Source organism: Amia ocellicauda, chromosome 7, assembly GCF_036373705.1.
Source record: "Amia ocellicauda isolate fAmiCal2 chromosome 7, fAmiCal2.hap1, whole genome shotgun sequence".
In the NCBI taxonomy this organism is placed as follows: domain Eukaryota; kingdom Metazoa; phylum Chordata; class Actinopteri; order Amiiformes; family Amiidae; genus Amia; species Amia ocellicauda.
This window is the reverse complement of record NC_089856.1, coordinates 178,736-282,500: the sequence shown is the minus strand read 5'-3', so window position 1 is coordinate 282,500 and position 103,765 is coordinate 178,736. Positions and strand designations below refer to the sequence as shown.

At 50.4% G+C, this 103,765-nt stretch overlaps 4 protein-coding genes and 1 pseudogene across 8 annotated transcripts in view; 1 reads left to right on the top strand and 4 right to left on the bottom strand.

Moving 5' to 3' along the window:
- The window catches only part of LOC136752408 (voltage-dependent P/Q-type calcium channel subunit alpha-1A-like), a 53,073-nt gene extending 16,388 nt beyond the window's left edge, over positions 1–36,685 (bottom strand). For 2 of the 3 annotated variants that reach the window (XM_066707714.1, XM_066707713.1), the window contains exons 1-28: positions 36,575–36,685; positions 35,969–36,108; positions 21,052–21,143; positions 20,575–20,727; positions 19,782–19,969; positions 18,414–18,517; positions 18,033–18,148; positions 17,877–17,930; positions 17,573–17,665; positions 17,272–17,478; positions 16,270–16,382; positions 16,036–16,148; positions 12,313–12,444; positions 11,985–12,057; positions 11,635–11,752; positions 11,223–11,290; positions 11,000–11,106; positions 9,527–9,577; positions 8,737–8,869; positions 7,846–8,543; positions 7,220–7,680; positions 6,863–7,007; positions 6,050–6,179; positions 5,861–5,920; positions 5,300–5,406; positions 1,082–1,181; positions 548–708; positions 64–204 (exon numbers count right to left, since the gene is read on the bottom strand). In XM_066707714.1, the coding sequence (XP_066563811.1) occupies positions 64–204; positions 548–708; positions 1,082–1,181; positions 5,300–5,406; positions 5,861–5,920; positions 6,050–6,179; positions 6,863–7,007; positions 7,220–7,680; positions 7,846–8,543; positions 8,737–8,869; positions 9,527–9,577; positions 11,000–11,106; positions 11,223–11,290; positions 11,635–11,752; positions 11,985–12,057; positions 12,313–12,444; positions 16,036–16,148; positions 16,270–16,382; positions 17,272–17,478; positions 17,573–17,665; positions 17,877–17,930; positions 18,033–18,148; positions 18,414–18,517; positions 19,782–19,969; positions 20,575–20,727; positions 21,052–21,143; positions 35,969–36,108; positions 36,575–36,667 (4,151 nt within the window). In that variant the 5' untranslated portion in view covers positions 36,668–36,685. The remainder of the gene's footprint in view (positions 1–63; positions 205–547; positions 709–1,081; positions 1,182–5,299; positions 5,407–5,860; positions 5,921–6,049; positions 6,180–6,862; positions 7,008–7,219; positions 7,681–7,845; positions 8,544–8,736; positions 8,870–9,526; positions 9,578–10,999; positions 11,107–11,222; positions 11,291–11,634; positions 11,753–11,984; positions 12,058–12,312; positions 12,445–16,035; positions 16,149–16,269; positions 16,383–17,271; positions 17,479–17,572; positions 17,666–17,876; positions 17,931–18,032; positions 18,149–18,413; positions 18,518–19,781; positions 19,970–20,574; positions 20,728–21,051; positions 21,144–35,968; positions 36,109–36,574) is intronic. The other variant, XM_066707715.1, reaches the window with a different exon arrangement.
- A 10,172-nt stretch (positions 36,686–46,857) lies between these two features.
- On the bottom strand, positions 46,858–48,527 carry LOC136753277 (voltage-dependent P/Q-type calcium channel subunit alpha-1A pseudogene; annotated as a pseudogene).
- Positions 48,528–62,597: 14,070 nt separating this feature from the next.
- On the bottom strand, positions 62,598–81,671 carry khsrp (KH-type splicing regulatory protein). Of its 2 annotated transcripts, none has more exons than XM_066707716.1 (19): positions 81,449–81,671; positions 80,125–80,230; positions 79,879–79,938; positions 79,549–79,585; positions 79,353–79,408; positions 79,195–79,266; positions 79,022–79,079; positions 78,756–78,924; positions 78,433–78,531; positions 78,208–78,324; positions 78,002–78,104; positions 77,493–77,593; positions 77,238–77,370; positions 76,987–77,147; positions 76,760–76,869; positions 72,406–72,494; positions 71,471–71,677; positions 63,047–63,201; positions 62,598–62,933 (listed from the first exon to the last, which is right to left on the bottom strand). In XM_066707716.1, exons 1-19 carry the CDS (start codon positions 81,572–81,574, stop codon positions 62,925–62,927), a joined length of 1,968 nt encoding a protein of 655 aa, XP_066563813.1. In that variant the 5' UTR covers positions 81,575–81,671; the 3' UTR covers positions 62,598–62,924. The 2 variants fall into 2 exon arrangements, with proteins under 2 accessions (XP_066563813.1, XP_066563814.1); XM_066707717.1 differs by having other exon boundaries at positions 63,047–63,224; positions 71,473–71,677; positions 81,449–81,670.
- Positions 81,672–82,548: 877 nt separating this feature from the next.
- slc25a23b (solute carrier family 25 member 23b) lies at positions 82,549–93,462 on the bottom strand. Of its 2 annotated transcripts, none has more exons than XM_066707710.1 (10): positions 92,368–93,462; positions 90,404–90,527; positions 90,223–90,310; positions 89,807–89,918; positions 86,892–87,050; positions 86,648–86,797; positions 86,169–86,276; positions 85,876–86,043; positions 85,480–85,630; positions 82,549–85,389 (listed from the first exon to the last, which is right to left on the bottom strand). In XM_066707710.1, exons 1-10 carry the CDS (start codon positions 92,605–92,607, stop codon positions 85,208–85,210), a joined length of 1,482 nt encoding a protein of 493 aa, XP_066563807.1. In that variant the 5' UTR covers positions 92,608–93,462; the 3' UTR covers positions 82,549–85,207. The 2 variants fall into 2 exon arrangements, with proteins under 2 accessions (XP_066563807.1, XP_066563808.1); XM_066707711.1 differs by lacking the exon at positions 92,368–93,462 and adding an exon at positions 91,130–91,428 and having other exon boundaries at positions 90,404–90,530.
- A 3,622-nt stretch (positions 93,463–97,084) lies between these two features.
- nanos3 (nanos homolog 3) lies at positions 97,085–99,180 on the top strand. The gene has a single exon (XM_066707709.1). It carries the CDS (start codon positions 97,229–97,231, stop codon positions 97,778–97,780), a length of 552 nt encoding a protein of 183 aa, XP_066563806.1. The 5' UTR covers positions 97,085–97,228; the 3' UTR covers positions 97,781–99,180.
- The last annotated feature ends 4,585 nt before the right edge of the window (positions 99,181–103,765 follow it).

The following is a 103,765-nucleotide window of genomic DNA, read 5'->3' as shown; positions in this document are numbered from 1 at the left end:
TGTGTGGGTGTGTGAGGGTGTCAGAGTGAGGGTGTGAGGGTGTCAGAGTGAGGGTGTACTTACTGGGGCCAGCCCTCTCCAGTGGACACAGTGAACAGGGTGAGCAGCGCCCACAGCACATTGTCGTAGTGGAACTCGTACTTCTGCCACACTCGCTTCTGCGCCTTCACCTCGTTCTCCCGCTCGTACACCAGGTACTCGCCCCTGCACAGGGTTACACCAAACACACAGCACAGGGTTACAATACATACACAACACAGGGTTACACCACACACAGCACAGACACTATCAAATTATTATTATTATTACTCAATTTCTTAGCAGACACCCTTATCCAGGGTGACTTACAAGTGTTACAAGATATCACATTATGTGATACATAAATAACACAGAACGGCACTGCATAGAGGAAGGGAGGGAAGAATAGAGGTATAGATGGAAATAAGGAAGTAGGGAGGGAGGCATGAATAGAAGGAGGTAGGGAGGGAGGGATGGCAGGATAGTTAGAGAGGGATGGAGGGAAGAACAGAGGGAGGGGTCTGTGTACCTGCAGTCACGCTCAAACTCCTTGGACTCGTCGGTGCAGTAGAAGAAGCGTCCCTTGAACAGCTGCACAGCCACGACCGCGAAGATGAACATGAAGAGCATGTAGACAATCAGGATGTTCAGCACGTTCTTCAGGGAGTTCACCACACAGTCAAACACCGCCTGCACAGGGACAGAGACACAATCAACACCGCCTGCACGGGACAGTCTAACAACGCCTGCATGGGGACAGGGACAGTCAGTCAAACACCACCTGCACAGGGATGTAGACAGAGACACAGTCAACACCGCCTGCACAGGGACAGGGATAGTCAAACACCCGCTGCACGGGGACAGGGACAGTCAAACACCGCCTGCATGGGGACAGGGACAGTCAAACACCGCCTGCATGGGGACAGGGACAGTCAAACACCGCCTGCACAGGGACGTAGACAGAGACACAGTCAACGCCGCCTGCACAGGGACACAGTCATGCACACACACAGGGACAGAGAGACAGAGACGGAGACAGGCAAACAGACACAGACTGATCCACCTTTAGCTTGGGCAGGCGCTTGATGGTTTTCAGCGGCCTCAGGACCCTCAGCACTCTCAGGGACTTGATGGTGTTGATGTCCTTCCCCTTACTGCTCCCCCTGCAGGCCAGCGAGGAACAGAACAGCTAGTCAAATCGGCACGTGGACGGGCAGACCAGCGCCCCCCACGCGGGCAGGGGCCCCGACCAGCCCTGGCCTGGCCGTGCCTACGGCCGTTCTGACACACAGAGCCGCACACACACTGCTCCGATGACACACACACAGCTCAGCTCACTGGCACATACAGATCTGTGTATGACCTGACCCTGACAGGAACTGTACAGGTACTCTGTGTTCCTCCAGTGGCTCTGTGTGCAGCGATAGGAGCAGTGCTGGTACCTCACCAGCATGGACCTGTGTGTGTGTGTGTGTGTGCATGTGTGCGTGCGTGTGCGCGTGTCTGCGTGTGTGTATGTGCGTGTGTGTGTGCATGCATGTGGATGTGCATGAGAGAGAGGGAGAGTGTGAGTTGTGTACATCTCTCCCTGCTGTACTGGAGCATGACCCGGCAACACACTCAGGTCACCCCATTGTTGTTGTCACTCCTGCTGCCTGGCTGCCATTTGCAAACATGTGATTTGACATGTGACACCCAATACACATGGGTTCTTAAAATGATAATAACAGAGTAGTAACAGAGGTGTGTGATGGGGGTGATGGGTGGGACAGTGGGACACTTCTAGGGTTCAGATCTATGACTGTCCTGTGTTCACACAGAGCTGTTCATTCTCTAATGTCCGCAGGCTTCAGCAGCTTCTTCTCCTCCTCTTCCTGTTCTTCTTACTCATCCTCCTTCCAAGTCCAGCTCTCCTTCCTTTATTCCTCCTTGTTCTTCTTCTTGTGTGTGTGTGTGTGTGTTGGGGTGGTGATGGAGGTGATGGGGTGAGGGGAAGAGCAATGCTACATTAATTAATTATAAATTATGACTTATTAATTAATTAATTCTCAGAAGCACAGTGCAGTGGTGAGAGCTCTGTGCTTGATCAACCACTTCTGCTGAGAGGAGCAGCGCTGATCTACTGATGGATTAGGACAGGGATCCCAACCCTGGCCCTGGGGGACCCCCTGCCCTGCTGGTTTCTGTTACAATTGAGTTCTCAATTACTTAATTGAACCTTAGTTGAAGTAACAATCTGCTTAGAATTTACTTTTTAAATTGTGTAATAAAAGAGGTGGTTAATTAATACGTTCTTAATACAATTCTATACTTAAAACCCCTACTGTTTAAAATAATTAAAAGGCTCTGATTTAGGAAATTATTAATTAAATTAAGGGTTCAATTAAGCAATTGAGAGCTGGGTTAGAACAAAAACCAGCAGAGTAGGGGGTCCCCAGGACCAGGGTTGAGAACCACTGGATTAGGAGACTCAGAGAGAGAGAGAGAGAGAGAGAGAGAGAGAGAGAGGGGCGGGCGGGGGAGACAGAGAGACTGAGAGACAGAGAGACAGCACAACGGCAGAATTAAACAGGAGAAACGACAACAAACCATCATTTGTGACACAGTGTTGAGAGACAAGTGAGTGAGTGTGTGAGTGAGAGAGAGAGAGAGAGAGAGAGAGAAAGAGATAGAGAACGGATAATTTACCGCGCGCTGCTCCTGTGTGTCGCGGCCGTAGTTGAGAGACGAGAGAGGGTCAAGGACAGCGACAGAGAGAAGAGAGAGAGAGAGGAGAGAGAGAGGGAGGGGAGGAAACACACCCATATGAAAGAGACAGCGAAACAAGAAAAATCAACAGCACAGAGAAAAAAGACAAAGAGCGAGAGCGAGAGCGAGAGACAGGCCTGCTGCTTTTGTCTCACAGTGTGTTCTCAGTCTAGACTCACTGTCCAGACCGACTCACAGCCTGCTGGATGTGCTGCCTGCGGCTCAGAGCACGGTAACACACGCATGCATCATTGCAGTGGAAGGACAGCCACACACAATCATACATACATCAATACAATCATACACAGTGCAAAAGATCCGACTCCCTGGCAGTCCTGTCTTCTGTTTAACAGGCTGCCTCCCCCTCTCCCTCCTCCTCTCCTCCTCTCTCCAGCTCAGCTGAGATTGCAGTGCACAGACTGGAATCATCCCTGTCTGTCCTGCTCCGGTTCCCTGACCAGATTAGCTTTCCTGCCCACTCCCTGCCAGTTCCCCCAGTCTCTTTTAGTGGAGTCGAGTTCCGTCAGTGTGTGTGTGTGTGTGTGTGTGTGTGTGTCAGTCAGTGTGCATGTGTGTGTGTGTGTGTGTCTGTCAGTCAGTGTGTGTGTGTTTGTCGTATATTGCACTTATATTAGCATATATAGCATATAATATAGCATATAATATAGTATAGAGTGCATTATAACGGACAGCACTACTCTATAAAGTCACTACTCAATCTGCAGTGCGATTACTACACAAGTAGCGAGGCGGCTGTTTCATTACAGTGACATGGTTTGGACAGCACTGCGTGTGAGGCACAATTACAATGAGATGAACCCGTCTGGCACAAACTCTGTGTGAGGAGATAGTGATTATATTATTATTATTACTGTTATCCATTGTTTTTGTCTGTCACACCAGAATAATGCATTACTCTAAACTACATCTTTCACAGCTTTATTATTGTTGTTATCATTATTATCGCACACGCACATTATTATTATTATTATTATTATTATTATTTGAGACACACACACACTCAAACTGTTACTATTATCTATGGGGAGAGGACAGTCCTGAGAGACAGTGAGGAGATGCAGCGCAGACTCCGGCCACAGTGTGTGTGTGTGTGTGTGTGTGTGTGTGTGTGTTGTGGGGGGGAGGGCGGAGGTGTTGTAAGAAGCTGTCTGATAGAGTAAAAAAACAAACATGCACCAACCGTGACCACACACACCCCTGGTCTGATCCTGTGTCTCTGCTCTCTAGGGCCTAAAATAACCCGTCCCGTCCCCAGCCTCCCTACACTGCCCCCCCCACTCCTCCACTCCTGCCCCCCCGACTCCCACCAACGGAGGGAGAGAGTGAGGGATGGACAGACCAAGGGAGGGAGGGAGGGTGTTCCCTGGGGTGCACATGCCAGGCTCAGTACACAGTGGAGAGGGGCCATTGTCCCCAACACATCCCACACGCACACCACACTGATATCCATATACAGGCATATAATATAGACATGTATATTCATATATATAAATATATATGTGCACTGGTATACTCTACAGTCACAGGTGCATTCCCCAGTATACTGCAGTAATGCACTGTATACCACAGTATATGTATACATGCGCCGGTGTACCGCACCCTCCCCAGTATAATGCAGTAATGCACATACTCACATGTATACAAAGCGGATCGGCTGCTGTCACACTTTAATACGACAACAGGAGAGCAGCACCAGTCCGCTTCACTGCTCTGTGTTGTTGCAAACTCCCCCACCCCTTCTGACACACGCACACACACACGCTGTCCTCCACCTGCCCCTCCCCTCCTCTTCCTAATCCTCCTCCTCCTCCCTCCTCCCCCTCTCTCCGCGTGCAGAGTAAAAGGACAGTGAAATACCTCGGGCCCCGGGTTCGAGGGCCTGTGGCTGCTGCTCCAGCGCGGCGGGGAGTACAGAGCCACAACAGAACAGCCCTGGGCACTAAAGGGTTACAGGTGCCTGGGGTCATCACCCACACGGAAGGGCAGCCAATCGTGGGGCTTGGAGGGGCATGGGGGGTGGGGCAAGGGGGCGGAGCCGGTGAGAGGAGGGGGAGGGCGAGTGAGTGAGTGAGTGAGGGAGCGAGCGAGCGAGCGAGAGGGCAGTCTCTGTTAGTACACCTGGACTCTGAGAGATGACACATGAGAGAGAGAGAGAGAGAGAGAGAGAGAGAGAGAGAGAGGTACCGAGAGCGATGGAGAGAGCGTAGGACAGAGAGAGAGAGAGACGATGACGGAGAGTGGAAATGTGGAGCGAGAGAGCAAGGAGAGCGAGGGAGTGAGTGAGACAAAGAGCAAGGGATGGATGACAGAGAGAAATACTGAGAATGAGTGTGGGGGGGAGCAGGGTGGAGGGGGCTGGCTCCAGCAGAGAGAGGGGGAGGGGGAGGGCCACGCAGGGTGCACTGCGGACCCCCCGACCAGCAGGGGGAGACAGTGACGGGGGCGGCGAGCAGGGTGAGAGAGGGAGGAGGAGGAGGGAGGGGAGAGGCACGGGGGTCTGGGGGAGACTTACGTGAAGGCGAAGGCCACCAGGGCACCACTAACCACTATAAAGTCCAGGATGTTCCACAGGTCACGAAAATACGCACCCTGGTGCAGCACCAAGCCCAGGTCAACCATCTGCAGCACAGAGAGAGAGGGAGAAGGGGGAGGGAGAGAGAGAGATGGGGGGGAGAGGGGGAGGAGGGAGAGAGGGAGAGAGATGGGGAGGGGGAGAGAGAGAGGGAAGTTGTGAACTGGACCAGAACGTGGGCGCTCTGTGCGCTGCTCAGAATCCGAGACACGGAGAGGGAGAGGGGAGAGACATACTGAGAGAAGAGGATGATGGGAGAGAGGGATAGAAAGATAGGAAGGGAGAGGGAAGGAAAGAGAGGTGCATAGAGGGAGAGGAAGAGAGATATGCAGGGAGAGGGAGGGAAAGAGAGAGATGCAGAGAGGGAAATAGTGAGAGTGAGAGAAAATGCAGAGAGGGAAAAAGGGAGAGGGAGAGAGATATGCAGGGAGAGGGAGGGAGGAGAGAGATGCAGAGAGGGAAAGAGAGAGGGAGAGGGAGAGGGAGGAAGCAGTTCCTCACCTTGATGACCATTTCAAAAGTGAAGACTCCTGTGAAAACGTAGTCAAAGTACCGCAAGACCTGCAACCCAGAGACACACCAGTTAACACAAGAGAGTAACGCACACACACACAGAGCAGTCACACAGACAGTGAGTGTGTCAGTGTGTGTGAGTGTCAGTGCATCAGTGTGCGTCAGTGGGAGGCTCACATTGTTGCGGGGCGAGTCCGGCTGCACGGGGTCCTCAGCGGCGAGGGCGATGCTGCTCATGGCGATCACAATCAGGATGGTCATCTCGAAGTAGCGCAGCGTCACAATGTAGTGGCAAACACGTCGGAATCTGCAGGGCACCACACAGGCACAGCACCGTCACACACAGCGCACAACACACAACACACCGCACAGAGCACAGGCACAGCACCGTCACACACAGCACACAACACACAACACACCGCACAAAGTACAGGCACAACACCGTCACACACAGCGCACAACACACAACACACCGCACAGAGCACAGGCACAGCACCATAACACACTTCACAGAGCACACAACATACAGCACAGTGCACACAACACGCTGCACCCTCACACACAACATAGAGTACACAACACACTGCACAGAGCACAGGCACAGCACCATCACACACAGTGCACAACACACCGCACAGAGCACAGGCACAGCACCATAACACACTTCACAGAGCACACAACACGCTGCACCCTCACACACAACACAGAGTACACAACACACAGCTCAATAGCACACAACACACTGCACAGACACACAGCACAGAACACACAACACAGCATAGAGCACACAACATACAGCACAGAGCACAGTACAGCACACAGCTAAGAGCACACAGCATAGAACACATGGCAAACACTATCACACATCACACACAGCACAGTTTAGAACAGCACAGTGACACAGGGACACAGGAACACAAAGACACCGTCACAGAGTCACACAGTCACACAGCACAGCACGACACAGTGACGCAGTGAGAAATCGCTCACGGGTTGGTGGTGGAGAGGATGAACATTGAGCTGTAAGGTGGCATGGGCTTGGGACCGTCCTCATTGGCCTTCTCCTCCTCTTCCTCCTGCTCCTTCTTCTCCTCCTCCTTCTTTGGCAGTGGGTCCGTGTTGGCATTCTTGTTCACTGCAGAGAGGGAGAGGGGGAGGGGGAGGGGGAGGGGGGGAGAGGGGAAGAGAGAGGGAAAGAAAGAGGGAGGGGGAGGGAGAGGGAGGGATGTTTAGAAGGTGAGTCTCCAGTCATTGATCTATCTCTCCCTTCCCCTTTCTACTGCTCCCCCTCCCTGCCCTCTTCCTCCTCTCCCTCTCCTCCTCCTCCCCCTCTCCCTGCCTCAGTACCCTGCAGTGTGGCGTTTTCGCTGGGGAACACAGGTGGCATGTCCACAGCCGTGTGCTCTGGCTTCTTGGCATTGGCCCTGGGGGGTCCAGGGGGTCCAGGCGGGCCAGGGGGGGCGGAGTCAGGGTTGGTGAGGATCAGGCTGTTTTCGGGGGTCTTGCCCGGGTTCCCGCCCCCGGGGGCAGGCTGGTAGGGGGGTGGGGTGCTGTTGGGCACCTTGCGGGTGAGCGCGTTGGGGTGGGGAGGGGGGTTGCCGCTCTTGGCCGGGCTGCCGGGGGCACTGTGATTGGCGTGGGGGCGGGTCATGGGGGGCGGCTGAGTGGCCAGCTTGCTGTTGTTGCGCAGGTTGTCCATGTCCTCGCTCTGCTGGCTCTGCTGGCTGTCCTGCCTGGGGACACACTGCTGGATGGGACGCGTGGTGGACAGACTGGGGCCGGAGGACGGGCCGTTACTCTGACCCTCTCTGACAGGAGTAAGAGGAGAGAGAGAGAGAGGGAGAGAGGGAGGAAGACAGGGAGTTATCAAATGTTCCAGTGAAACAGGATGCCTCTCTCACACACACACACACACACACGCACACACACACACACTTACGCACACACTCACGCGCACACACACACACACTCACTTCCTGCGCCGGTGCCGGCGCTCCCTCTCTCCGTCCCTCTTGCCATCGCTGTCGTAGGTGGACTGGGCTCCATGGCGATGGCGCCTCCGTCTCTCCGCTGCCTCCTCCTCGCCGCCCCCCATTCCGTCAGGCCCCCCCCGACTGCCCCTGTGTCGGCCTCTCCCGCCTCCTCCTCCTCCTCCTCCTCCTCCCTCCTCATCATCGGGGGGCCGTCGGTGTTGCCGGGGGCGGCGGTGCTCCGGCGGAACACCCCCCTCCCCCCCGCGGGGCGACACGCTCCGGCCCTCCTTGGCACGGCCCGGCGGGGGGCGGTGCTGATGCCGGCGGTGGGGGTCCCGGTTCCTCTCAGCAGGGGGGGGCTCGGCGCAGTCGGGGTGGGGGTGGTGGTTCTGGTTGTGTCCAGGATAGTGCTCCTTACTGCCCCCGCCCCCCCCACCCCTCCTGCCCTCCATGGAGTCCGCCCGCTCATAGGGCCGCCCTGGGCCCCCGCCGCCACCGCCGCCGCCCCCCCGCTCATGGAAGCGCGCCTGTTTGCGCAGGAAGTCGTCGGCACGCTGTTGGCTCAGTCGCTGCTCTGCCCCGCCCTCGCATGCCCGGCTCTTGTTGGTGTTGTTGTTGCGGTTCTCCTGCGGGTCGACCACCAGGGGGCGGTCCAGATGCGTCTTCATGTCGGGGCGGATTTGTCGAGAGTACGACACCTGAGCAAGAGAAGAACAGTGGGAGAGGGGGATAAAAAATACAGAGAGGGAGGGAATAGAGGGTTGACATGAAAATTAAACAGGTGATTCGAAACTGAGAACAAGACAAACACAAAAATACACACACACTGTCTCACACAAACTCTCTCTCTCTCTCTCTCTCTCTCTCTCTCTCTCTCTCTCAGGGCGGTACCTTCCAGCGGTCCTCGGGTTCCAGCTCGTTGTACAGCGCCTCCCTGCTGGCCATCAGGTTCTGGCGCCTGATCTCACTGGTGCGCTGCTCCCACACAGACTTCACCCCCTTCATGTTCCTCTGCTGCTCTTTACTGAGGGAGAGAGAGAGAGAGAGAGAGAGAGACAAAGAGAGACAGACAAAGAGAGGGAGTCAGGCAAAAGAGACAGAAACAGAGAGACAGACAGAGAAAGCAAGGGAGTTAGGAGAGACAGAGAGAGACAGAGAGACAGACAGGCTGTGGGGGGCAGAGCAGTGACTGAGGGGAGCGTGTGTGGGGGGGAGCTGCAGAGATGGACCTGCAGAGCCGATGGGATGGACGCGCACCCGTTTCTCACAGTCCCCCCCCGGGCTTGAGAAACATCGTAGAAACAAATCAACAAACAGGAAATCAAAACTCAAACAGAAAAGTAACTGAGAGGGATGCAGAGAGAGAAACACACGGAGAAAACACAGAACTGAAGGATTTGAAACTGACAGTGGAAATGGTTTTAACCCCCCCATTCAAAAAAATGAAAAGTAGAAATCCTCCCCCCACCCCAGCACAGCCCCGCACAGCGAGCACGAAGGCAGCGCTGTCCGCCCCAGCCACACAACCAGCGAAAAGCCAAACCAAACACAGGAGGAGAAGGAAGAAAGAAAACGGTCAAGAAATCAGCAAGAAATAAGAACATGAATCAATAAATCAAGACGAATAATGAATTAATGAACACAAACGAATGAATGAGGATCAGAAAGTGAATATAAGTACCAGTGGAGAAAGTGCTCAGTCGTGCTGAGACGCCCAGTGTTTACTGTGACTCTGAGGAGGAAACAGGCGGTGAGAGACGCGACACAGAGACAGGCTGTTCATACACACACCCTGCCCCCCGAGCGACACACTGCACTGCACTGCAGTATACTACAGCACACCACACTGCACTACACCACCCTGCGCCCCCCGCCTCGACACACTGCACTGCACTGCAGGATACTACAGCACACCACACTACACGACACCACCCTGCCCCAGCCGCCTCGAGACACTGCACTGCACTGCAGTATACTACAGCACACCACACTACACTACAACACTCTGCCCCCCCCTCCTCGACACACTGCACTGCACTGCAGGATACTACAGCACACCACCCTACCCCCCTGCCCCGACACACTGCAATATACTACAGCACACTACACCACCCTGCCCCCCCGAGCAACACACTGCACTGACGTATACTACAACCCGCTGCCTGACACACTGCACTGCAGTACACTACAGCACACTACACCACACTGCCCCCCTGCCCCAACACACTGCACTGCAGTATACTACATTACACTACACCCCCCTGCCCGACACACTGCTCTGCAGTACACTACAGCACATTACACCACCCTGCCCCCCGCCCTGACACACTGCACTGCAGTATACTACAGCACACTACACTACACTATACTGCACTACACTACACTGCACTGACACAACACTACACCACACCACATTACACTACATTACACTACACTGCACTGTACTAACCTGCACTACACTGAAGGGATATCTGTGACTGCACATTGCACACTGACATAATGTAAACTTCCACACTACATACACTACACACCGAACACACTGCATACTGCATTCAGAACACACTGCACACTCTGAACGCACTGCACACACTGCAACTACACACTATACACACAACACCCTGCACATTGCCACTGCACAGTTTACAATCCACACACTGCACTGCCACTACACACACTGCAGTTTACAATACACACACTGCACACCATACACACACTACACTGCCACTACACACTGCACAGTTTACAATCCACACACTGCACTGCCACTACACACACTGCACACTGCAGTTTACAATACACACACTGCACACCATACACACACTACACTGCCACTACACGCTGCACAGTTTACAATACACACACTTCACACACTACACTGCCACTACACACTGCACACACTACACACATTTCACACACTGCACACACTACACACATTTCACACACTGCACACACTGCAACTGTACACTACACACTAAATACACTTCAGGGGACTGACTGGAGGACACTGGACAGAGTTCAGAGTTCAGTGAACGTCAGAAAAAGGGATTGGGGGAGGGGGTATGGAATTAACTAGGAGAGACCAGAAACAGTTCAGGATTAAGAATTCAGAGGTCAGGGGTCAGAGATCAGGGGTCAGGGTGGGGGCTGGACTCACGCTGCGATGGAGAGGTTGGCTGCGGACAGGGGGCTGACCTCGGCCACCTCCTTCGCCTTCTGCAGAGCAAGCTTCTGATTCGTCGCCTGCTCTTCCTCCTGCTCGTCCTGAGAGAGTGAGAGAAAAAGAGAGAAAGAGACAGAGAGAGGGAGAGAGTGGGAGTGGGGGTGTGTGTGTGGGGTGGAGTGGGTGTGTGGGGGAGTGGGAGTGAGAGCTGCAGTACCTTGGTGAGCTCCTGGGCGTTGGCCAGGTTGTCCACAGCGATGGCCAAGAACACATTGAGCAGAGTGTCTGAGGAGTGAGGTAAGGACACAACATACAGCAACACAACACTGCACTGCACTGCACACACACACACACACACACACACAACAATAACCCCCGCCCAGTATGAGTGAGACCCCCTCCCGAATGTGTGTGTGTGTGTGTATCAGTGTGAGTGTGTCAGTGTGTGTTTGTTTGTGTCAGTGTGAGTGTGTCAGTATGTGTGTATGTGTGTGTCAGTGTGAGTGTGAATGTAACTGTGTGTGTGTGTGTCAGTGTGTGTGTGTCAGTGTGTGTGTGTCAGTGTGTGTGTGTATCAGTGTGAGTGTATGTGTATGTGTGTGTTAGTGGGTATCAGGGGGTCAGGATACAGTTGCCAAACAGTGTGAGCACGATGAAGTAGATGGAGAAGACCATGCCCGTGTTCACACCCCCCTGAGACTTGATCCCATCGTACATCACCGCGTTCCAGTCCTCTCCTGTCAGGATCTGCACAACAACACATGTGTTACACTAGGGACACAGAGTCTGATACACGGAGGAACTACATCTTATACACATGCGTCTGAGCTGACAGGGAAGAGGAGCATCACCACTGTCACTGTCACACTGTCCTCTCCTCTCGCTCCTCCCCTCTCCTCTCCTCTCCTCCCCCTCCTCTCCCTATTCTCCTCTCTCTCCTCTCCTCTCCTCTCTCCCTCCTCTTCCTCCCCCCCTGTACCTGGAACACAGTCATTATAGCTGCAGGAAATGTATCGAAGTTGGTGGGTGGGGTGCCTTCGTCAAAGTTGAACCTGTTACACAGAAAAGGAGAGAAAGAGAGAGAGAGAGAGACAGAGAGAAACTATTAAAATATTTACTTTTATATATTGATTTATTATCAGTTTCTGTATTTATTTTCAAATGTACAGCAGAGTGCCATGGGGCGAGGGGGTGAGGGGGCAAAAGGGCAAGAGGGCACGGGGGTGACAGGGAAAGAGGGCGAGAGGGAAAGAGGGCGAGGGGGCGAGAGGGACAGAGGACACAGGGGTGAGGGGCGAGACACTCACTGCCCCCCGAAGAGCTGCATGCCCAGCAAGGCGAACACCACGATGAACAGAAACAACAGGAACAGCAGACTGATGATGGACTTCATAGAGTTGAGTAGAGACACCACCAGGTTCCGCAGAGATGCCCAGTACCTGCACAGACAGAGAGAGAGAGAGATAGAGAGAGAGAGAGGGAGTTCTCAATACAGTAGTTTTGGAGCAGTGTGGTGCAGTCCAGTATAATACCATAAGAACATAAGACAGTGTCCAGTCGAGAGGAGCCCATTCGCCCCATCGTGCTCGTCCGGTGTCCATTAATAACTAAGTGATCAAGGATCCTATCCAGTCAGTTTTTGAATGTTCCCAAATTGTCTCTTCAGCCACATTGCTGGGGAGTTTATTCCAGATTGTGACGCCTCTCTGTGTGAAGAAGTGTCTCCTGTTTTCTGTCTTGAATGCCTTGAAGCCCAATTTCCATTTGTGTCCCTGGGTGCGTGTGTCCCTGCTGATCTGGAAAAGCTCCTTTGGTTTGATGTGGTCGATGCCTTTCATGATTTTGAAGACTTGGATCAAGTCCCCACGTAGTCTCCTCTGTTCCAGGGTGAAAAGGTTCAGGTCCTCAGTCTCTCAGTAGGACATTCACTTCAGACCTGGAATAAGTCTGGTTGCTCTCCTCTGAACTGCCTCTAGAGCAGCGATATCTTTCTTGAAGTGTGGAGCCCAGAACTGTCCACAGTATCCAGATGAGCTCTAACTAGTGCATTGTACAGTCTGAACATCACTGTCCTTGTTCTCAATTCTACACTTTTGACAATATACCCTAACATTGTGTTTGCCTTTCTAATTGCTTCCCCACATTGTGTGGATGGAGAAAGTGAGGAGTCCACGTAGACTCCTAGGTCTTTCTCATGCGTTACTTCATCTAGTTCTATTCCTCCCATAGTGTAATTATAGTGGACATTTTTGTTACCTGCATGTAATACCTTGCACTTGTCCACATTGAATTTCATCTGCCAGGTGTCGGCCCACAACTTAATATTATCTAAGTCCCTTTGAATAGCCTGTGCTGCCAAGATTGTATCTGCTGAGCCACCTATCTTAGTATCATTTGCAAATTTAAACTATCCCAGAGTCCAGATCATTAATATAGATTAGAAAAAGCACAGGCCCTAGTACTGATCCCTGTGGAACTCCACTAACAACCTCACTCCAGTTAGAAGCGACTCCTCTAATCGACACCCTCTGTTTCCTATACATCAACCAGTTCATAATCCATCTACTTACATTACTCTGAATGCCTACAGCTTCCAATTAGAGGATCAGTCTTTGGTGTGGAACCTTATCAAAAGCGTTCTGAAAATCTAAGTATATCATCATATGCTAATCTAAGTATATCAACATTTTCCACATATTGTTCGTTTTCCAAGATACTTCAATTTTTGCCCTTTATCTGTTTCACTTCCTCCCTTATTGTCCTCTTGCTGTTGTAATATTGAAAAAAAGCTCTTTGCATTAGTTTTAGCTCCAAGAGCTATGTTTCTTTCTATTTCCCTCTTTGCTTTCCTGATTTCTTAAGATCTCTTTGCAGCTCAATATATTCTATGTATTTTCTTTCATCTCCGTCCCTTTTGGATGCGCTATACAACATTTTCTTCCTCTTGATATTTTTTTGCATACCTCTATTAAACCATTTTGGCCAGTGTTTGTTGGTCCTCAATTTGCTAAGTTTAGGTACAAATTGCTCCTGAGCCTCAAGTAGTATATTCTTAAAAATACCCATCCATTTTCAACAGACTCTGTATCCAGTGTGCTCCAGTCTACCTCTTCTAAGTGACGCCTCGTACCTTCAAGGTTTGCTTTTCTAAAATTTTGGACCATTGTTTTAGACTTGGTCCTTGTTTTTTGGAAGAATGCCTCAAAGCTAACCATGTTGTGATCACAATTTGCCATTGGTTCTCTAACTACTGTCCCCCTGACTCTATCTTGGTCATTTGAAAAGATCAAGTCAATACATGCTCTCCCTGGTTGGTTCCCTGACAAATTGAGTTAGAAAGCAGTCATTTACCATCTCAACCATTTCTATTTCTGCCTCTGTAGTACCAACTGGGCTTTCCCAGTCTATGTTTGGGAAATTGAAATCCCCCATTATAACAGCCACATCCTTGCTACATGCAGTCCTGTACAATGCAACATCTTGCTGAATATCTGAGTTTGGTGGCCTGTAACACACTTCTACCACTAATCCTTCAGATCTTTTATTCAAAAGTTTCACCCACAAAGATTCTGTTTCATTACTGGGATCTAATTTGATTTATTCTGCCTCAATGTCATTTCTGACATATAATGCTACCCCACCCCTCCTCGATTTTGCCTGTCTCTCCTAAACTGTGTGTATCCTTTCAACTTGTATTCATCCCCATCATTTTCTGTAAGACGTGATTCTGTCACACCTACAACATCATAGTCACACGCCAGCACTGTGGCTTCCAGGTCTAACATCTTGTTCCTTATACTGCTGGCATTGAGGTAAAAACATTTCAGGGCTTTCCTACGAGCAGTTTCCCTTGGTTTTCTTTCCTTAGTGGAACATCTCCCATTGTCAGAGCTCGTTGCCCCCCTGGTCCCTAGTTTAAAAGATTCTCAATTACTCTGCACATACGCTCTCCCAATGCATTAGCCCCCCTTCTGTTTAGATGTAGACCGTCCGGTTTCTACAGGTCCCATCTATCCCAGAAGAAAGACCAATGCTCCATAAACCTAAACCCCTCTTTCCTACACCAGGATTTCAACCACGTGTTAAACTTTCTAATCTCTGCCCGTCTCCCTGGCCTGGCACGTGGTACCGGAAGTATTTCAGAGAAAACTACGGTGGAGGTTCTGCTCTTTAGTTTTGTTCCTAACTCTTTCAATTTGTCTTGCAGAACCTCTGTCCTACCTTTTCCTATGTCATTGGTTCCAATGTGGACCATGACCAGTGGATTCCACCCGGCTTTGGCCAGTAGCCCGTCTACTAGTTTAGGGAGATCTGCAACCTGAGCACCAGGCAGGCAAGATACCATGCGGGTCTCCTTATCACTAGAGCACACTGTGTGATCTACACCTCTAAAAATTGAGTCTCCTACTATAACTACCTCCCTCTTCTGGGGGGAGTGGGCACCATGGTGCTCTGGTGCTCAACTGCCCCCCATCACCCTCTGAGCTGTCACTGTCCAACTCGGTGTCCAGCAGTTGGAACCTGTTGGGCAGTTCTAGCTCTTGGGGTGTCTCTAGGGGTTGTGCACGCCCTGTTCTGCGGTTACGACCTACTGTAACCCAGCAGTTCTCCACGCTGTCCTGCTCTAAGGTCTCAACTCTCCTAGGTTTTGGCTGCACACCATCTCTCTCATGGGCTGATTGACGAATTATTCTATATCCCTAATACAGCGCAGATCAACAAGCTGAGCCTCAAGATCACAGACTTTGATCTCTAGGACTTCAACATGCTGACAACGTTCACAGGTGAAATCTTCTTGGATGAGTTAATCCAGGAAGGCACTCTTTCTGCAAACTGTCCATGCAGTCCAGTATAGTCTAGTATACTACAGTCCATGCAGTCCAGTGCTGTGTTACAGAAGTGTAGTGTGTAACACACAGTGCGGTACAGTCCAGTGATGCAGCAGTGTAATCCAGTATAGTACGGTTCAGTCCAGTCCAGTTTAGGCCAGTCTGGTCCAGTCTGGTCCAGTGCTCAGCTGTGTCACTCACTTGGTGACCTTGAAGATGCGGAGCAGCCGGAGAGCGCGGAGGACACTGATCCCGAACGACGTGCCCGGCTTTATCACCGCCCAGATCACCTCAAAGATACTGCCCACAATCACCTGCACACACAGAAACACACACCATCACTAATACAATGAACATGAGTGTCAGTTGGCATTTGTGTAAGTTTGCATGTGTGAGTGTGGTGTGGGTGTGTGCGTGTGCGTGTTAGATACTCACAGCACAGTCGAAGCAGTTGAAAGAGGAGTGGAAGTATGGTCGTGTGCCCAACCCGTACATCTTGATGAACATCTCAGACATGAACAGTCCCAGGAAGATAAACTCTGCAAAGTCTGAAACACACACAAACACACGCACACACACACACACAGAGGGGAGTGTTATAATTCTCATCATTATCAATATCATTATTTATTTTCCAGTAGTATTTATGTATGTATGTATGTATGTATGTATGTATTTATTAGCAGAAGCCCCACGCTCAGCTGTCGCACAGTTGCCTCCCCAAAGCTTTACATCAGACAGCAAAACACAATCAGTGCAAAATGAAACACACTGCACTGCACTACACAATTAGCAGGACTGTATTGAAGCCATATGAACTTCTATTTTACAGTATTAGAAAGTAATACTGTCTACATACATACCATTGAACAGACACTAGTACCACTACTACATAGCTATACACTGGAGTATCACTGCTTCTGACAAACATACACTTATACTCACTAGACACTGACTACTCCTGACCTCAGCACTACTGATAATCAGACTAACCTGCTGATACTAACCTGCCGGCTATGATGAAAATCATACCTATTCAATATTGTAAACAAAATACAGGGCTGTCCCGAAGGGTCCATTTATACCTCCGAAGGTGCGGAACACGTTACTGACCGAAGGTTCAAAGCTCATCACCCAGTGCAGCACACAGGTCTCAGGGTCTGATCTCACTCACACCGCCTCGTCCTGTTACCCCTCTCCCTGCACCTTCACCCCATTAACCCTTCATTGGGTGTGGTGGCGCTGCACTATTCAAACACTGTCAGTTTCTGTCAACTAGAGAACCAAATCGATGTGACTGTCACATGACGAGCCTCCTAAGGTCTGGAGAGCGAACGAACCTCCTAATGTTCGAACCTTCTGAGACAGCCCTACAAAATACCGTCACATGCACATCCTGAGACACTGAATTGTAGTTATTATAAAGCAGAGCCGCACAGAGGAAGTCGGACAGCAGCTCCGGCTGGTCGTAGTGCACGATGGCCACACACAGCGTGTTGAGGGCCACCAGGCTGAGCACGGTCCAGTAGAAGGCCTGGGTCTTCACGATGTGCCGGATGAAGAAGCGCAGCCGGCGCTCCCTCTTGTGGAAGGAGGAGCCCTCCAGCTTTGCGCTCTTTATGCTGGCCCTGGAGAATGGAGAGCCTGAGAGGGGAGGGAGAGGAGCGTCAGTGTCAGGACGCCTGTGTCTCCCGTGTCTCGTGTCTATCCCAGCTGTCCCTCTGCCTCCCCCTCTCACCCACGGAGGCGATGTCTCCCAGCTGCTCATCTCCCTCCTCGGGGTTCAGCAGGTCAGTCTTGCTCTTCTTAATGGTGGGTCTCCTCCGCGAGCCTGAGACACACACACACACACAGTAACACACAGTTACACACACACACACACACACACACACACAGCAACACAGACACACACACAGTAACACCCACACAAACACACACACACAGAGACACACTGACACACACACACAGTAACACTCACACTGATACAGACACACACTTAAAAAACAGAGAGAGAGGGAGAGAGAAAGAGAGGAACAACTTACCGTCGAAGGGCATCCTATCGTCTGTGTCATTCTCGTCCTCTGCCAGGATCACTTCTTCTAAACAGAATGGGACGAGTTACACCAGAAACAAGGCCTGTCTGTGCTGTGTTGTGTTGTGTTGTGTTGTGCTGTGCTGTGCTGTGCTGTGCTGTGTACCTGCTTTACAGATCCACTCCAGGTATCCGTTCAGCTCTCTCTCGATCTGCTGTTGCCTCCTCAGCTTCAGGAACTCACTGCGGTTTTCCACTCGCTCCCTCTCTTTGGCAAACTCCCTGTGACACACACACACACACATACACAAATGTGCGCACACACAAACACACCAGATATTGTCAGTATTGTATATTATCACAGGCTACAGCACAATGCTATATTACAGAGACACAGAGATACACTGGGACAGACACGGACAGACAGACACACAGAAAGACGGACAGATGGACAGACACACAGACAGACAGACACACGGAAAGATGGACAGACACAGACACACGGAAAGATGGACAGATGGACAGACAGGCGGACGGACAGACCTACCCGGACAGCACACCCAGCACGAGGTTCAGCATGAAGAAGGAGCCGATAATGATGAGGGGGATGAAGTACAGCCAGTTCCACGCGCTCCCTGAGGCATCATTGCTCTGGACACGCACACAGGTGTACACACACACGCACATTCGGACAGAGAGACAATGAGACAGAGTCACTCTATGTCGACTGTAACAACATGCAGGTGACCCTCGCTGTGCTGGTGTAACTGGGATTGTTAGACTGGGACACATAGTCCCCGTCAGGGCTGGGCTCATCAATCAGAGCCCAGCACAGTCAGGCAGAGAGAGACAGGGAGGGAGGGAGAGTGAAGGGCAGAGAGAAAGAGAGGAACAAGGGATCATCTGATCACAGCATCTCTTTTTCTCCTGGCACACTACACCCTCCCTCCATCTGTCAGTCTCTCCCTCTCTCTCTCCCTTCAGTTTTGCATCATCTCTCCAATTTTCTCCTCCACCCTCCTGCCTCACCCCCTCCCTCTGCCTCGCTCTGACCCACTCCCACTCTCTCGTTCCCAGCCCCCCATCTCTCTCCCCCTCAGTCAGTTCGTCTCTCTCTCCCTCTCTCATGTTTAGTATGTCTGCTCTGTGCTGCAGCTCCTGCTTTGTATTAAAGTTTCATCAGTTTTTCTTACAGAAGCACCAGTGAGAGTAACTCCAACAGACAGGCCGTGTTAAATATAGAGCCTCACCAACTGGGACAGAGCGAGAGAGAGAGAGAGGGAGAGGGAGGGAGGGAGGGAAGAGAGGGGGGGTGGAGCAGGAGAGCCAAGGTAGGGATGACAAGAGTGAGAGAAAGAAGGGAGGGGGAATAAAGAAAGAGAAAGAGTGGCTGAGGGTGAGAGAGGATGTGTTCCACTTCCATTCTAAATTTTTGAAAGTGGTGAGAGATAGGGAGGGAGGGAGGGAGAAAAAGAGGGATGGGGAGAGGATGAGTGTGTCTCTGGTTATCTGTATGTCAGTGGTTCTCAACCCTGGTCCTGGGGACCCCCTGCCTTGCTGGTTTTTGTTACAACTGAGCTCTCAATTGAACCCTTAATTAAGAAACAATCTGCTTAGATTTAAACTGTAATAAAATAGTTGGTTCTTTAATAAGTTATTTATACAATTCTATACTTAACTTAAAACCCCTGCAGTTTAAAATAATGGAAAGGCTCTGATTTTGGAAAGTATTAGTTCAATTAAGGTTCAATTAAGTCATTGAGAGCTCAGTTGGAACACAAACCAGAAGGGCAGGGGCTCCCCAGGACCAGGGTTGGGAACCCCTGCTGTATATGTATCTGTCTCTCTCTGTCTGACAAGTCCAGTCCAGCCCAGTCCAGTCCAGTCCAGCCCAGTCCAGCCTAGTTGTTCTCACATAGTACAGCAGGTCAGTCCAGCCCTCCATGGTGATGCACTGGAAGACGGTGAGCACTGCGAACAGGATGTTGTCAAACTGTGTGATGCCATAGTTCGGACCAATCCAGTACTCCCGGCACTCCGTCCCATTCGGACAGAGACGGGCTGGCAGGTCTATCCCACATGGGAACTCCTCTCGAATCTCTCCTGAGAGGGAGAGAGACAGAGACAGAGAATAAGAGAGAAACAGAGAGACACAGAGACAGAGACAGAGAATAAGAGTCAGAGAGAAACTGAGACAGAATAAGAGAGAGACAGACAGACACAGAGAGAGAGACACGGACAGAGACAGAGGGAGAGCAGAACTCGGTGAGCAGAGCCACACAATGTGGGTCAGGCGCCAGCAGAACCCCTGCCTGCAGAGGTCTATAAGAGCATCCTGTACTGTAGCAGGGCTGAACTGGGCCGCTACGCGCTGCTTAAACCCATCCACAAGAGGGCACTACAGTCCTGGAAGCACAAGAGCTCAGCCCAGAGACGAGCCCCCTCCATCAGCCGGCCTGCAGCTCACAGCACTGACCTGCTTCAGAGCAGCGCTGCTCGCCGGCCACAAATCAAAGCTGACCAAATTATAAACTAAACCACAGTCTCGCCTCTGGACCAGCGGGACAGCGAAACTAAATCCCAAAGTGACCTGGGTCGCTCTCGGCCCCTAAACAGAGTCCGCCCTGGCAGGGCCTCTCCGGGCCGCTGTGGGCCTGCTGCTCGCGTGGCGCAGCGCTGGCGTGTTGTGCGGCGCGGCGCTCGCTCACGGGTGACGATGTCGAAGCAGGTGGTGTGGAATTTGCCCATGTAGAACTCCAGCCCGATGATGGCGAACATGAGGATGGCGAAGAAGAGCAGCAGGCCGATCTGCAGCAGTGGGATCATGGCCTTCATAATGGACTTCAGCACCACCTGCAGGCCTGGGCAGAGAGTGGGGGAGGGAAGGAAGAGAGAGGGAGAATGAGAGGATCCTTCACCTGTCCTCATCTCTCCTTCTGCCTCCACCGCTTTCTCTTTATTAGCACGACAGACAAACGTGAGTTCAAATGCTTTATATAATATATTACAGAACAGAACAATGAAAAGTGCGATATCAGTTATAATGTAAACATATGCAATCTTAATAAACATAAACACACATTGACTTTTTTAATCAAACACAGAAATAACTCTCTCCCCATGTATTACTCCTCCCTCTCTCCCCTCTCCCTCTCTCCCGCACTCTCCCCGTCTCTGTGTCTTACTGGGGATTCCTGACACCAGTTTCAGGGGCCGCAGCACCCTCACAGCTCGCAGCGTCCGCAGGTCGAAATCCGTGCCCACCGTCGCCAGGATCCTGCAGAGAGAGGGAGGGACAGGGTTAATGCAAGAGTCCGTACAAAAGAGCACAAAGTACTAGCACTCCCACTAAACTGGGCATTGATATTTTAATCAGAGTAGGACTAACAAGACTTACTAACAGTCAGTCAGTCAGTGTGTCAGTCAGTGTGTCAGTGTGTCAGTCAGTCAGTCAGTGTATGGTGGGGGGCAGTTTCACTTGACTTGGCAGTCTGGGTTGTATGTACACACTCTGCACTGTAGATATATACACACACACAGTATACGCGTATGGAGGGTAGCCAGGCAGTGTGGGGGCTTAAAGGTAGCTGGCACAGACAGGCAGTTCTGAGGACGGCACACAGGGCAGGATCACCTCTCTCAAAGAGACCCACTCACACACTCACTGAGACGCACACTGACCCACTCACACACTCACTGACACACTCACACACTGACCCACTCACACACTCACTGACACACTCACTGAGACACACACTGACCCACTCACACACTCACTGAGACACACACTGACACACTCACACACTCACTGACCCACTCACACACTCACTGAGATGGACTGACCTAGTCACACACTCACTGACACACTCACACACTCACTGAGACACACACTCACTGACACACTCACTGAGACGCACACTGACTCACTCACACACTCACTGAGATGCACTGACCTAGTCACACACTCACTGACACACTCACTGAGACACACACTCACTGACACACTCACTGAGACGCACACTGACTCACTCACACACTCACTGACACACTCACACAGACACACACTCACTGAGATGCACTGACCTAGTCACACACTCACTGAGACACACACTCACTGAGACACACACTGACTCACTCACACACTCACTGACACACACACACACACACTGACCCACTCACACACTCACTGAGACACACACTGCACCCCCCTGCTCAGAAACACTATCCCCACTAGAGGGGGCACTGCTCTGGCCTAAATACATCCCTGACAGAGAGGGGCAGGGAGAGTAATAGAGAGGGTATGGAAAACACAGAGAGAGAGGAGCTGAAGAACAGACAGAGAGAGAGAACAGCTGAGAGAGCGAGACGGAGAGAGAGGAGCAGGTGTGAGTGCAGGTGTGGCCCCAGGGAGGCAGGTGATATGTAGGGGTAAATGTTGGGGTTCCATAGAGAGAGAGCAGTGAGAGGAGAGGGAGAGAGAGCTGCTGACAACACAGGGACTCAGTGCTAAACACAGCCTAACAGCCAGCCCAGCACACAGCGCACAGCACTACAGCACAGAACAGAACACACAGCACAGAACACACAGCACAGCACAGAACACACAGCACAGAACACACAGAACACTACAGCACAGAACACACAGCACAGAGCACACAGAACACTACAGCACAGAACACACAGCACAGAGCACACAGCACACTACAGCACAGAACACACAGCACAGAACACACAGAACACTACAGCACAGAACACACAGCACAGAACAGAACACACAGAACACTACAGCACAGAACACACAGAACACTACAGCACAGAACACATAGAACACACAGCACAGTACACACAGCACAAAACACACAGCACAGAACACACAGCACAGAACACATAGAACACACAGCACAGTACACACAGCACAAAACACACAGCACAGAACACACAGAACAGAACACATAGAACACACAGCACAGTACACACGGCACAAAACACACAGCACAGAACAGAAAACACAGAACACTACAGCACAGAACACACAGCACAGAGCACACAGCACAGAGCACACAGCACAGAACAGAACACAGAATACTACAGCACAGAACACACAGAACACTACAGCACAGAACACACAGAACACTACAGCACAGAACACACAGAACACTACAGCACAGAACACACAGCACACAACAGCACAGAACACATAGAACACACAGCACAGTACACACAGCACAAAACACACAGAACAGAACACATAGAACACACAGCACAGTACACACAGCACAAAACACACAGCACAGTACACACAGCACAGAACACACAGCACAGAACAGAACACACAGAACACACAGAACACTACAGCACAGAACACACAGCACAGAACACACAGAACACTACAGCACAGAAAACACAGAACACTACAGCACAGAACACACAGCACAGAACACACAGAACACTACAGCACAGAACACACAGCACAGAACACACAGAACACTACAGCACAGAACACACAGCACACTACAGCACAGAACACATAGAACACACAGCACAGTACACACAGCACAAAACACACAGAACAGAACACATAGAACACACAGCACAGTACACACAGCACAAAACACACAGCACAGTACACACAGCACAGAACACACAGCACAGAACAGAACACACAGAACACACAGAACACTACAGCACAGAACACACAGCACAGAACACACAGAACACTACAGCACAGAAAACACAGAACACTACAGCACAGAACACACAGCACAGAACACACAGAACACTACAGCACAGAACACACAGCACAGAACACACAGAACACTACAGCACAGAACACACAGCACACTACAGCACAGAACACATAGAACACACAGCACAGTACACAGCACAAAACACACAGCACAGAACACACAGAACAGAACACACAGCACAGAACAGAACACACAGAACACACAGCACAGTACACACAGCACAGAACACACAGCACAGAACACACAGAACACACAGCACAGAACAGAACACACAGAACACACAGCACAGTACACACAGCACAGAACACACAGCACAGAACACACAGAACACACAGCACAGTACACACAGCACAGTACACACAGCACAGAACACACAGAACATTACAGCACAGAACACACAGAACAGAACACACAGCACAGCACAGAACACAACCCGGACCAGCCCAGCCCAGTATCGTACAGTACAGTACTGTACTCTGCATCTCAATGTCTTCCTCAGTTTGAAATGGGAGAGAGAGAGCTACAGACAGAGAGAGAATGGGAGAGAGGGGAGAGGGTGCTGTGCCATGCTGACAGTCTCAGGTCCTCTGGGCAGCCTGCGTGTGAATGTGCGTGAGTGTGACTGTGTGTCTGTGTATGTGTGTGTTTGAGACTGTGTGTCTGTGTGTGTGACTGTGTGTGTGTGTGAGTGTGTGTGTGAGACTGTGTGTATGTGTGTGTGTGAGTGTGAGTGTGTGTATGAGTGTGAGTGTGTTATTATGAGTAATATTGTTGTTATTATGTTGAATATTCTTGTTAATAGTGTTATTGTTAATGATAATAATATGATTATTACTGAAGTCACTGTGACTGCATCACACCCCAGGTCTCTTCCCATTCAGCGCATCTCCATAGCAACCGGCCATTTCTCATTCACACAGTTTCCACGGTTACTGGCCTCTTCTCATTCATAACTGTTTCCACGGCAACAGGGTCCTCTCTCATTGATAGAATCTTGGGGAGGCATCAGCATTCCAAACCCGTTCAGTATTGCCATGGCAACTGGGCAAAGGGGAGGGGCTGCTCTATTGATTTCTTTTTTTTTTTTTCCATAAGGTTTGGAATCTCTGAAAACACACACACACACACAGTCTCACACACACATACACACAGACACACACACACACACTGTCACACTCTCACACACACATACATACACACAATCACTCACACACACACACACGCATACAGAGACGCACACAGACGTACACACTCAATCACAGCTCCTCTCACCCTGTGTAACACTGAATTGTAGAGTGAGTGTGTCTGGCACAGTGTGTGTGTGTGTGTGTGTGTGTGTATGGTTGGCACAATGTGACAGTGCCATGTGCTATCTCAGTGTGTCCCCTCTCTGCCTGCCGTGCTGCAGCCCTGGCACTGCTCTCACCACTGACTCACTGCCTCTCACTCACTCACACATATACACACTCATACAAACTCACACTCTCACACAAATACACACACACATTCACTCTCTCTCCCTCTGTCACACTCACACTCACACAGTCCCCCCAGCGCTCCCAAGCACACTGAACCTGTCTCTCCTCTGCTCCAGTCAGCAGCACGGGCAGTGTGTCACGGGTCCGCTGACTGGTGCTGTGTCTGTCTGCATGTGTGTGTCTGAGGTTGTGTGTCTGTATCTATTTCTGTGTGTTTGTAAACATGTGTGTGTGTGTTTGTGCATCTGCAAATGGATTCCAACAACCCTGGCCCCTGTCCCCTTTCCCCTGCTGCAGAGTTGGTATGACCCGTGGCAGCACGCATGGCTCCGCTGCCCTCACTGGGAGAGACCACTTCGGTACAGAGGGGAGCCTCAATGAAGGGACTCAATGACAGATAAAGCAGACTGCCTCCATTCTCCTGTGACCTCACACCATCCCCCCCTCTGTCTCTCTCTCTCTGTCCCTCTCTTCTCATCTCTCTCTTCCTCGCTCCCCCTCTCTATCCCTCCACTCCCTCTGCCTTTCCTTTACTCTCCCCCTCCTCCCTCTTCCCTCCTCCCCCCCTTTCTCTCTCTCTCCCTCTCTGTCAGTGCTGATCTCAGCAGTACTCTCAGCTGATGCCCCACTAGCCAGCTACTTACAAACAGCTCGACTCTCTCTCTGCCTCCCCCTTCCACCCCTCTCTCTCTCTCTCTCTCTCTCTCCATCATGTTCAAATGCCTGCTCTCCTCACACTCTGCCTTCCTCTCCACTCTACGCTCCTCCCTCCCTCCTTCTCCTCTTCATCTTTCTCTCTTACTTGCTCAGTCCATTTATTTTCCTTCTTTCATCTCTCCTGCTGCTTTTCAGCATTCCTCTGTCCATCCCTGCTCTTCCCTTTCTCTCTCTCTCTCTCGCTCCGTCTCTCTCTCCTGTACAGAAGCAGTAGTAATAGTAGTAGATGTAGTAACAATTGTAATGGGGGGGAAATACAGGTGCCACTCTCTCTCTCTCCCTTTCTCTCTCTATCTTCCACCATAATCCCCCTCTCGACATCTTTCTCCATTAGCTCTCCTTCCCTCCATTATCAGTGCAAATTCAGCGGGTACAGCCCCACACTGTGGTGTCACTCTCTTGCTACTCTCAGCACCCAGGACACACCTGTCACTCTGTGTGCGTGTGAGTGTGTGTGCGTGTGTGTGCGCGTGAGTGTGTGCGTGCGTGTGTGTCAGCCTGTTAACAGCAATCAAAGGGTCCAAGGGGCAGAGGAAGGGAAGGTGGGGGGGGGCATTATTTCATCTTCAAAGAGTGGAAATGACAGCAATGACTTCCTGAGAGAGAGAACGAGAGAGACTGCGGGAGAGGAAAGAGGGAAAGAGAAAGGAGGGAGAACGAGAGAAAAAAGGAGAGAGAGAGAGATGGCTCCATTCTGTGCTATATATTCTATGTGTGTATAGTGTGTAGTGTGTACTGTACAGCAGTGTGTGTAGTGTACAGCAGTATGTAGTGTACAGTCGTGTGTACAGCACTGTGTAGTGTACAGCAGTGTGTTTATAGTGTGTTTACAGTGTGTCGTGTACAGCAGTGTGTGTAGTGTGTATAGTGTAGAGCAGTGTGTGTAGTATGTGTAGTGTAGAGCAGTGTGTAGTGTTTGTAGTGTGTATAGTGTAGAGCAGTGTGTAGTGTGTGTAGTGTAGAGCAGTGTGTAGTGTTTGTAGTGTGTGTAGTGTAGAGTAGTGTGTGTAGTGTGTGTAATGTAGAGCAGTGTGTGTAGTGTGTGTAATGTAGAGCAGTGTGTGTAGTGTAGAGCAGTGTGTAGTGTGTAGTGTCGAGCAGTGTGTAGTGTACTGTAGAGCAGTGTGTAGTGTTTGTAGTGTGTGTACTGTAGAGCAGTGTGTAGTGTGTAGTGTCGAGCAGTGTGTAGTGTACTGTAGAGCAGTGTGTAGTGTTTGTAGTGTGTGTACTGTAGAGCAGTGTGTAGTGTGTAGTGTCGAGCAGTGTGTAGTGTAGTGTAGAGCAGTGTGTAGTGTGTGTAGTGTAGAACAGTGTGTAGTGTTTGTAGTGTAGAGCAGAGTGTAGTGTGTGTAGTGTATTGCAGTGTGTAGTGTTTGTAGTGTGTGTAGTGTAGAGCAGTGTGTAGTGTGTGTAGTGTAGAGCAGTGTGTAGTGTGTGTAGTGTATAGCAGTGTGTAGTGTTTGTAGTGTGTGTAGTGTAGAGCAGTGTGTAGTGTTTGTAGTGTAGAGCAGTGTGTAGTGTATTGCAGTGTGTAGTGTAGAGCAGCATGCAGTGTTTGTAGTGTGTGTAGTGTAGAGCAGTGTGCATTGTGTGTAGTGTAGAGCAGTGTGTAGTGTGTGTAGAGTAGAGCAGTGTGTGTAGTATATAGCAGTGTGTAGTGTGTGTAGTGTAGAGCAGTGTGTAGTGTTTGTAGTGTGTGTAGTGTAGAGCAGTGTGTAGTGTTTGTAGTGTGTGCAGTGTATTGCAGTGTAGAGTAGTGTGCATTGTGTGTAGTGTAGAGCAGTGTGTAGTGTGTAGAGTAGAGCAGTGTAGTGTAGAGCAGTGTGCACTGTGTGTAGTGTAGAGCAGTGTAGTGTGTGTAGTGTAGAGCAGTGTGTAGTGTGTGCAGTGTAGAGCAGTGTGCATTGTGTGTAGAGTAGAGCAGTGTGTAGTGTGTGTAGTGTAGAGCAGTGTGTAGTGTGTGTAGTATATAGCAGTGTGTAGTGTTTGTAGTGTGTATAGTGTATAGCAGTGTGTAGTGTGTGTAGTGTATAGCAGTGTGTAGTGTATAGCAGTGTGTAGTGTAGAGCAGTGTGTAGTGTGTGTAGTGTAGAGCACTGTGCATTGTGTGTAGTGTAGAGCAGTGTGTAGTGTGTGTAGAGTAGAGCAGTGTGTGTAGTATATAGCAGTTTGTAGTGTGTGTAGTGTAGAGCAGTGTGTAGTGTGTGTAGTGTAGAGCAGTGTGTAGTGTTTGTAGTGTGTGTAGTGTAGAGCAGTGTGTAGTGTGTGTAGTGTATAGCAGTGTGTAGTGTTTGTAGTGTGTGTAGTGTAGAACAGTGTGTAGTGTTTGTAGTGTAGAGCAGTGTGTAGTGTATTGCAGTGTGTAGTGTATTGCAGTGTGTAGTGTGTGTAGTGTAGAGCAGTATGCAGTGTTTGTAGTGTGTGTAGTGTAGAGCAGTGTGTAGTGTAGAGCAGTGTGTAGTGTGTGTAGTGTAGAGCAGTGTGCATTGTGTGTAGTGTAGAGCAGTGTGTAGTGTGTGTAGTGTAGAGCAGTGTGCATTGTGTGTAGTGTAGAGCAGTGTGTAGTGTGTGTAGTGTACAGCAGTGTGTAGTGTTTGTAGTGTGTGTAGTGTAGAGCAGTGTGTAGTGTTTGTAGTGTGTGTAGTGTAGAGCAGTGTGCATTGTGTGTAGTGTAGAGCAGTGTGTAGTGTGTAGAGTAGAGCAGTGTAGTGTAGAGCAGTGTGCACTGTGTGTAGTGTAGAGCAGTGTAGTGTGTGTAGTGTAGAGCAGTGTGTAGTGTGTGTAGTGTAGAGCAGTGTGTATTGTGTGTAGAGTAGAGCAGTGTGTAGTGTGTGTAGTGTAGAGCAGTGTGTGTAGTATATAGCAGTGTGTAGTGTTTGTAGTGTGTATAGTGTAGAGCAGTGTGTAGTGTTTGTAGTGTGTATAGTGTAGAGCAGTGTGTAGTGTGTGTAGTGTATAGCAGTGTGTAGTGTTTGTAGTGTGTGTAGTGTAGAGCAGTGTGTAGTGTTTGTAGTGTAGAGCAGTGTGTAGTGTGTGTAGTGTATTGCAGTGTGTAGTGTAGAGCAGTATGCAGTGTTTGTAGTGTGTGTAGTGTATAGCAGTGTGTAGTGTAGAGCAGTGTGTAGTGTGTCGTGTATAGCAGTGTGTAGTGTTTGTAGTGTGTGTAGTGTACAACAGTGTGTAGTGTGTGTAGTGTAAAGCAGTATGTAGTGTAAAGCAGTGTGCATTGTGTGTAGTGTAGAGCAGTGTGTAGTGTGTGTAGTGTAGAGCAGTGTGCACTGTGTGTAGTGTAGAGCAGTGTAGTGTAGAGCAGTGTGCACTGTGTGTAGTGTAGAGCAGTGTGTAGTGTGTGTAGTGTAGAGCAGTGTACATTGTGTGTAGTGTAGAGCAGTGTGTAGTGTGTAGAGTAGAGCAGTGTGTAGTGTGTGTAGTGTAGAGCAGTGTGTAGTGTTTGCAGTGTGTGTAGTATATAGCAGTGTGTAGTGTAGAGCAGTGTAGTGTTTGTAGTGTAGAGCAGTGTGTAGTGTGTGTAGTGTAGAGCAGTGTGTAGTGTGTGTAGTGTATAGCAGTGTGTAGTGTTTGTAGTGTGTGTAGTGTAGAGCAGTGTGTGTAGTGTAGAGCAGTGTGTAGTGTGTGTAGTGTATAGCAGTGTGTAGTGTTTGTAGTGTGTGTAGTGTAGGACAGTGTGTAGTGTTAGTAGTGTAGAGCAGTGTGTAGTGTGTGTAGTGTATTGCAGTGTGTAGTGTGTAGTGTAGAGCAGTATGCAGTGTTTGTAGTGTGTGTAGTGTAGAGCAGTGTGTAGTGTATAGCAGTGTGTAGTGTAGAGCAGTGTGTAGTGTGTGTAGTGTAGAGCAGTGTGTAGTGTGTCGTGTATAGCAGTGTGTAGTGTTTGTAGTGTGTGTAGTGTAGAACAGTGTGTAGTGTGTGTAGTGTAAAGCAGTGTGCATTGTGTGTAGTGTAGAGCAGTATGTAGTGTGTGTAGAGTAGAGCAGTGTGTGTAGTATATAGCAGTGTGTAGTGTGTGTAGTGTACAGCAGTGTGTAGTGTTTGTAGTGTGTGTAGTGTAGAGCAGTGTGTAGTGTTTGTAGTGTGTGTAGTGTATTGCAGTGTGTGTAGTGAAGAGTAGTGTGCATTGTGTGTAGTGTAGAGCAGTGTGTAGTGTGTAGAGTAGAGCAGTGTAGTGTAGAGCAGTGTGCACTGTGTGTAGTGTAGAGCAGTGTAGTGTGTGTAGTGTAGAGCAGTGTGTAGTGTGTGCAGTGTAGAGCAGTGTGCATTGTGTGTAGAGTAGAGCAGTGTGTAGTGTGTGTAGTGTAGAGCAGTGTGTAGTGTGTGTAGTATATAGCAGTGTGTAGTGTTTGTAGTGTGTATAGTGTATAGCAGTGTGTAGTGTGTGTAGTGTATAGCAGTGTGTAGTGTGTGTAGTGTATAGCAGTGTGTAGTGTAGAGCAGTGTGTAGTGTGTGTAGAGTAGAGCAGTGTGTGTAGTATATAGCAGTTTGTAGTGTGTGTAGTGTAGAGCAGTGTGTAGTGTGTGTAGTGTAGAGCAGTGTGTAGTGTTTGTAGTGTGTGTAGTGTAGAGCAGTGTGTAGTGTGTGTAGTGTATAGCAGTGTGTAGTGTTTGTAGTGTGTGTAGTGTAGAACAGTGTGTAGTGTTTGTAGTGTAGAGCAGTGTGTAGTGTATTGCAGTGTGTAGTGTATTGCAGTGTGTAGTGTAGAGCAGTATGCAGTGTTTGTAGTGTGTGTAGTGTATAGCAGTGTGTAGTGTAGAGCAGTGTGTAGTGTGTGTAGTGTAGAGCAGTGTGCATTGTGTGTAGTGTAGAGCAGTGTGTAGTGTGTGTAGAGTAGAGCAGTGTGTGTAGTATATAGCAGTGTGTAGTGTTTGTAGTGTGTGTAGTGTAGAGCAGTGTGTAGTGTTTGTAGTGTGTGTAGTGTAGAGCAGTGTGCATTGTGTGTAGTGTAGAGCAGTGTGTAGTGTGTAGAGTAGAGCAGTGTGCACTGTGTGTAGTGTAGAGCAGTGTAGTGTAGAGCAGTGTGTAGTGTGTGTAGTGTAGAGCAGTGTGCATTGTGTGCAGAGTAGAGCAGTGTGTAGTGTGTGTAGTGTAGAGCAGTGTGTGTAGTATATAGCAGTGTGTAGTGTTTGTAGTGTGTATAGTGTAGAGCAGTGTGTAGTGTTTGTAGTGTGTATAGTGTAGAGCAGTGTGTAGTGTGTGTAGTGTATAGCAGTGTGTAGTGTTTGTAGTGTGTGTAGTGTAGAGCAGTGTGTAGTGTTTGTAGTGTAGAGCAGTGTGTAGTGTGTGTAGTGTATTGCAGTGTGTGTAGTGTAGAGCAGTATGCAGTGTTTGTAGTGTGTGTAGTGTATCGCAGTGTGTAGTGTAGAGCAGTGTGTAGTGTGTCGTGTATAGCAGTGTGTAGTGTTTGTAGTGTGTGTAGTGTACAACAGTGTGTAGTGTGTGTAGTGTAAAGCAGTGTGTAGTGTAGAGCAGTGTGCATTGTGTGTAGTGTAGAGCAGTGTGTAGTGTGTGTAGTGTAGAGCAGTGTGCACTGTGTGTAGTGTAGAGCAGTGTAGTGTAGAGCAGTGTGCACTGTGTGTAGTGTAGAGCAGTGTGTAGTGTGTGTAGTGTAGAGCAGTGTACATTGTGTGTAGTGTAGAGCAGTGTGTAGTGTGTAGAGTAGAGCAGTGTGTAGTGTAGAGCAGTGTGTAGTGTTTGCAGTGTGTGTAGTATATAGCAGTGTGTAGTGTAGAGCAGTGTAGTGTTTGAAGTGTAGAGCAGTGTGTAGTGTGTGTAGTGTAGAGCAGTGTGTAGTGTGTGTAGTGTATAGCAGTGTGTAGTGTTTGTAGTGTGTGTAGTGTAGAGCAGTGTGTAGTGTGTGTAGTGTATAGCAGTGTGTAGTGTTTGTAGTGTGTGTAGTGTAGAGCAGTGTGTAGTGTATAGCAGTGTGTAGTGTGTGTAGTGTAGAGCAGTGTGTAGTGTGTCGTGTATAGCAGTGTGTAGTGTTTGTAGTGTGTGTAGTGTAGAAGTGTGTAGTGTAAAGCAGTGTGTAGTGTGTGTAGAGTAGAACAGTGTGTAGTGTTTGTAGTGTGTGTAGTGTATTGCAGTGTGTGTAGTGTAGAGCAGTGTGCATTGTGTGTAGTGTAGAGCAGTGTGTAGTGTGTAGAGTAGAGCAGTGTAGTGTAGAGCAGTGTGCACTGTGTGTAGTGTAGAGCAGTGTAGTGTGTGTAGTGTAGAGCAGTGTGTAGTGTGTGCAGTGTAGAGCAGTGTGCATTGTGTGTAGAGTAGAGCAGTGTGTAGTGTGTGTAGTGTAGAGCAGTGTGTAGTGTTTGTAGTGTGTGTAGTATATAGCAGTGTGTAGTGTTTGTAGTGTGTGTAGTGTAGAGCAGTGTGTAGTGTGTGTAGTGTATAGCAGTGTGTAGTGTGTGTAGTGTATAGCAGTGTGTAGTGTTTGTAGTGTGTGTAGTGTAGAGCAGTGTGTAGTGTGTGTAGTGTGTGTAGTGTATAGCAGTGTGTAGTGTGTGTAGTGTATAGCAGTGTGTAGTGTGTGTAGTGTGTGTAGTGTATAGCAGTGTGTAGTGTGTGTAGTGTATAGCAGTGTGTAGTGTTTGTAGTGTGTGTAGTGTAGAGCAGTGTGTAGTGTTTGTAGTGTAGAGCAGTGTGTAGTGTGTGTAGTGTATTGCAGTGTGTAGTGTGTGTAGTGTAGAGCAGTATGCAGTGTTTGTAGTGTGTGTAGTGCAGAGCAGTGTGTAGTGTATAGCAGTGTGTAGTGTAGAGCAGTGTGTAGTGTATAGCAGTGTGTAGTGTGTGTAGTGTATTGCAGTGTGTAGTGTGTGTAGTGTAGAGCAGTATGCAGTGTTTGTAGTGTGTGTAGTGTATAGCAGTGTGTAGTGTAGAGCAGTGTGTAGTGTATAGCAGTGTGTAGTGCTTGTAGTGTAGAACAGTGTGTAGTGTGTGTAGTGTAAAGCAGTGTGTAGTGTGTGTAGTGTAGAGCAGTGTGCATTGTGTGTAGTGTAAAGCAGTGTGTAGTGTGTGTAGTGTAGAGCAGTGTGCATTGTGTGTAGTGTAGAACAGTGTGTAGTGTGTGTAGTGTAGAGCAGTGTATAGTGTTTGTAGTGTGTGTAGTGTATTGCAGTGTGTAGTGTGTGTAGTGTAGAGCAGTATGTAGTGTTTGTAGTGTGTGTAGTGTATAGCAGTGTGTAGTGTGTGTAGTGTATAGCAGTGTGTAGTGTGTGTAGTGTAGAGCAGTGCGTAGTGTTTGTAGTGTTTGTAGTGTAGAGCAGTGTGTAGTGTGTGTAGTGTAGAGCAGTGTGTAGTGTATAGCAGTGTGTAGTGTTTGTAGTGTATAGCAGTGTGTAGTGTGTGTAGTGTAGAACAGTGTGTAGTGTTTGTAGTGTTTGTAGTGTATAGCAGTGTGTAGTGTGTGTAGTGTAGAGCAGTGTGTAGTGTTTGTAGTGTAGAGCAGTGTGCATTGTGTGTAGTGTAGAGCAGTGTAGTGTTTGTAGTGTGTGTAGTGTGTAGCAGTGTGTAGTGTGTGTAGTGTAGAGCAGTGTGTAGTGTAGAGCAGTGTAGTGTTTGTAGTGTGTGTAGTGTATAGCAGTGTGTAGTGTGTGTAGTGTAGAGCAGTGTGTAGTGTTTGTAGTGTTTGTAGTGTAGAGCAGTGTGTAGTGTGTGTAGTGTAGAGCAGAGTGTCTCGAAGCTCTGGTGTCTCCGGCTGCAATGGATGATTGATCATCTGCAGCACTGAAAAACAGGTTACTGCAGCAGTGCCGCGCTCTCCTCCCTCTCCTCTCCTCTCCCTCTCCCTCACTCTGTCGCTGTCTCTCTCTCTCTCTCACGCTTTCTCCCTTTATATCCCAGATCTCTCCCTCCCTCCCTCCCTGCCTGCCTCATTCCATCCATCCATCCCTCTCTCTCCAGTCCCTTCTGTTCCCAACCTCTCCTCTCCTTACCCTTCCCCTGTCTCTCTGTCACATTCCTCCATCTCTCCATTTTTTTCAACCTCTCGCTCTCTCTCTCTCTCTCTCTCGCTCTCATTCCACCAGTCTCCCTCCCTCCCCCTTCTCTGCTATGCAATGCCCCAGAGAGATTAAGAAACTGCACAGAAAATCACGTGTGCTTCTCAGGCACCGAGCCACTGCAACACTACACTAACCAGCGCTCTCTCCATCTCTCTCTCTCCCTCCCTCCATCTCTCTCTCTCTCCTGCTCTAGCTGGACCCTGTACTGGATTTCTTCTCTGCTGTCCAAGGAGACTCGGGACTCAGGCGGATTCTCGGCTCCAAATATCTGATCCCCTGCTGGCCAGAAAGCCAGCGCTGCTTGAGGAGCGACAGAGCCACTGTCAGTGACATGTAGATGTGTCGTGTTCATGGCGTGTTGATCGGGAGGCACACGTGACGGGGGAAGCGGGGCGTGTCTGATTGATCACAGTCGATCCTCTGATACTGACAGATGGGAGACAGAGAGGGAGCTGGGGACAGGACTGACTCGCTGGACCATCGTCTGAGGCACACTGTCCTGTCCCAGCAGGATGTCCCCTACGCTCTCGGTGTCTGTCTTTATCTGTGCAGCAAGAGCTACCTCCATCTGCCTTCCAGCAGGGGCCACACCCGGCTGCTGTGTGTAACACAGCCTCCCCTCCGTCTCCAGGAAAGATCACTGTCCCTCCTCGACCAACTGAATTGATAGATCTACTTGTTGTCTACTTATCTACCAGTCTCTTTCCGTCTTTCTGCACGTGTGTGTGTGTGTGTGTGTGTATGTGTGTGTGTTGTATTTCTTGTTCTCTCTCTCAGTCTCCCTATCTCTATTAAATAAATATATATTTCAGTAATTATTAATGTAATCCAACAAAACAATTTAATCACAATCCTCATCCAAGCGTTAGGAACAGAGGTGCTGAGAGACGCTGGATGACATCCTGTCAGACAGGAAGACAGGGAGTCTTTATTCAGAGCGACTAACACAGAGGCCAGTGAGAGAGAGAGTGGACAACTCCTTCCTGCCTCTCCACGCAAGAGATCCAACACATGCGCACACACACACACACACACACACACACACACACACACACACGCACTCACACGCACTCACACGCACTCACACGCACTCACACGCACTCACACAGATTTGAGTCTGTAGTTACTGTGTTTCTGTATTTGTGTGTAGTTCTCCCACCCTGCCCACCCCAGGGCCGTGGGGGGGTGTGGCCTTGAACCCACACCCTCCGTCACACACTTACAAACCCCCTGAGACAGACAGACATGCACAACACAACACAACACATAGAGGTCTGTATTGTAGTGCAGTGTAATGTGGCATAGCATAGCGTTGTGTGTAGTACAGTGTGAGTGCAGTGTAGTAGTGTATCAACAGCTTCTCTCTCTCTCTCTCTCTCTCTCTCTCTCTGCTTCACTTGCTCTCGCGCTGTGGTGACATTTCCTGGCAGTGTTGCTCCGTGTGCTGTCCTGCTGTGTCTGTGATCAGCCACCCCCCCCCCACTGGCCTCATTAAGGCCGGAGATCTGCCCCAGTAATCAGACACAGGGCCCCCCATGGCCCTTCCTGCCCCCCCGTCACCCCTACCCCACCTGCACAGTCTGAATCTGTGTAGCTCCCAGTGCCGCTCCCTCTACCTCTCCCTCTCCCTCTTCCTCTCTCTCTCTCCCTCTCCCTCCCTCTCTCAATCCCTCTCCCTCTCCCTCTCCCCCTGTCTGTGTCTGGCGTGTGTCTGTCTATATCCCTCTCTGAGTCTCTCTCTTTCTCTGTGTCTTGCCTGTCTCTCTCTACTTCTTCCTTTACCTCCTTCATTTTCCCTCTCTCTTTCCTTCCCTCCCTCCCTCCTCCTCCCTCCCTCTGTCTGTGTTCAGGTTCATCAATGATTCAGGGGCCCTGCGCTCACGTGACACAGCTGAGTCTCTACTCCTGCAGCGCCCCACATCTTATATAAGAGAGAGAGAGAGAGAGAGGGAGGGAGAGAGAGAGAGAGAGGGAAAGGGAGGGGAGGGGGAGTGGAAATATAGCCAAATACTCTTCACACTGCCCCCCCACTCACCTGTAATACTGCATATACTGCACAAAGCCTGAGTGCCCCCCCAGTCAGCACTGCCCCAGGCCCTGTCCCGCTCCCATAGCCCCAGCCCCCCAGCCCCCGGCCCCCGGCCCCTCACCCCGTCATCACCACAACGAAGTCCATGACATTCCAGCCGTTGCGCAGGTACGAGCCCTTGTGGAAGGCAAAGCCCAGCGCCAGGATCTTGATGCACGCCTCGAAGCAGAAGATCGCAATGAAGTAGGGCTCTGTGTCGTCCTGCAGGACACACACACACGCACACACGTCAGGACATTACAGCACAACTCAATTACAGCTCATTATCATTACAGTACAGTGCAAAGCATAAGTGTAGTGTAGTATACTGTAGTGTAGTGTAGTGCAGTACAGTGTAATGTAGCATAGTGCAGTGTAGTGTAGTGCAGTGTAGTGCAGTGTAGTGCAGTGTACCTTAGTATACTGTAGTGTAGTGCAGTACAGTGTAGTGTAGCATAATGCAGTGTCGTGTAGTGCAGTGCAGTGCAGTGCAGTTTAGTGTAGTGTTGTGTCGTGTAGTGTAGTGCAGTGCACCTTAGTGTATTGTTATGTAGTGCAGTGCATTGCAGTGTAGTGCAGTTAGTGTAGTGTCAGAGCAGTGTAGTGTATTCAATTTGTGCAGATTGTGAGAGAGAGAGGGGAGAGTGCATTGCTGGCGGTGAGGGGTCAGAGGTCAGAGGTCACTCACCAGGCGCTCAGACATGGGCGTCTTGTCATCATCGGGCAGGTGCTGCTCGAGTGCCAGGACGATGCAGTTGGCGATGATAGTGGCGAGAATCATGTACTCAAATGGAGTGAGGTCAGAGGTCAAGGAAATTACACACATACAATACAACAGCACAGACACTGTAAAACAACACACACAGTGTACAACAACACACTGCAAATCAACACACACTGTACAACATCACACACTCTCCAGTAGAGTATATTACAGTACAGTGTGTAAGTGTCTGTGTACCGGCTGTTGACACTTGTTAGACCCAGTCTGCAGGTTCACCCCACGGTGCAACAGAGAGACACCGGCGATTAGCTCATTAAAGACAGAGAGAGGAGAGAGGAGAGAGAGGAGAGAGAGAGCTGGAGGGCTCACGAGTATTGAAATTCTGAAACAGTAATTCTACACATGAGTAACCAAGCCAGTTGCTACAGAGACAAACAGTGAAATAGATACAAGAGTATCAGTATACTGACAGCACAGCACAGTGAGGCGAGTACAACACAGCACAGTCAAGGTGAGTACAGTACAGTACAGCACAGTGAGGTGAGTACAGTACAGTACAGCGGAGGTGAGTACAGCACAGTAAGGTGAGTACAGTACAGCACAATAAGGTGAGTATAGTACAGTACAGTCGAGGTGAGTACAGTACAGCACAGTGAGGTGAGTACAGTTCAGTAAAATACAGTGAGGTGAGTACAGCAGTGAGGTGAGTACAGTACAGTGAGGTGAGCACGGTACAGCACAGTGAGGTGACTACAGTACAGTACAGTGAGGTGAGTACAGTACAGTAGAGGTGAGCACGGTACAGCACAGTGAGGTGACTACAGTACAGTACAGTGAGGTGAGTACAGTACAGCACAGTGAAAGTGACTACAGTATAGTCAAGGTGAGTACAGAACATGCACAGTGAGGTGAGTACAGTACAGTACATCACAGTGCGGTGAGTACAGTACAGTCGATGTGAGTACAGTACAGCACAATGAGGTGACTACAGTACAGTCAAGGAGAGTACAGTACAGTACAGCACAGTGAGGTGACTACAGTACAGCACAGTGCGGTGGGTACAGTACAGCACAGTCGAGGTGAGCACGGTACAGCAGTCAAGGTGAGTACAGTACAGTACAGCACAGTGCGGTGAGTACAGTACAGTACAGTCGAGGTGAGTACAGTACAGCACAGTCGAGGTGACTACAGTACAGTCAAGGTGAGTACAGTACAGCACAGTGAGGTGAGTACAGCACAGTACAGCATAGTGGAGGTGAGTACAGTACAGCACAGTCGAGGTGAGTACAGCACAGTACAGTGGAGGTGAGTACAATACAGCACAGTGAGGTGAGTACAGTACAGCACAGAGAGGTGAGTACAATACAGTACAGCACAGTGAGGTGAGTACAGTACAGCACAGTGTGGTGAGTACAATACAGTACAGACAGCACAGTGAGGTGAGTATAGTAGTGTGGTGAGTACAGTACAGTACAGCACAGTGAGGTGAGTACAGTACAGTACAGCACAGTGAGGAAGTACAGCACAGTGAGGTGACTACAGTACAGTACAGTCGAGGTGAGTACAGTACAGCACAGTGCGGTGAGTACAGTACAGTGAGGTGACTACAGTACAGTCGAGGTGAGTACAGTACAGCACAGTGAGGTGAGTACAGTACAGCACAGTGAGGTGAGTACAGTACAGTACAGTCAAGGTGAGTACAGTACAGCACAGCACAGTGAGGTGACTACAGCACAGTGAGGTGAGTACAGCACAGTACAGCATAGTGGAGGTGAGTACAGTACAGTGAGGTGAGTACAATACAGTAAAGCACAGTGAGGTGAGTACAGTACAGCACAGTGTGGTGAGTACAATACAGTACAGCACAGTGAGGTGAGTACAGTACAGTACAGTGAGGTGAGTACAGTACAGCACAGTGAGGTGACTACAGTACAGTACAGCGAGGTGACTACAGTACAGTACAGCACAGTGAGGTGAGTACAGTACAGCACAGTGTGGTGACTACAGTACAGCACAGCGAGGTGACTACAGTACAGTACAGCACAGTGAGGTGAGTACAGTACAGTACAGTCAAGGTGAGTACAGTACAGCACAGTCGAGGTGACTACAGTACAGTCAAGGTGAGTACAGTACAGCACAGTGAGGTGAGTACAGTACAGTACAGTCAAGGTGAGTACAGCACAGTACAGCATAGTGGAGGTGAGTACAGTACAGTGAGGTGAGTACAATACAGTAAAGCACAGTGCGGTGAGTACAGTACAGTACAGCACAGTGAGGTGAGTACAGTACAGTGCGGTGAGTACAGTACAGTACAGCACAGTGAGGTGAGTACAGTACAGCACAGTGCGGTGAGTACAGTACAGTACAGTACAGTTCGGTGAGTGCAGTACAGTACAGCACAGTGAGGTGAGTACAGTACAGTGAGGTGAGTACAATACAGTAAAGCACAGTGAGGTGAGTACAGTACAGCACAGTGTGGTGAGTACAATACAGTACAGACAGCACAGTGAGGTCAGTACAGTACAGTACAGCACAGTGAGGTGAGTACAGTACAGTGAGGTGAGTACAATACAGTACAGACAGCACAGTGAGGTGAGTACAGTACAGCACAGTGTGGTGAGTACAGTACAGCACAGTGAGGTGAGTACAGTACAGTACAGCACAGTGCGGTCAGTACAGTACAGTACAGCACAGTGAGGTGAGTACAGTACAGTACAGTGCGGTGAGTACAGTACAGTACAGCACAGTGAGGTGAGTACAATACAGTACAGTACAGCACAGTGCGGTCAGTACAGTACAGTACAGCACAGTGAGGTGAGTACAGTACAGTACAGACAGCACAGTGAGGTGAGTACAGTACAGCACAGTGAGGTGAGTACAGTACAGTACAGTGCGGTGAGTACAGTACAGTACAGCACAGTGAGGTGAGTACAATACAGTACAGTACAGCACAGTGAGGTGAGTACAGTACAGCACAGAGAGGTAAGTACAGTACAGCACAGTGTGGTGAGTACAATACAGTACAGTACAGCACAGTGAGGTGACTACATTACAGTACAGCACAGTGAGGTGAGTACAATACAGTACAGACAGCACAGTGAGGTGAGTACAGTACAGCACAGTGTGGTGAGTACAGTACAGCACAGTGAGGTGAGTACAATACAGTACAGACAGCACAGTGAGGTGATTACAGTACAGCACAGAGAGGTAAGTACAGTACAGTACAGTGCGGTGAGTACAATACAGTACAGCACAGTGAGGTGAGTACAATACAGTACAGACAGCACAGTGAGGTGAGTACAGTACAGTACAGCACAGTGCGGTGAGTACAGTACAGTACAGCACAGTGAGGTGAGTACAATACAGTACAGACAGCACAGTGAGGTGATTACAGTACAGCACAGAGAGGTAAGTACAGTACAGTACAGTGCGGTGAGTACAGTACAGCACAGTGCGGTGAGTACAGTACAGTACAGTCGAGGTGAGTACAGCACAGCACAGTGAGGTGAGTACAGCACAGCACAGCACAGTGAGGTGAGTACAGTACAGCACAGCACAGTGAGGTGAGTACAGCACAGCACAGTGAGGTGAGTACAGCACAGCACAGCACAGTGAGGTGAGTACAGCACAGCACAGCACAGTGAGGTGAGTACAGCACAGTCAAGGTGAGTACAGTACAGTGGAGGTGAGTGCAGTACAGAACAGTCAAGTTGAGTACAGTACAGTAGTCGAGGTTAGTAGTACAGCACAGTGAGGTGACTACAGTACAGTACAGCACAGTCGAGGTGACTACAGTACAGTCAGGTGAGTACTGTACAGCACAGTCGAGGTGACTACAGTACAGCACAGTCAAGGTGAGTATAGTACAGCACAGTGAGGTGAGTACAAAACAGTACAGCACAGTCGAGGTGACTACAGTACAGTACAGTCGAGGTGAGTACAGTACAGCACAGTCAAGGTGAGTACAGTACAGTCGAGGCGAGAACAGTAAAGTAACAAATAAAATTACTATCAACACACTTAGCATGAATAATTACATCCCCCCCACTGCTCTGTGCTTAATTAAAGTGCTCCTCTGGCTGCCATGTGATGCGTCACTCTGCTGACACAGCTTAGCGTCACCACGTCGCACAGCGTCACCACGTCACACAGAACAGTGTCACTGCGTCACACAGCACAGCGTCACCACGGGGGGAGGAAGTCTGTTCTTAGAGCTGCACTCAGCTGACTAAGCACAACTCCCAGACTGAGAGGACAGGGAGAGGGCAAGAGGGAAAGAGGGAGAGAAAAAAAGAGACGGAGAGGGGGGCGTACGTAGGAGAGAGAGAGAGGGAGGCATGTGGCCACAGCAGACACACACTGGCACTGTGGAGTCCTGACACAGGTCACCCTGGAAACAGGCGCAACAGACGCCCCCCCGCCTCGAGTCCGGATTATTCCATATCAGCCACCCCCCCCACTCACACTGCCCCGAGCACAGAGCAGAGGGATGGAGGGAAGGGGGAGGGGAGGAGGCAGTTGCTGAGTGGAAATTATGTGATTATTAACTGTGCATGAGGAAGACACGGCCCTGACAGACCAGTCAACACTATAGCATGAATTCACCAGACCAGCACTGTGACACACACACACACTCACATACACACACACTCACTCACACACACACACACACACACACACAGACACTCACTCACATACACACACACACTCATACACACACACACACACACACATACACACACCCATACACACACACTCCCTCACACACACACACACACACTCACACACACTCACACACACACACTCACTCACATACACACACACTCATACACACACAAACACTCACACAGACAACACACACACACACACACACACAGACACTCACTCGCACACACTCACACACACACTCACTCAAACACTCTATTACACTGCACTGTATCTGTTCTGTACAGTAGACACTTGTGTGCATCTTGTGTGTGTTGTGCTGTGTGTTTCATTCTTGTATGTGAGCTGTGTGTGTCGTGTGTGCATGTTGCTTGTGCGCGCTGTGTCAGTGTGTTGTGTAGTGTGGCTGTGGCGTGACAGTGTATTGTGTGTGTGTTGTGTGTTGTGTGGTACAGCTCTGTGTCAGATCTGTGCCGCTAAAACCTTCACTTATGAATTTCTCCTTCGCTCCTCAGCTCTATGGCTCTATAAATAGCAACCAGCCAGCAACTAGGACACTCTCTCCCTCTCTCCCTCTCTCTCTCTCTCTATCTCTCCCTCTCCCTGTGTGGACCGTAGTATAGTATAGGGCCCAGACTTGAGCCAGGCCTGTGTGAACTGTTTAAGGACCCTGTACTTTAGTCCTCTTTATTTCTCCCCATCCCTTTCCTTCAACCTTTCTCATTCTCTCTCTCTCTGTTCATCAGTCATTCATTTCCGGATGGTACATTCCCAGTGTAGCCGGGAGAAGCGTGCAGAGAGAGAGAGAGAGAGAGGGAGAGAGAGATGAGGAGGAGAAAGGTGAGTGAGGAAGGGAGAGAGAGGGAGAAGAGTCCTCTGTATATTTCACTGTGACTCTACTCAGGAAAAGTAGGTTACGATCCTGAGACTCAGATACACACTATACTGCAGCATACTGTACTGCACTCTACTGCAGTATACTGTACTGTACTCCTTTAGTGGAATGTACTGTATTGTATAGAATACTACACAGCACACACCAACACACCAAATCACGCACCAACAGGCCAAGACACAGCGCAACATGCCAGCACACGGACGCTTGGCGTGAAGACACTGTGTGCATGGGACCCAGAATTCAACTGGCTGGGTTGTGGGGTGGGACCTGCAGGTTGGGAAAGAGGGAGGAGACAGAGATGCTTTAAAAAGCTCTCTCTCCCTCTCCCTCTCTCTCTGCTAAGCACACTGTCTTGCTGGCTGGCCAGTGCACTCTGTCTCTCCGTCTCTCCCCCAGGCGCGCCTTGTTCTCAATGAACGGCTGTTCTCTTTCAGACTCTCCCCTGAGCTGTGAAGAAGTTGCTCTCTCTGTGCAGAGAGATGACATCACTGATGCCATAAGATGCCATGAGACTGACTGAGACTGACACACTGACTGACTGACACACTGACTGATTGACACACTGACTGACTGACTGACACATTAACTGACAAACTGATAAACTGACTGATACACCAATACGTTCACGCTCATATGCACACTTTTACTCATATACTTACATTCTATGTATTTTTGTAGATACTGAGATACCGACTAGCTGTATTATTACAGTGGTAGCGAACACGTGTGTTGAAACTACACACTTATTTCTACACACATTGTCAGTGATGCAGCCTTCTCCTCCCCTGAGACTGCAGAGTCCTCCTGGACATCTGAACACACCTAAAAACATCTGAACACACCCAAGCACATCTGAATGCCCCTGAACACACATGAATATCCCAAAACACACCTGAATACCGCTGAACAGACCTTAGAATACCTGAACACATCTCAATACCGCTGAACAGACCTGAGCACACGTGTACACAGCTGAGCATACCTGAATACACCTGAATACACCTGATAACACCTGAATACACCTGAATACCGCTGAACAGACCTGAGCACACGTGTACACAGCTGAGCATACCTGAATACACCTGAATACACCTGATAACACCTGAATACACCTGAATACACCTGAGCACACCTGAGCACACGTGTACACAGCTGAGCATACCTGAATACACCTGAATACACCTGATAACACCTGAATACACCTGAATACCCCTGGAAACACCTGAATACACCTGGAAACACCTGAATATACCTGAGCACACCTGAAGACACATGAAGACACCTTAACACACCTGAATATCCCTGAAGACACCTGAGCACGCCTGAACACACCTGTGTAACACTGCGCTTCTGACTGCCTGCCCAGATCACCGGCAGAAAAATAAGCAGTACCATCCAAAACAACTTTAAAGTGATACACACATCTGTGCATCTGTGATTGTGCAGCTCTGTGTATCAGTGTGTGTGTATCGATCTGTATCATTGTGTGTATATCAGTGACTGTGTATCTCTGTGTGTATAAGTGTGTGTGTCTGTGTGTGTGCAGCTCTGTGTATCAGTGTGACAGTCAGTCAGTCTGTGTGTCAGTCAGTCAGTGTGTCAGTCAGTCAGTCAGTGTGTCAGATTCACATGACTCCATAACAGCAGCCTGAAAATCAATCCATCGCAGCTGCCTCCACTCAGTCCAAAAATAGCACTGCCCCCCACCCCCCTGCCACACAGACGCAGCAGCCACGCAGGCCGAACGCTGCCACTGCACACCTGTCAAGCCCCGCCTTATCTCCTCTTTGGAAGAATCCTGAAGTCTGAGTTTAATCCCCCCCGCCTCCTCCCAGCTTCCCCCCCACACTGAGACACAGCCTCAACACTCCCCTCTTTATAGCCAATACAGACGGATCTTTCTATCTGACCTGCTAAAGAAACAGGTCTTGTGTTGCACACGGGAATGATGCCTCATAAAACCCAAGACAGCAAGTAACGCCCCCTCTCCTACCCCCACCCCCACCCACTCGAGCATGGGTGTGTGTGCCCTTGTAACTGTGTCAGTGTGAGTGTGTCAGTGTCAGTATGTCATTGTGAGTGTGTCAGTGTAACTGTGTCAGTGTGATTGTGTGAGTGTGTCAGTGTGTAGTGAGAGCTCGTGGGGCTGTGGGCTGGCTTGAGCACAGAGCTGTCCAGTACACAACACCATGAGTGAACACGCACTCAGAGCATCTGTGTGTCTCACAGTGACTCACTGTGGCAGCAGGGCCGGCTGGCTCACCAGCACCAATCTGACTAAACCAAATGGTGCACGGATTCTATAGGGACTGAAAACGCGACTTGGGCCGGATGCATAAACAGAGACTACATCCTTGTATGATATAAGCCATACCAACAATAAACACTCAGTTAAAACAGTTGCATAAAACAGTCTTTCCTGAGACTGGTCTTACAGTTAATCATGCAATGCATTCTGGGAATTTTAAGACCCTTGAAGAAAAAACTAAACATGGCAGACACTTCTCTAAAACAGCAACGATCCCAGTTAACTGAAAATCTGTGCTAGTGATTGAAATATAATGCAGAAATATAATGCGCAACATTTCCTGAAAGTTTTTTTTCTTGGCAGATGACAAAAGTGCTAAATACAGTGTAAAATGACATTGTGTGTCACACATTCATTATTATGTATTTCTTAGCAGAAATTGCAGGTAAAATATACAGTTGGTTATTGAAATCTTTGGGGAGGGGTTTTGATGTTTTGGGAATTGCCGGTGGGAGGGACAACGGGGTGTGAGTGAGCCAATAGGAGGCATCATAGACTTCAATTCAAAGTTAGCCTGAGGGTGAGGAGACTAACCTTTCAGCTAAGTCTTAGTCAGCCTTAATTTTTATACAACTGACTAACTTGCTTTAGACTAATCTAACTTTCAAAATAAGACTAGTCTAAGTCTAATGGTTTAGACTAGTTTATAATAATATTATGCAACAGGCCCCTGGAGTGAGGGATTCACTTTGTTTTCATTTTTGTGATGGGCAGAATGGACATAAATATTTTATTACAGTATTACTGTGTTTTATTTACATCATGTTTAGTCTGACAATAGTAAGCAGTGATCAGAGAGTGAAAGTACTGAGATGGTGAGTAGAGAGGGACAGTAGATGTACTCAGTGTGTTTTGATTGTAATATATCTATTTAGTTTACTTTAATTTAAAATAAACTTTCCTTTCTCTGTATTTCGGTTGTGACTGTTGTTTCTCTGGAATGCAGTGTGCGTTTGTGTCCATGAATGTGCTTGTGTATCATCATTGTGCCGCGCTCTGACAGCTTCCCCTCCAGGCAACAGGCCTGCTCTGCCTTCACTTTATTACCCTGCTGAGATCGTGTGCCTGGATTAGCCGGGACTCTGACTGCGTTTCTCAGCAGCAGGGGAGACTGAGCAGCACACCCTGATGATTCACACCTGGACCGCACACCCTGAAATCATGCAACTGTACAAACACCCTAAGGATACACACCTGTACAAGATACCTGTACAGCTCACCCTGAGAGTATACAACTATACAACATCTAAAAAATACAAGCTGACAAAACAAGGGTACAACACCCCCTAAGATTACACTACTGGGCAACAACTGGGCAGACCTGCTCCCATCATTTGAGCACTGCTTCAGATACTGTCCACACCTCCAGGCAGCATTAGTGTACAGTTTGTTATTTTTATTAGTGTACATATTATTATTATTAACAACTACACTACACACTGCACTATTCTGCACTATAGTGCACTGAACTATAGAAAATGCATGGTATGGTACACACACACACTGTACTACACTGTACTGTACTGAACTGTGATGCACATTGTAGTGTATTGAACTGTACTGAACTGGACTGTGTCTCTCGGGACCAGGGCTGAGACCCTGCTGGACTGGACTGTGTCTCTCAGGACTGGACTGTGTCTCTCAAGACCAGGGCTGAGACCCTGCTGGACTGGAATGAACACCTATACTGACATGCACATCTCACTACACACACACACACTCACTCTCCCTCCCCCCACACACTCAGTCCTGGTGTAGTGCAGGCTCTCTCTCTCCTGTGCAGACGCTGTGACGCTCAGAGCTCACGAAAATAGATGATGCTTTTCTTTCCTTTCCCCCCCCTCCCTCTCTCGCTCTGTCTCACTCAGGATCTGAAGCTCTTTCTACATGCTGACATCAGCAGACAGTGGAGTTGACACACTGCTTCCTCTGCCTCACTATTGGCTCACTACAAGACAGCACAGCACAACAGCAGAGCACTACAGCTCAGCATATCACAACTCTACAGAACTACAGCACCGGACAGCACCGGTCGGCACCAGACGACACAGTTCAGCACAGTTCAGCACTGCACATTACAGTGGTGGTCTGTCAGACGTGCACACTACACTGTATAACGGTTGTGCCACAGAGCACGCCCCCTTCCCCCCTGAACGTCCAACCTGCTCCCACCCTCCCAGGTATTACAGGACCACCCTGACAAACATGTATGATACATGCGCAAATGTGTTTTCTGGCGTTCTTCATGCTGACCCCTTTCGTTTCACAGGCGTGGAGAAACACCCCGATACAATAGGTTTTAAAAATTATACACACACACACAATGCAATTACATATACAAACAGATCAATAATAATAATAATGCATTTCTTCAGGTTATGGTTGCTGATATCCCTGCAGAACACGATATTAAAATTAAGTTAAATAACACATTGACATTCCCACAGATTTCTCATACACCTCCCCGACATCACCCCCTCCACCCGCCCACCGGAGAGACGGAGCCCGGCCAGCTCGTCTCCCACCGCATTCGCACACCAGCAGCAGCAGCCTTACCAACAATAACAGCAGCAGCTTTAACAGGATTAATAATGTTATTAATGATAATAACCCCGGGCTGTCCACACAGCAGGGCGCTATATTGTCCTGCTGCAGCTGCGAGGCGCTGGGTAGCCACACTCAGCGCCAGTGAATTCATTAATAACAGACTAATAATAGCATTAATAGCCCACAATCACACACACACACACACAGCTGCATTAACCCAGACCACAAGCACACGTCCAACATGTAGGGAATTACAGTAGAAGTTCATGCAGTTGTAAATACCTGCAGTCGGGGGGTGGTGGACAGGGAGGGGTGCAGGTTTGAGAAAGGATATGGCCACTCTGTGATCTTTTTGGCGTATTTCCTCACGATGTTGTCCTCGCTGAAGATGAAGAGAGAGCGGTTGACGGTGAGGCAGTTCTGGCGCACCGGGATGGGGTTGTACAGGGCCATCGTCCGCGCTCGCTGGGCCATAGACTGCTTGTACATCCGCTGCGCCCCGGGCGGGCCGCCCTGCCTGCTGCCCCCGCGCCCGGGGCCCCCCTGGCCGGGTCCGCCGCCGTAGCGGGACGGCACCTCGTCTCCGAACCGAGCCATTCTGTAGACACCAAACGCCAGTCGTTACGAAGCACAATATACGACAAGGAGCAGGTCCACATTACAACCCATGGGCTGCGCTAAACACACACAAAATGTTCTTTCCCTCGATTATTCAAAAATAAATACTAATAAATCTTGTATGTCTTCCTGCCGTGTGTTTGTTTCTGTCTGTTTCAGTCAGTCATTGTGAAGGGGCGGCTGGCAGCAAGGCATTGACGGGGGATATTTCACGGATTAGCAGTGAATTTCGCTGGGGTGTCGAGCTGGTCGGGCAGCGCTACAGGAGCCGTGCGCTCGCTCCGTCTGCGGGCTTTGGCTACGAACAGAAACGATTCGTCCTCCCAGGCAAAAAGGAAAATCTCCAAAACAATCTCCTTTCTGTATTTCTATATATCTGAGTGTGTATTTTTGATTTTACTGTATCTCCCTCGATGGCTCCATCCTCCCCCTGTGCCTGCCTGCTGTGCCACACGGCGGTGCTCCTCCACACACGACGCGACTCGGGCTCTGGGAGCAGCGCCGGCAGCCGCGCTCATCCCCGGGGCCCCTGCGGTTCGGGCGAGCAGCACCGGAGCAGCCGGGAAAGGACCACAAAAAGACCGAAAAACACGCCACGAGTGGCCACGCTACCCGTCCTGCCTTCAGCTGGCCATCTTCGAAGGATCTGAGAGTTATCCGGTGTATTTGAAAAGAAAGAAATAAAGAAATTTCCTGCTGTTTTATTATTTATTTCTCGCAATATCCGCAATGTTTTAATACAGGAGCAGCTCCGCCGCGTGCGAGCCGAGCCCGGGGGGGTCACGGCATTTATTAACACCCCCAACACAGCACCTGTCTGCCTGCAAATACATACATATACATACATGCACAGAACACAACCGCATGTGTGTATACATATATATATATATATATAATTTTAATTTTCCTTTTGTTATTTATTTATATTATTACTACTACTAGTATTGTTATTTTAAAAAATAAGGCAACATCCCTGTTGTCATTAATATCATCTGCCCCCCAAAGAGAGTAAAAATATCCAGCGGCGACAAACTCCAATCAGGGACACGCCGGCGCAGTGGAGCATCCTTAGCGCCGTCCGCCGGGCGGCTCTTCACCGGGACTGATCACGGGCGGCCATGCCGCTCGCTGGGTGCCGATCCGGGCGCAGAAGAGCCGGAGATGGGACCCCAAGGTCCTCGACTCGCATCGTCCCTGCGCTCCCCGCCCCTGCTGTGTGCGGCAGGCGGTCCAGCTAAAGCGCGGTGTGCGACCCTGAGGGGCTGGGGGGCGCGGTGGGAGGTCGCTGAGAGAGAGACGCACAGACGGACAGACCCGGCGCTCCTGCGGCTCCTCGCTGCTGCTGCTGTGTCCCCGTCGAGCTACAGCGCGTATCTGAGGAGCGCAGCGCCGCCGGATCTCCGTCCTCGCCTCCCCGTCCCGGCAGCTCGGCACATGACAAGCGCTACACCCCCTGATTCGCTCACCCCCCCCTCTCTCTCTCCCTCTCTCTCTCTCTCTTCCCAGCTGCCTCCCGCCCTCTCTCTCTCTCTACACGGATCCTTTGCCCAATCTGCAAAAAACACGACCCCGACGAACCGGATCCAAGCCAGCGTTAATTCGAATATCTATCTGTATATCTATCCATCGAAGCATCTATCTACCTAGTATGTGTTCGAACTGGTTTAATTGTGTGTGTGTGTTGACAATAGAGAATAACCCGTGAATGCACTACTGGGCCACAGCGGCAGTACCGAGTCCGTGTGAGGCGGGCTCTACGGGCCGTGTGAACGTGTGACTGAGTCACCGCGGCTCTCACCTCGATTGACTCGATCCCACGAGAGTTCTTGTGCTTACACCTGCATTTTGTGTGATTTGGGGGGGGCTGTTTGCGTGTTTGTTTTCGAATATTAACAATGTTCACGTCCCTTATGATGATGATGGTGATGAAGGCTCTCTGCGCTCACCGGAGTTTATCCACCTGGCCATTCGTTACTGACACTCAGACACACTCACTCTCTCTCACACACAGACACGCACACACCTGCAGAGGCTGTGCTGCTGGGCGTGTGGGCAGGGCTGGAGATCTTGCAATGCTTCCCTTTAAAAACACTACAATAATTAATGCTGCATATTCCTACATATAGGCCTCGCTGTAATTATACCACTAAGAAGGGAAATAAACTAATTGGAAAGGAGCTAATTAAATTAAAAAGAAAAAAATCAGACTGACACACACAACACACACACAGATACTGTATTTTTTGTGTCTGTGTGGGAGTCTCTCTCTCTCTCTCTCTCTCTCTCTCTCTCTCTCTCTCTGGGAGCTGTCCAGGGTGCTGGAACTCCCTGGCTCCCTGCTCCCATGGCTCAAACACACTGACCACACTACACATACACACTGACAACAGTGCACACACAGTGACCTATAAAATGTACTGGACTGTGTCTCTCAGGACCAGGGCTGAGACCCTGCTGGACTGGACTGTGTCTCTATACAGCACAATAACCTTTGACCTCGTGACCTGGATGTGATAGGACCACTCCACCCCCCCATTGGATCAATGGAGCCACTTTCCTTTTGAAATACAGCCCCCCCCCGCTTCCCTGCCTCTCTCGTTACAACATCTCACCACAATCACACTGAGCGAGACACTGCCAGCCACTGAGAGACTACAGAGAGAGAGAGAGGAAGGAGGGAGGGGGGAGCGGAGGTATAGAGACAGAGTGAGGAGGGGAGGGATAGAGAGAGGGAGAGGGAGAGGGAGAAGGAGACGGGGGAGGGGAAAGGAGAGCAGATAGGGGAGGAAAGAGCGAGATACAAAGAAGGGATAGATGAAGAAAGAGAGGAAGAGGGAGGGAGATGCAAGGAGAGAAAGACAGCGAGAGGGAGGGAGGGAGAGCGAGAGATTAATCAGAGGCAATCCAGTGAATCAGCAGGGGTAAGCCCCAACATCACTTCTGATCTGCAGAGAGGAGGGAGAAGCAGGAGGAGGAGGAGGAGAGGGAGAGGAGAATGTGGAAACAGGAGGAGGAAGAAGGAGAAGGTGGGGGGTTAGGATTGAATACTTTTAGCTCAATGTCATAGCGTAACTTGTTTTTTTTTGTGGAATTACGCAAAATATGCTATTCGGTTATAAATACAGTGAACTGTGTGAGTGTGTGTGTGAGTGATCTGTGTGTGTCTCAGTGTGTCAGTGTGTGTGTGAAAGAGAGTGAGTGTGTGTGTGTGTCAGTGTTTGTGTGAGAGAGTGTGTGTGTGTCAGTGTGTGTGAGAGAGTGAGTGTGTGTGTGTCAGTGTGTGTGAGAGAGTGAGTGTGTGTGTGTCAGTGTGTGTGTGAGAGAGAGTGAGTGAGTGTGTGTGTGTCGGTGTGTGTCAGTGTGTGAGAGTGAGTGTGTGTGTGTCAGTGTGTGTGAGAGAGTGAGTGTGTGTGTGTCAGTGTGTGTGTGAGAGAGAGTGAGTGTGTGTCAGTGTGTGTGTGTGAGAGAGTGAGTGTGTGTGTGTGTGTGTGTGTGTGAGAGAGTGAGTGTGTGTGTGTGTGTGTGTGTGTGTGTGTGTGATAGAGAGTGAGTGTGTGTGTGATAGTGAGTGTGTGTGTGTGTCAGTGTGTGTGTGAGAGAGTGAGTGTGTGTGTGTCGGTGTGTGTCAGTGTGTGTGAGAGAGAGTGAGTGTGTGTGTGATCGTGAGTGTGTGTGTGTCAGTGTGAGAGAGAGTGAGTGTGTGTGTGTGTGAGAGAGAGTGAGTGTGTGTCAGTGTTTGTGAGAGAGAGTGTGTGTGTGTCAGTGTGAGAGAGAGTGAGTGTGTGTGTGTGTGAGAGAGAGTGAGTGTGTGTCAGTGTTTGTGAGAGAGAGTGAGTGTGTCAGTGTGTGTGAGAGAGAGTGAGTGTGTGTGTGTCAGTGTGTGAGAGAGTGAGTGTGTGTCAGTGTGTGAGAGAGAGAGTGAGTGTGTGTGTCAGTGTGTGTGTGTGAGAGAGTGAGTGTGTGTCAGTGTGTGTGAGAGAGTGTGTGTGTGTCAGTGTGTGTGAGAGAGAGTGTGTGTGTGTGTGTCAGTGTGTGTGATAGAGAGTGTGTGTGTGAGAGAGTGAGTGAGACAGGACAGTGCAGTGTAGTATGGGGTGTGACATAAGGGACAGGGGCGTGACATGGGAGGCAGGGGTGTGGTATAGGCGATAAGGGACATACGGTGCATTGGCGTGATATATGGGACATGGGCGTGACATATGGGGGTATGGGGCGTGACATATGGGATATAGGCGTGACATATGGGATAGGGGCGTGATATAGGGGACAAACTGTGTGAGGAGATAGTGATTATATTATTATTATTATTATTAATATGATTATGATATGTATATGTACGTGTTATATTCCACATATGCGTGCACGTGGCTTAGCATCGCAATGTGAAAGCACTGCTGCACAGGAAACGAGAGGAGACGCGTTTCTGACAGGACGCACAGAGAAGCTGCACAGGGTGACTGTTATGTGATTATATTTAAAAATACAGGCGTCCGAACAGATCCTCAATGCTGATTGGCTATTGACCCTGAGACAATTCCCTCTGCAAGGAGGGGGTTTCTGAAAGATCCACCATTGTTTTAAAAACAAAGACCTGCAGACTAATAAAGTCCGGTCCATTCCAGCCCAGTCCAGCCAAGTCCAATCCAGCCCAGTCCAGTCCATTACACAGCCCCTCTGCACAATACAGCCTACTCTTGTGATCCTGAACTCTGTCCTTCTGTCCCCATCTCTCCTTATCTGTCTCTCTCTCTGTCCCTCTGTCTCCCTGTCCCTCTCCCTCTCTCTCTGTCTCTCACTTTCTCTCTATCCCTCTTTCTCACTCTCCTTCCCTCTGTGATCTTGCAGGCTTAGGTTGAGAGAACATGAAATTGTCCCCCCAATAATGAATGACTGGCTCCATAGGTGTAGGGGATGCATCCCCCCAATAATGACAGCGTCCCCCAGATCGACAACAATATTGACGTGTCAACTCGGCTCCTCCCCTCTCCAGAACTTCACAAACTCCCCTCCCCCCGATCTGATTTGGACCGGCAGTGCGTCCCCCCAGTTCTGAACTGAGCCCCCGCCCTGCGAGGCAGCAGGGCTCGCTGTGCTGCTCTGCATTTGCTGTGGGATGAGATGAGAGCGGAGAAGGGAGGGAGCGAGGGAGGGAGGGTGGTGGTGGGGGGGCAGGTTGTAAATTAATTGCATCATGAACTCGTTAATCCAGCGTTTTTAGTGCCGGCATGGGCCGGGGGGGTGGGGTGGAGAAGTGCTGACGGACGGATCGGAGCGCCTGAGTGCTGACCCCAGCCCAGCGGCCATTAGCCTAATCAATCACACGGTCAGCTCTGCTCACTCACACCGCCCTGTCACTCTGCCGCTCTCAGCGCTAACCAGCACAGCATTACACAGCAGCACTGACCAGCACAGCAGTCCAGTCCAGTCGGTGACTCTGCACCAGTCCAGTTCAGTCCAGTCAGTGACTCTACAGTCCAGTCCAGTCAAATCTAGTCCAGTCCAGTAAGTGACTCTACAGTCCAGTCCAGTCCAGTCCAGTTAGTGACTCACTCAGGCACTCAAAGCACTGGATTGCAAGTCTGTGATCCAGAGAAAGGAGGAGGAATAAAGTACAGAAATAATTAAATGAATGAGGATCTGAGAGTCAGACGCCCCCCCTCCCCGTCTGCCAGCTCGCCCCCCCGGGTTCTGCTGAGCGCGGGGTTTTACACTAATGGCAAACAGCGCATCTCATCCACCCCCCACTGCGGACTGAGCGGCACTCGGTTAGAGGCAGCAGGCCTGGCTTTCTGTCTGGGGGGAAGAGGATAATAGTGAGCGAGTAACTATAGGGGCCACATTGAGTAGGGCCACACTGCTGTGCAACTGTAGTATACAGTACAGTACAGTAAATTGTAGTATAGTACAGTACAGTATAGTACAGTGTAGTATACAGTACAGTGTAGTATAGTACAGTACAGTATAGTACAGTGCAGTATAAGGCCCACATTGGAGCCAATGCTGTGTGTACTATAGTGTAGTATAGTATAGTGTAGTACAGGACCCTGACTGGAGCCAGTATAGTACACTCACCTAAAGGATTATTAGGAACACCTGTTCAATTTCTCATTAATGCAATTATCTAACCAACCAATCACATGGCAGTTGCTTCAATGCATTTAGGGGTGTGGTCCTGGTCAAGACAATCTCCTGAACTCCAAACTGAATGTCTGAATGGGAAAGAAAGGTGATTTAAGCAATTTTGAGCGTGGCATGGTTGTTGGTGCCAGACAGGTATTTCACAATCTGCTCAGTTACTGGGATTTTCACGCACAACCATTTCTAGGGTTTACAAAGAATGGTGTGAAAAGGGAAAAACATCCAGTATGCGGCAGTCCTGTGGGCGAAAATGCCTTGTTGATGCTAGAGGTCAGAGGAGAATGGGCCGACTGATTCAAGCTGATAGAAGAGCACCTTTGACTGAAATAACCACTCGTTACAACCGAGGTATGCAGCAAAGCTTTTGTGAAGCCACAACACGTACAACCTTGAGGCGGATGGGCTACAACAGCAGAAGACCCCACCGGGTACCACTCCTCTCCACTACAAATAGGAAAAAGAGGCTACAATTTGCACAAGCTCACCAAAATTGGACAGTTGAAGACTGGAAAAATGTTGCCTGGTCTGATGAGTCTCGATTTCTGTTGAGACATTCAGATGGTAGAGTCAGAATTTGGCGTAAACAGAATGAGAACATGGATCCATCATGCCTTGTTACCACTGTGCAGGCTGGTGGTGGTGGTGTAATGGTGTGGGGGATGTTTTCTTGGCACACTTTAGGCCCCTTAGTGCCAATTGGGCATCGTTTAAATGCCACGGCCTACCTGAGCATTGTTTCTGACCATGTCCATCCCTTTATGACCACCATGTACCCATCCTCTGATGGCTACTTCCAGCAGGATAATGCACCATGTCACAAAGGTCGAATCATTTCAAATTGGTTTCTTGAACATGACAATGAGTTCACTGTACTAAACTGGCCCCCACAGTCACCAGATCTCAACCCAATAGAGCATCTTTGGGATGTGGTGGAACGGGAGCTTCGTGCCCTGGATGTGCATCCCACAAATCTCCATCAACTGCAAGATGCTATCCTATCAATATGGGCCAACATTTGTAAAGAATGCTTTCAGCACCTTGTTGAATCAATGCCACGTAGAATTAAGGTGAAAGGGGGTCAAACACAGTATTAGTATGGTGTTCCTAATAATCCTTTAGGTGAGTGTATAGTATATTATAGTATAATATAGTATAGTTTAGAGATTTATTTTCTCCTATAACAATCTTCCATCCTTAGGAGTTTTTGTTTCTCTCCTCAGTGTAGTATAGTGTAGTGTAGTGTAGTGTAGTGCCCAGACTGCAGTATTGTACTGTAATACTCCACTGTACTGTTATGCTGTGCTAAACACCCCAGGAGGGCCCAGGCCGTGTGGCAGTGCAGGGGGGTGGAGATGATGGTATTTGTCTGGCTGCCGCTGGGTGCGCAGTGCTGGTGTTGAATTCACCATTCACCAGCGGCCCCTCCATCTGGCCCCTGCGGCCCCTGTGACTGGGGTTACTAGAGTGAATCACTAGAGGAGATCTCAGCGACGCGCCCTGCCTCGCCTGCAGCCCTAACGCACAGCCGCACACACTGACACCCTGGGAGGGGGGGAGGGAGAGTGAGAAGACATGAAAAGGGAAGAAAATAGCACAGTAAGAGTGAGACAGAGAGAGGGAGAGAGGAGGAGTGAGAGAGTGAGAGCCAGAGAGTCAGGGAGAGAGAGGCAGAAAACCTTGCCTAACCACATTCTGTAATGTTGCCCTGCAGCCCCCTCATGTGGTGATGAGTGGTACTGCAGGGACTCTCTCTCTCTCTCTCTCTCTCTCTCTCTCTCTCTCTCTCTCTCTCTCTCTCTCTCTCACTCCCTCCCAGGGGGGCCCCTCTTGCCCAGATCTGTCACACGGCTCCCAGTAACAAGCCACTAACGAGTCGAGCTGCAGCCCCCTATCCAGGGCAGCACTAAGAATAGCCCCTTGTCCCCATTACCCCCCACACACACCCTGGCACATCCGCTCACTCTGCACCACACTGCACACATCCCTCTCCTCCTCTCGCTCTCTCTGCTCATTGTTTCAGTCCCTGCCTTCTGCCCCTTTCTCTCTCTCCCTCCTTCTCTCTATTCGCTAACCCTCTCCCCCTCCGTCCATCCCTTCTCGCTCTTTCTCGTCCTCTCTCTTGTTCTCAGTCCAGTCCGTTTCCCAGTCGCTGCTGAGACACTGGGGAGTCCTGAGGTCTCACTGGGTGCCTCAGCGCAGTGTGTCCCACCCAGGGCACCATACATTGGGCATGAACCACTGCGCCATGGAAATCTGTAAAAAGTCACTCCTGTGATTGATTGACTGATTGATTAAATCATTAAATCTCATTCATTTAGGATAAACAAATTCCTGGAAGAAATAACAGGAACGGAGGCGAGGCTTATTGTTTCCCATCAGCAGTCTCTTCACTGAACACCCCAGCATTACCTGAACCCCCACGGCCCCCACAATCTGCCCGAATCTGCCCCCCCCCACCTTAATGAGAGCCTGCGCTCCTGTCCGCTGCTCGTGTTTGAGGGGCTGAAGGGTCCAGGAATGAAAGATCAGTCTGTGATTCCCCAGTTACTCACGGTGGTCAACCCGCCCCCACACCCGCCTTTCTCTCCCCCCGGCATCACTCAATTCAAATTCAATTCCATTCTCGCTCCCCCCCTCGTCCCGAGGCGCCGGTGAATCCGCTGTGCGTCAGTGTGAGTCAGCCTGGAGCAGCATGGCCTGCACCCCCCCCGCTCTGTCCCTGGACTCTAATTCATTACACTGACCCCCCTGCTCTGCCCCGGGACTCTAATTCATTACTGGATTTCATTTATTTACTTCATCGCTCACCCGGACACCTATTTATAGAGCCATTCTGTTCGTCCTGTAATTCCAAAAGTTGTCCACACGGGGGAGCCAGAGCCCCACAGAGAAGTGCCCAGATTGTGTGTGTGTGTGTGTATGTGTGTGTGTGTGTGTGTGTGTGTGTTAAAGCGAGAGTGTATCTGTGTGTGTGTCCGTGTGAGTGTCTGTGTGTGTGAATGTGTGTGTGTGTGTCTGTGTGTGTGTGTGTGTGTGTGTGTGTGTGTGTGTGTGAAAGCGAGTGTGTCTGTGTGTGTGTCTGTGTGAGTGTCTGTGTGTGTGAATGTGTGTGTGTGTGTCTGTGTGTGTGTGTGAAAGAGAGTGTGTGTGTGTGTGTGTGTGTGTGTGTGTGAAAGCGAGAGTGTGTCTGTGTGTGTGAATGTGTGTGTGTGTATGTGAAAGAGAGTGTGTGTGTGAAAGAGTGCGTGTGTGTGTGTGTGAAAGAGTGTGTGTGTGTGTGTGTGAAAGAGTGTGTGTGTGTGTGTGTGTGTGTGTGTGTGAAAGCGAGTGTCTGTGTGTGTGTATGTGTGTGTGAATGTGTGTGTGTCTGTGTGTGTGTGTGTGAAAGAGAGTGAGTGTGTGTGTGTGTGTGTGTGAAAGCGAGAGTGTGTCTGTGTGTTTGTGTCTGTGTGTGTGAATGTGTGTCTGTCTGTCTGAATGTGTGTCTGTGTCTGTCTGTCTGTCTGTCTGTCTGTCTCTGTGTGTGTGTGTGTGTCTGTCTGTCTGTCTGTCTGTCTGTCTGTCTGTGTGTGTGAATGTGTCTGTGTGTGTGTGTGTGTGTGTGTGTGTGTGTGTGTGTGAAAGAGAGTGTGTGTGTGTGTAAGCGAGAGTGTGTCTGTGTGTGTGAATGTGTGTCTGTGTGTGTGTGAGTGTCTGTGAATGTGTGTCTGTGTGTGTGAGTGTATTTTGCACTGATTGTATTACCTGTTTTCTGTGGTTCTTTGGGAAATGTTTCTTGTGAAAACCAAGTGGCACAGCGTGAAATCAATAAATAATCACCATAATCATAATAATATTCATAACAATTATTATAATCCCTGACCGATCTGTACTGGAACGCTTTTTTGGTGACGTTTCCTAATAATATATTGAATTCATTAATTATTTCTATTAGATATGCATCTCTATACAACACACATTTCACAAATGATCTGACTGTTGAATAACCTGCTATAGATGCCAGTTCTCTCCGCCTTCAACACAAGGGATTCTGGGACAGCAGCACTGAACTCTGGCGGAACTGTGCTGTTGTGTAACGGGGGCGTTGGAGGGCGCACAGCCTCTCTCTCATTCCCTGAGCAACTGCGACAGCCCTGGGACGCAGCCTGGGGGAACCCTGACGCCCTGTGTTGCGCCAAAACAAGTCCCCGTGTCACTTCCGGTCATGTGTAGCTTTTAGAAACCTACAACCAAAATAAGCACTACACCATTTATAATAATACTCGTGTGGCGCAATATTGTATCTCACAGTGTATATGATAGTCACACCTGTCCCCCCAACCCCCTGCACTGAGCCCTGGGTCTCCTGGCGGACTCCGGGCCCTGAGAAGGAGGGAGAGAGACTGGCCTGGGGGAGAGAGACAGATGGCGAGGGATAGAGAGCGAGAGAGAGGGAGGGAGGGAGGGAGAGACTGAATGCAAGTGTGAGAGAAAGAGAGGGAGAGAGAGTGATGAACAGAGATTCTGTGAGTGCAAATAATTTTGTTGGTGTGTGTGAGAGACACTGGTCTGTGTGAGAGGGAGAGAGAGGGGGAAGGAGAAGGGAAGGTGGGCGGGTACTAAGGCAATGTTTTTGAAATTGCAAACAGGAGAGAACAGAGAACACACACTGATACACACAAACACAGACACACACACAGACACTCACAGATTGAACAGGAAAGAACAGAGAACACACACTGATGCACACAAACACACACACACACACAGACAGACACACAGACACACACAGACAAACTCTCTCTCTTTCACACACACACACACACTCAATCAATCACACTCAAACACTCACACGAGACTACTGAGCTCTTTTACCAGCACTGCTGCACTCCTATAACAATCAGAGCATTTGTGTTGATTTCAGCAGCACCAGCAGCTGCTAATGTCCTAATTAGTGAACCAGTCAATTAACACATCCATTACAATGAAGAGGGCGGGGGGGTGACTTACTCCCACTGCTTGCGCTGGGCCCGGGGGGTGCTGTGCAGCTTGTGTGACTGGTGGGCTCTCACCACGTCCCGGTGGTCCACCTGCCCCCCCCGCCGCCGGAACGCGGGGGCTGCCAGAGAGCCGTCTCCCTGCAGGGCCCCCCCCATGACCCCCGCGACCCCTGACCCCGCACCGGGGTCGCACAGGGGGCCGGGGCGGGGCAGCGAGCTGGCGGGAGGACGGCATGGCGGACGGCTGCTCGGCCACAGGGGCGGCGCTCTCCTCAATATCACAGAGCCATCCGCACACAGGGGAGACAGCATATAGCTGAGGGAGAGAGGGAGAGTGAGGGAGGAGAGGGAGAGGGGCAGGGATTGAATGTTAAAATGTAACTTAATCAACATGGAGAGACACACCCTCATATACTCTTACTCACTCACTCACTCATTCTCTCATCCTTCCCCCCATTCTCTCTCAGACTGCAGGCTCTGTCAGGTCCTCTCAGTCAGAGAGAGAGAGAGTCTGCCCTCTGCCACGGCTCTCTTCCCTCTCAAATTCAGATTCAAATTCAGATGAGCTTCACTGGCAGAGCGCAGTGCTCTGATACTATACAAATAACAATCATAATAAATACATCGGCATGTAAAACAACAGAAACGTTGCATTCAGCAGTAGAACATGAACTCCTCTCTCCGTTCACAATTTCAACATTCCCCACCTTTGTCAATTAATTTAAACAACAACAGAAAAGTTCAAAGTCAAGAATCCCCCCGGCTGGATTACAGCTCTCCTGAACACAAGCCCAACAGACACCCTCTCCCACTCTGTCATCTCCTCACTCTCTCGCTCCATCTCTATCTCTCTCTCTGTCTTCCAGGCACAACAGAAGAGTCTCCCATCTGGGTGCCCACGGCCACACTGCACAGCCCAAGACAGAGTGAAAGGGATGGACAGGGAGAAAGAGAGACTAGGGGAGAGAAAGGGAGAGGGGGATGAAGAGAGGGATACAGGGGAAGAGGCAGAAGGAGAGAGAAAGAGGGACTCTGTGGACTATAGTATAGTATAATATAGGGCCCACACTGAAGCCAGCACTGTGTGGACTACAGTGTAGTAGAGTCTTGGGGGACCTCTGAGCTGTCAGTGACTTAGTTGAACCCTTAATTGAAATAATACTTTCCTAAATCAGAGCCATTTAATTCTTTTTAACAGTAGGGGGTTGTAAGTTAAATATAGAATTGTATAAATAACTTATTCAAGAACCAACTATTTTATTAGACAATAAAAAAGTCAAATCTAAGCAGATTGTTACTTCAATTAAGGTTCAATTAAGTAATGGAGAGCTGGGTTGGAACACAAACCAGCAGAGTAGGGGCTCCTCCAGGGCCAGGGCTGGGAGCCACCGGTATAGTAAAGTATAGTATAGTCTAGTATAGTACAGTATAGTATAGGGCCCAAACTGGAGCTGGCGCTGTGCAGACTACAGTATAGTATAGTAGACTATAGCATAGTGTAGTATAGGGCCCAGAGTGATTAATAAGATTGTCATAGTGTGCTGTACTATGCTGTTATACCGTGTTATGCTGACTGTACTGTAAAACTACACACACCGACACAGAAACACACACATATAGGACAGCAGCACAAGCAAAGCAACCCGAGGAAACGTACCTGGCTGTCGGGGTCAGAGCTGCGGGCTCCCACGGGGTAGCGCGGGGGTGGGGGGGCTCCGGCCCGGCTCAGGGGGCGTCCGGGTGAGCGGCCGGCCGGCCGGGGGGGGCTGCAGTCTCGTCCTCCCTGTGGTTGTGGACTGAGCCGGAGTGAGGTCCATCGCTGTCTAATGACGGCGCATCGCTCACACGTCCTCCGCCAGCCGGCACGATTTCAAGAATAATATGAATAATCTGTATCACACAGACAGAGCCGCTTATTGGACACGGGCTTGTGTCTCAACGCTGTCTGTTCTGTTTTTGTCTTCTGTCTTTAATTGTAATCCTTCTCTCTCTGTGCGTCTCTGGTGTTGTGACTCTCCAGTGCGCGTCGAGTGTCGAATGCGAGGAACAGAGAGAGAGAGAGAGAGAGAGGGAGGGAGAGACAGGGAGAGAGAGAGAGGGAGGGACAGGGAGAGGAAAGCGCGCCGTACAGCTGAGTCAATGAACAGATTTGTATGTGCGCCTGATTTCCACAGAGACCGAGAGAGAGAGGAGGATGAGCTGACGCCGGACCCGTCTACAGGCTGCTGCTGCACGGAGCGGGGGACGGGGCTGGCACTGGGGCTGCAGCTCTGAAGTTTGCAGACAGACAGACACTGAACACACAGGCGGAATACCAAGACCCGACGCGTGTCTACGGGCAGAGCAGCGTGAGACAGCCTGCCAGGACTCGCACACTGTGCTGGTCGGAGTTCACTTGCGGTAGGACAGCTGCTGTGGACTGTACTGCAGTATATTATGGTTAGATGACGCTTCTGTGCTGTAAAGAGCATCTGTTAATAAAGCAACACAACACACACAGTGCTGCCCTCAATGCGCGTCCATTAGAGCCCAGTCAGCACCAGCTGCCCGACCCACTGGACCATACAGATCCGAGGAGCGACCAGGGGGAGGCAGTGAGAGGGGTACTTGTGACTGACACGCTGCCTGATACCCTCAGTGAGTCGAAGACTGTGCATGTTCTGCACTGATGAATGCAGTGTGTAATGAAGCATGGGGATTTCATTGCAGCTACAGGCGGAGCCCGGGCCCTTAGCCCCTCAAGCCCAGGGCCACCACATCCTGGGACAGCGGAGTGGAGCGGGACTTAACACCCTGGGGGTGCCACCCCCCCTCCCCCAACTCTGAAGGACTGAACTAATCCCATAACGAACGAGCCTGGCTGCTGCAGGGGTTCGATCCTAAGACAGCGATCAGCTCTCCAGTCTCTGTGAAGGAAAGTAGGAGGAAAAGAAGGACAGCAGAGAGAGGAGAGCAGGAGTCTGATATCATGTTTTATTGTGAAGTTATTTAAAAACGAGCAGTAGAAATATAAAGCAGGCGTTCAGCACACTCCCCCCCCCCCCAGCGCCAGGAAGGACCCCCGCCCCCCCAGCTGTCAGAGAGGGGCTACAGTCAGGGGCATACTGACACACACACATACTGACACACAACCACCCACGCTGACAGTAACAGACATACACGTACACAGTAACACACAGACGCTAAGTAACAAACCCACAACCTGCACTCACTGATGCACCCCCACAGCACCCCCCTCCGCCAGCCGCACACATAGATTAAACCAAATCAAATGAGATTAAATTCGATCCAGAGACTCAAAATTGACGAATGAAAAAATAAATCCAGGGAAAAATAAATTCTGAGGAAAACCCTAACCCCCTTCTCTGGGAATGTTCCGACTGAACGCCGGCGACACGACGCACTTAAATTAAAAAACTGAAAATACAATTAAAAAATGTAGTCTGAAAATCAAAAACAAAACTACTCTCTCTCTCAGGGCAAAAGTAAACCAGGAACAAATGTCGATGTTAGACTACTCTGTCCTGGGGATTGACTCCCCTCCCTCCATCTCCCTTCCCTCCATCCCTCTCTCTCGAAAGCAGAGACGTCAGTCTGTCCACACGCCTGTCCCTCAGTCAGCCAGTGTGTCCAGAGCGGTCCATACACTTCCCCGATGTCTCTCTAGACTCAGAGTTTCTTCCAGAGAAGAGACGGGGAAAGAAAAAGTAGGGAGGTCCTATCCTCCATCCCCCTTTCACCCCAGGGGAGGAAGAATATACATTTTATATATATAGACAGACTGATTATATATATATAAAATACACTCACATATTTACACACCGTTTGTCTTACTTTTTCATTTTTTTTAAACTTGTTTATTTTTTCTTAAAAAGAAGAACGGAGAGGGAAGGACCGGGGGGGGGGGCCATGGAGGGGCCGTGGCTGTAAATAAACCTCCCCCCCACCCACACACCGCCCACAGCCCCCCCACCCCTTCACACCAAACAGAACTCATAAACGAAAACAGCAGTTAAAAAAAATTAACAAAAACAAAACAAAAATTAAAAAGTCCAGACAGCTGGCTGGATGTGGCCGAATGGTGCTGATCTGTCTCTCTCTCAGTCCGTCCATGTCGCTCTCTCTCTCTCTGTCCGAGGTCGCTGGCCCGCCCAGGTCCTCTCACTGCGCCTGCAACAGAGACACAGAAACGGCCGTCAGGGACACAGACTGGGGACAGGAGCGCCGGGACGTCCAGAGGCACTCATGTCTGTGCAGCATCTCGGTCCGACGCTGTGCTGTACCTGCTGTCCCTGCCCTGGGGGGGGGGCCGTCTGTGAGGCCGGCTGTCCCCCTGTCTGTCCATAGTAGGCCGCCTGCTGTCTGTAGTACTCGGCCCAGGCCGCGCTGTAGTCAGTCTGGGCCCCAGAAGCAGGGGCTCCCGTGCCGGCTGCCTGGGCTGGAGCATATGGGGTCACATCCGGAGAGAAAGAGAGAGGGAGAGAACAGTCAGTGACAGACAGACGGACACACAGTCACTGAGAGAGAGAGAGAGAGAGACACACACACACACACACTCGCAAAATTACCAACAGGACAGGAATTAAAAGAGAAACTCCAGGCCCTCAAACCCAGGAAAGCCTGGGGCCCAGACAGCATCCATACTGAGATGCTGAAACACAGCAGCCCTCAGCTGCAGGAGGCGCTGCTCAAACTCTTCAGTGTAGGACTGAAAGCTGGGTGTTTTCCTGAGATCTGGAATCAAGGACTAATTACCCCCATCTTTAAGAGTGGAGACAAATTTGACCCCAATAATTACAGAGCCATCTGTGTGAGCAGTAATCTGGGGAAGGTGTTCATCAACGCCCGAATACTAGCCTTCTTTACCGAACACAGTGCCCTGAGAAAGAGCCAGATTGGATTTCTCCCAAACCACTGCACTTCTGACCATATTTACACCCTACACACACCAATTGACAAACACGTCCACCAAAAAAATAAAGGAAAAATATTTGCTTGTTTTATTGATTTGTATTGACTCAATTTTGGCATGAAGGACTTTTCCTTAAACTTCTGGAAAGTGGTGTAGGAGGTAAAGTCTTAGATGTAATTAAATCAATGTACACACAGAACAAGCGCGCTGTTAAAATTGGTAACAAAAGAACAGAGTTCTTCACTCAGGGGCGTGGGGTGCGGCAGGGCTGCAACATCTACATTAACGAGTTGGCCACAGTGTTGGAGCAGTCTGACGCCCCCGGCCTCGCTCTCCACGACACAGAAATTAAATTCCTGCTCTATGCAGATGACCTGGTGCTGCTGTCGCCCACTGAACACGGGCTTCAGCAGAGCCTGGCTCTGTTGGAGCAGCACTGTCAGACCTGGGCCCTGGCAATCAATCTGGACAAAACCAGAGTCATGACCTTCCAAAAGAAACCCAGATCTCAGGCAAACAGGTACCACTTCAGTGTAGGAAACACCCCCCTAGAGCACAGCACTACATACAAAAGCACTGAAAGCACTGAAGGAAAAAGCACGAAGGGCATTCTGTGCTATCAAGAGAAGATTCTATGACATAAATCCCACAATTAAAATCTGGCTAAAAATATTCGAAAGCATAATCCAACCAATTGCCCTCTATGGTAGCGAAATCTGGGGTCCGCTCACAGACCAGGAGAACAAAAAATGGGACAATCACCCAGCAGAAGTCCTGCATGCAGAATTCTGTAAATCAGTACTCCACGTGCACAGAAACACCCCAGACAATGCATGCAGGGTGGAATTAGGCCGTTACCCACTGCAGATCTAAATTTAAAAAAGATCACTAAAATACTGGGTTCACTTAAAACAGTATAGCGTCATGATGGGTTATTTTGATAAGAGCATTTTAGCTGAAGCACTGATCCAAAGAAGACCTCTCCTCCCAAAGTTATCAGATTTCCTTAAAGCGTGGGACTGGTTGACATCAAAGTGACAGTCTGGGTGGATGGCACCGAGAATAGGCCAAATAGTTTGGAATTCTGCTATGAGATGTCTGGAGAAAGGGGCCTGTAGGTGATAAAAACTCTTTGAAGTGGACGAGAGCCGAAATCCCGACATAGAGCTACGAACCCGGGCCAACCGGCATTTCCAAAAGATGGCATGGATTGACATCAGTCATAAATCAAGCCCCCCTCCAATAGGACACTGGGGGCTGAAACCGAAATCCAATCTCAAGAACTCAGGAACCAATCACCTATTGATCTGACAGACTATAAGGAACAGCGGACAGTCAGGCTCTCTCTCTCTCTCACCTGAACCAGTAACTCGCTGCCACAGCTCAACCTGTAGCTCTGTTGCCAGAACCGGAACCAGAAACCAACCAAGTCTTTGCCGGCAACAGAAGAGTTAAACTGGGAGAAGGAGATTGAGCCGTACGAAGAATTCTTTTAAAGGACTTTATTAAATAAAGAACTTTACAGACTGCGCTGCCCGCCTGTGCCCACCTGATCAGTGGAGTTTTACAGCTGGACAATTGACTAAGTCGACTGAATACGAAAGTGTCAGTCATTTAAATAGCTATTGAGTCTTAAGAAACTTGACCCTTGGAACAAACAGGGCCCTGCTTTCCTCAAAGACTTTGTCTTCAAATAAGTACGGTGGAACCCCTGCTTACAAAGAAGATTTTGTGCACAACCTTGGAGCCTTCAAACCAGTGGAAAATCTGTTTGGAAAAGACTCTACATTCGCGAAACCCCAACTTCCAGGTGCATCGACTGAGTGGAAGTTCTTGGACAAAGCCGAACCGGACTGCCTTTGTTCCAAACCACACGGACCTCGTGCCGTGTGCTGTTATCTGAGCCCGAAGCCAGAGAGGCCTCTCTGTGACGAAGTTCAGTTAAGTTTAACAGTTTGGAGTTTGTGATTCATGACATTTGAGAAATCAATTAGAAATGTTAATCTGTGATTCATAACTCTAGAATGTGTAATATCATTTAGTTTTCTTAAATATAAATGTGTGTTGCATTAAACTGTTTTGTTGATAATTTTAGAAATAAAATCTGTCAACACCAAGAAATATCTTCTCATTCCTGTTTAACTGTTTAGTCTGAAATTGACACAAGTTAATAGACATTAGATTATTGGTGGCCCTGCCTATCCTTAATCATTGAATGATAATCAGGGAAATTGTGGTAACAAGTAATGATAGGATCTTTCTCGGCACCTAAACGTTAATGAGACTGAGATAGATATATATATATATAGATATAACGAGAAGTTACCTGACATAAAGACTAACCTGCGTAGTTATTTAATGTCTGACTAACAATACTAACGAGAGACTCACCTTCGTCTTACTAACCGGTATTGTAGTCAATGTGTTTATAACCTTTTTTGTTTAACGATTTGTGTGATATCATATGCGATCCCATGGTCTTTGATTTGGTCACGAAAGTGATTTGTCTTTGATTTGTTGATCTAGAGTTTAATTTTATTTAGTTTTTCTCTTTTGTATAATTAGTGTAGTGCTACATTTAGTCTTTGTTTTTGAATAAATGTGACCATTTATATCTTTGGAATTGATGTCTGCGTCCAATTATTACAGAAATTGAGTTCTACAAGATTCCAGGATTCGTGATAAGGCGATACTATAAATTCACTTCTTTAATTGAAATTTATAACCCAGATTCATACCACTACAAGGCCCTTCAAAGCCAAGAGCCCAGCTCACTAAAGAGTCCCCTCAGCCAACTAGTCCTGAAGCTCACCGCACTGAGCCACACGGACATCAGTCAGCTTCAGGACAGCTCTGCACGAACGCGACCGATCAGAGCCAAGCACATCACAGAGCACATGACAAACTCCTGTGTGGAACATTGGAATGATGAAACCAAAACACAAAACAAGATGGAGCGCTATCGGGCCTAAACAGAAAATACATCCCGGCACAATACCTAACCGAGGTCAAAGATTTAAGACAAAGGCGAATCCTGACCAAGTACAGGCTCAGTGACCACAGCCTGGCCATAGAGATGGGCCGACACAGGCAGAGCTGGCTGGCCAGGGAGAACAGGATCTGTGGTCAGTGTGAGACAAGAGAGGTCGAGACAGAGATGCACTTTCTCCTGACCTGTGAAAATACTCCCAAACACAGGACAATTTTATTAATAAAATCACTGTCTCCATCCCTCAAGTCCCCAAAATGACTAACACAGAAAAACTGTCGGTCGTGCTGGGAGAGGGACACACAGCCCCACTGGCTGCCTAATATGTGTCCACCTGTCACTGCCTGAGGGACAGCATGTGACACCAGCCTGAGGGACAGTGTCCAGTGTATAGACACCATGCCTGCTTGAGGGAGGGGGGGGAGAACCTGTTCTGTTTGCATTGGTGTTGTATGAGGGTGGAGAGTGATATACAGTGAGGGGAAAAAAGTATTTTATCCCCTGCTGATTTTGTACATTTGCCCACTGACAAAGAAATGATCAGTCTATAATTTTAATGGTAGGTGTATTTTAACAGTTAGAGACAGAATAACAACAAAAAAAATCCAGAAAAAAACGCATTTCAAAAAAGTTATACATTGATTTGCATGTTAATGAGGGAAATAAGTATTTGACCCCTTCGACTTAGTACTTGGTGGCAAAACCCTTGTTGGCAATCACAGAGGTCAGACGTTTCTTGTAGTTGGCCACCAGGTTTGCACACATCTCAGGAGGGATTTTGTCCCACTCCTCTTTGCAGATCCTCTCCAAGTCATTAAGGTTTCGAGGCTGACGTTTGGCAACTCGAACCTTCAGCTCCCTCCACAGATTTTCTATGGGATTAAGGTCTGGAGACTGGCTAGGCCAATGTGCTTCTTCTTGAGCCACTCCTTTGTTGCCTTGGCTGTGTGTTGTGGGTCATTGTCATGCTGGAATACCCATCCACGACCCATTTTCAATGCCCTGGCTGAGGGAAGGAGGTTCTCACCCAAGATTTGACGGTACATGGCCCCGTCCATCGTCCCTTTGATGCGGTGCAGTTGTCCTGTCCCCTTAGCAGAAAAACACCCCCAAAGCATAATGTTTCCACCTCCATGTTTGACGGTGGGGATGGTGTTCTTGGGGTCATTCCTCCTCCTCCAAACACGGCGAGTTGAGTTGATGCCAAAGAGCTCGATTTTGGTCTCATCTGACCACAACACTTTCACCCCGTTCTCCTCTGAATCATTCAGATGTACAGGCCTATCTGAAGTTTGCCAATGAACATGTGCTTTCTTGAGCAGGAGGGACCTTGCGGGCGCTGCAGGATTTCAGTCCTTCACGGCATAGTGTGTTACCAATTGTTTTCTTGGTGACTATGGTCCCAGCTGCCTTGAGATCATTAACAAGATCCTCCCGTGTAGTTCTGGCCCGATTCCTCACCGTTCTCATGATCATTGAAACTCCACGAGGTGAGATCTTGCATGGAGCCCCAGACCGAGGGAGACTGACAGTTATTTTGTGTTTCTTCCATTTGCGAATAATTGCACCAACTGTTGTCACCTTCTCACCAAGCTGCTTGGCGATGGTCTTGTAGCCCATTCCAGCCTTGTGTAGGTCTACAATCTTGTCCCTGACATCCTTGGACAGCTCTTTGGTCTTGGCCATGGTGGAGAGTTTGGAATCTGATTGATTGATTGCTTCTGTGGACAGGTGTCTTTTATACAGGTAACGAGCTGAGATTAGGAGCACTCCCTTTAAGAGCTCAGCTCGTTACCTGTATAAAAGACACCTGGGAGCCAGAAATCTTGCTGATTGATAGGGGATCAAATACTTATTTTCCTCATTAACATGCAAATCAATTTATAACTTTTTTGAAATGTTGAAATTTTGTTGTTGTTATTCTGTCTCTCACTGTTAAAATGCACGTACCATTAAAATTATAGACTGATCATTTCTTTGTCAGTGGGCAAACGTACAAAATCAGCAGGGGATCAAATACTTTTTTCCCCTCACTGTACAAACATATGTATTTCCTGTATTGTTTCAATATTGTTACATTGTTGGTTACATATATATCTTTTGTTTTAATTATTTATTTTCTTCTTTTCTGATAATGCTTTGGCAATACTAATGTATAACCGTCATGCCAATAAAGCAATTTGAAAGACACTCACTCGCTCAGAGACACACACTCGCTCGCTCAGAGAGAGAGACACACTCGCTCGCTCAGAGAGACACACTCGCTCGCTCGCTCAGAGACACACTCGCTCGCTCAGAGACACACTCGCTCGCTCAGAGACACACTCGCTCGCTCGCTCAGAGAGAGAGACACGCACTCGCTCGCTCGCTCAGAGAGACGCACTCGCTCGCTCGCTCAGAGAGACGCACTCGCTCGCTCGCTCAGAGAGACGCACTCGCTCGCTCGCTCAGAGAGACGCACTCGCTCGCTCGCTCAGAGAGACACACTCGCTCGCTCAGAGAGAGACACACTCGCTCGCTCAGAGAGAGACACACTCGCTCGCTCAGAGAGAGACACACACTCGCTCGCTCAGAGAGAGAGACACACACTCGCTCGCTCAGAGAGAGAGACACACTCGCTCGCTCAGAGAGAGAGACACACACTCGCTCGCTCAGAGAGAGACACACTCGCTCGCTCAGAGAGACGCGCTCGCTCGCTCAGAGACGCACTCGCTCGCTCGCTCAGAGAGAGACACACACTCGCTCGCTCAGAGAGAGAGACACACACTCGCTCAGAGAGACGCGCTCGCTCGCTCAGAGAGACGCGCTCGCTCGCTCAGAGACGCACTCGCTCGCTCGCTCAGAGAGAGAGAGACGCACTCGCTCGCTCGCTCAGAGAGAGACGCACTCGCTCGCTCGCTCAGAGAGAGAGACACGCACTCGCTCGCTCGCTCAGAGAGAGACGCACTCGCTCGCTCGCTCAGAGAGACACACTCGCTCGCTCGCTCAGACACACTCGCTCGCTCAGAGAGACACACTCGCTCGCTCGCTCAGAGAGACACACTCGCTCGCTCAGAGAGAGACACTCGCTCGCTCAGAGAGAGACACTCACTCGCTCGCTCAGACACTCGCTCGCTCAGAGACACAGACTCGCTCGCTCACTTGCTCGCTCAGAGACACACTCGCTCGCTCGCTCACTCAGAGAGACACACTCGCTCGCTCGCTCACTCAGAGACACACTCGCTCACTCAGAGACACACTCGCTCGCTCGCTCACTCAGAGACACACTCGCTCGCTCACTCAGAGACACACTCGCTCGCTCGCTCACTCAGAGACACACTCGCTCGCTCACTCAGAGACACACTCGCTCGCTCGCTCACTCAGAGACACACTCGCTCGCTCGCTCACTCAGAGACACACTCGCTCGCTCACTCAGAGACACACTCGCTCGCTCGCTCACTCACTCAGAGACACACTCGCTCGCTCGCTCACTCACTCAGAGACACACTCGCTCGCTCGCTCGCTCACTCAGAGAGACACACTCACTCGCTCACTCAGAGAGACACACTCGCTCGCTCAGAGAGACACACACACTCACTCGCTCAGAGAGAGAGACACACTCACTCGCTCAGAGAGAGAGACACACTCGCTCGCTCAGAGACACACTCGCTCGCTCGCTCAGAGAGACACACTCGCTCGCTCAGAGAGACTCGCTCGCTCGCTCGCTCAGAGAGACACACTCGCTCGCTCGCTCGCTCAGAGAGACACACTCGCTCGCTCGCTCAGAGAGACACACTCGCTCGCTCGCTCAGAGAGACACACTCGCTCGCTCGCTCAGAGAGACACACTCGCTCGCTCGCTCGCTCAGAGAGACACACTCGCTCGCTCGCTCGCTCAGAGAGACACTCGCTCGCTCAGAGACACACTCGCTCGCTCGCTCAGAGAGACACACTCGCTCGCTCGCTCGCTCAGAGAGACACACTCGCTCGCTCGCTCGCTCAGAGAGACACACTCGCTCGCTCGCTCAGAGAGACACACTCGCTCGCTCGCTCGCTCAGAGAGACACACTCGCTCGCTCGCTCAGAGAGACACACTCGCTCGCTCGCTCAGAGAGACACACTCGCTCGCTCGCTCAGAGAGACACACTCGCTCGCTCGCTCGCTCAGAGAGACACACTCGCTCGCTCGCTCGCTCAGAGAGACACACTCGCTCGCTCGCTCAGAGAGACACACTCGCTCGCTCGCTCAGAGAGACACACTCGCTCGCTCGCTCAGAGAGACACACTCGCTCGCTCGCTCGCTCAGAGAGACACACTCGCTCGCTCGCTCGCTCAGAGAGACACACTCGCTCGCTCGCTCGCTCAGAGAGACACACTCGCTCGCTCAGAGAGACACACTCGCTCGCTCGCTCGCTCAGAGAGACACACTCGCTCGCTCGCTCGCTCAGAGAGACACACTCGCTCGCTCGCTCGCTCAGAGAGACACACTCGCTCGCTCGCTCGCTCAGAGAGACACACTCGCTCGCTCGCTCGCTCAGAGAGACACACTCGCTCGCTCGCTCGCTCAGAGAGACACACTCGCTCGCTCGCTCGCTCAGAGAGACACACTCGCTCGCTCGCTCGCTCAGAGAGACACACTCGCTCGCTCGCTCGCTCGCTCAGAGAGACACACTCGCTCGCTCGCTCAGAGAGACACACTCGCTCGCTCGCTCGCTCGCTCAGAGAGACACACTCGCTCGCTCGCTCGCTCGCTCAGAGAGACACACTCGCTCTGAGCGACAGGCAGAGAGAGACACTCTGCCGGTCTTCCTGCCAGTGGCATCTCTTACCCAGTTTCTTGTAGTACTCCTCCCAGGCCTTGGTGTAGTCTGGCTGGCCTCCAGGGGCTTGACCGGCCTGGGGCTGGTCTGTGGGCAAAGGGGCTCCCGAGGGGGCGGCGGGGGGCTGGCCTGGTACTGTGGCCCCAGGCTGCTGGTAGTACTGGGCGTAGTAGGCCGCCCAGGCTGCACTGGGGTCTGCTGCAGCTGCTGCCTTGCCTGGGACACCAAGACAGGGGGAGAGAGCTCAGGAGAGGCCCAGGACTTAGAGGCCTAGCTGTGAGAGATGTGTTGCCATTGAACACTGAAGGGTAACAAGCTCCAGCATCACAACAGCATGTCATCGCAACCTGCGAGAGAAGCACTTTTCACACCATCCGATCCGGGCTGGGGACTCAGCCCTGCTCTACAACACACGGGCTGCGATTCGCCCTGAACAGCGCGGGTCGACCAAGCACATCTCATCGGGCTCTCGATGAAACGGACATGGTTTTCCGCTCACCACTCAACTGATAACGATTGTGAGCTTTCACTTGTTCTTCTCGCGGTGCCGAGACCCACCAGACCCACGCTGTGCATGGCAGGCAACAGCTGAGAGACACTTAAATGGCGCTTCGTTCCTTCCGTCACTGGGCGTGAGCGGCTCCGCACTGTGCTCTCGCACCCCAGTGCTGGATTCAGACGCACGCCAACTCCCGGCCCTCGACCCCAGCGTCCGTTTCCGTCTGTCACCCCGAGGCCAGCGTTACCCTGTTACAGCACACGACCGTGTTTCACCCTGAAGCGCGTCCCGGGCTGTACGGCGCACCCCTGGCCTCTGAGGGCGAGTCCCCCCGGCGTCAGTCTCGTCTTGGGGTCAACAGGACTGTGAAAGCGCTGGATCTTGGACTTGGGTTTGACGGTGGAGTGAGAGAGCAGCTCGAGACAGACGAGAGCAACAGACTTACTGGGGTCATGGGGTCCCGGAGGCTGCCACTGCTGGTAGGTGTTGCCCCAGCCCTGGGGGGGGTATTGGTGGGGGGGTGGGGGGCCACCGCTGGGGGGGAGAGAGAGGAGAGAGCAGTCAATCAGTCACTGTAGGTCTCCAGAACGCCGATCACATTGATTTTCTCTGCTTACCAGAGAACGCCCGTGTCTGAACACACTGACCTATAGAGAGGAGTCTTACTGTAGGCAAGCCAGATGTCAAGCGGTCTTTATTATTTACTACTTTCAGTATAGTTGTGTCTTTTTTAATGTTACTGAACACCTCATTCGCTGTTTTGGACACTTTCTGTATTAACACGTGCACGTCACTGCGCAGTTTATCATGAGTGAAGGCGGCTTCACGCTGCACGACTTTCACAGCCGCTGCACCGCTCACATCATGCGACACTCTCACGATGTAGCAGTGCGCACACTGCACGACCGAGCACAGATGAGCTGCACACGACGGGGTCTCTGACCTGGAGGCAGGGCGGCGCCACGGGGGGAAATGCCAGTCCAGTTCGATTAGTCTTTGTTCTGCTAAACAATTAATATGATAAATAATGTGTCGAATTAATGTCAGGTTTTTCTTTTTTTATAAAATTCTGGATTCAGAATACATCTATAAATAAGATCCTCAGTACTACACCTGAATCATTTCCCTGCTTGTATTGTGGTTAGTTATAGACATGATGCTTTTAGATCGCTAGGACACATCAAATGTAGGCTAATAATAATTAATGCCCAAACAAGCACATTCCAAATAAAACGGGCCCAAAACACGCAGCCTGTGACTCAAGAAATTATAGCAACTGGAAAAAAAGCCTGGCAAGTTCATTTTTAAAGCATTCTGCTATGAATAATAGACATGCTACGATAGTATTTTATTAAAATGTTACTTTGCTCATTCATAATTGCATTGAAAAACAATGTAGCTGAGCTGCAGTGTCACTCTTAGTAGAGGAAATAGGTACCAATAACAGCCTTAACCTTTGCGTTTAGTATAATCTGACCCAGTAAATGAGTCCAAGGGAATCTGTGTGTTTATACGAGTACGGTTCTTATGTTCAGTTTTGAATATTCAGTTGAAGTAATGTACATATAGTGCTTACTTTCGTGTACGTGAAACTGTGTATTCACTTTGTAGAGGCTGCTCGCTAGACAGTAATTAACTTGGCTAAGATGACAGTTTTGGTTATTCCGTAATAATTTTAAAAAATCAAAAAGCTGTAGTAATGCATGCTGTGGCAGTTTATAATATTATAATCATATGATTGATTTATTGCCATTGTTTAATGTCATTATAGGGAAGTAAAACGGTAAAGAATATACATTTTTGAGAGGGTGACGCCAGACGCCGACGGCCAGAAGAGCGGGTGACACTTTCGCTCAAACAACTCATTATTTTTGTCAAGATTATCGCGCCGTTCATTACCTCTGCAACAAGGAAAACAACTTGCATTAATCATTCATGACACACAGTACAGAAAGTGTTTAACCCTTTGTGGTCCTATGTCAGACTGGATCACGTCAGTCCGACATTTCTTTAAATGCGTCTTTTGCATTCATTAAGCTGATTCTCTTCCGGAAATTCCTGAGCACAGGCTTCAGTAGCCTTCGAAACATCGCGATTAGTTGAAAAACACTCGAAACGTACGTGCTAAGCTCCCCCTGCGAGAGTCTGGAGTCAGGAAGTGATAGAGAGAGAGGTCCCCGCATCAGCATCATGCAGTCAGAAAACAGCACGCACATCTGCACAGCTGTTACAGATGTTAGAATAAGCAGTGAAGTAAATAGTTATTTAGATGGAGGCAGAAATGAGACTATATACTTATGTAAAACCTGCAGCAGAAAGCCTCTTACACCCAGATGAACGCTTCAAGAAGCATCACACATGGCAAAACACGGAGACCATCGGGCATTGCCACACAATTGCACATTATATATCGCTTTCAGGTGAGCGATTGTGCATTTGTGCATTTTACATATTTCTCTTGTTTTCAAACCTCGCCACATGTAAATAGTTGTAAACACTGATGTAAAACTTTTTTTTTTTTGCTGGTTACCTTTGTTAGAGGTATGTGAAGTGCTGTAAAAAGTTTTGTAGCTAAAGTTAATTTATTGCCAGAAAACTACTTTTACCATTTTGCATTTTTTTTTTTTTTTTACTCATTTGTGCCAGGAATAATAACTAATAACTAATGACTAATAACATGCTTTTTTTTTCAAAATGTTTGCACTATTTTAAATGTGAGGGTGTCCTTTCAAATAATACTGCTTTGTGCATTGTTTATTGCAAAAAAAAAAAAAAAATGAAGTTATTTCAACTTGGTCTGAAATGTTATTTTCTTCACACAATTAAATTGGACCTGAGCAGCCTGACAGCTGCAAAATAACTGCACTGCAAAGCTAAATCCTACAGCAGGTGGAGAGCTGCCCCATCCCTTTACTCTTCTCTTCAACTCGCCAGCTGATAACGACTGATAAGAATAAAGCGTCACAAATCACTCTTGTTGGTCCGTAGCAGCAGCTCACGCTCTACCTAGTAGGAGAGCGGGACGACTTCCCTACTCACGCACAATGTTAACACCATAGCAGCGTTGTGCAGTGCTCACAACCCTGCCGACGCACCTCGGACCCGGGCTGCATAGCGACCCCACGTCTGTGAAGGAAACGCGGACGATAACCGAGTTACTGAGCAGCGGTGCAGGAAACACTGGAACCGGGCATATAACAATTCCACACACAGATATAAAAATGTGCCTGTTCTTTACATTAGATAGTGTGAAGTGCTGGCCTGGCTTACATTAGTACTTTACACAGGGGAGTAGAGGTGGGCGATCTGACGATTTTATATCGTGATCGATCATGAAGACGTCCACGATCTACTTTTCAAGCGAATCATAGAGATTGCGATCTTTTTTGTCCTCATAATAATGTTAAAACTACAACACCGACTGCCTACTAGATGGCTGTGCTGATTGGCAAAATTATACCACGTGTCTCTATCATGCGTCTTTCATGCGTGGTGACAAATTAGAAAAAAAATACAACATGAACTAGCAGTAAGGCGGATGAGGAGCTGGTGGCGAAAAGACTCAACATCAGTTTTGTGGCAATGGTTTGGCTATGCACAGTCAGACATTTCTCAGAGAAAAGTTATCTGTAAACTTTGTCGGGTAACGGTCAGCTCTTCCAGAGGCAATACGACAAATCTTTTCAACCTGAAAAGGAAGCATCTGAAGGAGCATGCCGAGAGTGTTTCCCTCAGGTCGGTACAACCCCACTCGTGTATATTACGAGGTCCCGAAACAAAGTTATCACTGACCGACACCTTAGAGTAGTCGAAAATACGACAAAAATCAGCAAACGATGGAAAGAGGCGACGCAGGCGGTCACATTCTACTTAGCTAATGGTGCCATTCAAATCTGTGGAAAACATGGGATTTAAAAGACTGATCCACACTTCAGACGCACGGTATGATTTGCCAAGTCGCAAATATTTTTCTAATACCGCCATTCCTCATATGTATAGTGAATGCTGACAGAGGATCGCTGCAGAAATAAAGCATGTAGAATGTTTTGCAATTTATTTTATATATTATCTATTGGCTGCTCCCACTTGAAGTTGAAACAATGTTTATTTTTCAGAATTTGAAAAGTGAACAACTTTGAGTTGTTTATATTTTATTACTGCAATTTCTAAGTAATTTAAGATCTTGTGTTATTTCATGTTTATCTATTGACTGCTGATTACAACTTTAATATTTAAAATAAAGTTAAACTCAGGCCATTTAATGACCATTTAGACAAATGATTCTTTAATTCAATGTTGTGTTTTAAATAGATAAATCCATAGGCTTGTTCCATTCTGGATATTCTCTATAGTACACCTCAAAATTGGGAAGATCGTGATTCAGATCGTAATTATGTGTTGTAAGATCGTGATATGATTTTTTGGGAAGATCGCCCACCCCTACAGGGGAGTTCTCTCAGGTCCACAAGTCCTGCTCTGTGCTCAATGAAAAAAGCGATGTAATGGACTTTTCAGTAAAGATGCGCCTCTATGCAACAGTATACGGTAATCTTCAGCCATGAGAATAAACACTAACCAAAACCACGGACACTCAACTGCAGCGCTCAACACTTTCTATTGGCTGTGAAGGTTTTAGTGACACTTGTTGGTATCGGTTTATGAGCCCCGTCTCTCAGCAGGGGGGGGGGTGCTTCACACGGCGCTCACTATGGAGTCGGACTGTCATTCAAATCTCTTCACTAATGTGACGTCATCTGTAAATTTTGCTAAATAATTTAACACGAGCTGAGGGTACTCACTGTGGGGGGGCTCCGGGGGGTCCCTGGTTGTAGGGTCCGGGGTTGTAGGGACCCATTGGACCCGAGGGACCCGGACCGCCTGGACCTGGCCCAACCGGACACAGCGGAGCCTGAAACAGCCAGAACAACCCAGTCAGAACCACAGCTCGTGTCCCGTTAGTGCGTGCGTCGGGCCCGGCATGTGCGCGTGTCCATCAGTGCGTCCGGCCGGCCAGGAGCATGCATACCTCTATCTTGTCCTCGATGAGCTGCTTGGCGTGGTCAATCTGCTGCGGGGAGCCGCGGATGGTGAACAGCTTGAAGTTGGGGTCTCCGTTGGGGGGGGGCTGGCGCGAGATCTCCACGAAGGCCCCTGTCTGCTGGTTAATAGCCTTCACATTCTCCCCCCCTAGACGGACAGAGACACAGGGCCTGCGATCAGTAACAGATCCCAGCAGCACACAGGGACGGTCAGAGACCCGAATGGACAGACACTGACCTCTGCCGATGACCAGCCCACACTTGTGGCTGGGGATGGAGAAGGTGACCTCCCCCCCTGGGGGGCCCCAGTTGCCCTGACCGCGACCCCGTCCACGAGCCCCGGGGGGCATGCCAGGGCCTGGGGGGCCTGACTGAGAGAGAGAGAGAGAGAGAGAGAGCGCGGAAGAGATTAAATACAGCTCACAGAAAGGCTGGCTTCGGTGTTTTACCTCCCCACTCCCCAACTGCCTCCCATGCTCCCCCTTCCCCGTACCCGGATGCTCTGCAGGAGGTCGGTGATGATGCGGGCGGCGTGCTCACAGCGCTCGGGGGGGCCCATGATGTGCGCCACTTTGTCGGGACCGGTGCCATCATCTACACAATACAACACAACAGCAGCTCAATACCGAGGAGGGGCAAGTTTACTCGAGACAGACGGGACGCTGCGTTGCACACACAGCCGGGTGTGGCCCCGGCTGACAGGCAGGGCAGGGCCCAGGTCTGCATAACGGCTGCGGCAGGGAGCAGCTCTTCTTTTGCACTCCACATTGCGTTTACATATTGGACGTGCTCACACGATTCTGCCAGTCAGATCTGTGCAAAGTGATGCCATGAACACACCATATATGGTTTGGTTGTATCAGATGACAGTCAAATGTGTTTGGACGACTGTATGTAGTGACTTTATTGCCGTCTTATAGATGTGTTATTGTACGTGCCATGCGGCCATTTCTCATTTGCACTAATCATATACAATGTAAATACCCTGTGTTTTATTAATACCTGGTTTGAACTGTATTCTGACTCCAGCGTCGTTCTGGATCTTTTTGATCATCTCTCCACTGCGTCCGATCACCACACCCACCGAGTGACGCGGCACAGGCACCTACATGGCAACACCAGCGATCACACACACCTCAAAACACCAGCACCACGCCCCCGAGTGACGGGGCATGGCGACCTACACACACACACAGACACACACTCACGTCGATGCCGCTGCCCCCCCCTCCACCGCCGCCCATGCGGGAGCCGTACTCGTTCCTCTCGGTGAAACCGGGGTGATCCCTCTCGCGCAGGATCTCCTGCACCAGCTCCCGCGCTTGCTGTGGAGAGAGGAGGGTGACAGTCGGTTCTGCTGCTTTATAGACCAGAGACAGACAGATAGACAGATAGACAGACAGACATACATACACACACACACAAAGGTGTACCTGCACTTTGTAGGGCTCTCCGATGATGCGCAGGGGCTTGTCCATATTGGCCGACTGAGAGCCGTCCTGGATCAGGATCATCTTCACCCCCGCACGCTCCTACACAACACCGCACAGCGTGTACAATAACATACAGCGCGTCGTGTACCACGTCAGTGTTGTTCAGCGTGTCGTGTACTACGTCATAGTGTTGTTCAGCGCGTCGTGTACTATGTCAGTGTGGTACAGCACGTCATGTACTATGTCAGTGTTATTAAGTGTGTAGCGGTGCAGTGTGTAGCTGTACGCAGGGCCAAGCAGGGCTGTGCAGTGCAGTTGTGTACCTGCAGCTGTTTGATGGTCTCACCGCCCTTGCCGATGATGAGCCCCGCTTTGCCGGCCGGAATCATGATCTCCTGCACGGAGCCGCTCTGCCCGTTGGTCGACTCGTGAAACGAGGGGGGGGCGCCCCTCCCCCGGGAGACAATCTCATCCAGGAGCATCTTCGCCTTCCTGGGGGGGGGGGGGATGACAGGGGGTTATTAAGCACTGAACAGCACAGAGAGAGAGAGACCCGTCACCCTGTGTAAAACAGCCCCTCGGTACTCACTGTATGGAGTCAGGAGAGCCGGTCAGAGAGACACTCCGGTCCGGCAGCCCTCCGCTGTCTGAGACACAAACACAGCGCCGGGCCGAGTGAGCAGCGCGGACAGAGTAAGCACACACACAGACACACGCACTCACTGAGCACGCTTACACGAGCACAATCATGCTTGCACTCACCTGGCGCGATCTGCACTTTACACCCGGAGTCCTGCTGGATCTTGTTGATCTGCTCTCCTCCTCGACCAATTACTGCAAGAGAGAGAAAGAGGGGGAAAGTTGAGATGGGCAGTACGGGACAGCATCAGTGCCGACACGGACAAAGCAGCTGTACTCACTGAGTCCCACCATGCCATCAGGAACACTGTACTCCTCTGTGGTGCTGGACGGCCTGCTGTGGACAAAGGGCCAAAGACAGGACAATGAAGCCACAATGTTCAGGTTTATGTCTTTCAACCCCCCCCGCACACGTGCACCCACACACACACACACACAACCTTCCTCCCTCCCCCTCCCCCTCCAGCGTGCATTTACCTCTGCTGTGAAATGGCTGCCAGTTGAGCTCCGATCGCTACGAGAGAAACCAGAAAAACATGAGTGAACTGAGAGGGCAGAGGGGCAGCAGGACAGGCGAGAGGGGGCAGATGGGGGCCGCAGGACAGGCGGGAGGGGGCAGACGGGGTGCCGCAGGACAGGCGGGAGGGGGCAGACGGGGGGCCGCAGGACAGGCGAGAGGGGGCAGACGGGGGGCCGCAGGACAGGTGGGAGGGGGCAGACGGGAAGAGGGTAGCACTGGGGGCAGGACGATAACACACAAGTAATACAATAAGAACAGTAACACTAAGAATAGCAATAGTCTCTTACACAGGGCGGTGGGCTGGTCCCGGTCCGTCTGAGAAGCCATCTTCTTACTGTCTGGCTGTTCTGCAGAACCAAGAAGAACAGAACTGACACTCTGGGCCGGATCAGCACGAGCAGACAGGCAGCACCATTAGTGTGTGTACAGGCCAGACGCAGTGTGAATGAGGGCGTGCGTCTGCAGGGCTCTGTGCTGTGTCTGTGCATGCATGTGCAGTTCATGTGCGCAGTACATCTTCGCCGTGTGCATACCTGCATCCTCCAGCTGCCGTTTCTGCGCAGTGAAGGGGAAACTGTCCGCAGAGCTGCTGTTGTTCAAGGGGGCCGCGCCAGCATCACCACCGATCTTTGCTGCGATCTGAGAATGATAGCAACAACACCATCAGCACCAACAACTTCAACAACAGGAAGTGTAGACTACTGACAACACACGCCTGTAGGAGTTACAGTAGGGGTTGTAGTAACAGTGTAGTAGAATAGTGCTGGGACAGTAGGGGCTGTAGTAACAGTGCAGTAAAGCAGTGCTGGGACAGTAGGGGCTGTAGTAACAGTGTAGTAGAATAGTGCTGGGACAGTAAGGGCTGTAGTAACAGTGCAGTAGAATAATGCAGTTAAAATTAGGAGAAATACTGCAATCCCCCTAATACTGTACAAGTTATATCGTATGTAGTTTTGAACTTACACACTATAACAAATGTCTGCAACAGGTCGCACTTCAAGGTAAATTATTTAAAAAACGTAAATGTTTAGAGATAATAAACATCGAGGGGGGGCAAGATTAGTTGGTTCCACGTGTGACGTATACGATAACACAACCACGTGACGCCGAGGCGCTCCACAGCACAGCTCCAAGACGCGCGCTTCCTGATTCCAAACCACAGCAATGACCCCCACAGCGCCGCCCGTGTCGGGGGGCGTCCGACAGTCACTGGCCCCGAGTGCAGTGGGACACGGGGGGCTGACGGAGCTCGCTGCACCGCACTGTGCATCTTAAAAGTACGGGGATTTGAACAGAACTGGCGGGGCATGCGCAGCCGGGCCGAGGAGCAGGGACACTTTGACCCTCCTGCAGAACAGCTTGCCCCGGCTCCGGCAGACTGCGGACCCCCCCGGCCCGGCCCGGCCCGGGTCCCTCACACTGACAGCAATAACAGCCCCCCCGGGTCGTGCGGGCGCGCGTGCTGGGGCTGTTGCTGTGGCTCGCGCCGCGCACGGGACCCGGGCCTGCCTGCCTCTCCCTCTCCCTCTCCGCCTCTGCCTCTCTCTCTCACTCTCTCCCGCTCTCTCCGGCAGCTTTCACTGGGTTGAGCGACAGGACGTGTGAAGCGCGGAGAGCACCGCCGCGCCTCCTCCCTCTCCCTCTCCCTCTCGGCAGCGCAGGCCGCACAGTAGCCTCGCCGCGGGGTGACCGTGATCCCGCATGCAGGGACACGTGTGTCCGCACAGGCGCTTCAGTGCTGCCAGACTCGCTCGGTCTCTCTCTCCAACTCTTGCCCGGAGAGAAAGAGAGCAGCCACGCCGGCTTCATTGATTCTCCTCCCGGAACCCCGCTCCCTCCCCCCGCAACGCCGCTCACCTGTCGGGCCCTCTGCACCGCATCCGCGAAGGCGTCCTTCTTGATCCCGCCGCCGGCCGAGAGAGCCGGCTGCCCGCCGAGAGGGGCCGGAGCACCGGGCGGCGGCACCGCGCTGTATTCCGACATGCTTGTCCGTGTGGAGCAGGAAGGCGAGCGAGCCGAGGCAGTAGTCTGGGCCGGGTCGAGCTGCGCAGGAGCGGGAACCCAGTTAGGAAGCGGCGGGGGAGGAGCGGGGAAGCGGCGGCGTCGTGCGGGGTCCGCCTCTCGCCTCACTTTCTAGCCAATCGTAGACCGAGGATGGGGGAAAGACACAGCCTTCCAACCGCCGTCGCAAAATGATTGATGGGTAGGGTAGCCTACCAGAGCGCGTATCCGAGCTGATTGACAGGGTAACCTGAGAACGGGGGGCGATGGAGGGGAAGCGTTGGTACCACGAAGGGGCGGAGCCAGTGAGAGAAGTCAGATGGACAGCCAATGAACACCCAGGAAGAGCCTTTGTCACTTGGATGGACGTGCCAGCTGAGCAATGAGGGGGCGTGTGTCGTTGGGGGGGCGGGCTCCCGGTGAACAATGGAGACGGCCGTGCGCCGCCTGAACCCACTACCGCATGAGTCACGTGTAGCATGTGGACATTTAACATGCTAAACACACACTGGACCGCACGCACATAAACACTGCGACTCGCAGCGACACCAGGTCGGTCTTTCGACATGGTGTCAGTATGAATAATGCTATGGTATGCAGCGTCCATGCAGTTAAATCCTTCAGTGGAGAACGAATAGAGCTATAACTCATATACAGATTCAGTAAATTATTTTGGTGTGGAATTATATACACCAAAACGGTTAAAGTGTGTGCGTGAGAAATTATGTTCTTCGGCGCCATCTTGGCTCTGCCGAGGCTGATTCACATCCACTGACCAAGGAGCCAACATGGCGTCTCCCTCCAGTGGCAGGCGGCTGTAACTGCAACTATAAAGGTATACAAGTTCACTGGAAGTCCCTGAAAAGACATGCACGCATGGCCATAACGGGCCCCCCAACTATAACAAACAGTCACTCAGCAGAGTTAAATGCATTAAAAAAGCTAGAACTAATGAATGCATTATAAATATATTTTTATTCATTATTTTATAGCAATCTCAAAATTAAAGGACATTCTAAGATAAATAAAAACAAGATATATACAGTATACTATTAGTAATAATAATATTGTATATATACACTGACACTGTACAGATATATGGATAAAATTCTTTATATTCCAGAACCCAAACAAAAATAAATCAACCAGTCATCCTTACAGTACTGTAATCAGAGCCAAAATACATATGAAAGTAGCAATAATAAAATAATACAAATCCAATGACAGCAGCACAGCCTCATTATATTTAGGGCAGTGCTTCACAGCCTAATTAACTCAAATTGGTTAATTGGACCTTGTATTTCATTATTGCCAGCTGTGACAGTGCAGGCAGGTCAGGGGTTAATGAGGCGAATGAGAGACTATACAAGACAGGGCCCAGGAGAGGGGCAGGACTGAGGGTCACTCAGCTGGAGCTCCATTCCCTTCTTCTGGACACTGCCCTGTCCACTCACTGTCCAGTCATTCAGTGCATCAGTCAGTCAGCCAGTGTGTCAGTCAGGGAGTGTATCATTCAGTCACTGTGTCAGTCAGTCAGTCAGTCAATCAGTCAGTCGTTCAGTCAGTGTGTCAGTCAGGGAGTGTATCATTCAGTCAGTGTGTCAGTCAGTCAGTCAGGGAGTGTATCATTCAGTAAGTCATTCAGTCAGTGTGTCAGTCAGTCAGTCAGTCAGTCAGGGAGTGTATCATTCAGTCAGTCAGTCAGTCAGTCAGGGAGTGTATCATTCAGTCAGTGTCAGTCAGTCAGTCAGTCAGGGAGTGTATCATTCAGTCAGTCATTCAGTCAGTGTGTCAGTCAGTCAGTGTGTCAGTCAGTCAGTGAGTTATCCTTCAGTCACTGTGTCAGTCAGTCAGTCAGTGAATCAATGTTATCAGTATTGTATGCTTATGGCATTTTCTACTGATTTCCTGCACTTCCTGTAATGTTTTCAGAATGTTTATTTTGCAACTGTAAGTCACCCTGCCAAACTGTGTCTGCGAATAAATAATAACAATAATAATCAATCAGTTACTCATTGTATAGTTAGACAGTGTATCGGTGTATCAGCTAGTAAGTTACAGCTTGGTGGCTGGGGGAGGGGGCAGTTAGCTCCAGACTCCTGCCTCTCTCCTGTTTTCCTGCCCCAGCCAGACGTCTCATCCTTTCTTCTCCTGTGACATCATCACCCCAGAGAGCCAGACGTCTTTCTGCCAAGGCTCCCACTCTGGGCGCTGGTTGGGCCCTGGAGAGGGATTGGGGCCCCAGCGTGTGACAGGGCTCACTCTCACTCTGTTCAGAGCGACTCATGAGCCTGCTTCCCTGACCTCTGACCTCCACACTCCCTTTGCCCACTGCCTGGCACCAATAGGGAGGTTGTGGCACCGTCTTCTAGACTCAGGAAGGCAGGACTGGCAGACCTCTTGGTTAGGATCAGTACTGCCCAAATACAGACAGATCGACAGACAGATAGACAATTTTATCTGTCTGTCTGTCTGTCTGTCTCTGTATAGTAAGCATGCATTTTACAAGCAAGCATTAAGCAATATATATTAGAAATAAAACAAGGCACCACAGCCTAACAATTCTGAATTGTACATTCCTGTGTAAAAACAAGCATTCACAATCACAACAACGATAACAAGGGGCAGCTCACACTCTGCCTATGCGTGCTGTATTTATGGCTGTATATACAGTATATATATGCTGTACAAATGCACATATAGACACACATACATGCCACACACACGCACACACTGGTTGTAAAGCCCTGCACTGCTGCAGGAGCGCCAGTGTAGACTCTGCAGTGAAGTTGGGCAGTGATTCTCTCACCCTTTTTCAATGTCCCTTCCAATGTGCTGACCAGTCCTGCACATATGCACCAGTGTACTGACCAGTCCTTTATAATTACAGCACTGGATCTCAACCCCATCCTGGGGAGCCCCTACCCTGGTGGTTCTCATTCCAACCAAGCTCTCAGTTTCATGTTCTATCTGAGCTCTCAATTACTGAATTACTAGCAGGGTACTTAATTGAACTAATTTGCTTCATTTGACTTTTTAAGTTCCAAGTTTAATCATAAGTATTAAAAAATTGAATTGTTTTTATGTCAATGTAAAATACTACACCCAATAAAATAGTATTTTTAAGTTCCATCTACAGTTTCATAATTAAATGATTTTAAACCATTGTAGAGTTCATGTTAAGATCTCCGATTAGGCAAATGATTAGTTAAATTATGGTTCAATTAAGTACCCTGCTAGTAATTCAGTAATAGAGAGCTCAGATAGAACACGAAACAGCAGTCCGGGATTGAGATCCACTGACTTACAGTGTTTCAGAGAATCTACAAATACCCCAATACTGCCCATATAGAGCATCATGGATCTGCTTCCTGATCTCAGGACTGTTGCATGCTGGGAGCTGTAGTTTATAGCTGCCACTATATATGCACTACAAAAAAGTACCTTAGTTTTGATGTGTGTGCGTGAGATAGTGTATATTTTTGCGGTTATTTGAGTTTTGGGTTTTATTCTCCCTTTCTCCCTTCTTCCTTCTCTCCCTCAGTCTTTCCACATCCTCTCCATCTCTGCCACCCCATATCCCAGTCTCCTCCTCTCCCTTTTGCCTGCCCCTGTCTACCCCGCCCCCCCCAGCACCCTCTTGGTGTTCTCGTACACCACGTAACTGATGCTGACCGCAGGGATGACCTTCAGGAAGTTGGGGGCCAGGCCGCGGTACAGGCCAGGCAGCCCCTCCCTCGACACGATGTGCCGGAACTGACCCACCATGGACAGCTGCGGTGCCCCCTCCACCGAGGCTGGGAGAGAGAGAGGGAGAGAGAGAGGAGTTCATACAACACACACACACACAAACACACACACACACACACACAGAGAGCCAGACTCACCCTGGGCCTGCATGCGTGTGCGGATCAGTGCCAGGGGGTAGCTGGCCAGCTGACCACAGGTACTGGACACAGTGCCACAGCCGAGCAGCACCAGAACTCCCGGGTCAGGGCTGCCCGCACTGTAGCGCTGCAGCCAGGAAGTCTTCAGAGTCTGAGAGAGAAAGAGAGGACGGGAGGGGCAGGAGAGGGGAGAGACTTTATGAGTCGTAGAGTCTAAACTTCCTGTCTGTGTTGTTCCCATCGCCCTGTCACTGCTCAGCAACACTGAGGTCACACAAGCAGGACGATAAAGCTTTTTAACACGGAACCGAGAGACAGAGAGAGGGAGAGAGACGAAGAGGGAGAGGCACAGAGAGACGGGAAGATGGAGAGGGGGAGACACAGAGAGAGACTAACCTCGTACACGGCCAGGTCGATGCCAGCATAGGGGATGATTCCCAGCATATTGGGCAGGTAGCCCTTGTAGAAGGCCCGCAGACCCTCCCTGCGCAGGATCTGCCCCGCGCAATCCATCATGCCCGAGTACTGCCCCGTGCGCCGCAGGGTGAGGCGCGTCTTCAGCACCTGGGGCGAGAGGGGGGCAGAGTGAGGCACGCACAGATCACACCCCCCTGCCGTGGCCTTTCCTGCACCACTTCTATGGTATCCCCGGTACCCCACTGGGGGTTACTGTCCCGTTTCTGACCCACCTCCATGGGGTAGATGACAGTCTGGGCCGTGGCTCCAGCAAGCGACCCGGCGATGAAGCGCTCGTGAACTCTGAGCGACCCCTCCTTGCCCCGGATCACCCGCTTAATCTGAGAGAGAGAGAGAAACAGATAGAGAAAAGGATAGAGGCAGAGACAGAAAGAACCCCCAGCCTTAACTTTGTGAGTGTGTGTGTGTGAGTGCATGGGTGGGGATAGTGGTAGTCTCACATCCATGCCCCACACATAATTTCACACACACCTCACCACACTCACACTCACTCACACACACCAGCAGTGGCCAATGTATGTTTGTCTCTCTCTCTCTCTCTCTCTCTCCCGGACATCAATTTATTTTAGTTGTGTTCTTTTGAGTTCAGTAACCAGAGAGGGGGACACAGTGAGACGCACAATGAGTCAGAGAGACACACACAGTGAGACAGACAGAGAGGGACACAGAGAGACACACATACAGGACTGACCTGCTCGTAGGCCATGAACTTGATGGCCGTCTCGGGGGCGATCTTCAGTACGTTGATGCCGTTTCCCCTCCAGAGTGACCGCACGCCCCCCTCCTGCACCATCCCCCGCAGCCCCCCGAGCACCCTCCAGCCCAGGGTCCCGCCCTGCACCTGCACCCCCACAACACACAACACCATCAGTGCAACTCTGCTCACAACACTCTCCCTCCCTCCCTCTCTCCTCTCTCTCCTATCCCTCCCTCACCTGCAGGAACACTTTCAGGCGGTCGAGGGGGGCCGTGCCTGTGCGAGACACCGCCCCCGCTATCGCACCCGCGATCAGCTGCTTCCACCACCCCCCCGAGCGCCGCTCCCGCTCCGAGAACTCGTCCGGCACCGTCAGGCTCTCCCCAATGTCCAGCACCTGCGGGGTCAGAGGTCAGGGGTCAGGCATTTTGACCGTGTCTGTAACTGCATCTGTGTGCCTCTCTCTGAGACCATCCGTCTGTCTCTGCCTCCTCTTCTCAATTCTAGACTCGAATATGTACGTCCGCCCCCCTCAGAGAGAGAGAGAGAGAGCGAGCACTCTGTCTGTCTCTCAGCCAGTTCAGTTCCAAGGCAGCCTAATGGCCTGACACACACAGCTGCCCTGTCAGAGAGGGAGGGAGAAGGAATGGGTGAGAGGGGGGGAGGAGGAGAGAGACAGACCAGCATGGTTAGAGGAATGTGTCTGTACTCGGTCGGCCACCCCCAGCCCTCACAGCCAGGAATCTGACATGGAAACATGAGGCAGCGAGGCTGCAGGAATGTGTCTGTGGTCAGTGTAGCGAGCCACCACTTTGGCCAGACAGGTCAGTCTGCCATGGCCGGCGTGTGAGCGGTGTTCTGGCTGGGATGTGAGCGGTGTACTGGTCAGCTCAGCGTGTGAGCGGTGTTCTGGCCAGCGTGTGAGCGGTGTTCTGGCCAGCGTGTGAGCAGTGTACTGGTCAGCTCAGCGTGCGAGCGGTGTACTGGTCGGCGTGTGAGCGGTGTACTGGCCAGCGTGTGAGCAGTGTACTGGTCAGCTCAGCGTGCGAGCGGTGTACTGGTCGGCGTGTGAGCGGTGTACTGGTCAGCTCAGCGTGTGAGCGGTGTTCTGGCCGGCGTGTGAGCGGTGTACTGGTCAGCTCAGCGTGTGAGCGGTATTCTGGCCGGCGTGTGAGCGGTGTTCTGGCCGGCGTGTGAGCGGTGTACTGGCCGGCGTGTGAGCGGTGTACTGGCCGGCGTGTGAGCGGTGTACTGGCCGGCGTGTGAGCGGTGTACTCATCAGCTCAGCGTGTGAGCAGTGTTCTGGCCGGCGTGTGAGCGGTGTACTGGCCGGCGTGTGAGCGGTGTACTGGCCGGCGTGTGAGCGGTGTTCTGGCCAGCGTGTGAGCAGTGTACTGGTCAGCTCAGCGTGTGAGCGGTATTCTGGCCGGCGTGTGAGCGGTTTTCTGGCCGGCGTGTGAGCGGTGTTCTGGCCGGCGTGTGAGCGGTGTACTGGTCAGCTCAGCGTGTGAGCGGTGTACTGGTCAGCTCAGCGTGTGAGCGGTATTCTGGCCGGCGTGTGAGTGGTTTTCTGGCCGGCGTGTGAGCGGTGTTCTGGCCGGCGTGTGAGCGGTGTACTGGTCAGCTCAGCGTGCGAGCGGTGTTCTGGCCGGCGTGTGAGCGGTGTACTGGCCAGCGTGTGAGCAGTGTACTGGTCAGCTCAGCGTGCGAGCGGTGTACTGGTCGGCGTGTGAGCGGTGTACTGGTCAGCTCAGCGTGTGAGCGGTGTTCTGGCCGGCGTGTGAGCGGTGTACTGGTCAGCTCAGCGTGTGAGCGGTATTCTGGCCGGCGTGTGAGCGGTGTTCTGGCCGGCGTGTGAGCGGTGTACTGGCCGGCGTGTGAGCGGTGTACTGGCCGGCGTGTGAGCGGTGTACTGGCCGGCGTGTGAGCGGTGTACTCATCAGCTCAGCGTGTGAGCAGTGTTCTGGCCGGCGTGTGAGCGGTGTACTGGCCGGCGTGTGAGCGGTGTACTGGCCGGCGTGTGAGCGGTGTACTGGCCGGCGTGTGAGCGGTGTACTGGTCAGCTCAGCGTGCGAGCGGTGTACTGGTCAGCTCAGCGTGTGAGCGGTGTTCTGGCCGGCGTGTGAGCGGTGTACTGGTCAGCTCAGCGTGTGAGCGGTATTCTGGCCGGCGTGTGAGCGGTTTTCTGGCCGGCGTGTGAGCGGTGTTCTGGCCGGCGTGTGAGCGGTGTACTGGTCAGCTCAGTGTGTGAGCGGTGTACTGGTCAGCTCAGCGTGTGAGCGGTATTCTGGCCGGCGTGTGAGCGGTGTTCTGGCCGGCGTGTGAGCGGTGTACTGGTCAGCTCAGCGTGCGAGCGGTGTTCTGGCCGGCGTGTGAGCGGTGTACTGGTCAGCTCAGCGTGTGAGCGGTATTCTGGCCGGCGTGTGAGCGGTGTTCTGGCCGGCGTGTGAGCGGTGTACTGGTCAGCTCAGCGTGTGAGCGGTGTTCTGGCCGGCGTGTGAGCGGTGTACTGGTCAGCTCAGCGTGTGAGCGGTATTCTGGCCGGCGTGTGAGCGGTGTTCTGGCCGGCGTGTGAGCGGTGTACTGGCCGGCGTGTGAGCGGTGTTCTGGCCGGCGTGTGAGCGGTGTACTGGTCAGCTCAGCATGCGAGCGGTGTACTGGTCAGCTCAGCGTGTGAGCGGTGTACTGGTCAGCTCAGCGTGTGAGCGGTGTTCTGGCCGGCGTGTGAGCGGTGTACTGGTCAGCTCAGCGTGTGAGCGGTGTACTGGTCAGCTCAGCGTGTGAGCGGTATTCTGGCCGGCGTGTGAGCGGTGTACTGGCCGGCGTGTGAGCGGTGTACTGGCCGGCGTGTGAGCGGTGTACTGGCCGGCGTGTGAGCGGTGTTCTGGCCGGCGTGCGAGCGGTGTTCTGGCCGGCGTGCGAGCGGTGTACTGGTCGGCATGTGAGCGGTGTACTGACTGGCGTGCGAGCGGTGTACTGGTTGGCGTGTGAGCGGTGTACTGGTCAGCTCAGCGTGTGAGCGGTGTTCTGGCCGGCGTGTGAGCGGTGTACTGGTCGGCGTGTGAGCGGTGTACTGGTCAGCTCGGCGTGTGAGCGGTGTACTGGCCGGCGTGTGAGCAGTGTTCTGGCCGGCGTGTGACTGCGCAGACGGACCACTGAGTGTTTCCAGTAGTGCGCAATGTCCTCCATGTTGGTCAGGGGGTTGAGCAGGAAGTGATCTCGCCACTCGTTCCAGTCAATCGTCATGGTGCCGTCCCTGTCAATCCTGGGAAGGAGGGGATATCATCTTCATCATCTTCATCTTCAACTTCATCATCTCCACCACCAACCATAATAATAATAATAATAATAATAATAATAATAATAATAATAATAATGTGTGAGACTCGGGGGTCAGTGTGTCGGGTCAAGGGGTGGGGTGAGGGTGGGGTCAGTGTGAGACAGGGGTCAGTGTGTCGGGTCAGGGGGTGGGCTGAGGGTGGGGTCAGTGTGAGACTCGGGGGTCAGTGAGAGACTCAGGGGCCAGTATTAAGATCAGGGGGTGGGTGAGGGTGGGGGGTGGCACTGACCCCTGCAGGATGGTGAAGGCCTGCTCTGTGGTGACGTCAACGCCCAGGCTGTGCAAGGCCTGCTGGATCTCCCCCACGTCAATCTGACCTGCAACACACAGCACCCGTCAGCACACGCCACACCCGTGTCACACAGCACCCATCACACCTCTCTCTCTCTCCCTGTCCCTCGCTCCCTCACCGTCATTGTTGCGGTCCAGGCTGCGGAACATGAGGCGCAGCTGTTTCTCGTGGGAGCGCAGGTACTGGCAGAACTCCTGGAAGTCCAGCTCCCCGTCCTGGTCAGTGTCCCCCACCCGCACAATCTCCTGAGAGAGAGAGGAGAGAGAGAGAGAAAGAGGGAGAGGGAGATGAAGATGAAGAGAAGAGAGAGGAGGGAGAGGAGAGAGAGAGAGGGAGATGGGGGAAGTGTGATTGACAGATATAGGGGGAGAGAGATACAGAGAGAGAGGAATAGGGGCAGAACAAAAGGGAGATGGAGAGAGAGAGATGGAAGAGATAATGAATCAAAGAGCACAGAACCCCCGCCCAGCCCTGCCAAGGCCTGTACAGACACAGCCCACCCCCACCCCCACCGTCCCTGATATAATCTGATCTCAACTCTGTTCCTGTGAGCAACTTCAGCCACACAGGGGGTCTGGAGTCACAAAGAGCCTCAGAGCAGGGGCTCAGCTGGCCCAGCATCGGCTTCTAACTCAAGGACTACACTGTTACTACAGCCCCTACTGTTACTGCACTCCTCTACTGCACTGTTACTACAGCCCCTACTGTCCCAGCACTATTCTACTGCACTGTTACTACAGCCCCTAATGTTACTGCACTCCTCTACTGCACTGTTACTACAGCCCCTACTGTCCCAGCGCTATTCTACTACACTGTTACTACAGCAGGAGAAAGGAAATCTTACCAGATCAGGAGCAGAGCCCAGAGACGGCAGGCCACACCGCGACAGGTCGGGAGAGATGCACAACATCACACCATCACCACAACACCACACAGAGTGATGAAGAGGAAGCACCATGAAAATGTGGGACAACAACACAGCACAGCACAACATGACAACACAGCACAGCACAACACACAACAAGGTTAAAAAAAAAAAAAAAAAAAAAAAAAACTCAGTTAAAATGATGTTGTATCCTGAACTGAGGCAGCAGCGGCGGACAGTGGCTGAGGCTCGTCCCCGTGTCGGTACGGCCGCTGCCCTGCTGACCCGGCACTTTGGCCTCGCATGCCTTTTTGTCTTTTTTTAATTGAAAAAAAGGAATGAAATCCACTCTAAGGAGGCTGCAGTTCAGTTTCACAGGAGGTGGCAGCCCTGTATTTCACAGCGTGGGGCTGCCAGTGTCTCCACGATCAGAGGCTGGCATCAGTGCCTGGCCTGACTGGGGGTGTTCTGGTTTATTATAATCCACTTTTTATTTCTTGCAAATGTCAGCGTGTGTGAAAGCAGGTGTGTGAATGCGTGCCCGCAGCACTGTCTACTCTGTCACTGGGCCGGGGGGGAGCACAGAATAAACAGCTTAATCCACCGACTAACAGAATATCAATATCCCAATACACACACTGAGCTGGCAACTTCCATTCAATAGAGCAAGCCCCCAACTGTAACAGCACTATCCTACTACACTGTCACTACAGCCCCCTACTGTACCAGCACTATGCTACTACACTGTTACTACAGCCCCTACTGTCCCAGCACTATTCTACTATACTGTTACTACAGCCCCTACTGTAACAGGTCAATAGTGATATTTCTGCTGTCAGTGTGCGGTTGGTATATAAAGCAGGTTTGTGTTTTGCTGTTAATAACGATGCACTCCACCACTGGCTTCCTCCCAAACAACTGTATAAACCCCCATAAATCCCGACAGGCAGCTCCCAGGCACGGCCAACCAAACCAGGCAGACCTAAATAGCAGAGTGGAGAGAGGAGAAGGAACCGGTTTACAAGCCCGCCGTGCTCTGCTCTGCTCTGCTACCTGTGCCTCCCACAGCAACCCGATAAGCGCGGGGGAGGGGTGGAGGTGGGATTGCATCACACACACACACACACACACACACTCACACTGACTGACACACTCACTCACACACTCACTCACTACTTCATGCACAGATATGTGAAGTTGGCAGCAGGAGCCCCTACCTCCTCGGCCTTGCTCCCCAGAGTCATGCCCCGCGCCGTGAGCCCCTGCCTCAGCTCCTGCACGTCCACCCGTCCGTCCTTGTTGAGGTCCAGCTGCTCGAACAGTTCGGCCCACCTCTTCTCCATCTCCGGGTCCGAGCCGTTATTGTAGTCCTGGCAGCGGACCTGGGTCAGAGGCCACGGCCAGCCCAGCGCTGACCCCAACCCCGGCACACGGAACCGAGCCCGCGGGTCGCGCATGTCAGCAGTGCGCTGCAGCTGCACCACGCAAACAGCTGCTGTCTTTCACTCCGACACCCACCGGGTCTGACAGCCACTGGGTCTAGACACACACACCGTACGGCCGGGGAGAGGGCTCCGCTTCTGTCGCACAGTCCCACCTGCTGCCTCCGAGGAGAGGAGAGTGAAACAGGGACCCGAAGCACGACGAGCTGGAGATCCCTCCTTTTTCTCCTCCTCCGCCTCCTCTTTCTCCTTACAGCGCCTGCAATGTCCTGGTTCGGGATCGGACGCCGAGGACCATTCTGTTATCGTCTGTTGGCAGATCTCTAGCACCGGGTCCAGTGGCTCAGCTGCCCGGTGCAGTCTTGGTCGCACCGGTAATAATGGCTGCATCCATAGTGCGCTGTAACACTGTAGCGCGGTGTGTAACAGTGTAGCTGTGTGTGTGTGTGTGTGTGTGTGTGAACTCGCACAGGCGCACTGCCCGGCGCGACGCAGGAGGAGGAGAGCCGGAGTCGCTCCGTGTCTCACGCCGTCGCCCGGTTCTCCTTGTCGCTGAACGGCGGAAAATCCTCCGAGCTGCAGCTCTCTCTCCCTCCCTCCCTCTGTCTGTTTGAGTATTTATTGCCCTGCTGCCGTCTCGATTACGTCCCAGGAAATAAATAGCCGGAGGGGAAGAGGAAGCGTGGATATCCTACCCCCACCCCCATCTCTCTCTCAAGGCTTCAGCGCGTCAGAGCCTAAAGAAAGAGGTCCGAGGGACGAGTGTCAGAGGCCGCACTGTGCTGCACTCCAGTGTGTCACGCAGTGTGTCAACACGAGTCCACGCACTGTGCAGAGAAGCCGCTGCGTCTACAGCTGGACTCTCTGGGTCCACGCAGCTGCTGTCCCGTCATTATCCGGGTCTGTATTAATAGCCATTAATACATTAATACGGGCTAATAGGGTTAGGGGGCCATGACGGCACAGGCCTGGAAACTGCACACTCGTCACCCTGGCAGATTAGAGGCACTGCTACGCCTGGTGCAGCACCTGTGGCATTGCCATTAGAATTGATTTCATTATTGTGGTTGTTGCTGTAGAATATGTGTGCAGACATATTTCAGTTTTAAAGTTGCTCCCTCCGGCCTCTTAGCCGGTTCTGTCTGACAGAGAACCGTCAATCAAATCCTGCAGGTGCTTCTCTTGAGATCCTATTTGTCTGCGGAGGCCCGGGGGCGGAGCCAAGCGTGCCTGGTCCGCCCCTTTGAGTGCCCCATAGATGTATATAGGATGGGCAAGACCCCAATACTGTGCCGCCATCTTGAGTAATAATAATAATAATATTATCACTCCACAGTAAACACGCACTAAATATAGCCTGTAAACCTCAAACCATATATTGAAAACATTTTGTTCATGTTTTTAGAAAAGCCATACTCCTATATGCATTCAGTAGCCTCCACATTTTGCATACCCATTTTCAAGTGTAATTTCAATGCATGATTATTATAACACTTTGATATATTCTGTATTATCTGTGTCACTTACAGTAAACACACACATACAATACATTACAATTCAAGAGAATTGCTTTGTTAATAAAAGATTAATGAAAGTATCTGTGCTTTCATTTAGCAAGCAATGTGATCTATATGTTATATTAGGTATAGCTCTCAGGGTGGGTGTGCTGCTGTGACAGTGTGTCCCAGACCCCCAGCACAGTATTTACTTAAAAAATTGAAATAGTTATAAATACGAAATAAGTGGGTCAATTAATTATTTATATTTGAAAAACACATTTAAATTAAATCTGTGAAAAAAGACAAAATTTAGTGTTGTTTAACATGCATGATAAAACATATTCAATATATTGTGCAAGAACTGCTGTCACAATCAGACAAATTACCTTCCATTCTGTGTGTGAGTGTGTCAGTCTGTGTGTGTCCATCTATGTGTGTGTCAGTCTGTGTGTATGTGTCCGTCTGTTTGTGTGTCAGTGAGAGTGTGTGTGTCAGTGAGTGTGTTCTTCTGTGTGTGTGTCAGTCTGTGTGTGTGTGTCAGTGTGTGGTTTCTGACAGTTGAGGCCCCTAGTCTCTATTACCCCCCACACCACCGCGGCTCCCATTGGGCAGGAACTCTGAGACACTAACGGCTCGTTTCACCTCACCACCTCTCCCTCTATCTCTGCCCCTCATCTCTCTCTCTCCATTTCCTCAACCTCTAGCTGTGCCCCCCATCCCCTCCTGCTCCCTCTCTCTCCCTTCCCTGCCCTGCCCACAGCTCTTTCCCTGTCAGTGTGTATATGTGTTAATGAGTGTGTGTGTGTGTTTGAGTCTGTGAGTGTGTGCGTGTATGTATTTATGTGTGAGTGTGTGTGTTGGCATTAGTGTGTGAGTGTTTCAGTGTGGTGAGTGTGTGATAAGTGAGTGAGTGCGTGCGTGAGTGTGTGTGAGTGTGCATGTGTGTGTTCAGTCAGGGCCACTCTAATCTGGCAGTTGATCGCACTCCCAAGTGTGCAGCCCTGTCTCCAGGTGCATGCTGGGATATGGGGTGGGGCTTGGCTGACCTCACACTCACAGGAAGCAGCACATAGAGGGGGGTGTTACTCTGGTCCAGAACTGAGTGACCATTGCGGAGATGCACACACATTCACACTAATACACAATAGCACACTAATACAAACACACACTAAACACCATTGCACACTAATACACCATCACACACTAATACACCATCACACACCAATACAAACACACACACACTAATACACCATCACACACTAATACAAATACACACACACACTCACACTAATGCACACACACTAATACACCATCGCACACTAATACAAACACGCACACACACTGGTGAATACACAAAGACTGCAAATACGTGTGCATGAGAGGGAGGAGAGGGGGAGAGGGGAGGCAGGCAGGCTGGTGGGCGGTGTATACATTTGTCTGCCTGAAGAGTGTGAGAGATTGAAGGTGAGAAAGAGGGAGAGAGGAGAGGTGGAGAGAGACAGAGTGAAGGGAAGAGAGAGAGAGAGAGGGGGAGGGAACATTTTCATTCAAACTGACACAGATATTGTGTCCTGAATTGGCCTCTCCCTCCCTCCCTCTCTCTCTTTCTCTCTCAATCTGCAGTCAAGTCAAGAGTAGTGACTCCCTGCCAGAGAGAGAGAGGGAAGGAGAAATACAGTGACGGGGAGGGAAACGGGGAGGGAGGGAGGGAGGGAGTTAGAAGGGCAAAAAGAGAACAGAGGACTGGAGGATAGAGAGAGAGAGGGATTGAAAGCAGGAGACAGATGCAGAGGGAAGGGTGGATGGTGAAATATACTGAGAGAAGGAGAGAAGAGAAGAGTGAGATTTATGAAAGAATCTGGAGAGAGAGAGAGGACAGACCTACCCAGAGCCTGACAGAGGGTGAGTAACTATAATAGTAATAATAACAATAATGTAACCATCCATTCCTATACTTATCGTAGACACTGAACTCAGAATACTAATTGTTTATGTGTGTGTGTTATCTGTGTGAATGTGTGTTGAGTGTGTGTCATCATTGAGTGTGTGTGTGTGTGTGTGATGAATGTGTGTTTAATCAATGACACTGTGATTGACAGCTGTGCCCCAGCACTCACACACTCTCTCACTCTCACACACACACTCACTAATAACACACATTCACACACACACACTCACCATCTTGCCCTTTGACCTCCTGCTCTCAGTCTGTCTGGAGCAGCACAGAGCCCAGCCTGGTATCGATCAACACCCCCTCCCTCCTTCCTTACATCCATCTCTCTCTGTCTCTCTCTCTCTGCTTCCCTGTCTGTCTCTCTCCCCTGCTCTCCCTCTCCGTCACTCTCCCTCGCTCCCTCTCACTCTCTCTCTCTGTCTCAGGTGAGTCTCAGTGAACATTCAGCATGTCCGTGAGTTTGTGTGTCTGTGAAACCATCGGCCGCTGTGTGTGTCCTGCCCCTCTCACACTCACACCCTCGCTTGCTCTCTCTCACACTTGCTCACTCTCACTGACACACTTTCCTCTTTGTGAATACTCCCTGACTTTCCCCCGTGTTGCACACTCCCTGACACACTCGCCCCTGTGTTGCACACTTGCTCACACTTGCTCGCTCTCACTGAAATGCTCGTCTTGACTCTCGCAGGCTCACTGACACTTTCTAACACGCGTGCTGACACACTCACACACTCCTGCTGACAGACTATTGTGTCACGGCCCCCCAGAGAGACACAATGTGGTCAAACACTGACACCCACCGGCCTTCGTCTCACTCTCATTCAACAGGAAAGGCAAACAAACAGCGGTGTGAATCATGTCTGTCTGGGGCCAGTTGTGTTAAAATTGTGTTAAAAAAGTGGAAAAGATTATTTAAACTTATATTATTGTTGTTGTTAATTGAATTGAAACATTTTTATCAATAAAGTTCAAGATTTACAAGGTTTGCAAAGATGGTGATGCAATGCAATAAAGTGCAGTACAGTTCAGTGCCGTTGTGTAGCCGGCGAGGCCGATGCAGCAAGACACAAAGTAATGGGCCTGTCCATCAGCCGCCCAGGGGCGTGTCCAATTAGGGAGACAGGGGGGAGGGGGCGCCTACACTTGAAAAAACAAGAAAACAGAAAAACGCGTGGACGCAAGTATGGACCCGCACGGCACGCCGCAGAACCGGCCCGAGTTCCAGCTGTTTCGGGATTACCTGGGCCTGGCTGACACCGTGCGGGAGATCCGGACCGTGCTGGCGGGCGGCTCGGAGGCACCGGCCGGGTCAGAGACTGGGCAGGCCAGGACCAGAACCGGGCCCGGGGAGGCAGACTGGACCGCTGGGACTGCAGGAGGTGAGAGAGAGACAGACTGGGGGGAGGGAGCCGGCGTGAGGAGCGACACGACCCCTGGCAGAGCAGTCCCCCCAGAGCAGGGCAGAGCCAGCGGCCCGGCGCAGCCGCCTCCGGTTCGGACAGACCCCGCTCCAGCAGACCCGCTTCCCTGCAACTTCTGCAAGCACAACGGTGAGGCGGAGTCCGTTTACCGCTCACATGGGCTCCGGGATCAGGCGGGCCGGGTGTGCTGCCCCTACTTGCGGCAGTATGTGTGTCCCCTCTGTGGGGCCACAGGGGACCGGGCGCACACCAAGCGCTTCTGCCCGTTCATCCACCGGGGATACAGCTCCGTGTACGTCCGCAAGCCGCACTGAGGGCAGCCGGCAGCGCGGCCACTGGGAGCTGCTGGTCTGTGTGATTGTGGGGAATCGATTATCGGTAGAGTAATCGACTGGTGTTGACTGTGCACCCGAGAGCTCGACTCAGCACAGCAGAACCACAAGACAGACAGACAGACGTTTTTGAAGGCGCCGCTGGAGAGCAGGTTTTACGGTGTGTTTTTATTTGGTTGAATTTGTTTTTAAACAGTGTAACTCGAGTTTTAAGATGACGCTTTGACTGCCCTGCATTATTCGGATCTGAAGTGGCTCGGTTTCCGCCGCTACACTGAACAGTGCTGATTGTAACACAGCCGCCGTGCTACTGTGTGTCGGCTGTTCAGATGAGGCAGGGTGTACTCGTGTTGAACGCAGAGGCCACAGTGTTGCTGGTGGTGCGAGTCCTCCGGGTTGCTGTTCAGTTGTTTTCTGATTCTGTATTCCGTCACAGCTTTGATTGTTTCTATTTATTTGTGTTCAGTTTGTTTTTCTGCACGTTATTTTTTAGTGATCATGGATGTACTTAGTTTATTATTATTGTTATTATTATTGTTCTTGTTAAAGGACCACGCACTTTCTAACAGCCCAGAACAACGTATTTCACGTGTGCAGATCGCCAGGCGGTGACACGGGTCGCACGGTTGCTCTAATCCGCAGCTCTGTGTCACAACTCCTGCTCAACTCGCGGATAGAGACATGATGTAGCCGGGTGAGAGGCGGGAGAGTTTTAAAATGCTTTTATAACACCGTGTAACTATTTTTTTTCCGTATCTGGGTAGTAAGTATTATTTCCTAATTGCGTATGCCTCAGAAGTATAGAAAATGTCTTATTCCCCACAAACTGCCCTGGTCACAAAAGCAAAAATGTGTGGGAATAATAGCCATCTTCTATACTTTTGAGGCTTAAGCTATTAGGAAATAACACTTACTACCCAGGAACAAAAATTGTGTTACAGTGTAATCATTGTTCAGTCGTTTTTTAAGTTTTTATTTATTGAAAGAAATGTCCCCTCCAGTCCTTTGTGTAGCTGAGAGGGGGGTGCTGGCAGTGTGATGTGAACAGCCTGTGCCATATCGCACAGCGCACAGAACAGGCAACACAGCCTCCTCCTCTCGCAGTGCAGTTACTACAGTATACAGGCCAGTGCAGTGAGTGTAGTGGACACAGAGCTCTGCCAGTGCAGGGCAGGGTGGGGGGGCATTGGCTACACACACTGCAGCGCAGACCAGCGCAGTGGGTCAGTCCGCTCGTCTAAAGTCTCTCCTCCTCTTGTGCGGTTTGGGAAATAAAGCTTTTGATGTTTATTTGCAAGGAAGAGAAACTGGGCCGCCATGAAAGCCCGAGTCCAGTGTGTCGCTGTGTTGTTCTGTGTTGCTGGATGTTGGGTAATAAACACTTTTAGCTGCTGCTGCTGTCTGCCTTGTCATTAATCGCGCTGTACAAGTCTGGGAGTTGTGTCAGGCACACAACAGACACAACACAATCAGATGCTCGAACCGGGCATGTGCAGTTTGCCCAGTGCCTTTCGCCTCCTCCCCCCATACAATATACACTTGCAAAGTCAAGAACACACACACGCACGTCTCAACAAAAACATTATTTATCCAAAGGCGTCGAGTGAAGTCGTGCTGAGCAAACAGCACTGCTGCAGGGGGGGGCAGAGGAACAGTGCAGGGAACAGCGGCTGAGGGACACAGACAACACACACACGTTCACAACTACGAACCGCACACAGAGCCCAACACCTGTGTGTGTGTGTGTGTCAGGGGGGTCTATATCTTTGGGGTTGGGGGGCGGCCACCAGGAGCTCTGGGGGTCAAAGATTGCTGGCGCAGGGTCAGCTTCACACACTGCAGCTCTCGATGAGTGCTCATCACCAACCGACTGAGAGAGAGGGAGAGAGAGAGAGAGAGACACTCCGGTCAGAACAGGTCAGAACTAGTGTGTCAGCAGAGCACATACTGTGTTGTGTGAGTGAGTGTGTGTACGAGTGTATGCACGTGTGAGTGTGTGTGTGTGTACGAGTGTATGCACGTGTGTGGGTGTCTGTGGGTGTGTTGTGTGCACGCAGACACATTTGTATGCAGAAGTGACTTAAGCAACAATGTCATGTATTGCAATGTAATGATGTTCTATAATCGATTGTCCGCAGTGACGGGAGCGAGTTGTGCCCCGGCATCGCGGAATCAAAGGCCGTGGTTTATGGGTCGGAAACCTGCCGTCAGTGAGCCTCTGCGCAGTGCCTGCGTCCTGGTGGGTGGCAGAAAAGAACATATCTTCCAGGATTGAGACGCGACCAAATGATACTGTCGGAAAAAAGACCAAGAACGTCTGGCCAACCTGGCGCAAAAAAGCATAAAATAAAACGACTGGAGGACAGTGAGCACAAGATGATGTCCAGGAGCTCAGTGTCTGGCAGCGCTCTGGCCCCCCTCTCGTCCCTGCAATTTTTGGGAGAAAGTTAAAAAGAAAAAAAAGTGTTGCAGCGGAATTACCACGCTTTAAAGGTTTAACGTGTATGTTTTAACGCTAAGTGTATGAAAACAAGCCTGAAATCGACAGCGCAGTGGAGCTGCGGCTTATCCGTGGGTGATGTCACAGCAGGACGCGCTCTCCGGCTGTTCTACCGCATCAGCACATCGCAAACGCATGACCCGACAACAACAACAACAACAACGCACCCAGTGGAGAGACGCTGGTAAACAGGTGTGTGATGTACGGTTGCATCCAGGTGCACAACAGCAGAGTCTGCATGATGCGAATGTCCTGATGTGAGGAATCCAAGGTTTTACAACAAACATGCTTTCTTCCTATCTTATAAGCAACGGATGGGAATGAAACATTCAGGACATATTTAGAAAGTATACGGTCACCCATTAATGTGTAAATGTTAATCTCAATTCATTGTCCAGTGGGAGTTTGATATATATTATACTTTTAAAGGATTCAGTTTGAATGGCTGTTGTGTGACCTTGTCAGTCCTTCAGGCCTGTGTGTTACAGGTCCACGCAGTGCCATCTAGTGGTCAAGTGTCGCACTGCGATTGTGGTGCAGGTGTGCTCCAGACGTCTGTTAATAAACGATGCTATTGCTGCTGACAGGTCCTTCTGTACTCTTTATATGTAGATCTGTGCATTGTATGTTTGATCGCACGTGTGTGCTCATACACATGGTTACAGTGGGCTCAAGCCTGTGTCTGACTGTGTGTGTGTGTGTCTCTGTCTGCCCCCCCACTCACTTGAGGAAGGACAGCTCTGTGATTAATCCCAGCACTGACTCTGTGGCGTCCTGCTCCTCGGGGGGGGGCAGCGCCATCTCACTGCAACACAAACACAGACTCAGTCAGACACACACTCACACAGACACACACACCTGCACAAAGACTCGGACAGACACACACACACACAGACACACACCTGCACACAGACTCAGTCAGTAAGACACACACACAGACACACACTTGCTCTCTCACCTCATTCCGAGGGAAATGAGCTGGGAGTCAGTCAGCCAGCTGGGAGAGAGGCAGGGCAGCAGGTCCGGGTCAGAACCGGGATGGAGCTCAGCTGTTGGGCCACCGCTCACACCACGACTGGACACTGAGAAACCCTGAGAGAGAGAGAGACAGGCCGACAGTGCTGTGGACACCGAGAGGAGCGGTGCTGTGGTCACTGAGAGGACAGTGTGTTCACTGTGAGACAGGAGAGGTGGACACAGAGAGGACAGTGTGGTCACTGAGGGACAGGAGCGGTGGACACAGAGAGGAGCGGCGCTGTGGTCACTGAGAGACAGGAGAGGTGGACACAGAGAAGGACAGTGTGGTCACTGAGAGACAGGAGAGGTGGACACAGAGAGGACAGTGTGGTCACTGAGAGATAGGAGAGGTGGACACAGACGCAATTCCTCCTGCACTGTAACAAATACACACCAATATGGAGACTGTTACCCAAAGGGTGACCCATTCTGTCCCCCGTTAACCACAACTGACCGACAAAGAGAAACTAAACACTGTCCTGGGAGATGGACACAAAACCTCACACCCTGAGGGCCACAGTGACCACTGGGCACAGCGCTGTGCCATGTTGGTGCATGTGTATATATATGTTTATGTATATATCTTTGATTTATTTTATTTGTAATTATATTTTATTTAATTTTACAATCATTATTATGCATATACAGACGGGTGACAAATGAAAGGAAAACCCTGAATAAATGAGTGGAGGAACATAACGAATGCAGACGCCTCCAAACAGGTGTACTGCATGATACAATTAAGCAATTAACATCCTATCATGCTCTGTGCATGTATACAAATGCTGAGTAGCCCAGCTGACCTCCATTTTGGATCAAGATGGCAAGAGGAAAGGATCTAAGTGACTGTGAAAGAGGGGGCATTATTGGGGCACGAATGGCAGGAGCTTCAGTCACACAGACGGTCAACTGGCACGTGTTCTGGACAAGTGGGTGAGTGCATGTGTGGGACACCAAGAGAACGGGACAGGCCTGACTGCTGGACCCTACAGTGAGGGGGTCTGGAGGCTCTGTTGTGCTGTGGGGGGCATTTTCCTGGCATGGTTTGGGTCCACTTGTCCTCTTAGAGTGAAGGGGCACTGGAAATTGTAAGATATTATTTTTTGGAATATATTTTTCTATGGGAAATTCTATCCCATCTGGTTTGGTAGAGGAAACAGACCTCCTCCCTTTTATCTAAGTTCCCTGGTAGCCCCTGGTAGCCCTGGTAACCCTATCTTTATGACCAGAGACCAAAAAGGGACCTGTCCTCTGATTGGCTCCTAGCCAAATTCAAAATGACCCCCACTTCTTAATTACTTTAGCATAAAGCACCCAAGTCATGGTGGTGGCAAAATGCTATTGGTTGGAAGGAAACCTTATAAAAGGGAAAACAAAGAGAATTTGAGTTCTCTTAACTTCTTCATCCTGCAACGAGACACAAGACAGAGCTGGAGAGGAGAGACAGAGAGAGACACACCGCTTCCTGCCTGACCAGACTGGCCTATAAGCTATACTGTGAGGAGAAAGAAGAAAATGGGTATTATCTGTTTCTTACTGTAATCCAGCAGAAGCTTAATATTACTTATTTTCAGTAATATAATTGAATGATATTAGTTTCCTATTTCTGTCAAAATAAAGGATTATTGCACATCTGTGACTTGACCGCATCTTCCCTCTAAAAAGAATCTTAAAAGAGAAACCAATTGACCTATGAGTTTTCAGTTCAAGTATTTATTTAGAAAAAACCAAGCATTTCCAAATTCTCTTACAAAATCATGACAGAGTGATTCTGAGTGATCAACTTTATCCTGTGGTGACACATTTCTGATGGGAGTGGTCTCTTCCAGGATGACAATGCCCATCCACAGGGCACTGAATGGTGTGATGAGTGTGAAAATGATGTGACTCATATGCTCTGGCCTTCAGTCACCAGATCTCAACCCAACTGAACACCTATGGGAGAATGTGGACCGACGTGTTAGACAGCGCTCTCCACCACCATCATCAAAACCCCAAATGAGGGAATATCTTTTGGAAGAATGGTGTCCATCCCTCCAGTAGAGTCCAGAGAAGCTGTTCTGAGGCTCGTGGTGCCCAACACCTCACTGAGACACTGTATGTTGTTTTTCTTTTCATTTGTCACCCGTCTGTATATATTTGCTTTACAGTTATTCGCGTATTCAGACACTGAAGGCACTGTGAGCCGAATCTGTGTACCTGAGTGCGGCAGTTCTGCACCAGCTGGCTGTCCCAAGCAAGGGGCGACACGGAGACAGCTGCCGCCCTCCCATCACAGCCCCCTGGCACGCCACCCAGGGACAGAGACAATGAGAGAGACAGAGGGACAGTCACAGAGTCATATACAGAGAGTCAGAGAGACAAAGACACAGACAGAGGGAGACAGACCCACAGACAGAGAGACAGAAACAGTGAGAGAGACAGATGTACAGAGACAGAGAGACAAACAC

What these genes read in the sequence shown, in the direction of transcription:
- nanos3 (XM_066707709.1), top strand. Translation starts at nt 97,229, where the DNA reads ATGGACCCGCACGGCACGCCGCAGAACCGGCCCGAGTTCCAGCTGTTT.
- slc25a23b (XM_066707710.1), bottom strand. Translation starts at nt 92,607, where the DNA reads ATGCGCGACCCGCGGGCTCGGTTCCGTGTGCCGGGGTTGGGGTCAGCG. An exon ending in GCCTTCACCATCCTGCAGGG is followed by an intron (nt 89,919 to 90,222) that starts GTCAGTGCCACC and finishes CCTCCTTCCCAG; the next exon opens with GATTGACAGGGACGGCACCA. An exon ending in GCCTGAAAGTGTTCCTGCAG is followed by an intron (nt 86,798 to 86,891) that starts GTGAGGGAGGGA and finishes GTGGGGGTGCAG; the next exon opens with GTGCAGGGCGGGACCCTGGG.
- khsrp (XM_066707717.1), bottom strand. Translation starts at nt 81,574, where the DNA reads ATGTCGGAATACAGCGCGGTGCCGCCGCCCGGTGCTCCGGCCCCTCTC. An exon ending in ACGGCAGCTGGAGGATGCAG is followed by an intron (nt 79,939 to 80,124) that starts GTATGCACACGG and finishes TTGGTTCTGCAG; the next exon opens with AACAGCCAGACAGTAAGAAG. An exon ending in TAAAGTGCAGATCGCGCCAG is followed by an intron (nt 79,080 to 79,194) that starts GTGAGTGCAAGC and finishes TTTGTGTCTCAG; the next exon opens with ACAGCGGAGGGCTGCCGGAC.